We start from the raw sequence: 144,179 nt of genomic DNA on the forward strand, positions 1-144,179 counted from the left end.
TCCCAATGCAGAGGTCGCTGCTGCTAACTAAGGGGTGAGGCAGCAGGAATGTCCATGTGGGCAATGTGGCAGAGCCGATCTGTCACTCCTGAGGCTGTCCCTTGCCTCTCCCTCTTGGTTGCCGGCAGCGACTTCTGCATTGGGAAGCCAAGTAAGTAACTTGTTTGAAAATGTGCTGCGAGTGCCATCACAAAATGGCTGCTGTGGTGTGCGGCATAACACAAAATGGCTGCCACATCTAAAAGAGCGGGGGGGGAGAGGAACACAAAATGGTGTGGGCATGTTTCTCCTCAATGAGAAAAAGCATTTACACCAGCTACCTACCTCCATGCTTGCTCACAGAGAGGAAGTTTTTTGCTCTGTTCTGAAGGAAGGGTGGGAATGAAATGTCATGTTGAAGGAAGCATATTCAGTGTGGGAGAAACCAAACCAGGGCAAAGAATTGAGCAGGAAGAGCAAATAGTCTGCCACGCATTGTGGATTTTTGAGGGGATAATTACTGAGATCCTTCACAGCTGGCATAGGAGGTAATTGTGGGCACACTGGCACGAGGTTGGTAACCGTCGAATTGATCCAATTGCCTTTTGTGTTTGGAGCACACACTCTTTTCCAAAGGTGGCAAAATTAGCTCTCAAAGTCTAAATTACTTCCATCCTATCGTAATTCCCATAAATGCTTTAGGGTAGGATCTAGCCACATCTTCACTGATGGAATTTCCAGAACATGAAGCATAACCCTGTCACGAAGTGTTTTAAAGCCCCATCATCGCTGGAGCATGGGGAAAGGGCTCTGTTTGTACGGAGGCTTAAGACTTGACCTGAGGGGAGATTCAGTTCGGTTCTCATTTAAACACAGGCCTATGTAATTTGCACTTCCTGAAACGCACAAACTGATACACAGTCGTCCTTCAAGATTTGCACTCCTTTGAATTTTGCGATGCAGTTCCCCAGCCAAATACAAAAGATGTGTATATTAAGGGAAAGAGTGCATTAAAATGCATATATTAGTGAAAATGACATAGAGGAATGTGTATATTTGACTAAACTGCATACAGAAATGTGTGTATTAGGAGAAATTCGCATTAAAATGCTGGAAAATATTTCATGAGGACTCATTTGGGGGGGTGGGAATTGTGAAATGTGGAAATGTGAAGAGCTGCACTTGAGACTGGGAAAGTGAGAAACTCTCTTAGTTTCTCTAAAATTAACAGATTTGTCTGTCCATCATCAAGAATCATACAATTATTAGTTTCAACACTAGGCCATCAGTGCAGACTTGGAAGATACAAAGTAAAGCTAATAGACCTTTAGTTGAAATCACAAAAGGCTGTGGCCACAAGGCGTAGCTTCTAAAAGGCAAGCAGATGTCTTCTCAAAATGTTGCTTTTCGTCTAAGCATCTGTGCTCACCCATTTTCTGCAACACTCAGAGATCCTTTTGTCTCAGAGCCTTGTTGCCCACTTTAGGGACACGACATGTGGTTCCTTCTCTGCTATGTTAAAACCAGAATAGAGTCGATTTTGATATTCATATGTGAAAACAGGCCAAAGGCGGAAGGCCAGAAGCAGCTGCACAGAACAGAAATTGGTGGAGTTGTTTTTTACACACGTCTTGCAGCCCAAGCCTATACACAATTACAGTGGTACTTCGGTTTTTGAACGTAATCCATTCTGGAAGGCTGTTTGAGTTCCGAAATGTTCGAAAACCAAAAACTCAGTACGGAAGCCTCAATATGGAAAACTCAATATGGAAGCTGCGTTTTATGTTCGACTTCCAAGGTACGTTCGAAAACCGAAACATTTATTTCTGGGCTTACAGTGTTCGAGTTCCAAAATGTTCCTCAACGGATGGAGACAGAACCTGCTTGTCACATGGCCAGATGTGGCCCCCCAAAAATAGTTGATTTAAAGTCATTGCTGTTTCTAGATGGAGGTTCTAGTGGGATCAGGACTCCTTTCTACGGGGGGCAGAGACTGTGGTCAATGGCAACAATTTGCAATAGTCCAATGATCAGTTTGCAAATTAAGTCCCCATATGGAAGCACCCTGCAAGTCATGCCTTCCTTGTAGCAATGAATGACACTTCTCCTTCCTGTTGCATGCCCCCCACAGCTACCTTTGAGGTGGGTGACCCTCTGGAATGCCATGGGATGTGGCATGGGGGGCGGGACTATAGCAGGAAGGGAAAATGGATGCATACTGCTTGCATAAAAAGTGGTTTCTGCTAACATTGTGGGATCCAAACCAATCTCTTGCGTCTCCCCTAGTTCTCATGTGAAAATCCACAAACTATATGAAGATCCCAATTCCTGCTTTTTTAAGAGTTCATGACCCCAGTACAGAAAGGCACATATACACCTTGCTAGATGAGGAAGCCTGTGTGTAATGGTGCAGCACTCACCTGCCTTGGTTCAACCCATCACCCAAGGTAGCAGTAGCACCTATCAGCACTTCCAGAGGGGGAAGCATCAGACTGCATTTGGTTCCATCTCTTGTCACACTGGTAGAAGAGCTGGAGAAAGCATTTTAGCAGCTACTGAGTTGTTTCCAAGACCAACAATGAGCCCTGTCTAACTTGAAAGCTTGCATACTCACTCTGACCTTGTTCCAATAAAAGAGATAGCTGCTGAGAATCCAGTGGGAATAAATTGCGGGTGCCTACTGACTTTCCCGTTGTGCCGCCTCGTTTCTTATGCAGCCTAAAGGCAAGCCATCAGATGAACATTTTGGAGCGCAGGCGGCTGTGTTATAGACACCTAGGCCTTGTGCAGACCCATGGTTAATTGACTAATAAATCATCCTAGCTGATGTGCCATCAGAGAGACAGTTGGCTCTTGATCATAGCTGTCTTTGCTTAGATAAATTGGCTGTGGTGGTGACAAAGGCTGAGGAGATGTAATGGTATTTCCCCTTCCTTCCTTCCTTCCTTCCTTCCTTCCTTCCTTCCTTCCTTCCTTCCTTCCTTCTGTGCAAGTCAGTGGTGTAGCGTGGGTTGTCAGCACTTGGGGCAAGGCAAGTAATTTGCGCCCCCTAACCCCTAACCTGCCGCCGCTGCCAGCTTCTTCTTGCTGCTGCCTGGTCTGGTCTGGTGTGGTTCTCTCCCGCGCTCAGCGCTGCGCTGGGCGGCCACTGCACTGTCCCTCCCCCAGATAGTCCCTCGCTCTCTCTCCGCACCGCACGCCTGGCACCCACCCCCTCCACAGTGGGCGGCGACCCGGCGGCTCGGATCGGATTCGCACAGCCAGCACTGCAGTGAGAGAGAGTGAGTGAGCCAGGTAGGGGCAGAGAGCTGCGAGTGCGAGCGCGCCCCCCCAGATGTTGCGCCCGGTGCGGCCGGCCCCCCCTGCACCCCCCACGCTACGCCACTGGTGCCAGTCCAGTGAGAACAAGCACTTTCAGGTCAAGTCTTTAGCAGTTTTGACACATGCATGCGTACACAGGCATGTCCACACACAGGCACGCTACGAAGACATTTAGCATTCTTTAAACAAGTATTAAATCTATAATACTGATGGTGAATAGACTTCCAGTTGTCTCTGTAGCATTTTATTAAAGCCTTTTGGAATTGCTGGTGCCGAGCTAGGTAGTAGGGATGTGGTTTTTTTGTGGGGTCATACGCTTCCTCCATTCTCATGTTTTATGGGCATGAACCACAAAATCACAGAGCTGCACCAGGTAGGCTCGGGAACAAACTCAGGATATAAGTCAGGCTGCTTCACGGGTTACCAGATTTCCATTTCAGTGACGACAGAAACATGCACTTAGACCCACGCTGGCCTCAACCCAGAGACACCTGATCGGGATTAAGTTTCACTGAAGGGAGCAAATTAGTCGTGACTTGGATCACCTGATCTGGATCGGGGCCCAAGGGCAATGCAAATGGGGGACTGCATCTCACGCCTGAAATTTGAATGTGCATCTGCCATGCCTCAATTTGCATGTTGCAAATTAGCCATGCATCCATTTGCTCATCAATATACCCTATCTGCATAGCATGGTTCCAGATCTAGCAAGGCCTGGAAAACCACCTGTGGACATTGCTTCTGTTGGTGTGTCTCCCTTCTTGGGGTCAGGTTGAAGTATATGTCGTTTTTAAATGTTCAGCATGATGGGTTAAAGCCAACCTGTAGAACAAGCACGGTATAGTCAGTCAAAGAATAGAGCAGATTTGGTGAATGGTAGTAAATTCTGTGTTCCCAAGCATGGCCGCTGTTTTATGCGTCCTTTTCTATAGTTCTGTGTGTGGAAGGAACGAACTTTTTTTCTTATATACTGACAAATGCACTTGTATTTATTGTTCAGAGAATGACTTTGATCTGTACCCATTATAGTTTCCTATCAGTTGAGACTCCCCAACCCCTCCCTCCCTATACATATAATATGCAGATTCTGTGCCAGTCTTACCAGTATCGGTTGCATTTTTAAGACAGTACTTCTGTGTGATCCTACTGTGTGTCGGTAGCAGCAACTTTGTTGTAAAATGTAAGTGGGGGGAAGAAACTTAAAACTGAAATCTTGTGTTCGTGTTTGGCTTGTAGAAACAGTACTGAGACTTGCATGTTCATGATATTGCAGCCTTCACCATCCTGAGGCCCTCCAAATGTTTTGGACTACAAAACCCATCACCCCTTGCCAGTGCATGCGCTGATGGGTTTTGTAGTCCAAAACATCTGGAGAGTCCCAAGTTGGCGAAAGCTATTGTACCGATTATTTCCCCTCCTCATTGCTAGTTGTTGCACAGTTATGCAATTGTTTTCAGTTGTATAGGAAACTTGCGTTCCTTGTTTGTTTGCTTGTTTGTTTTAAAATGGGGATTTGTTACAATCTAATTTTTTTAATAATCTGTTTGATTGCGTTTGTGTGTGTGTTTTTTAAACCACACCTGCTCTTTGCTGCTCAGGGGTTGCTGCCAGGAGAACATTTTGTTCCCCAAACATGGTGGTTTTCATGGACTCCTATCTTGCATGGTAGGGTGACACCACTGCTTTGCTCAAAGTTACAGGAGGTCCCTGTCCATGGGGCTTTGGCTCTAGGTTTCCCTTGTGGCAGTAGCTGAGACTGGGAACCAGCCACCCTTGTCAATTTCCCAAAATGCTTTGGAACAGCCTTTTCTGACCTTGGGTCCTTGGGTGTTGTTGGACCTCAACTCCCATCAGCCCCGCCAGCATGGCCAATAGTCATGAATGATCGGCACTGTAGTTCCACAATATCTGGGGAAGGACTGCTCTAGGGCACTGTGGACTATTTGAACTGGCAGGCAGGTTCGTAGAACAAGGGCAGGTTCGTAGAAGAAGGGCTAAAGGAAGAGGCAGTCCTGCTGGGACCAAAACTTGTGAAGTTTGCTGAACTGATGGGGATCTTAGCAGCTGCCTGAGGGGGCCCTGTAAAGGCGCCAAGCCTAGCTTCATTCAACAGCATCCCCAATAAGAACGTAAGAGTCTGTTGGATCAGGCCCTTGTAGCCCAGTATCCTGATCAGGCAGTGGCCAATCAGATGTCCATGGGAAAACCATAAGCAGGGTCCCCGAAGCCCCCATCCCTTTCATGGGACACCTACAAGATCTCTCACACAAATATTCCATCACCAGCCACTCAATCGCTTGCTCAGCTCTATCGGTCTCCTCATTCTTAGGAAGGCTGTAGATTAGAGCTGGAGCTTTTGTTCCCCCTTGCTTAACTTCTGTGGTTGAAAAAAGTACATACTTTAAGAACTGAATGCAGACTTACTGTGCTGTCCCAGCCAACCTCTACTGAATTCAATGGGACTTGCTCCCAGGTGAGACTAGGCTTGCAGCCTTAATCATAGACCCCCTGAAAACCATAAGCCTACTCTAAGTATGACTAAGTATGAATCCAACCCATTAAAAAGGGTTGTCCAGGGTGTTTTGCCCAGTGTAACATTTCTGAGATGTTTGCTCGGTTATCACCATGTTAACTTTTGACATGTAAAGTTGCCATACACAGTTATTTTTTAATCATCCCAGGTTCCTAAATTAAATATTTTTAATCCGTCGCCAGACAAGAGGCAGTATTTACAAAGGGCAGGATCCAAATCAAAATGAAGCACCTTTAAGGCTACAATCCTATGCACACTTATTCAGTGGGACTTGCTTCAAAGGAAATGCATATTATGGAGTGGCAAAGGCATCAGCTGGTGGGGGGACTGTGAGGTGGGGGCCTCCAAGTGCCCACATGCTCAACCTATGGGGAGTTAGAATCCAGACTTTGTGGAGTGGGCCTATTGTTTAATTCACCTGTTTCCGCACTTGGATGGAATCCCTTGTGGACTGCATGCTACGGTCAGGCATAATGTCTGTTGTTGTTGTTGTTTTAAAATGTGAAAATTGTAGCCAAGTATAGCCCATAAATATTTTTAAAGCAGCAAAGTGTGTTGGTTTAAAAAAAGAAGAGGGAGATGCATTTGTGACAATGTCTTTTACAGTGCCAAACATATGAACAGTATTGTTTTGAAGGAAGTTGAGACTTTTTTTACTGTATTATTGAACAAATATTGTTTTTAAATGTTAGATTTTGAATAATTTTGTATTGTAAACTTGTTTTGTGACATGGTGCTTTTTCATACTGGAATTACTGATTGCACCTGACTATAATTATTCTGTTTTCTTATATGAATACATAACCTCAAACAAATCTTTATGAAAACCAGTGTATGGCTGAGACCTGAGGTTTGCAAATATAAAGTCCTCCATAAAGCCCCTAAATGTTATTGCCTCTAATAAATATTCTGCTGCAGCCAGGCTTTCTGGAAAGTTCCACTGCATTTCTCTGGGGGAGGGAGGAGACAGGCAAAGAATATAGTAGCCATTGCGAGGAAACAGCTTCATAACTCCCATGATTCTGACCCTGCCAATGCCAGTGAAGCTTCCTCTTCTTGGAGAATATAATAATAATAATAATAATAATAATAATAATAATAATAATAATAATAATAATAATAGTACCCCATCCATCTGACTGGGTTGCCCCAATCACAAATATAAAAGCATAATAAAACATCAAACATTAAAAGCTTTCCTATACAGGACTGCCTTCAGGTGTCATCTAAAAGTTGAATTTATTTATCTTCTTGACATCTGATGGGAGGGCATTCTACAGGGCGGGCGCCACTACTGAGAAGGCCCTGTAACCTCACTTCTCTCAGTGAAGGAACCGCCAGGAGGCCCCTGGCGCTGGACCTCAGTGTCCGGGCAGAACGATGGGGTGGAGATGCTCCTTCAGGCATACTGGACTGAGACCATTTAGGGCTTTAAAGGTCAGCACCAACATTTATTGATTTATTAATTCATTAACATTTTTATCCCACTCTTCCTTCAAAGAACTCAGGGCAACTGACATGGTTCTTACCTCTACCTCTTAAAACTAGAATAAAATCCATTCAACAACCCTGTGAATGAGAGAGAGGAGGGTTGGCTCAATATCACCCACGTGAACAGGTTCAAATCCAGGTCATCTGTACAAATTTCAGTACCGTGCCAATATGTAATTGCTCAGTAAGAGGAAAAGGAGAAATGGGAGTTGGAATATGAGAACTCACTTGCATGCCTCCTCCTTGCTTTTGCTGCCTCTTCTTCAAGCACAAGAAGAGTGAGAAGACAAGGAGAAGGTACAACCACCTCTCTTTCCAGGTAGTGGTGCAAGGATTAACTACAGTGGTACCTCGGGTTAAGTACTTAATTCGTTCTGGAGGTCCGTTCTTAACCTGAAACTGTTCTTAACCTGAAGCACCACTTTAGCTAATGGGGCCTCCTGCTGCTGCGCCGCCAGAGCACTATTTCTGTTCTCATCCTGAGGCAAAGTTCTTAACCCAAGGTACTATTTCTGGGTTAGCGGAGTCTGTAACCTGAAGCATATGTAACCTGAGGTACCACTGTAATGTGAAGCACTTGCTTGTAATGAATGGACATTTTCTCTCGCCTCCAATCTTCCACTCCAGCACCTGTACTCAGGGGTGTGTGGGTGTGTATTCTGTGCACACACACACGCACGCACAAACAAACAAACAAACAAACAGGTGATCTTAACTTTTGTGTTTCAGGACCAAACATGTCCAAGGCTGGCCCAACACTCCCTCCAACCGTGCACCGGAGGATTAGCTTTCATTTACTTAATAAAGGACCATGTGGCAAATTCAGTGAGTTCCCCATCACAAAAGTGCAAGCCCGTTCAAGCAAATCCGAGTCAATATTCAAAATACTTCAGTGTGGAGCCGAATAATCTATCAAACACCAGAAAGAAAAGAAAAGGTGGTTATATCTTACGAATATTTATTTCTTTCCCTCTTAAAAATGTACAAAAAATAAAATAAACCTGTATGTTTATAGATTTCCCTCTCCCATTTACAAAAAAAAACTATTAAGTTACACAAACTAGTTTTCTTAGAATAAAATAGCACACAGTGTTTATACATGGAGCTTTCTAGCTTTCCAGCTATGGGAACTATGCACAGATTATTTTTTTTGGCACAAACAAATCCTCCTGTTTGCATCATGTCACCCTAATCTGGGAGAAACATTGAGGGGAGGCAGGGAAGTGGAAGGGTTACAAGAAAAACAAACATTTTACATGGCTGCACACTTTTTAAAACTTTAAACAAGTCGATTCATTTCCAGTTCTGCATGATGATGCTGATTGAATCCATAACAACAGCTTTTCAGTTTCCTCTCTAATAATAATAAAAACTCAAGCAGCTATGTTAATTTTGCAACTTTCCAACAGGCCCAAGTGCTGGGGGAAATGGCTTAATTCATAAATCACATGGTTCTGTGTACATATCTAAGTCATTTATGTTTAGGAACAGACATTTGTTAGCAACAATGAAAGATGGTAAAAGCTCCCTCTTCTTTTATGCCCATCAAAAGTAAAATATGATTTTTTAAAAATTGGTAGGCTAGGTAGACTCTATGTGATTTATTTAAAATGTGTGTATAGGAAGAGGACTGAAGCAGGCCTTATTACCCTAGTAATTGTTATAGCCATGTCAATATTAGTTACGTATCAGTGGATGGAGAAGCAGAACATCTACATATAATTGCAGCCTGTGATAGTCAGAGTGTTATCACTCTGAAATTCTTATACAAATGAAGATTATATAGGACTAGGAGTTTTCTTTCCTCTCTAAAAACAAACACTTAAGTTTCTAGCCCTTATTGACTAGAAAGGCACAGAGGGCTAAACTCATTAAATACAACAATATTTCTCTGCACCTTCTCTGGATAGATAAAGGGGGGCCCAGCCAGTTTTAAAAAATAGGCAGAGTCTTCACAGTGTAGAGCTTTATTTCAGAAGACAGCAGTAAGGGTGATTTTTGTTATGTGGCCTCCTTCAAACTTTTCACCTTTCTGAAATGTCTGGCATGCCCAGGTATTCATGAAGATTCACCCCCCAACACCAGTAAATGGTTCTGAGGCCGGTGATCTGAGAGCAAACCCTCGTGCACACCTGATCTTCCTCTAAGGCTACCCATTGTTTGAGGTCATTAATTGAAGGACAGCTACCCAATTGGCCCTTGGGGACTGCTTGAAGATACCCAAGCTTCTAAGGGATCCCATTGGCTCCCCAAAACAAAGTCTGAAAGCCCACTTTTAGATTGCTTTGGAATGATCATTATGCTTAAGTGCTAAACCACAGAACAGAAGGGGTAAGTTATCATTTGTTTCTGGCTTGCATGGCAATGCCATGGTTACATAGAACATTGGGAGCTGTGCCTTTGCCAGCCACCAAGAGATGTTCAACAGGTGCAATTTTACCTATCACTCCATGATGAACATAAAGAAGAAGAAGAAGAAGAAGAAGAAGAAGAAGAAGAAGAAGAAGAAGAAGAATGCAATTTTTGATTTTCACTCTGCCAGGCAGTTTGGCAGTGAATTATCAGTTTGCTGTAAAAATGGCTCTGTAAGCTCAATTGATTCTGAAGCAATGCTAAATCAGCATGTTATTCACTTCAGATATATCAGTCAGCATAGCTTTACATGACTACAAGGGACACACATGCTTATGCAAGTATACACAAATTCTCTCATGCATTTTGCATACAGTGCGGATTTAGGACAACTGTTCTGGCTCCTTTCCCCCTTTAAGAATCAATATTGGTGGAACTCAGAAATGCAAGATTGTGACCAAAATAAATTGAACTTAAAACCATTGAACGAAACAGTTTTTTTAAAAAAACGCATGCATCTCATAATGCAGCGTTTGGCATTTTTCCTGTAACATTTGAAACTTTGAAGAAATAGAAAAGGACTAAGCTGCTAAAAGAGTATCGGCAGAAGCAAACACTCCTGAAATTTAGGTCAAGTTAATTTACATACCAGAAACCTTTTAAGAAACATTCATCTCCATAGCACCATTTTGCTTGATCAAGGAACCTCACTCTTTGAAGCTCTGACTGTCCCAATCAAAGGAGTGCTTGAACTACATTTGCTTTCCAAAGTTATTCAACGAATTACAGGGTTTCATCTCAGATTCCTATTTCATAATCTCAGGGTTGCCTTAAAAAAGCCTTAAACAGAGTCCGGCTGCTCAGTATCTACAGTTCCTCAATCTCAGGCCTCCAGGTGTTGTTGGATTGCAAGTGCTATCATTCCTAGCTGGTTTAGGGTTGATGAGACTTGTAGTCGTGGTTGAAGAAGGCTGACCAACACTGGCTGGCAGCAAGTCTCCAGGGTTTCAGCCAGAAGCACTGCTGGAAATAGTGGCAATCAACTCTTTGACCTTATGCAAGCAAGCCACGTTTTGCTACCAATCTCTGGCCATTTCCAGCAGCCCCATGGATGGAAGTGCAATGAAAAAAATGTCTACTACATACAGATTAAGACAGGCTGAGTAATACGATCATACGAAAAGAAAGTCTATAGAGTCAGGACTTGATATGTACATTCAGACCAAAGTCAAGGGAAGCGTATGTACATTTTTACATTTACAGCAGGACCCATCAGGGGGCGCGAGGACGTTCAACAAAATGAGCAGAGGATCCATTCATCCAAGAAATTTGTTCCATTCCTGCCACAACTCCTGGGAAGTTGAATGGAGAAGGGAATGGCAACCAGGGATGAGGTGGGTTGGGAGAGTGTCAGAAGGGCAGGGAAAGGAGACAGCAAAGATTAAAGGAGCTGAACAAGGGGCAGGGAAGCTGAGGTGAGTCCCCAGGGCATGGGAGCGTAGACTGCATCCTTTTTCAATTGCAACAAAACTGCCCTGCCTCTCTGGCTTCCTGGGCCTGTAGGGATGGACTGTAGGGACGGAGTTCCCTAGATCAGCTCTTCTGAGGATGGGAGGGATAGAAAGATGCCTCTTCAGGTACATGTCACCCATCCCCATCATGACCAGAGGTGTCCAGATTCCCTTTCTTGGCACCATTCATGCTGTGCACATGCATGCAGACTGCATCCCCAGATCTGTGCCTGAAATTTGTACATTGTGCGAATGGGGATCTTGGGTATTCATTTATTTCATTTTAAAAAGAAAAAGTAAACCAGCAAGCACCTGCTCAGTTGGTCTCGAACGGTGTTTGCTGAACCAAATCCACCCACCTATTAAGGGGGGACACGATGGCTATCTTCAAATACCTGAAGGGCTGTGATGAAGAAGAGGGAGAAGAGCTGAACTCTGTTGCTGCTCCGGACGGCAGGATTAGGAGCAACGGGTGGGAATTGCAGGGAACTGGATTTCAGCTGAACATTCGAAGAGGCTTCCTAATAGGACAAGCTGCAGAACAGGCCGCCTCAGGAAGTGGTGGGTTCTCCTTTGCTGGAGGATAGAAGCAAATATGTCCATCTGTTGCAGATGTTGTAGTTGCACCTTGCAAGCTGCATGCAGATCCTGCAATGAGCAACAGGCCAGACTCGATGACCTCCAGCTCTACGGTTTCATGGTTTTATGACTTGCTATAAATAATAATAATAATAAAGACCTTCTGGCTCAGTTTAGGCTTGGCTCCAGCTTGCCAGAGGTTCCCAAGGAAGAGGTGAGCTGAATGGAGATATATCTTCTGAAAGCCCAAAGTCAGAATTGGAAGCAGGCATGGAGGGAGGAGAGTGTTGGCGGTATTGGCACTGCCTCAGTTCTCGCTGCATGCAGAAAATGGAGGGTCTCATCCAACAAGGACGCAGAAGACCACAGGATAAAATCCAAGGGTGCAAAGAAAGCATAAATATTTCAGAAACCGGAAGACAAATAATTCGGAAACTGGAAGACAATGTGGTATCCTTGCACAGAAATGGGCATGGGAGGGTGAACGAGACCCACAAGCTGGTGGTGCAAATGTCAGATGCACCACTGGAAGGAGAATTTTAACTTTCTAATACGGATGCTGGAGAAGCCACTCAAGAAAAGGTATGGAAACGTCACTGAATAGCTAATGGCAGAATCTCTCTCCTCAGTGAGAGTTGCCTGACAGCTTCTAATCCCAGGATTAGAAACAGGAGTGGCAGTAAACACATCCACACAGGTAGGAAAAATATATTATTACATATTATAAACATTATATACAAAGGTTAAAAACGGATGGTGCTTTACTTACAAATGACACGCCATCCAAGTCCCTTACTTACAGTCCTCAGTTGCCCTGTGCTGGGAAGGATATGGCTAACCTATACCTACACATTTGTTTGCTGGTAGTTTTGTACCAGTGAACATGATCGGCCACTTTCCTTGCCATGGATTAGAAGATCAAATCTTCAAGCAATTTATTCCTGAAAGTTTCAATTTTAACTATTAAGTCCCAGGAGAACTAATGCAATTCCACAATTTCATTTTCTTCCACATTAACTCTTTTTTAAAAAGTCACCGTTTCTCCTCTGCGGTGGGCGAGAGGCGATGTCCGCAGTCTGCTATGTACAGATTGCAGCGTGAGGAGCAATAAATAAAGACTTTGTAGAGGTATGTTAGTTCATCTTGAACGGACTGGTCAATGACAACTGGGCTTGTTTCCTCGCTTCCAGTGGAGTTTTGTAACAGCCTCTCTTCTTGGCATCCGTGAGTCATCAGGGCTTTAGAAGAATGGTCCCCTTCCTTAAGATGAGGGTGAAATGCTATGACTTCACTAGGCTGCGTTCTGATCTGGGCTAGATTTCCGTCAACGTGACCTTGTAGCCTTCCCCCAGGCTCTCCATGTTGAGGATGAACGTGTCTTCGTTGGAATAATGTTCAATGATGTTATCATCCATATTTACCAAAATCCTGGAATAGGAAAGGAGTGTCAGTAAAATCCCCCTAGTTTCACATATCAGGATAGATTCAGATGGCAAATCTGGCATGGGGTAAGGGATGTGTCTGTCTGTGTATTTGCCATTTGTGTGAATGCTTTGACACAAGCCATAGCACAGCTCATTGTCTCCTGGAGGTTCCAGCGAGCTTTTAAGTGTCAGTGAACAAAGCAGTTCTTCTTTTTGAGTAAATATGCATAGGATTCTAAAGTTAGGCATAAAATCACAGTTGGAAGGGGCCATGAAAGTCATCTAGCCCCAACCCTTGCAATGTAGGAATCTTTCACCCAACATGGGGCTTGAACCCACAACCTTGGGATTAAGGGTCTCATGCTCTACCAGCTGATTTATCCAGCCTCATTGCAAAATCTCCAGATAAATCCAAACCAATGTAACCCCACTGAAACATCATAATTCAACCAAATGTTGAACTGGAAAGTTGCTTGGGCTATATGGACCAACTATTTACTACTACTACTACTACTTCTACTACTACTACTGATATTTGCTTGCTGCTCAGGGAGCCTTTTTGGCTGAAAAGCAGGTTACAGAGGCATACGAAGAAGGGCCTCAGATGATGACCACAGGCTCTGGCTTGGTTCATATGGGGAGAGGCGGTCCTTGAGGTATTGTGGTCCAGAGCTGTTCAAAGCTTTATAGGTCAAAACCAGGACTTTGATGGCTAATCAAACCTTTCCTGGGTGTGCAGTCAGGGAAACAAGATAGCAAAGGTGGAGGGGTATTAGGTGCTGGGCAGCCAATTAATGCCGCAGCATAGACAAATTCATTGATGTGATAGTGTTGTAGTCCTATTATCTTTTCTTCCTACTCATCTCCCTTGTTTGGGGAATACTGAAACTCCAGATTACAGAGGCTTCATTTCCCCCCTGTTGCCGCCGTTCAATCTCGGAGGTAATTAAAATACTAATTATCCTCTATTTAATTTGAAACACAACTGAATTATAGTGTACATATCACAGACAACCTCTTCTCATGTTGCAGTAGTGTTGAGAGAGCTGCTGCAGAATTGTTGTCTCTACCCAAACTGTTTGGGTAGCGTGAGAAGTCCTAAGTCAGTATGAAATGTCCCTGGGTCAATGCTTCCCCCCTGCCCTCCCCCCACAGGGGAAGGGGAGAAGGAGCCACAAGGCAGGCTAGTCCCACCTGAGCCCAGGGCATATCACATGACTTGAGGAGTCTGGGAGGGGTCTGTGAGTTGCTCAAAGCTGGGGTCCCCTCTTGTCACCTAGGACAGAATCTACGTCAGCTGAGGTCTCAAGACACTGTAACAAACAAACAAAAGTGACTTGGAGCCGAGGTGAGATTTAGTTTCCCTTACTTACCCCTTTTTGCTCTTCTTGTACAGCTTTGTAATCTTTTCAGCTGGAAGACCGTATTTCTCAGAAATCTGAATTTAAAATTTAAAAAGAAGAAAGAGCAATTATTAAAACCAGAAACTGGTATCACCAGCTTCAGTTAAAGAGTGTGGAGGGTGAGTGTGTGTCTTAAAAGCACCCAACTTCTAAGAATCAGGTGTAATGACCTGAAGAAATGTAGAGCTTCCTGCCATTTTGAAAAACTTTTGCACCTACAGTGTAAAAATGCATTATATTAGGAGAAGTGCACATTAGTCAAAACTGCAGACAGAATTGTGTTAGGAAAAAATCACAGTACAATGCTGAAGAATGTTCATGACGATTAAAACAACAACAACCATGTGTAGTTCTTTGTCTAAATGCGGAGAATTGAATTTAAGATTGGAAAATTGAGAAGCTGAGACAACCAAAATTGACAGATCTTTCCATAGCTACTCATAGCACATCCAAAAACAGTCTTGCACAACCCCCACTAAACTTCTTACAAAAGTCATTTCCAAAAGCGCTTCTCTCTTTGCAGATGCAAACATCTCATTAGTGTTCACATCACACCTTTCCTTGTGACTCAGCCTCAGGGGAAAGAAAGAGATCTAGGCCCATCCAAAGACACTCGCAAGGCACTTGGCAACCAGCTGACTAGTAAGTCATCTTAATTTACAAGGTCTTGATGGGGGGGGGGGGGAATCCAAACCGCAGAAGTCTTTACAAAACAAAGCAGGAGGCTTTGGGTATGAAAAGGACTGGCTGAATAACTGGTATTTCAATCAGCTCTGAATGGAGAACATCCAATAGGTTTTATTGATATTTTCGAAGAAGTAGCGCTGCTGGGAAATTAGTTGAAAATAAGGACTCCACCTGGTCACCTGATGGCAATTTCCAGTTACCAATTGCAACAAGGCAGTATGTTAAAAGCAATACTAAAAATACCCAGTTTAAGTCACTGGGTGGCTCTTCCCTGTTTAGGGAAGTTTTTAACGTTTGATGTTTTATTGTGTTTTTAATATCCTGTTGGAAGCCACACAGAGTGGCTGGGGAGGCCCAGCCAGGTGAGCGGGGTATAAGCAATAAATTATTTTTGTTGCTGTTACCTTCTAGCAATGCAATCTTATATATGTCGGCTCAGAAGTATGTCAGATAAGTATGTGTAGGACTACAGTCTAAGTGGTGTAGAAATCTCTTGATCCTTCCGATACTCCCTTGAGTATGTACCAACATCTTTTTATACACCTCTAGAACATTTCAGTTTGCTTGGACAGGTCTCTTTTACTTCACAGTCAGGGCTTTTAAAAGAAATCTTTTAAAGAAAGAAATCTGGAATGGGGCAGCTGAGAGTCAGAATACATAAACAAATCTGATCACACTTTTTCAGGTCATGGATCAGGGTTAGAGGAAGTTCTGTCCCAACAAAAGTTGCCTCTGCTGATCCTTACTTGTCAAAAATGCTTTATTCCTCAAAAACAATGTGTTATGTACAGCAGCCATGCTCTTGGTCCTTCTAAGATGTTTGACGAAGCAGGATGTTGTCACTGAGAGCTCATGTTAAACAGTTACTCTCTAAGGTGCCATAGTACTTTCTTGTCACCAGAAGAAGCATAATTGCAAAGATAAACTGCCTGCTCCTCTGGGAAATAATAGCAAATGGGAGAAGAATGAAGCAAATTCCAAATATGAGAAAATAAACAAGGGGAAAATGTGCAACTTGTAAACAATGGAACTTCCTTTTAATATGTTATGCTCTTGCTGGGATGAAAGCTTTTGAAAACAACGTTGCTAAAATGAGGCACACGGCACTGCCAGACACAAGCGTGTGTGCTTCTATGTGAACTGAAACATATTTTGCACGCATTACATTTTCAAGGTCTTTTTCATATCTTGCCAAGGGCAAAATCATGCCTGGGTTAATACGCAATGAAGAGTGAGGGAAGTCAGGGTGGCTCTAGTGCAAATGTTTGCAGTAGCACAGCATGGGCGTGTAAGTGAGAAACCTTGGCTCTTTCCATAAGGGTTCATCTTCAAAACCTCTCCTGTGAGAGATTTCTGTTTTCTAAACTCCACCATGTCCCTTTGTGGCAGGCAAGCACATATACAGGTACCCTGATCTAGCAGGAAGAATCCATGCACTCACTGCCCTTCTGGAGAAGGCTGCATGTACATGTAAAATAGTGATGTGCAAACAAGGTGTGCAGAAATCTTCTAATCTGGTTTGTCCTGACCCTATACCAGGGGTCCTTGAAGGGGCAGGGCTGGCTACACTATTGCCTGTGGAGATCTCTCTCCACCCCACAGTCAGCATATTGTTGGCCAAGGGTGCAGGGTCTTCTTATAGCACTCTCCTCATATCTACAAATTTGGAGATGCACCCCACTTTTTGACTAGAGTCCCCACGACAGCTCGCAACATTCATAAAGGGCAACACTTCCCACAAAACCATACGCTTTGAAATTTGAAACTATCATAAGGAAAGATATTTGAGGTGGAGGAGGAAACAGGAGAGCACAACTTTAAAATCTTGGTGCTCCCTTCCTGTAGCTGACCTGGTAGGGAACAGGACAGTCTGAGTGAACCAGCAGCAGGCATGGTGATGGGGCCTGTTTTTCCATGGATCTCCTCCTTATTCCAGCGTGAACGTCTTTTAAGATTTTAGATGTGAACAGGAAACCAACCATGGGTATTGATTGGGCACATATTTTTACAGGGAGAAGGGAACCAACAAATATACATGATAGAATAAACAGTTCAGCTGAAGAATGGGAGCCACATTATCTCTGACGCCAGGGGAGATTTGCCAGTACAAAGAAACTGAAGATTGGGCTGCCTACTCTTAGAACTAGTCTGCTATCTTCTCTAGCATATGCTGCCTTGTGAATAACTATGGAGATGAAAAGAAACCTCAGTGCCAGAATTTAAGGTGCTAGGAACACACACACACACACACACACTAGCATGCTCACAAACTGCACCCATTTTCTACAAATGCATTGCAAGCGACCACATCCACGGAATCTTGCAAAGGCGCAATGCATCATGGGGAAAACATCCACGTGGTACTTTTGGCCTTTGGAAACTTCGGAGTGCTTTTGTTCGAGAGTCCCTGGAGCTTCCCTTGGTAGTTCTACATTCTCCGCCTTGTGATTTGATCTCTCTGTTGGCTCCATCTCATTGGATGACAAGCCCTGGTGCCTCAGTGGGCCTGCGCGGGCAGGGAGGTGGCAGCAGGGAGGTGCTCTGGTGTTTTACAATAACGAAACAGCACGGTAAGATAAGAGGCTTGCCAGGGCCACCTCGTGAGTTCACAGGTGAGATTTAAACCAGGACCTTGTACTTTACAGCTCAATCTCTGCTTTAGCTCCAGTACAATATTCTAGGTGCATCTGTGAGCTAAGGTGGCATGGGTGCAATCTCTTGGCCGCTACCCTACACTACAAGCTTTTTCAAAAGAAGGACTTGCATGCCCTAGGGTGCTAATGCATACCACAGGACCCAGAGTCCAAATTCGTTATGAATTCTGGATACAGTATTCTTTTCAAATTCTCTTCTACAGATCTCCTTTTTTCCAAAACGAGATCATTTACCTTCGCTGAAAACAAAAGCAACTGCAATGCAACACGGCCTGGGCTCTGCTCAACTGACAGGACAAACATTCCCATGACCTGCACTGCACAATGGAGTCCCAAGTGCAGCTCTTTACTAGCCCATGTAAATGAATGGTTTCCAGGCCGGAAATGCCCCCCTGGACCCCCACTCCTGACGTGGCAACTCTACATTGGAAGCTAGGGGCATCTGGAGGAAAGAAAGTGGTAGCCGCCCACCTTTGATTTTTTCCTTTCAGTGCTGGGCCCTGAAAAGAAAAGAAGGTTTTGCAGGAGAACACAGGAAGAGCCTGCCAGATCAGAAAGACTGTGCAGCATCCTGTTCTTACCGTGGCCAAACCTATGAGGAGCCTGAAAGCAGGACCTGAGGGCAACAGCGCTCTCCCCACTTGTGAGTCCTGGCATTCAGAACAGACACCACCTCCCAAAGTGCCTTCCTTCTTTCCTCGACTCTGGGAAGCCTAAACCTTTGCAATGAGGATTTTGCAGAGAGCTGCGATGTGACCCTGCACATCAAGGACAGGGAAACTAAGACCCTCCAGGTGCTGCTGGACTCCAACTCCCATCAGCCCCAGTGTGGCCAATGTTCAGGGATGATAGGAGTTGTAGTCCTTTTAAATGTCTTGCCTTTTAAAATGGTGTTGGGGAGGGAGAATTGTTGGGTTGTTCTTATTTTTATTTATTTTGTGCATTCATATTGTGCTCTTATGTTGCGAACCGCCCTGAGACCTTTGAGTATAGGGTGGCATACAAATTTTGATAATAATAATAATAATCCAGAAATATCCAGCAGGCCACAAGTTCCCCATCCCAAGGACTCCTTGTTAACATCCAAGCTCTCTCTCTTCACACACAAATACCCTTCTCTCACAACGATGTCAGTTTGCTTGTCAACAACCTCAGCACAGTTTTGCACAAATATAAAATGCAAAAATGTTTTCCTTTCTATGAGGAAGTTAAAGCAGACTGCATGCTGTTGTTGCTTTCTTCAACTGCCCACGATAAATGAAATTGAGATGACAGATACTTACCGCTTCCATTAGTCCCTTTACAGTGGGCGATTTTAACATCAAAGCATCAAACACTTCGTCAGCCTCTTTCCTCACGTAAAGCAGCACTGAAAGGATGAGAAGCAAATTTTTGGAATAGACACAGAACATTCCCACAAGCAAACTACTCCCTCTTGGACAGAAAACTATTCCTGTCCAACAAATGACAAGTGAAAAAGGCCAGAGACTCGTGTTTAAAAAAAAACTATCCCATGTCACAGAGCAGGAGGAGAATGTGTCGATTTCAAAATATCCAGAGGAAAATGATGTGTTCTTTCCACAAACCGCGCCACCCCCCACAGGAAGCAGTTGTAAACAGTCACACCCATTTTCCATTTCAGTTGGGTGATAGGCAGAGATTATGCGGAATATATTGAACAGTAAGTGGAACTAATTTCCCTGTCATGCTAAGCAACCCCACAAGCAAAACAGCTATTCTCATCAAAAGTCGGAATTTCCTGGAATTCAAACGGTGGGTTCAGCTGTTGGCAGAACCAGAATTTTGCAGTTGGAAGGAGGTCTTTCAGTCTCTTGCTTAATGGAGGAATCTTGCAAGTGCAGCATCCCTGACAGCTGTCTGTTTAGCTCTTCCTTTGAAGGACATGCCACCTTCCTCCAAGGCAGTCCGCTCCACAGTTGAACAGTGCAAACTATTAGGAGGTTTCTGTAACGTTTAGACCTTGCTATTTCCAACCATTAATTCTAATCCTGCCTGTCCTCTAGAAAACACAGAAGAAGTCTGCTCAGCCTTTTATTTAACAGCCCCTCAGATACCCAAAGGACGCGGGTGGAGCTGTGGTCTAAACCACAGAGCCAAGGGCTTGCCAATCAAAAGGTCGGCAGTTCGAATCCCCACGACGGGGTGAGCTCCCGTTGCTCAGTCCCAGTTCCTGCCAACCTAGCAGTTCTAAAGCACATCAAAATGCAAGTAGATAAATAGGTACCGCTCCGGCGGGAAGGTAAACGGCATTTCCGTGCACTGCTCTGGTTCACCAGAAATGGCTTAGTCATGCTGGCCACATGACCCGGAAGCTGTACGCCGGCTCCCTCGGCCAATAAAGCGAGATGAGTGCTGCAACCCCAGAGTTGGCCATGACTTGACCTAATGGTCAGGGGTCCTTTACAGATACTCAAAGGCAGCTATCACGTCTCTCCATAATCTTATCTAGCTCTTTCAACTGTTCCTCGTAGGACTTCATTTCTAGACCCCTCACCCTCCTCTCATGTGATGGAAGACACATGTCTTTCACGTAGAGGTGGACACCCCCTTCACTACTTCTTTTGTGATGCTCAAAGAGCAGCGCCAGCAAATAGCACATATGCAACATGTAGTTTTAGATGCAAGCATGTGCCTGCTGGTGTAGCTGGTACAGAGGTAAAATGCATGACCAGTCAACCGCCTTATATGATGCTGGACTCAGAAGGGGGTCAAATGTCTCAGGTGTTAAGATTGTCAGAGGGGAGCCTGCTTGGTAGCTCCATCACCCTCAGAAATCCAGGGTATGGCAGCACAGAAGATGGCATTTTCTGTGGCAGCCCCTAAGCCGCCTCTCCATAGATTTGCACCTGTCACCTTAATTGTGCAGTTTTTGCACAATTGTTGTTGATCATGTTGGCACCCGTCTGTCTCGGGAGACAATGAAGGAGTGCCCCTTTGTGGGTGAAGTCAAACTGCTGGAGAGTTATGCCTGCTGTGGCTGTAGACCCTGATATGGGAGAGACATGTTTGGTTGCAGCTGGGGCAGATGAAGGCATCTGGTTGCTGTGATGCTTCAGATGCACCGGGGCATTTCTGCGTTCCTCCCAGCAGTCATTTCTCCTCTGGTCAGCACTGTGGATGCACAACCTGACTGTCTATCTCCAGGCACTGTGGCTGTCTGCAAGGGATTTCCACACAGTGAGGTTAATGTTGTCAGCCTTCATATCCCATTTGCAGACATCTTTGTAACTCAGAGTTGGTCCGCCAACAGGCCTGGTGCCTGAAGCCAGCGCCTCATACAGAATGTCTTTGGGGATCCTGCTATCTTCCATTGTGTGCACACAACCAAGGCAGCGTAGACATTGCTGAGACTTCGGAATAATTCAGAACCATATTTCCATTCTGATTTTTTCCTTCCCTCTGCCCAATGACTTTCACATGAATTCTGACTTAGGGAAAACTGAGAATAAACTGGTACCTCTTTTCGTTCCTTCTTCTTTTATTTGCTTCAGCGGTGGTGAGCTGAAGTCTTCTTCTACTGGCCGGAATATCCTTTTAGCCAAGATGCTACTGCAGGGGAAGAAAAATAAGAAAGATGTACCAGATTTATAGTACTGGGGGTGGAAGTGTTACCCATAACTTGTTCTCCTAATTGTAGCTGGGAGGCTGTGCTACATTGTGGTTGCACTGGCCAAGACTTTTATCTTAGTACTTTTGACAGGCCTAATCTAAAAAGTAAGGTTATAGTTTAATTTCAGGACTGTGTATTATATTGATTTACTACTACAGCTAACAGTCTCATGCATTTCTGTCATGCACTAAATACAAGAAGCTGCATGTATTCTACAAACAGAAACCAGTACCCTAAGAATCTAAGCACACACAACTTGTTTCTAGCAATTATGGATCACAAAAAATAAAATAACAAATAAAATAATATATACAATATGTCTTAATTTTCATACAGTGTAAACAGATCACAAAGTTCAGCTTTCTGAACTACAGAATTTGGGTTACATTTTGCAAAAATAAATAAATGCTTTTTTGTCAAGCACACACAGCCTTGAAATAAATACCAAGACTATTGTTATATGAAGACACACAACTATGTGTATGATTCAAGGACAACAGTTTTCTTCTAGCGCAAGACAACAGGAACAGGAACAAAGTAAAGAAATCTGCCTCTGCCATGACAAACATTAAAACATTGGAATTTAAACTGCATCGGAACTTCAGTACTTGATTATTACTACTATTATTTTGTCAAGGGGGTTGAAATCCTGCCTGCAAAATTTACAAGACAAAAAAAATGACTTACCCTTCTCGCTCATCATCTGTGTTATAGTAAGCCTGTAAGAGCAGACAAAGAACAGATTCATTATTGTAATTTCACCAGGTGTTGCGACACAGAAGTGCTAATGGAGAGACAGAGCGGTTGCATACATGCCAATCAGATGGTTAGTACAGAGTTAGACTACTGCTCCATCCAATTTGGTATTGCCTGCGTCAAGGATAAGAAACTGTTTTTTGCCCAAAGTCCACATTCCCTCATGGGCAACTTCCCAAAAGCCTTGTACCAGTGGTGTGGCAGGGCCAGATGCATAAGTGGATGGAGCAAATGGATGTGACTCTTACGTTTGTGCCAAAATTACATTCCAGCCATAGATCATGCATATTTCTCCATCTTCCCTCCACACCAGCAAGAGTCACTATTACAGTCCAAGGTCACATTCCAACCAGGCCTAAGCATTCAAACTATGTATGGGCCTAGGGAAGAATTTGTAGCCTGGGATCAAATGGAGAGCCCCAGAGGGCTGCATTTGGGCTTCTGGTTCTCCACCCCTGGTCTACGTTGACTAGCAGTGGTCCTCTGGAACTTGGGACAAGAACTGTTTCAAGATGCCAGATTAAATGTGCCCTTTTCTGTTACTCCCAGTTATTTTTCCAGACTTCAGTTCATCCTATTTCTCCATCTGTTTGTGATTAAAAAATAAATAAATCGTGAAAATTCACACACATTTTTGGTATACAATTGTGCCTAACTTACATTCTGGCAAACTGTTTGCTCTAGCACCCTGCTTTTTTGTACATTGTTTGCACCTATACAGTGGTACCTCGGGTTAAGAACTTAATTCGTTTTGGAGGTCTGTTTTTAACCTGAAACTGTTTTTAACCTGAGGTGCCACTTTAGCTAGTGGGGCCTTGCACTGCCGCCGCACGATTTCTGTTCTCATCCTGAAGCAAAGTTCTTGACCCGAGGTACTATTTCTGGGTTAGCGGAGTCTGTAACCTGAAATGTCTGTAACCTGAAGCATCTGTAACCCGAGGTACCACTGTATACACATCTTTATATACACTTTCCCCTAATACATAATGTTTTTGGCCACAGAGCTGCCCTGCAAAATTCAGGAAAGTGGCAAGTTCAACAGATAACTGGGCTCTGGTTCATGTATTGTTCTGGGAAGTGCCAATATGGTAGGCCCATATTAAAATGCAAAGGATTTCTCCCCTGTCCCTAAGTTCTTCCATTAAGGTATGCCAAACACCCCAAGAAAGTCAGATAGTAGCTTATACATGGTATTTTATTATGCAGTTATAAATCTTTGCATCATAAAGTTATATACAGTGTTTCTTAGGTTAAAAGATAATTCTGGCTCAAAAGGTTGCAATGCAAATATATTTTCACACTGCACAGAGATAAATGTATGGTGCATCATGCAGTCATAAATCGTTTCATCGGAAAGCTATATGCAATCTTTCTTAGGTTAAAGCATGATTTTGGCTGAAACTGTGCTGACATCTTCTATTGCATTTAGTCTCTTTCTTTGCAGGAAAAAATATTTTTAGCTGACAGCTATTAGCACAGTGTCTAGGGTGCTAATACCTTCTAAATGATGGCTGATTAAAAGAAATTAATGGTAAACTCCCACCCCTGTCAATTTAAGCTTTGTTATGCTGAGCATTCTAGGCAGATCTGATAGCTCTGTTCATCATGTTGTCTGCCTTAATATTATTTAGACTCTGAGAGATATTAACAGAGTGCGATTCAACAGAGGGGGGAAAGCTATGGAAGTAAATTCTGTTTTCCCTAGGATAGACATCACACTGAGTTCTTTGAATACAGTTTATGTATTCAGCATTATTTTAATTATTCTCTCTTCCTAGATACATTGGCTCTGCCCATCTGTTATACTTGGTCCATAGGGGGTGGGGGAGATTACAATCCAACCAGTCAGGTTTCCCACCCCTGATTTGCACAAAGAAGAAGGGAGCACATTAAGTGGCTTTTGATCGTGTAAACTTAGACGCTTAAAATTTTATGATTTTCTAAAAATTTCTTGTACAAATCAAAATAAATAGACCTTATTCACTGTTAACAGGCTATTAAGAACCATTCGTTTCAACTGCGCTGAGCAATGACAGAACAGATGATCTGTACCATGGGTAGGCAAACTAAGGCCCGGGGGCCGGATCTGGCCCAATCGCCTTCTAAATCTGGCTCACATACGGTCCGGGAATCAGCATGTTTTTACATGAGTAGAATGTGTCCTTTTCTTTAAAATGCATCTCTGGGTTATTTGTGGGACATAGGAATTGTGGGACATAGGAATTCGTTCTCCCCCCCCTTCAAAATATAGTCCAGTCCCCCACAAAATCTGAGGGACAGTGGACCTGCCCCCTGCTGAAAAAGTTTGCTGACCCCTGATCTGTACAAAGAAGGTCTCTGGTTCAATCTTTGGCATTCTTAGTAGGATCAGGCAGCAGGCGATGGTACCCAAGGAAAGGCCCTGCCAGTCAGAGTAAATAATAGTGGATAATGGAGGCCTACAGTCAGGCAGCTTCCTAACTCTCAAACTGAAATCAACAAAATACAAAAAGGGGGCTACATTGGCTGGATCATGCCCATTGGGTTCTGAACTTCCGATAGCAAAGGTGGAGAACCTATAGCCCTCCAGATGTTGTTGGATTGTAGGTCCCACCAGTCAATGTTCAGACATGATGGGAGCTGCAGTCTAACAATGTCTGCAGGACCACAGGATCCCCGTCCCTGCTCCACAGCATCTCAGTGTTGCAGACGTGAAATTGTATCCTCCTCCAGGAGAATGGACCAAAAAGCCCGCTAGGATTTTATGCAGTTCTGTAAAGAATCGGGCAGTTGCGCCTTCCCTTATTCGTTACCTGCCCAGTTCTTTGCAGGTTCCCAAAATGAACATCTGGTATGAAGAGAACCGGCTGCGAGTCCAGGTCAGCCATGGTTTTGAAGTAGGTGATGTCGCTCTTCTTCTGGAGTGGGACGGTGCTCAGTTTCCCTTCAGCTGTTCATGAGAGATGGGCGGAAAAGTTCATGAGTGGGGCAACCTGGGAAGTACAACTGAGCGCAATGCAAACCAGACTACAGCCCTGATGCTTTGGCCTACAACTCCCAGCAGCCCCTGGCTGCGTAGCCATGGAAGTTGTAGCTCCAAACACCTGGAGGGAACCAGTCTGGCCAAGGCTGAAGGAAGGGCATATCTCCCTCACCATTACTACACGGAGGTTGCGACAGCTGGCCTTTTGCTTTCTTCCTATTTTGCTTCCTTTCTTCATCCCGGATTTTCCTCTCAGCTCCCTGTCATGAGAAACACAGATATTGATGAGTCTACTGTGCACAGAACCTCCCTCCAACAGGGATAACTGGCTCACTGCTGTTACAGCCGGCCCAATTCATTCATCCCATTATTCCTATGCCGCTTCAGGGGGTCTAGCCCACCCAAGGCAGCTCACAAATCAGAAAGGCACCATACGCGCCGCGATCTAAAATAATCAAAATGAACAAAGGCCACAGCATTAGCACATCTGAAAAAGGCCAGCTAAAACACTTATGACTAAGAGGACAACTAAATGGAGGTGGATTATATAACACAGCTCTGTAGAAAAGGTTGTTAGTAAAAGGCAGTTCGAAAAAGTTGCGTTTTGAAAAATGGTTTAACAATCCAGAACATGGAGGCCATTCACATCTATCAAGGGTAGCAGAATTCCAGAGTCCTGTATTACCCTCACCAAATGTGGGAGGGATTAAATTAGGGTTTCTGCAATTAAAGCCCATTAAAGCTCCTACTTCTTAAAAAATTCACATTCCGTGGGATAGTATAATGTGGGATAAGAATAAATTGACATCCCTCCTCTGCTGCTGCTCTGAACCTTGTTTCGTTGCTCCTTCCTTCCATATCCTTTTTTCCCCCCATGAGAAAAGAGTTTAAAAACGCTTAATTCAGTCCAGCTTAGCAATGCTTTTGGCTACATCTCCTCCAGGCCCTTCTGATTTCCCTGATCAAGTGGATCAATTTTCTATTTAGAACACCATCCAGAGCATGGCAGAACTAAACACCAACTTGCAAGCACCAAGGTTCATAACCACTTTATTTTGCAGCCGACACACAGTGAAAGAAGTACATAAGGGAAATAAATGAAACGGGGGGCATAATTTTGCAGAGAGACAATGCTGGCGCACTATCAGATTATGCCCGCTGTCCTGAGGCACCCGCTGGGGTTGTCTGCATCCAGCCCTTAATCCCCTTCCCCCAAGAGGCACAGGACAAGTGTATTAATGCCAGCAACAAAAATAGTCAGAGCTATAATGAGGACAATTAAGGAAGCCTGCAAACGAGTACATCCAAGCGCACAAACAAACATTAAAAAATGCAGATGTGTCCCATGGGCTTTAAACACTCACTCTGTTGACCTGCTGAGCCATTCTGCAGCCACTGCTCTACAATAATGTAAATACATAACGAAGGAATTCCATGCTGCTATGTGTATGATAAGGAGCTGAGCATTTAGCTGGCAATTCAACTATAACTCAGTGAAGAAACAGAAATCTGACCTGTTCCATACATTAAAATGCTCAGAAAGTTACTTGTTGGGGCTAATACTTCTAAGATGGGTGGGGAACCTTTGGCCCAGAGGTCTAACCAGGCCTACCAGGCCTCCCCATTTGGCCCAGATACAATTTTGGCTTAGTCACAACTAACTGCCCAGTGGGAAGTGGGGCGGGGTGGCATGGCTGAAAGGGGATTTGCAGGCACTACCAATCAGCTGCTCATTGATACCAGTTCAAAGAGACAGCACATTGAAAGGGGTTTCTGAAGACCTGACATCAGCTGAATTGAAGACCATTGGCAGACAGGTATAGAAACAGGGAAAATCCAGGAAAAAGAATAATATGAGCTGATAGGACAGGATAAAAGGAAGGGAGAAGGGAGGAAAGGGGCAAAGCCAAACATCAACAAAACAGAAAACAGCAAAACTGAATAAATGTAAATTAGACAAAAATAGCTATAACTTTAAAAGGTAAAGGTAAAGGAACCTGACACTTAAGTTCAGTCGCAGATGACTCTGGGGTTGCGGTGGTCATCTCGCTTTACAGGCCGAGGGAGCTGGCATTTGTCTGCAGACAGTTTTTCTGGGTCATGTGGCCAGCATGACTAAGCAACTTCTGGCGCAACAGAACATCGAAACCAGAGCAGCGCACAGAAACGCTGTTTACCTTCCCGCGGAGTGGTACCTATTTATCTACTTGCACTTTTTGGTGTGCTTTCGAACTGCTAGGTTGGCAGGAGCTGGGACAGAGCAACGGGAGCTCACCCCGGTGCAGGGATTCGAACCGCCGACCTTCTGATCGGCAAGCCCAAGAAGCTCAGTGGTTTAGACGACAGTGTCACCCGCATCCCTTACATATAACTTACTCATTACTTAATTCAACACTTAACCTAAAGTCTATTATTTAACCCAAAGCAATTAATATCTCCTCCCTCCTAGTATGACTTTGGGTTCAGCCAACCCTGTTGAAGATGAATGGCCAAACAACATGTCTTTTTAAGGGGGGGAGGGGAGCGTGCTGAACCTGGCCGCTTTTATTTTGAAGAAAAGCACTCTGAGGTCCCCAGTCTGTAATATATTCTTAGTTGGATCGGGGCCTCATACCAGTTTCCTACTGTAAGGCTACAATATGACCTCAATGATCTGTGTGCAGTAAACAGCACCTTAGGGGGCAAATAACAACTGGGAAAAATATGTTTCCTGAGAAAGCAGTTTACAGTCAACAGAGGGCCAACACAGCCCAGGCTGGTCTCTCCATGTTCCTACCTGTCAACTCTAGTCTGAAATATAATTAAGGATTAACTTAGGCAGAAATCTCCATAGGTCTAGACTGTGGCAGGAGATGGGAAGGAAGGTTTCAGCTGTGTGCTAGGTAAACCCTGGACGTTTAAGTCCAAGCAAAGGCGACTATAGGGCTGTGGTGCTCATCTCGCTTTCAGGCCGAGGAAGCAGGCGTTTGTCCACATACAGCTTTCTGGGTCATGTGGCCAGCATGACTAAACCGTTTCTGGTGCAAGGGAAAGCCGTGACGGAAACCAGAGTGCACAGAAACGCTGTTTACCTTCTCACCGCAGCAGTACCTATTTATCTACTTGCACTGACGTGCTTTCGAACTGCTAGGTTGGCAGGAGCTGGGACACAGCAACAGGAGCTCACTCCGTTGTGGGGATTCGAACCGCTCACCTTCTGATCGGCAAGCCCAAGAGGCTCAGTGGTTTAGACCCCAGCACCACCCATGTCCCACAATGCTAGGAAGCATTGGAACGATATCAAACCCCTTCAAAGCTGCAACTTCAAGCCTTGCTGGATGAAGAAGAGTGATTTTAGAAACTATTCACCCAATCACTTCATTCTCGCCAAATGATTCCAGGGTGCAATCTACTTTAAGCATGGGTTGTTGTTTTTTTATAAAAAATATATTTTCTGAACCTGGCTCATTTGCCACTGTGTGGATGTCAAGACTCTGAAGTTCCTGATTGCAATTAACGTCCAGGGAGCCAGACACTTGATGGGATGGAGAATTTACAAGGAGTAAAATGAGATCAGCTTCACATGTAATTCTCTCACCTGCTCCCTCCAGTTTTCTGACATAGAAACCTGCAGTACAGCTGTTCAGACCAGGGCATATTGGAAATTCAGTGAAATGAAAGGAATAGCACCCAATTGTTCTGATGGTCTTGGTTTCAGCTTAAAAATAAGATGCTATTGAGCCAGTGATCCATCTAGCTCAATATGCTGACTGTCAGCAAGTCTCAAAATTCCAGACTGGGGTCTCTTCCCAGCTCTAACCAGAGATGCTGGGGAACTTGCAACCTTTCACATGCAAAGCTGACGCCCTGTTACTGAGCTACAGGGTCTCTCCCCCATAAAAACCTGCCAAAATGAAGCAAATGTATAAAAGTGCATTTGCCCATAGTTGGAAGGGACCCCCCCCCAAGCCATTTAATCCCACTCTTTGCTTTGAGGCAGAGCTGGGCAGTTCTAAGTCCCCAACACTAAGCCATTCAGTGTTAAATAAGCCCTTTGTTCATTACCATAGACAGCAATGATATGAAGGATTTTGGCACCCATCGCCCTGTAGCGATGATCTCCCAGCTTGACACCAAAGCCTCTATTACGAAGCCATGTAATTCCGTCCTGCATCCTGCTGCCTTGCACTTTGCGTTACTATTTAAGTTGGTGCCAAATCTGCGAATAAACAAGCTACCCTTTCTGTAGCATTTTATTCTCACTTAGCAGGTACAGAAAGTGGGGCGTAAGCCGGTGGGAACCATGTGAAGATCTTATGGATTTAAAATGCTAATGCAGGTGGCGTCCGGGTGGCGTCACAGCACAAATTCTGCATAACAGAAGCTCTTCCCTGCTGAGTTTTGAATGGCTGAACCTTTGAATGCTAATATTTGTCATGCTCCGTTAGTCATCTAAGTATTATCTTAATCATTCCAAGTCCCGAGCACGCTAATGTTGGAAGTAATTTTTGCAGGAATCTCATAAGCGCACATGCTGCTCCCAGCAGCTTTCCTTTTTTCATTTTTCCCTATTACTTGACACTGTAATGCACCTGGGACTATGCTTGGAGGCTATTATTTACATCAACTGTGTCAAAATCAAATCTCTTTGGAGTCGGGAGCCCATAGAATCACAGGATTTTAGAGTTGTAAGGAAGGAGGATAAAATCAATTCAGTTTGCATTGAAAGCTGAATTCAGCACATTTGCGCTTCCTGAAACAGTGTGAGAACCGGAACTCATCCATCCTTCAATATTCACATGGAGCCCAATCTTGCAATGCAGTGATCTCTGAATAGCCTTTGGAGAGAGTCCCCCAGACGATTTGCAAAATTAGATACAGATGCATCTTAAGAACAAAAGAAGAGTCTACTGGATCAGGCCAATGGCCCATCTAGTCCAGTATCCTGTCCCCACAGTGCCCAATCAGACAGACACACCTGTGGGGAACCCTCAAGCCAGATCCAAGCACACAAGCATTCTCCCTTCCTGTGGTCTCCAGCATCACCATCATGGCTTGTAGCCATCAATGGCCTCCTCTTCCTTCTCCTCCATCCATTTGTCCAGTCCTCTTTTAGAACCACCTTCAATATGTGCTTCATAGTCAGAAGTGAAATATTTTAGCTCCACCTGGTACTGCGGCAAAGCACTACTGGTACTGTTCCTGGAGGCAGTATGCTTCCGAATTCCAGTTGCTGGAACCACAGGAGAGGCAAGTGCTGTTGTGCTCAGATCCTGGTTCCCATAGGAATATGGGAGGCCACTGTGAGAATAGGATGCTGGACTAGATGGACCTTTGGCCTGATCCAAAAGGACTCTTTGTTTTGTTCTTAGCTGGCAGTCAGAACTAGGGCTGGGCAGTTTATCAGTACAGTGGTACCTCGGGTTAAGTACTTAATTCGTTCTGGAGGTCCGTTCTTAACCTGAAACTGTTCTTAACCTGAAGCACCACTTTAGCTTATGGGGCCTCCTGCTGCTGCCGCGCTGCCAGAGCACAATTTCTGTTCTCATCCTGAAGCAAAGTTCTTAACCCGAGGTACTATTTCTGGGTTAGTGGAGTCTGTAACCTGAAGCATATTTAACCTAACCACTGTACAGTCATACCTTGGGTTACAGACGCTTCAGGTTGCGTTTTTTCGGGTTACAGATGCGCCGAAAGCTGGAAGTACCGGAACGGGTTACTTCCGGGTTTTGGCAGTCGCGCATGCGCAGAAGCGCTAAATCACGCTTTGCAACCCACGCGTGCGCAGACGCAATGCTGCGGGTTGCGAATGTGCCTCCCACACGGATCACGTTCGCAACCCAAGCGTCCACTGTATATTGTCCAAAACTGGTTTGAAGTCCGTATTGTGATATTAGTTTCATAGTTTTTGAAATGGCAATATATTGCGAATCATGATGTGTGTTAGGGCTAGATGATATATCGTCCAAAACTGGTTTCAAGTCCATTTCATGATATTGGTTTTATATTTTTTGACCTAGCAATATATTGGGGGCAGGGAGGGGGTGATGCAAAAATCACAAAGTGGGGGAAACCGTGAAGCCGGCCAGTGCATCTACATACCTCCATCCTTATTTCAGACACTGTGATATATCAGTATATCACAATGATTACCTGGTGATAATCGGGATGTTGAAAACCAGATATCGCTCAGCCCTAGTCAGAACCTTCAGAGGTTCACGGGTCTTAAGTTACAATAGGGTGAAACCTGCTGAAAGCATTTTTCCTACCCATGAGTAAATTTGCAGGTGTGCTCATTCTGATAAAGGGCATCCCTGAGTGCTAAAAATCCTCTTTTTTAATCCGTCCACATGACAGAAGGACAGAAGGCACAGTAGTTAAGATACTGCAGATAAATAGAGATGAAGGATCACAATAGTTTTTATGAGTAGAATAGATCAGATCTTTTTTTAAAAGACCATAATAAGTGACGAAAAAACCACACCACCCCCACTATTAATTCTACCCTACTCCCTTGCAATAGATTTATGTTAAACTGACTCAGTGTTGTGGCTGATGTTTCCTTGACAACCTACTTAACGCTATTTAAAGCATTACAAAACAGCCTATCATCTTAAGATAATAAGAAATAACTGTTCTCCAGAAAGTGCAAGGGCATCGAGGGCAGCAGGAATAACACGGAGAGGAAGCAAATCTCAGACCTGCACCTGCCTAATGCGGCCGAGTCAAACACAGGGAGGCATTTGTTTTGCAAATAGATTGTGCGCATATGACTGCCCTTTTAAAAAGAGAGCCTATGATCACAATGTATATTATGAGGCATGCTCCTGCAGGCTCTGGGCTTGGCTACTGCAACATGCTTGAAGACCACTTGGAACCATGGGCTAGCACAAAACGTTATAGCAGGCCTGCTGCTAAATATCATGATGGGGAACAGGTGTTGAGGTGAGGCATTGTTGCCACACTCTTGTCTTGGCTGCAGCAGCGAGGCCACTCAGGAGGACTGGGATGGGGCAGGGGAAGCAGCAGGTACAGGTGTGGATGCATCTTTGCCCACCATTGGCCACCTGGCTGGTTCTAAGTTCTATGTGGCGAGGGACCCACACGTACAAAGATTTCTCTCTTACATCAGATCTCCCACTTACTTAATCACACCAGACTTCATTTCAGTTGTTCCGAAGAAACACCTGCAGCCAGAAAGGAGGGCCTTTGCAGTCATGGCTACTAGAGTATGGAATAACATGCCTCTGGAATTGAGGAGTTGTTCCTCTTTCCATAGAAAAAGACCTTTCTTTTTCATTAGGGTTTTGTGGTTTCTCCCTACAGCAGCTTTTCTGGCAGGCTGATATATTTCTGAATTCTTTTATAATGCTTCAATTTTTTTTTTTTTGGTAATTTTAATTTCTCTCTGTGTGTGCACTGCGAGCTGCTCTGAAGACTTGCTGCAAGAGCAAGATATGAATTTTATTTATTTATTAAACTTGTATGCCGCCCTTCATCCAAAGATCACAGGGCATCACAACATAAAAAATACAAAATGGCAACACAAAATACATAATTACATGTCATTACAGAGGGGGGAGGTTCAGTCGTTGTCTGAGGACTATTCCTGCCTCCGGGTCTGGTCCTGACCGGATGGATACTAGAATCAGCAAGGGATACCCACATGACCTGAAGGTGCTGCTGTGCAATGCCAGGCCAATGATTCATAAGACCACTGCCATCCATGACTTGATCATGGATGGAGGATTTGACCTGGCATGTGTAACAGAGACTTGGTTGGATGAAGCAGATGGACCTGTCCTTGCCGCTGCTTGTCCACCAGGTTTCTCTTACGCACAGCAACCCAGGTCATGTGGGCGGGGAGGGGGGGTTGCAGTGATTTTTAGGAAGTCATTAGTTTGCACCAGGCGTCCTATTGGGAAGACCCAGTTTTCCGAGTGCATGTTCTGGAAGTTGGGCAATAGGGGCAGTACAGGATTCCTTTTGGTGTACCGACCTCCCCGCTGCACCAAGGATTCCCTGCCCGAGCTGCTTCAGGTCGTGGCGGATGTTCTCCTGGAGACACCTAGTTTGGTCGTCCTAGGGGATTTTAACATCCATGCCGACATGACCTTACAAGGGACCGCTCGGGACTTCGTGGAAAGCATGGCCTCCATGGGGCTGTCCCTGAATAAGTCTGGCCCAACCCATAGCCGCGGACATGCCTTGGACCTGGTGTTTACCTGGTGTTTATGGATGTTGGTGATCTGACACTAAGTAAAAGCGAAACGAAAGAAGTGCCATGGTCAGATCACTTCCTGGTGCAACTGGACTTCTCTGCGACCCATCCCCTCTGCAGGGAGGTGGGACCAATTTGGATGGTCCGCCCCCGCCACTTAATGGATCCAAATGGTTTCCAGAGAGTGGCAGCGGATGCTTTATCCCATGTTGATGGCCTTTCAGCTGATTCCCTGGTGGCCCGCTGGAATGTGGAGTTAACCAGGGCTATTGACTGTTTGGCTCCGAAGCACCCTCTCCGATTGCATGGAGCCCGGACAGCCCCGTGGTTTTCCATGGATCTGAGGGCAATGAAACAATCGTTGAGACGGCTAGAGCGCTGGTGGCGGATAACTCATTCCGAATCTGACCGGACACAGGTTAGAGCTCAACGTCGAGCCTACCAAGTGGCTATAGCGACGGCGAAGAAGAATTTCTTCACCGCCTCTATTGCATCTGCAGAAAACAGCAGCAGGAGACTTTTTCAGGTGGTTCACAATTTAGCGGAACCACCTGCAACATCGGGGCCCAGTACGGGCCACATGTTCTCCTGCAATGATTTTGCAAAGTTTTTTGCAGATAAAATCGCTCAGATTCGGGAAGAAGTAGACGCCACCGTGGGAGCAGGGCCAGGGCGGGAGAGTGCTAGAGTCCTGTCTAGTCAAGTTGTGTGGGATCAATTCCAATCTGTTACCTCCGAGGATGTGGACAGGCTGCTTGGACGAGTGAAGCCAACCACCTGTCTCCTGGATCCTTGCCCATCCTGGCTTATAAAAGCTAGCCGGGAAGGACTGGGCGATGGGCTTCGTGGGGTGGTGAATGCTTCCCTCCGTGAGGGAGCCTTCCCAGACCCGCTGAAAGAGGCGGTTATTAAACCGCTTCTTAAAAAACCATCTTTAGATGCGGCCACGATCTATCACCCATATCTATCACTATCACCCAGTCTCAAATCTTCCATTCTTGGGCAAGGTGATTGAGCGAGTGGTTGCTGAACAACTCCAGGCACGCCTGGAAGAAGCGGACCATTTGGATCCCTTCCAGTCGGGATTCAGGCCTCATCATGGGACTGAAACTGCCTTGGTCGCACTGGTTGATGATCTCCGGTGGGCTAGGGACAAAGGTGAGAGCTGTTTCCTAGTTCTGCTGGATCTCTCAGCGGCGTTTGACCATAACATCCTTCTGGACCGTCTTGAGGGGCTGGGAGCTGGGGGCACTGTCATACAGTGGTTCCGCTCCTTCCTCCTGGGCTGTGTTCAGAAAGTGGTGGTGGGGGATGAGTGTTCAGACCCCTGGGCTCTCACTTGTGGGGTGCCTCAGGGTTCTGTCCTCTCCCCCATGCTTTTCAACATTTACATGCAGCCGCTTGGAGAGATCATCAGGAGGTTTGGGCTGGGTGTTCATCAGTATGCGGATGATACCCAGCTCTACCTCTCTTTTAAATCAGAACCAGTGAAGGCGGTGAAGGTCCTGTGTGAGTGTCTGGAGGCGGTTGGAGGATGGATGGCGGCTAACAGATTGAGGTTGAATCCTGACAAGACAGAAGTACTGTTTTGGGGGACAGGAGGCGGGCAGGTGTGGAGGATTCCCTGGTCCTGAATGGGGTAACTGTGCCCCTGAAGGACCAGGTGCGCAGCCTGGGAGTCATTTTGGACTCACAGCTGTCCATGGAGGCACAGGTCAAATCTGTTTGTGTGCACAGGGCAGCTGTTTACCAGCTCCATCTGGTACGTAGGCTGAGACCCTATCTGCCTGCGGACTGTCTCGCCAGAGTGGTGCATGCTCTGGTTATCTCCCACTTGGACTACTGCAATGCGCTCTACGTGGGGCTACCTTTGAAGGTGACTCGGAAACTACAACTAATCCAGAATGTGGCAGCTAGACTGGTGACTGGGGGCGGCCGCCGAGACCATATAACACCGGTCTTGAAAGACCTACATTGGCTCCCAGTACATTTCCGAGCACAATTCAAAGTGTTGGTGCTGACCTTTAAAGCCCTAAACGGCCTCGGTCCAGTATACCTGAAGGAGTGTCTCCACCCCCATCGTTCTGCCCGGACGCTGAGGTCCAGCACCGAGGGCCTTCTGCTGGTTCCCTCATTGCGAGAAGCAAAGCTACAGGGAACCAGGCAGAGGGCCTTCTCGGTAGTGGCGCCCGCCCTGTGGAACGCCCTCCCACAAGATGTCAAAGCGATAAACAACTACCTGACATTCAGAAGACATCTTAAGACAGCCCTGTTCAGGGAAGTTTTTAACGTGTGATATTTTAGTGTATTTTTGGTTTCTATGGAAGCCGCCCAGAGTGGCTGGGGAGGCCCAGCCAGATGGGCGGGGTATAAATAAATAAATTATTATTATTATTACTATTATTATTATTATTAAACAAAAACAATAACCAATAACCAATATTTTGTTGAAACGCTTTCAACAAAATAAGCAAGCAAACAAATATATTGGATCCACCATTCATTCTCTCTCCCTCTCTCCTTGAGATGCTTGGGAGAAAGACAGGATTGTGAGGGTAATAATTAAAATAAATGTCCCTTATTCACATGTTGCAGCTTATGCAGCCCTTTATTGCCCTCGATGGAGGTGAGTGAAAGAGCTGGTTGTAATTTGTATTTCGTACTGTAAGTAACCCACGCTGGGACCCTTATGGTGAAGGACGGGTAAGGAATCTTACATAGAAATAAAGTTGGCATGGATTTTGTTTTTAGACCAGATGTACACTTTGTGACAAATGACTGCCTAGGAATCGGCTGTGTTTTGGATATGGCTGGTAGGAACAGCTGAGAGCATGCGGGAAAGTGCTAAGGATGGGTTTGGCAGATGTGCTGGTGGCAGGACGTATGGGAGCAGCTTCTATCTCCTTGGCTGTTTTGATTTAACTGCGAATGAGGTTTTAATCTGTGGTTTTGTGTGTGTGTATTTTTTGCATTTGAATCCTGCTTGTCATTTCTCCTCCCCTTCTAAGATAATATTTTGCTTCCTTGCTAAACATGCTGCTTCAAATATGGGTCTTTGCTGTACCTTGCATTTCATTTGTGATGTTTTATTTTAATATTTTGCAACATTTATGTGTCTAAAGAGATGTTGTGAACTGCTCAGAGATAACACCCTGCGCTCAGAATGGTAAAGAAGTATACCGAAATGATCTAAAGAAAGAAATCTTTAAAAGTTGGTCTTTGTTTATCAAAACAAAGAGCATTCTCATACAATGCCACTAGATGGCATAAACAGACTTATGGAGGTAAAACAGGTACATTCAAAATTGGGCCCCTGGCCTGCCGCAGGCTCCACTATCCACTACGCTGACTCCTAGGGTCACAACAATTCCTCTGAACTGTGTGTCAATGCAGTTGGAAAAGCATCAGATTAACATGCTCCAAAATGGACCGATTCTGCCAAGGCAACAGCATTCTGCAGCCAGTTGCAGTTTACAGACGCTCCTCAAAGTCTGCGTGCTGCAACAGTCTAACCTGGATGTACCAGAGCACGTGGGACGGGGAGGCAGATCTGCCTTCCCAAGGAAAGGGAGCAGTTGAGGCACCAGCTGAAACTGCGCAAAGGGACAGCTGAGCATCCAGGAGCCAGAGGACTTGAGAAAGACTCCCACACTGCACACTTGATTCTTCGGAGGAAGCACTGTCCAGAGGAAGAGGAGAATTTTTCCCGTCTCTCTGCCACAAGTCCTGAGTCACGTTTTAAGAGCATCTGGTCTCCTGGAACACTCGCTGTCTTGTGCACTTAAGGATTTGGCCTGAAAACTCTCAGCCTAAGGCTGCTAATGTGAGTGAGACTGTAACTGCACATTATGGGGGAAGGAAACGTAGGACATTCTAGGACGCTTTCTGTGTAAATTCACAGCTGTTTGCTGTCCTGGCCTCTCAGCTTAATGAACATAAGAATGCAAGAATAGACTGCTGGATCAGACCAATGGCCCATTTAGTCCTCACAGTGACCAGAGCACTCTCCCCTCCTGTGTTTTCCAGCAACTAGTATTTAAAAGTATGGCTAGTAGCCATTGATAGCTGTCTCCTCCACAAATTTGTATGACCCTTCTAGTGATGCTTGGCTCAGAGGAACAGGTGGGAAGTTGGTGGAGGTTGTGACAGCAGCAGGTAACCAGAGACTTCAATGGGACACTTTATGAACCGAAAGCCCTTTTGGACAAAGAGCATCACATCACTTCTGTGTCTTACACAACTTCCAATCTGATCTTTACCATTTTTATTGAGAAATAAGCCAGGTTGAATTCATTGGAATTTACTTCCTATGAACTTTGCTTAGCACATGAGCCCACCAGCAGGTGTGGAAACCTATTTAAGCCCAAAGGCCGAATTAAACTCATGGGCAACCTGCCAGTGCTATGTCAATGGTGGGTGTGGCCAGAGGCAAAGTGGGTGGAGAAAGGGATGTGACCTTTTACCTTTGTGGAGTAGGTGCAATCCAGGTTTTTACACACACACACACACACACACCCCTTCCATCCAGGTAAGCAAGAGGCCTGGAGAAGAGGCCTAAGAATCTGAGTTCCCATCTGTTATGCTAGATATGGAGGTAAATAGTAGTAAATATCTGATGATACGCCGTTTCACCATTGGCCCTGATTTACGCGGCCCCATTGCAGATAAGTTTCAATTGTTGTTCATGACTGTTTGCTTTCAGGGACCACTTCACTGGGACTGCCAGATGTTGTTAGACTACAAATCCATCATCAGTTGCTCAGTTGGTGCGGTACTTCAAATCGTGGTGTTTTTGCTGCAAAATTCTGCAAAAACTGTTGCCAGACTTTGGTACTGGTTTGGAGTGAATTGGACAACGTTGGGTTTTGAGCTAATAACCATGGCCCTAGGTTTGAGTAGCAATTGCTCTGTTAGTGGGGCACTGCAAAACACAGAGTTTCCGCTGCAAATCACTACCAAAAACCCCCTCAAAACCCTTCAAAACTTTGGCACAGATTTGGAGAAGATCCCAAATTGTGGGGTTAATAGTTCATTTTCCTATCCTCTTTGTCCATTAGCCATGCTGGATGGGGTTGATGGGAGTTGGAGTCAACAACATCTGCGAGGCCACAGGTTCCCCATTCCAGTTATAAACCATATTTTATTGCCATGTTCTTTAAGGCAATACTGCCCAGAAAAGTTATCAGCTCCCGATCACTAGACTATGGATAAAAATAAACCAATAACAAGAGGCTGCAGAATGTTACAGGTAGAAGCAATCCTTAGCCACTTGCTGCCTCAGGCCAGTGTTTGCATGGGTGACCGCATATATCCTATTTTAAGACTCAGTGAGCTATCCAGGCTCCAGGTTTGATAAGGGTAACATTTTAACTACCCCTGTGCTCTTTTCTCCTACTTTTAAGATGGCTTTGATTAGATCTGTCAACACTCATTTCCTTCTCCCCAACCATGAAATGCGAAGTATCAATTAAACGGATAGATAGTCAAAGCGATGAATATGTATAATTCAAAGGGCTCAGCTCCTTGTCGTCTGTAGGTCACTCCTGATGGGGCCCATGCTCTTAAGATCTTTCTTCCCCGCCTCCCCCTCATTACTTTTCAAAAACTGGCAAACTGGGGGGGGGGGGGGGAGGGAGCCCCTACTCATGCCTTTGAAATTTACTCAGATTTTGAGCAGGCAGCTATAATACTGCAAATACCTGACCTTTACAAATGATAATTAAAATATAGCACTTAAAATTCATTGCTTCGATATATATTTTTAAAGGTTGCTAATCATGGCTGATAAGAAAGGAAGGAAGATCTGGCTGTTTGCACAGCACACTTTTTTTTGCCTGTTCCCACTAATATCCTTATATTGAGGTTAGAGGACTTGGGTATTAAACACCAATACCAGACCAGACCAGAGCCAAAGAGGTTGTGTGGCCTGGTGAGAGTCCAGAGGAAAACACAGAGAGGCCTACTTCCAGGCCTGAGGCTGTTTTAGATTTTATGGCTTTCTTCATCTATTCCTCACCCCCCAACCCCCCGGTTTTGCAATGATTTTGGTATATTTTTATAATCACGGACGCCAAAGGAAGCCAGGAATAAAGCAGCTTCCCAAGACATTGTAGGAAGTTAAAATGGCGGCCAAACTAAAAAGTAGAAGGAAACAGCAACAAAAGTAAAGGAAAATGAATGCAATGAAACAAATGTACAAATAAATGAACAAATGAGGTCTTTGATGACTAAAATAATTGCTAAGCGAACAAAAAAAGTCTTGCTCACCCCTCTCCTCTTTTCAGCAGTGAGTAACATATCATCTTACCTTGTCACAGAAAACCTTGATCTGGCAGAAGGCACGGTGGATGGGTTTATTGCTGCGATTATTGTAGCTGTACGTGTCAATCTGAATCATCAATGGAAGCCCCTTGACTCCTTTCTGAGAAGAGAAGTCTGTGCTCAGGCAGTTCACCGTGATGAAAATCTGATTTGGAGAAGAAGAAAGTTTAAAGTTAAACTGGTACAGAAGCGGTTGCTATCCATGAAGAGAATTCAATGAAGTCCTGCCTCTATTTAATATTTAAACTTCCACTTGCAGCACCATTTGAGAAATCGATCCCTGCTCAATAGAGGTTTGGAATTATTGTTTTAAGGGTTTTTCCAACAGTGAAGTGATTTGACGAAGCCAACTCAGCTATTCAGCTCAACTCACCTGTTCACACATGTGATACATTAGAATCAATAAAAGAATATTACTATAAGAATTGGCTGACTCATTCTAATCAATATGTGAAATCCCAACCTTTCTCCACAACCATTTCCTGATCACTCAGCACTATGGGAACAGTCACCACATGCAGTCTTTTTCTGTGCAGTTATTGAAAGGTGCAACTTTTTAAAAGGCCCAAACTCTAAGCCCCATAGCATTTTGGCTACTGTATTTTTCGCTCTATAAGACACACTTTTCCCCTCCTAAAAAATAAGGGGAAATGTGCGTGCGTCTTATGGAGCGAATGTAAGTGGGAGGCTCTGCTGAGCGCTTCCTTTAAAGAGCCGCACACACACTTCGCACGCTCTTTAAAGGGAGCACGGCTCTTGGGGGAGCCTTAGCCATGCGCAGCCTCTTGCGGGCAGGGGTTGAAGGCTCTCCTTGCCCAGGAGAGGCTGTGCGCGGCCAAGCAAGAAGCCAGGACACCCATCGGGATCGCAGGGATCCCGCTGGCTGTCCTGGCTTCTTGTTTGGCCGCGTGCAGCCTCCCCAGCCCAGGCTAAACAAGAAGCCAGGACAGCGAGCGGGATCGTGTGCTGAGATCCCACTGGCTGTCCTGGCTTCGCCGCGCGAAGCCTCCGTAGGGCACAGGGAGCCTTCATCCCCGTGGAGGCTTCGCAGGGCCATCCAAAAGTAATTGTCTGAATAGCCCTGGAGCTGCCAGTCTACAATACTGAGATAGAAGACTCAATGGTCAGATTCAGTGTAGGGTGGCTTCCTACATTCCAGTGGGCCTTATGGTGGTACTGCCAATGGCTAAGAATACTAGCAAAACACAGAAGTACGCAAAGACTTAAGGAAACCCACTTATAATTTTTCCCTATGCAATGACATTTGTTCAGAAAATGAAAGATGTGGAAAAGATTGGAAAAGATGTGGGGAAAGGAAGACTAAAGAAAAAAGAAGACGGATCTCAGGGAGATATAGCTAATGTGCCTTACAGGGAGAATTTAACAGCATTCATCTGATTACAGAAGTTGATATTACTGTCCGGTTTTTTATGGTGCAGCCATCTCAGTTTGTTTGCTCGACCGAGCTAATAGCACAGCGGCATTTCTGTACCTGATGGTATCACAGCGCTGTGCTTGCAAACAATGCAGTTGAACTTTAACTGATGTGAGGGAAGTGGTCTGGGAGAAATCCGCTTTAGTGGGACGTGCAAAATGGACTGCATTTCCTGTCTTAACGTAAGCCTCGTCCAGGGATTTTCTGCACAGATGATGGACTTTTGAAGAAGTGGGGCAGCAAGACTGTTCCCTCCCCACATCCTGCATTGCACTGAGCATGCCCCCTGGTTGTCTGCATAGGGCAAATGAAGGAGCAGCCTTCAAGTGGCTGGAACACTGTGAGGTCATCCAGTGGGCGTGGCCAGTGCCCCAAGGGATGCTGGGCCAGCACATTCCTGCTGCCCTCCTCTCCACACATAGGGTTGCATGCATGCAGAATACCTGAATGGGGCTATACGGAGGTGGGGATTTTTCTTTCCCCAGTCCAGGGACCACATTCCATCCAGAGGGAAACTTTCAGGTGGCTAGAATGCAAAGGTGAGCACAGCAAGGACTATGATGTTTACCTTTCTACAGCAGGCTACATTTCTACATGGCAAAGCCAGAGGTTTAAACACGATGTCTGTTCAACCAGGGATGGAGAACTTGAGGCTCTCCAGATGTTGCTCTATAACCTCAACATCCCTGGCCATGCTGGCTGGGGTTGACGGAACATGGAATCCAACATCTGGAGGGTCTCCCCATCTGTGCCCTACACACTATGAGAACAGCTTATTATAATTCCAACCATCTCTGACTACCAAAGAATACATCCTACATATACAAGGATACTGTGCATTTGGTCAAAATGCCTTAATCTCAAATATAGGAGCACTAACAAAAGGAAAATTCAAGCAAGAAACTTTCAGATAGCTGCCCTGAGCTTGGAAAAGCAGGATACAAACCAGTTAGATAAATAAATTCAGCTGCAGCAAAATTATATTGATGGAGAAGCGGAGATAGCTGAGTGATGGTAATTGATGACTACAAAAGGCCATCATTTTAGAAGATGGAATATCCTCCTCCTGACACCTTAATAGATCAAGTCTCTTTAACAATCAATAATTTTAAACTTATGGCAAGCCCCTACACACAGAGGGGCGGGGGGCAAAAGCTGTTGTATCAGTATTAATGCTGTGTTATTTTGCATTATAGGAACTGGGCTAGAATTAAGGGAGACCAGTGACTTTTGCAAGGTTTTACGCCTCGGTACACTGCCTTACTAGCCTCCTTTAGAAACAGTGGGGAGGGAGGGGGCTTTTAACTCGAAAAGGCCATTCACAAGAATGTGACACTGAAGCTATAAAATATGCTTTGAGTGTGCTTTTAGTTTTAATTTAGCTTCATGGCCAAGATGACATCAATGCTCTATCACCTTTGCTTCTGAAAGATGACTGATGCTCAATTATCTAGATTCTCAGGAGCCTTTCAGGGATGTCTCAGAGCATCATTTATTCTCAAGCTTCAGAAATCTGCTCTAGGCAGAAGGGCACTTTGATGCCACAGTGACAGATGCTCCGGAATAAGGAAGGCTGGAGGGAAGGTGGCAGAGATTACAACAACCAAACATCACACTAGTCATCAGAGAAAGATGTACCTCTAATTGCAAAAAAGTGGTACCTTGGGATGTGAACGGGATCTGTTCCAGAGCCCCATTCGCATCCTGAACAGAACGTAAGATGCAACTGCGCGTCTCGCCACTTTTGCGCATGCACGTGACGTCATTTTGACCGTCTGCGCATGTGGCGAAACCCGGAAGTAACGTGCTCTGTTACTTCCAGGTCGCTGTGGAGCGCACCTGAAAATGCTTATCCTGAAGTGTATTTATCCCGAGGTATGACTGTACAGCTAGTGAATAATTACGTGCCTTTGATAAAATTCTATTCCACAGCAAATTGTGCATGTTCTAGGGAACACTTATGATCCGTGGAATAACAACACAGTGCTCATTGGAAATGGCCCACACTGGGCAGAGAGGAGAGAAGTAGTCTATCCAGCAGCCATAGTAGAGAATGCAGACATGTTCTCACCAGAATTTTCCTCTGCAGGGAATGCATAGACTCCTTCCTACTATATGAGGGGAATAAACAATATGGGGCACTGAGGGCATATTGGTACAGAAATGGACACCCAGCTGCAATACTTTTGCTATGGCTGTCATCACTGGGTTGGGTCAAGTATAGATTATAATAGAACATAGGCATTAGGAACATAGGAAGTTGTACTGTACAGTCTGACCATTGGTCCATCTACTTAATTTTGTCCAGTTAGCATTGTAGCTGCTCTACAGGGTTTCATCCCTACCTAGAGATATCAGGGATTGAACCAAGGGCCTTCCTGCTCCACCCCAAACTTCAACTGCTGGGTCCCAAACTCTGGCCTGAAGTAGTCATACATGCTCAGGCTCAAAGAGGAATAGCTGAGGGCTTCTACATGGAGAAGCATCATTTGAGGGACCACAGGTTCTCCATCCCATGCAGTGGCAGAAGAAGGGGACTCCCAGAGGACTTTCCCCTAAAGGCAAACCTACTGCAAGTTGCAAACCTTAAGGTTACACTGAACAGCTTCCATCTCTTTTCCTTCGAAAGCAGATACTACAAGGCAACATGCTGACAAGTGTTGGTATCTAATCTGCAGAAGAGAGATAGTCGAAAGATGTATGCGGGTAATTTTGACTCTCAAACGTCAATACCCAAGCGCCATTGCCTCAGGGCTTGGCACTAATTAGAGAGATAAAGGTAGGCAGCAAGTTTGCTGGCATTTGAAAAAGGGGGAAAAAACACTGAGAAAACAGAGACAACGTGTACAGATGGGAGAAGAGATAGGTTGGATTTTGGCTCGGGGCACTGCAGATATATGATCACAGGGCGGAGTGGGAGAGAGATCCACATATACTTATCTCTTGTGTGTGAAAATACAGTCAGCTCTATTTAGAATCTAAACTGTATAAAAGTCTTAAGATTTAAATGGCAGGAAAATAGCAATAGGCCTTAGGTTTGCTTAGGCAATCTCCCATCCTCATTTGCAATTCTTAAATATAAAAAGGGCCCCCAAAATTCATATTATCAGCAGCAACTCCTTATCAGTCGAAATGTGGCACTTCCCCAATCTGTGCCGTGCATAACGTACTGACAGAAAGAACAGGCAGAGGCTAGAGTAGCCACACGTTATTTAATTGTATTTTTTGTATTTGAGACACTTTAATATACTGGTTTTTATCTGCTCTCCACAGAGGCTGTATGTGACATGAATCAGGGTAATATTAATGGAGATTTAGGGTGATATTACTCGCAGCATACCCATTCAAATGAATGTGCCAAACTTAAGTCATGTTTATTCATCTCAGTGGTTCTACTCTGATCACCACCCTTAGAAGATTCAAAACTGATAAAAGGTTTTGCTAACATTGAAAAAAGGTCTTGATTGTTCAAAACAATAAAAGGCTGAGGGAAGAGAACTAAATAGAAGCTGCAGGGGCAGGAAGAGACTCTTTGGTGAATTTGAGACAAAAGGATGTTTCATAGGTGTATAGCGGAGCGCAAGTGTTTAATTTACTATATTATCCAGGCAACCACTACAAGTCTCCATGTGGGAGAAAGACACACGTGTAAAATGAGAATTAACATTTGATTTTCCACAATATATACAGTGAAGTCGCTGGCTGTACAGCAGGCTTCATAGTGCCTTCCAGATGCTTTGTTTCCAGATGTTAGCTTAGCGAGGAACAACTCGCATACCAAAACTGATGTGGAAGCCACTGTCAGAAGTAAAAAAGATAGCTAGGAAATGGTTTTGACATACTTGCTTTGCTTTCTCATTCAGAAAATCTCAGTGTTCCCACGTTCACTTATTACAAGCTGAAACCTATGGAAGGTAGCATCAGAAATATGGACAGAAATATTACAACTCACATAGAAGAAGAAGAAGAGGAGGAGGAGGAGGAGGAGGAGGAGGAGGAGGAGGAGGAAGAGGAGGAGTTTGAGTTTGGATTTGGATTTGATATCCCACTTTATCACTACCCCAAGGAGTCTCAAAGCAACCAACAATCTCCTTTTCCCTTCCTCCCCCACAACAAACACTCTGTGAGGTGAGTGAGGCTGAGAGACTTCAGAGAAGTGTGACTACCCAAGGTCACCCAGCAGCTGCATGTGGAGGAGCGGGGAATCGAACCCAGTTCACCAGATTATAAGTCCACTGCGCTTAACCACTACACCACACTGGCTCTCATACTGTTTTGTGTTTGATTTATTACAGTCACAGATGCTGATCAGAGGATTACATTTCTGACAGCATGCCACGTTTAACAATAAATATAAAAACTCTGAACTGAAAGTGGTTTTCCCCCGCTTTCAGAATTTTTCTAGCCAGAGTGTCTCCTACATCAGTCTTTTAAAAAAAAATTTATAGGCCTTCAGTTATAATGATAATAAAAAAAACACCTTAAACACAACCTTTTTGCTTATTTTCTTAAATCAACAATCAGCTGCTTAAAAAATGAAGAAGAAAATAGAGAAGGCCTAAACGGTCTGGTGTAGTAAATTCCTGAGATAAATTGGAGACTAGGTTTCTAGTACCTACGGTCTGGAAACATAGGAATCCGCTGTTTACCAAAGGCGACCATTTATCCATCTAGCACAGTATTTTATTCTCTGGCTTCCAGTGGCACATCGCTTGCTGTCTGCAGGAGCTCATGCCTCCCAAGCCAAAGCAATAGTCTCCCAGCAGGGGCGTTGCTGCCACTTACTGGGAGGACATGGGAAACACGGAGGGAGGCTGTGTGAGTGTGCCGGTAGGAGCACTTGACCCGCTTCTGAGGTCTAGCTCCGAGAGCCTTCTGGCGGTTCCCTCCCTGCGAGAAGTGAGGTTGTAGGGAACCAGGCAGAGGGCCTTCTTGGTAGTGGCACCTGCCCTGTGGAATGCCTTCCTATCGGATGTCAAGGAAATAACTATCTGACTTTTAGAAGACATCTGAAGGCAGCCCTGTTTAGGAAAGTTTTTAATGTTAGATGTTTTATTGTGCTTTTAATTCTGTTGGGAGCTGCCCAGATGAGCGGGGCATTAATCATCATCATCATCATCTGCCGAACCACCCTCCTCCCGCAAGTAGCAATGGTGCCCCTGCCAGCAGGTTGCCACTACAGGCAAGATGCTCCTATTTCATCTGGGACCTTCATCACACTTCATGAACCTGGGACCTTCTTCATGCTTAAAACAGCAAGGAACTGGATAGCCCATCACCTGTTCCAACGTTGTTGTTGTTTTAAAGGAGAATCTGTATCATCTGTATAACAATTATTTATTGTTACAGGACATCTAATCAGCTCCAAAAGTACAATTGCACAGGATTGCACGGTCAGGCACTCACAAGATGCTTTAAATATCTTTTCCCCTAAAAAGAATGATTCTGTTCAGAGTTCAAGCCAGACACTGCCTCTAAGCAGGGCGTTCCATTACACACAGACACATGTTGCATTTTCCTGACATTACCAGTTGAAACGATTAGCTGGATTTGTCTTGATCTTGAATCAACGACTGGGCATTTCTCAGGTTCTGGACAAGGACTAAAACAGACTAAAATGGATGTTGGGCGGAATTGCTGTGAAACTGAAGAAGCCTCCTCCTCAAACTAGATTTACAGAAATGCGTTGATGCTGTATATTTCATCTGTAGTAAGCTATCCTACTGGAGTTGTTTTTTCAGGATGAGGGGGTGGAAAAGGAGGATTTGGCAGGTCGTGATATTTATTTAACTGTTCTTATCAAGGAATTATTTGGGTTTGTTTTTTGCAACTTCTTTCTTGAAATAAAATTATGATGATGATGATCAGCTAGCAGGTGGTGCAAAAGGCTTCAACCCTGTAACTTGGAGAACCACTGTCAGGCAGAAAATATAATCCAAAGATAGACGGACAAATAGTCTGATGTGGCAGAAGGAAGCTTTCCATGTTCCTAGCAACTTTTGTATGTTAAAAACAAGCATCCTTTTGTTTGTTTGGGTAAAGAACTGTATATTCCACTCTAGGGAGTTCTATCTTGATGTCATAAAATAAATTAAGAGATCCATTGCTAACACTTAAAATTTTAAACAAAACTATCAACTCATTATATTTTAATCATTTGTTTTTGTTTCTGGTTTTTAGAATCTTGCTGCCAGTCCCAAGCCCTAAACACTGGGCACAGTAGAGCTTTAAATAAACAAAACTCCTTTGTGCAGAGTAAGTGCAGCCTTTATAGTTTCTTTTGACATCCGTTACCTTATAAATTCATGCAAAGTCAACTCCTTTGTTCTAGCTCAATACCAATGTCTCCAGCAAATGTTTACCTTTCCCTTTAAGAAGCTTCCTTTACCCTGCACCACACCCCAGCAACTACATAAAAACTCGGTTTGCTGCAAATGGTAGGTGCACACCTGTTCGGCCATTCGTATACACTGCAGTTGCTAGATGCATTGCAACCACAGCGTTTTATTTAAAACAACCTGCTTTATGTGCCATTTAAAGAACCCTGGCTCTCTTTTTTTTTAAAAAAATAATATTTATTACTTTTAAAGCTTACAAAAAAGGAAAAGAAGAAAGGACAAAAGAGAAAAACAAAAGAAAAAACAATACAATACGAAATATAAACAATACAAAGCACAACCTTAACACATTAAACTAAACACATTAAACTAAACAAAACCCTATCCCTAACCCTAACCCTAAACAAAACAAAACAAAAACAATTTTAAAACATACATCATACCTTTTCCATACTCTATCTTTCATTCCCTTGTTTCATCGACCTCCTCTCACCTCCCTTTTTGTATTCCACTTCTATTAATTGTTTCAGCAAATCCTTTCCATCTTTCTCTATTTTCTGTCATATGATAAATATCTTAACATATTTTTAACCTTATTTTCCATTAAAACTAGAATACTTGTATATGCTTAACTCTTTATAACATTTCTACTAAGGCCATAAAATTTCATTCCAACATTTTTCTATCATTCATTAATTTTAAAGAACCCTGGCTCTCAGCCAAATTCTACACTAGTTTTGGTAGTGGTGTTTATACACCGTTTCTTCTTTTCTAATTTTTAAAGTACTAAATGTTAACGGAAATTATACGTTTTTGTATGTGTTAACAAGAAAAAAATTAAATACACACATGTGCATAGCCGCACAAACCAAAGGTTGCAAATTATGAGGTTCTGCAGGTATGGTAGGATCTCTACTCATATTAGAGGCTGCTTACCCTTGCAAAACTACAGGGTCAGAAAACACTTTAGCAGGGTTGATCACACTGTTAGGCAGAATGAGGCAGCTGCATCAGGTGGCAGCTGTTGGGGGGCAGGAAAAAGCAGTGAGAGGTTGGAGGGCAGAACTCTATGTGCCACATTGCCCGTCCTGACCCCCTCTAAGTTAGTCTATTGTCTTGACATATGGCAGAGGACACTGGTGTTGAAATTCAGTTCTACGCCTCTGCCCTGCTCCCTCTTCTGGGTCTGCAAAAAGCACAGGTGTGCACAAGCTTTGAACACACATAAAATGGTCATTCCCTGTATGTGGAAGTGTGTATGTGTGTGCATGCTCATATGCTCCATGTTATCTTTTGCCTCAGGCAGCAAAATATATTTGGCCAGACCTGAGCTTAAAAATTAAAGAGTTATCAGATGTATGATGGGTTTATACACACATACGCAGGTACCGGGCAAAGGGAAGATGTTATTACAAAGCGAAGGCCAAAGGCCCAGCAATGTTAAGGGTGCAAGAATTGTGTCACAACTCTCCATTCAAAAGAGCCCATCAGAATAAGAGTTATCGACTCCCAACAAAACAAGATGAATGGTGCACTAAAGACCAAAATAAGAACATTTATAAAAGCCAACTAAGTTAGTTCTTGGTATGAGCTTTCGTGTGCATGCACACTTCTTTAGATACACTGAAACAGAAGTTGCCAGATCCTTCTATAAGTAACTTAGTTGGTCTTTAAGATCCTTCTATAACTAACTTAGTTGGTCTTTAAGGTGCTACTGGAAGGAAAAAAATTTTTTGTTTTGACTATGGCAGACCAACACGGCTACCTATCTGTAACAAGAACATTTATGTTCCTTCCAAATATTGCCCCTTGCAAGGGTTGCACATGCAGGCTTCTCTGGTGCCACCAGCAAACTAGTCTGGTGCCAGGAGGCAGCACAGATGTGCTAATCTTGTGACAAGAGGGTACGAGTTTTGTGGGTGAAAAGGGAAAGGAAAAGGATACAGTTCCTCTAAGGCTGTCTTTCCCAATCTGGTGCCTCCAGATGTCTTGGACTGATGGAAGGTGTAGTGTAATCCAAAACATCTGGAGGCAGCAGGATAGGGAAGGCTATTTGAAGGCCAATTCTCTCCCTCCCTATGATTTTTCATGGGTTATACATAATAATAGGGCCAAGGTCAACTATGGAAACAAGCTTTTTATCAAGGATGGGGAACACACGCCTAATCTGGTGCATGTTGCTCTAAAATATTCTAAAGCAGTGCTTCTCAACTTGTGATAGTTCACAGTATGGGTCACATGGTATAGTGCTTAAAAAGATCCACAGCAATCTAAATATCTAAACAAGCAATTCTGCCCAGATGGAAGTAGCTTCCCTGTGGCATGGATGAGTCCCAGTTGGTTGGATTTTATATTTACTCATTATCTTTTTTTTCCTCCAAAGAGCTCAAGGTGTCATACTAGGTCCTCCCCTCCCTATTTTACACAGAGCCATCCCCAACAGCCATCCCCAAACTCAGCCCTCCAGCTGTTTTGGGACTAGAATTCCCATCATCCCTGACCACTGGTCCTGTTAGCTAGGGATGATGGGAGTTGTAGTCCCAAAACAGCTGGAGGGCCGAGTTTAGGGATGCCTGCCCTACGAGGTAGGTTCAGCTAAGAGGCAGTGCCTGGCTCAAGAGCACCCCGCGAGCTTCACAGGTGAGTGGGAATTTGAACCTGGGTCTTCCCAGTGCTGGCCTAAGACTCTTAACAACCACAACACAGAAAAGTCCATGACCTGTGTTATCAGTCTGGCTCGTGTGGATGACACATTCGCACATGCCTCAGCACTCTTGAGACTGCACTATATAGGCTTCCATGTCGCTAGGGGTGTCACTGAGCACAGTGAATATGATGGTATCACTATGAAGATCCCTTCTCCTTCAAAAGTTGCTAGGATAAAATATATTCCGCTTTAAGAAAGTGCTTTTTCCCCACATTCAACTCCAGGCGGTGCTCTGGTACGCTAAGCCTTGAATCTTAATTTCCGTAAGAGAGGCCTTTGTATGGGTGAAATTCATTTTAATCTCAAAATTGTGGGAAAAGAGGGAAACGGCCCTGGAACAATGGAGCCAGTTTAAAAAACTATCCTTAAGGGAGGCTATAATTAGAGCTTCCAGCTCTCTGGAGTGAGGTAATTGTGGAGTGGGGTGGGGGCGGGGAGCCTCCTCCACAGGAGGGAATCCTATCTGCAAATGACTAGGTGAGCGAGAACGAGTTAATGCCCAGATATGGAAACTGTGGGACGCGGGTGGCGCTGTGGGTAAAAGCCTCAGCGCCTAGGGCTTGCCGATCGAAAGGTCGGCGGTTCAAATCCCCACGGCGGGGTGCGCTCCTGTTGTTCGGTCCCAGCGCCTGCCAACCTAGCAGTTCGAAAGCACTCCCGGGTGCAAGTAGATAAATAGGGACCGCTTACTAGCGGGAAGGTAAACGGCGTTTCCGTGTGCAGCTCTGGCACGCCAGATGCAGCTTGTCACGCTGGCCACGTTACCCGGAAGTGTCTCCGGACAGCGCTGGCCCCCGGCCTCTTAAGTGAGATGGGCGCACAACCCTAGAGTCTGTCAAGACTGGCCCGTACGGGCAGGGGTACCTTTACCTTTATGGAAACTGCTCACCATGTGATCTTTCAAGCATTATGCCTCACATGAACCTATGGGAGGTAGGAATAGTATTGCAGGGAAGGGTGAGGAACACAAATCAATGGGCGTTTCCTTCCCCCCTCCCACTACCTGCAACCCCGAATTATTATTATTATTACAAGCTAATTCTTGTCAAAATACTTGGGTTATCAGTGCACACCTGTAGTCAGAGATAGTCGATACCTATGAAAATAATGTTCACGAATCGCCGAAAGAAGATGCTACAGCAGAAATGGCAGGCACCTCGACCGCCACATCTGCTGGTGTCAGGGTGACCAAAGGGTAGGAATGTCAGAAGCTGTCTCATAGGGTCCATCTAGCTCAGGATCGCCAACACTGACTTGTCAGCAGCTCCCTCCAATTTCAGATTTTCTCCAGCCCTACCTGGAGAAGCCAAGGAGGAGGAGGAGTTTGTATTTGATATCCTGCTTTATCACTACCCGAAGGAGTCTCAAAGCGGCTAACATTCTCCTTTCCCTTCCTCCCTCACAACAAACACTCTGTGAGGTGAGTGGGGCTGAGAGACTTCAAAGAAGTGTGACTGGCCCAAGGTCACCCAGCAGCTGCTGCAAGTGAAGGAGCGGGGACGCGAACCCGGTTCACCAGATTACGAGTCCACCGCTCTTAACCACTACACCACACCGAGACCTTTCGACTGCAAAGCAGATGCTCCTCCATACATTAGCCACAAAATAGCCTGAGCACTTAAGTAAAACACATTTTAAATGCCCCAACAATAGCTCAAAAATAAAGAGACGCTCTATGCTGCTAACGAGGGAGAAAAGTGATAAAGGAAACAGGACTGGTGTTAGGGCATGTGTTAAAATGAGGTACCTCTTTCCCTCAGAGCCTCTGGTCCCTCCTCATTCAATCTCCCCCAGGCCTGGCAAGGTCCACTGAGTTCTCCATCAATCCAGCCCATGGCTGCACATCCATTTGTTTCTTGCTGTGCATCCCTACTCTGCTCCCTTCCTATGCTTGTCTCCTGAGGAGATTCAGGTGAACAGCTGAACATCATGACCCAGGTGGAGCCATCCAGCAGAGGCTGTGTGGCTGTACTTGCCCAGCTCTGCCATGTGGGAACAGCTCTGCTTGCCACCCCCCTTGCTTGCGAAACATGTCAAAGAATACTAGGAGGAACAAATCTGTAGTCACATCCTTTGGCAATGCGTGTTCAGTGCATTTACATAAACTGCCACTTATGCTCTTCCATCTGAACTTACCTTTAGCAAGCTCTGCCTATTTGCTGCAGTAGGTCGACAATTAGCAAAGATTTATCATACGAATGATAATTCATGTTGGAAGTGTAAAGAAAAAGAAGGCACCTTTTATCATATGTGTTGGATGTGTCCTAAGGTTAAGGACTTTTGGGAAAAGATTTAGAATGAGTTGAAAAAAATGTTGAAAAATACATTTGTTAAGAAACCAGAAGCCTTTTTACTTGGAATAATAGGATTGGAATTGCCCAGAAAAGATGTTAGATTATTTTTGTATGCCACTACAGCAGCAAGACTGCTATTAGCTAAAAATTGGAAATCTCAAAAAATACCAACGGTAGCAGAATGGCAGATGAAGATGTTGGAGTTTTTGGAGTTGGCTGACCTGACTGGAAGAATCCGAGATCAGAAAGAAGAGGAATATTAAGAAGATTGGAATAAATTTAAAGATTATCTAGCTAAATATTGTAATATAAGATAATTAGAAGGTACTTGAAAGTACCAAATAGGCCTAGGATTAGAATAAGAATGTTGTATAGTAATATGTATTTAAGCCAATAAGAAAAGAGATGAAGATAGTAAATTGAAGGAGTTAACTGTATTAGAAAGATGATCTTGGAGAACTGTTACAAAGGTGTTACAAAGAAATTCAGTTAGGGGGGAATAGAGGAAGTCAGGTAACAATGAAAGTTAATTTGGATTTTAGAAGTATTAAGTGTTTTTATTTATTTATTCCTTTTTCCTTTTAGTATTGTAATGTGTTTTGTTTTGTGTTTCTTATATGTTATATTTGTTATAAATGTTGAAAATTAATATTTTTATTTTTTTAAAAAAAGACAATGCCCAGCCTCACATCAATTCCCAAACCAATAGGGCCTCTTTGCAGGTGCTACAGGGCTTGTACTAGGACCTTGGCAGATCATGCACTGGTTCCCTGCTGGTTAGAGGGTGGAACTACAGGTAGTTCCTGCTAAAACTTTCAGACAGCACTCCATAATCCTCTTCACTTGTGATGTCAGGTGACGATAGTGGAACAATCAGGTGGCTCCATGGGAAAAGCATTCCAAAGGTGAGATGCCACCAATGGAAGCACTCTCTTCCCCCACCTTTGACTCCCTCACTTCAGAGGGTGAGGCCACCCAGAGGACAATCTCTGCAATGACCGTAATGGGCAGGCTAATGTGGCGGGGGTGATCCTTGGGGACTCAGGTCCTAAATCACATAGAGCATTAATGGCAAGCACTATTACCTTTATTTGTGCTCTAAAAATGGACAAGGAGCCAGTGAGACTGTTGAAACACTGGAAAAATATCCCCCCCCCCCCCGCCGCCCATTGCCTGGTTTGTTAGCAGCCTAGCTTGTTTTTGGACTACCGTAACTAGGTGGCGCTGTGGTCGAAACCACAGAGCCTAGGGCTTGCCGATCAGAAGGTCGGCGGTTCAAATCCCCGCTACGGGGTGAGCTCCCGTTGCTCAGTCCCTGCTCCTGCCCACCTAGCAGTTCGAAAGCACGTCAGAGTGCAAGTAGATAAATAGGTACCGCTCCGGCGGGAAGGTAAACAGCGTTTCCGTGTGCTGCTCTGGTTTGCCAGAAGCAGCTTTGTCATGCTGGCCACATGACCTGGAAGCTGTCTGTGGACAAATGCCGGCTCTCTCGGCCTATGGAGCGAGATGAGCGCCGCAACCCCAGAGTTGTCCGCAACTGGGCCTAATGGTCAGGGGTACCTTTACCTGTTTTTGGACTAGCTTGTTTTTGGACTAACCCAGCCTAGCAGGGCTTTGGACTAACTGTGGCTTCTGGGCAGTCTTCAAAGGCAGCCCCACAGACAATGCTTCATAGTAGCCTAAACTCTGCTGGAAAGGACTGTGGGACAGTTAAGAGTAAAATCCCACCAGTGTTTCTCGAACCAGGATAATACTTCATTTTCAACCAATAAAAAAACCGTAATAGCAACTGCTATTTTTGTTTTGTGAGTGGCAATAGGTTACTAAGACTTAGGTTCCCGCAGGATATTTGCTTCATACCATGGAGACCAGGGTCAGGCCGACCTGGGCTGCAACTTAATAGCGCTGATTGAAGTAAAAGGCGTTTCAACGGCAGGCTTGCAATTTCTGGTTAAGACTATTAGCCAGCATTTATCTGCAGGTAGGAATGATCTGAACTGCAACCCTGCAGACAAACACTGACAACGGCGAGGCAGGCCGAGGATGCTGTGAAGCTAGAGTTATCCAGGGAGAGGAAAAGCACAGAGTAATGATGTCAGGCTTAGATGCTTCAGTAAGAGTAGAGCATCCCTCTGTTTCTTGTAATGTTTCCTTTTGCCCTTAGAAATTGCTTTACAGAAGGATGGAAGAAGGCAAGTTATGCACGCATGCTAAGGGCTATTTTGTTTGTCCATTCGTTTTGTAGGAAGTGGGTAATAGTTTAAATTTTTTATTATTATTATTTTTTGGTGCAATGGACCTAACGGTCAGGGGTCCCTTTACCTTTACCTTTTATGCGCAGCACTTGTAAAGGTTCCCTCCTATGTTATTAACATCTTTTCAATAAAATGCTAACATTCTTCTGCAGGCAAACGACTCATGCACAATGGGGGATTTGTCTCACTAAGCACAGCAGGATGTACTCTTTCATCAGCAAACATCAATAGCCCAAAATCACTCAGGCTATCAATGAAAGCTTTTCTGAACTCTTCTGCAAATGGACTTCCTTCGCTCAGTATTAAGACAGTCCTTCTGCTCCTAGTGTCACAATGGGCTGTCTTCAACCCTAAGCCCGGAAAATCCCATGCAGAAATACAAGGATCACGTTTATCTTCCTTATATGCAATCATGGCTACTCTTACTGAAAGGTCAACGCATTACATTGTCACTGGGTTTTCCCTCTGGTTCCAAACTGTTTTCAGCTGCTTTTATTTACTCTAACAAAACAGAATGCAGCAGACCAGATCACCTTTCCTTTCCGTTAAATGGGCCGTCACTGAATCCTCACAATTTGTATCAATCATTACGACACTTTCTTGGATAAAAGGAGCCAAAAATAAAGTAAAAATCGCTTTTACAGTCCTCACACACATTTTTATATAAGTTTTGACTAATGTACATAGTTTTGCAAGGTATGTTCCTTAATATAATGCATTTATGTATGTCTCCCCCCTCTAATACCTTCACTTTTATGCACATTACCATAAATATTACCAATGCAGTTCTTGTTGTGGTAGTGCCCAATCACAAGATTTGAGGAATCTTCCAGAATTCCTTTTACAACTATCAGCTGCTGATGGTTTGTTTACCAAGCTGATATATTATCATCATCCATTTTTGTATGAAAAGGTTGAAATTTATTTCTCCATAGGATCTGAATACTTCTTCACACAATTTCTACTTTTGTCCTTGCTGTTTGCATTAGGGCTGGGGAAAAAGCTCTGTCTGACACTCTGAAGAACAGCTGCCCATCTGACCTAGTACCTCAGGTGGCGCAATGGGTCAATGCATCTGGCTGTTAACCAGAAGGTTGGTGGTTCAAATCCACCCAGGGACAGCTGTAGGCAGGATTCCTGTACTGCGGGTTGCTCCCAGCTTTATGATTCTATACCAGTTGGTTTCCTAGACCCTTAGTGGAAGAGAACATTTCACCAGCCCTTCAAAGTAACATTTTATAAAATAGTTCCCAAGTCAGAATTCCCTTGAATTTCAGTAAAATATCAAAACCAGATATTTCTAAGCTTTAAATCAAGCATGACTACAAATCCTATTTTCTGAGCAGCCCTAGTAAGTACAAGTACATTTCAATTAAGTTTACTGGGGGATGATGCCTTACCTTTGCCTCTTCATTGACATCCCAAGTAAAAGATATGGCATTATAAGCAATTTCTTCTATATTCCCGATTGTGTTAAAGCTCTCCTTGTAGTCAGCTGCAAAAAAGAGCAGATCACAGATCATTTTGTAAAATTTAGATTTTTGAGTTTTTACCCAGGCATGTTTTCACATTCCACATCACTTGAGTTTCACTTATGGTGACTACAATATGTTACAATATCTATACGTAGGTGTCACTTGGTTGATCACAATCCAGGTGTAACTTCTGTTTAATTCCTTTTGTTTTACTGAAGATGCCCTGACGCCGCCTCACAGAACAACATTTCCCCATGATTCCCTGGGAAGGGGGAATAACAATTAACACGATTGCATCGCCTCAGAAATAAGGCCAATTGTGGTCACTGGGAATTGCCAACTAAGAGTGTGCAAGATTGCAGCCAAAAACAGTTTACAGCTGTGGTATAGATAAGCCCCGAGTCCTCAAGTGCCTTATCCTTATCTCATTTTGCACACCCAAAATTCATGCATAAATATCACAGGCAATATTGTATGCAAAAGCACAAAAGACCCACTTAATAGCTCTTGGGTGGAAGCATCTTGTATGACATTAAATAGGAAAATGATATCCAGGACAACATATATAGTTAGGTTGTGCTGCTCTGACTCACACAGGACAGCAAGAGCTGTTCAGTTTAGGTCACTCCAACTGAGAGTTAAAATGTGACAAAAGGTTTAAGAGAAAGGCTGATTACAACTAATACAAATATAGCCTAGGGGAAAGGGAGGGTACAGTATGACAGTATCTTCTAAATATGTTAAGATTGCCATAAATAAGGGGGAAAGCCATGACTAGTGCCAAAAGCTAGGCAAGCTGAATAGCCATGGGGCATCTCTGCTCTGAAGAGCAAAAATCGGTACAATTCTGCTCGAATGGCGAGAGAGAGGTCATGGTGAGGAAAGAGAAAATGGCTGATGGCCCAATGCCCTGGTTTCTCCCAAATTCTGAGCCTATTTCTGGGGGGAATAATAATAATAATAATAATAATAATAATAATAATAATGGAGATGGACTGATAGTTCATTGCCCTGAAGCCAGAACAAGGGATAAAAACCAATGTGGGAGTAAGATATAAAGGTAAAGGTAAAGGTACCCCTGCCCGTACGGGCCAGTCTTGACAGACTCTGGGGTTGTGTGCCCATCTCACTCAAGAGGCCGGGGGCCAGCGCTGTCCAGAGACACTTCCGGGTCACGTGGCCAGCGTGATAAAGCTGCATCTGGCGAGCCAGCGCAGCACACGGAAACGCCGTTTACCTTCCCGCCAGTAAGCGTCCCTATTTATCTACTTGCACCCGGGGGTGCTTTCGAACTGCTAGGTTGGCAGGCGCTGGGACCGAGCAGCGGGAGCGCACCCCGCCACAGGGATTCGAACCGCCGACCTTTCGATTACGAGCCAAATAACAGGAAAAGCTTCTGAGAAATGCAAGCCTACTGAATCACTGGTTTTCCGTTGACGAGGCAGGACTTACAACATGATCTAAAGCAGGTTATAATGGCAATGCTACTATCCTTATCTTTTGTTTACATTTCTAAAAAGAAGGAGAATGGAGAGGAAAATGAGAAACAAGAGGCAACAAGAATAGAGAAAATGTACATGTAAGCTTGACAAAAGTCAAGTGGGTTCTATGTTGTAAGTCATCATGAATTCAGTACAGCACTGCTAAATGCAATGACTGGACCAGGGCAGTCCAATACCAAACTTGCATTCAGTGACCAGACTGGGGTGATCCAACAGCAAACTGATGGGTCACTAATTGGCTATCCCTGCTCTACAACGAAAACAACGTTCTGGTGCCTGCACTTATTCCCCTACCGGAAACCTCCAATGTTACAAAAAGGCAACAGTGAGCATGGATGCTCACAGGACTGCTTTCACACTCACCAATGTCAAGGACCCTTTGCTTTGCTGTGTGCTGCCGAGAATGCCAGTATTTCCAATGCTTCAGCTGTTCGTCGCGGTTTTTATCCTCGCTGAACACAACCATGATCACACTCTGGAAAGACCACAGAAAAACCTTAAGATGGTTGATGGGGTTGACCAAGCATGAATGCTAAGCAAGATAAATCCTTAAACATTTTTTGTCTTGCCATTTGTACCTGCCTGGAGTACATTTTGCTCCTATTTTTCTGATAGGGAAATAAATAAATAGTTGGACTCTATCCACAGATGTGCCAGGGAGGGACTTGAAAGTCTTAACGAAACCACACTCAACTGCCATGGCATTTGTGACATCAGCAAGCACAGAGATCTCCCATAGGCTGCCTCCTGCCTCCTGTATTCACTTATTTTAAAACATTATATATCTCTTTTCAAAACAAGTTTCAAAGAGGCATACCGGGGTGGGGGGGTGACCCACCAATACTATCAAAACTGACATTTTAAAAAAAAGAACAGAAAATCAGGATCTCAGCTATTGAAAGCTTCTTGAAAAGGTCTTACAGCCCAAATAGACATGTTGTGTGTCACCCTTGAATACAATCACCCATGACTTATTTCTAGAAATAAATATATCAGTGGGGTAGGTTGAATTCAGCTTGGGAGTTCAGGCGCTGGGTGAGGAGAGGTTAATTCCCTCCTCCACACTGTTTTCCCAGTGAAAAATGCCCTATATGGCGTCTGTATGTTTTGTCCCATTCGGCAACTAACAATTTCATGTTTTCATGGGGGAAACAGTGTGTGGGAGGGCCGAGATTAAAACCCTCTCATCCAGTGCTGAAGCACCAAGCTCTTAAAATCCATTTTAGAAATGAAACAGGGAATCCTATGCACATATCTCTCTGGTCACATCTAGTCTGCCTCCCACGCCTTGCCCTTGAAAGTTCTTTTTAAAGTCAAGATGCTTCTATCATTACTTAGCATTTGTATGCTCAAAGCACTAAGGATTGGCCGTATCCAAGCTGCTGCAGCATGGAGGTGCAGAAACCCCCCTGGGCGCTGTTACACTTCTGCCTGAGGCAGGTTTTGATGCAGCACACCATCAAAACTGATTGTAACCAATGCCCTTGTGCTGACTTTGTGGCTTTCTGTGGATTTTTAAATATTTTGTCTTGTTGTTGTTTTACTGTTCAGGACTATACAGTGGTACCTCGGGTTAAGTACTTAATTCGTTCCGGAGGTCTGTTCTTAACCTGAAACTGTTCTTAACCTGAAGCACCACTTTAGCTAATGGGGCCTCCCGCTGCTGCCACCACGCCACCGGAGTACAATTTCTGTTCTTATCCTGAAGCAAAGTTCTTAACCTGAGGTAATATTTCTGGGTTAGCGGAGTCTGTAACCTGAAGCGTATGTAACCTGAAGCATATGTAACCCGAGGTACCACTGTATGCTGCCCTAGGAGCTTTTTTAAACTGAAGAATGATCTCTTTCCAATAAATAAACAAATGGGAACAAAGATAACTTCGTAGTCCATTAAACTTTGCTAGAGGAGTTCTGGTTTTTTTTAAAGAAAAAAGCAGATCCAACCTGTTTCAGCTAACTGCTTCGTAAGTCTGTTGACAGAAATGAGTGACCATGTCAACAAAGTGTGTTTGGAGGCAGGGTGAACACACACACACACACACACACACACACACAGAGCGCCATTAGTTTATCACTATTACCAATCTCATAAAGACCAGCCGTACCCTGACTTTGCTGATGGGATGTCTGAAGCATTTGTTGTCTCCAGTCTCGCTCAGAGTTATGGCATAGAACTGCCCTTTGTTTAAGTACGTCATCGGTCCTTCTCCTTGCTTTTGACGCAGGGATTTGGTTGCTTCCAAAGTATAACGGAATGTGCTGCTATGTGAAGAAAGTAAGAACACAACACCAGCAGAATTAATAACAAAAGCCACTGAGTTCTAAAACACAGATATTAGGCTTTTATAAATGGCCGCAGTTCAAGAACTAGCCTGGCACAGCTAGCCTGGAAATAGGAAATACAGATTCAGCTCTGCCATCAGGTGTGAAGCTCAGCTGGTGGCCTTGAAAAAGCCGCCATTCCCTCTCAGCCTAACTTACCACACAGGGATGCAAGGCTAAGAAGAACAATTCCGAGCCCCTTGGAGGAAGGAGAGGTGTGGGCAGAATAAAAGTGAAACAAAAATAAACAAAAGGTCTAGGTAACTGCCATGGTATTTACGTCAGAGCCTATATTGTTGTCATAATGGAATTTATTGGCCACAAAGCAAACACAGCACACACCCATCCCTAGAGTGATTTATTATTGCATTCCGTATTTTTACATAGATAGAAGTGTTTATTTTATTTTATAAAGAAAGGTGGGGGGGTATGGTTTGTTTGTTTGTTTGTTTGCATATTTATAAGCTGCTTCCCAACAAATGTTTCTGAAGCATTGCACCACTAAACACACACATAGCAAAAATATATATGTGATAATCTAAGAAGCATTGAGAGTTGCTGCCATTCAGTGTATACAATATGGAGCAAAATGGTCCAATGGCCTGACTCAGAATAAGGCAGATTCCTATATTCCTATGGTTTCAAGGAAAATTTATTTACTATGGATAATTTATTTACACTCCTGTTTTCAACAGGAATGCCTGGGCTTCTTGCTGTACTACTGTGTTGTCTCTCTTACAGAAGCCAAAGTGGGCATTATATATATATAATACGGACTCATTTATGCAATTGCTGACCTACCTACCCCTTTCTGAGCATCGATGCCCTGGCACAGGAGATGTTAGAAAAGGGCTGCAGGAGTCCAGCGAATGCAGAATATTATGCAAGTGAATCAAAACTTCCTCTCTTTTTAGTACTGCATTTCCTAGAAACCAGCTTGCGTGACGTTTGATCACCAACAGGCAACATGCCACTGCTGGCTGGAGAGGAACAAGAAACGGCGGCTGCAAGCCACGGGAGGTGACCCCTAACTATTCTCCCCCACAGTGACTTGCTGTCACTCCCGCTAGGACAAAAATTGAGCTTTGAACAAATGCTGCAGCTACAGGAAAAGGAGCACGCAAAAACTGATACCCAAAGGTGTCAGAGAGGCGAAAAGGTAATAAGCAGCCGGCTGATGCTACAAGGGTTTGTGGCAAGCCCAGAGCTAAGGTGAGATACAGTGGCAAGAGGTGCGAGATTCCAGGGTTTGTGTTTCCTTTTGGAACTGAGGCACAGAGGAGACTGGGGTGTCTTTATTGAAGCCTTGGGACCTAAATACCAATAGGATTGTCTCCATCCATACTAAAATAACCATGTATTAAGATCATCATGGGAGGCTCTGCTGCTTCTTTTTGTTTTTTGTTTTTGCATTTATACTGTGCTTCTATTTTGGAATGGGCCAGCCAAAATGGGGCTTTCAATTTGACTTTCTCTCTCCCTCTCAATATGTTTCCAAAGCAAACAAAGCCTGTTAACATATTTTTTTGGGGGGAAATCTAGGCAACCCCAGACAGAAGATTAAATTCCAAATCATAGAATCATAGAATCATAGAGTTGGAAGAGACCACAAGGGCCATCAAGTCCAACCCCCTGCCAAGCAGGAAACACCATCAGAGCACTCCTGACATATGGTTGTCAAGCCTCTGCTTAAAGACCTCCAAAGAAGGAGACTCCACCACACTCCTTGGCAGCAAATTCCACTGTCGAACAGCTCTTACTGTCAGGAAGTTCCTCCTAATGTTTAGGTGGAATCTTCTTTCTTGTAGTTTGGATCCATTGCTCCGTGTCCGCTTCTCTGGAGCAGCAGAAAACAACCTTTCTCCCTCCTCTATGTGACATCCTTTTATATATTTGAACATGGCTATCATATCACCCCTTAACCTCCTTTTCTCCAGGCTAAACATGCCCAGCTCCCTTAGCCGTTCCTCATAAGGCATCGTTTCCAGGCCTTTGACCATTTTGGTTGCCCTCCTCTGGACACGTTCCAGTTTGTCAGTGTCCTTCTTGAACTGTGGTGCCCAGAACTGGACACAGTACTCCAGGTGAGGTCTGACCAGAGCAGAATACAGTGGCACTATTACTTCCCTTGATCTAGATGCTATACTCCTATTGATGCAGCCCAGAATTGCATTGGCTTTTTTAGCTGCCGCGTCACACTGTTGGCTCATGTCAAGTTTGTGGTCAACCAAGACTCCTAGATCCTTTTCACATGTACTGCTCTCAAGCCAGGTGTCACCCATCTTGTATTTGTGCCTCTCATTTTTTTTGCCCAAGTGCAAATGGTCATGCTCTGAATTGTGCAGTCAGAGCCCTGTTTAGAATTGTTGTTAAGCATCAACAATGTGGTAAATTGGTCTAGAAATTCTAGAAATTCTAGAAAGAATGTAAAAACAGAGTAACAAAAAATATCAATGGTCTAAGAAAGTATTCCCCAATCAGATGGCCTCTAGGTTTTTTGAACTACAACTCCCATCATACCTGACAATTGGCCACAGTTTGGGGAAGCCTGGTCTATGAATATGACATAAGAGGAAACACTGAAGTAAATGATTGCTTCTTTCCATCCTATTCCCTTCTTCAAAGGACAAACTGTTCCCTTCCATCTTTCTTTTGAAATGTGGCCATCAGAACTGAAAAGTATTATAGTAAAGGACTCCAGCCCAAGAGCTGCTGTCAGTCAGATGGGACAATATTGGGTTAGTTTGATCTGATATAAGGTCGCATCCTGTGTTCCTGTTCTGTGAACATCACCATATGCATTGCCAAGTCCAACACTGAATAGAGTGTTATTCTTCCTTGTAGGGTTCCCCTACAACCCTTTGCTTTCATTGCTTTCATCGCAAAGACATTGTACCTTCTCACCATTAATGAGGCTCTGCTGCTTATGCCACAGTGATTGCAGTTCTGCTAATTCGGGAAAAGGCTTTCTCTGTAGCGCTGCCCCACCTATGCAATGCCCTCCCCTCAAGAGATGCAGCAGGTGCCAACTTTTCTGAACTCACCAGCAGCCTAAGGGATACAGATTTGCCCAGGCCTTTGTAGGGGTTTAGTACTGGGTCAGTTGACAAGCAGCTTTATTCTGTATTAATCTGTTTTATATTTGGCAATGTTTGATGTTTTAGCCGCCCTGTTTTATGAGACTTATTGATGTGGTTTTACCTATTTTTGGGCCCCGCCCTTGGATAGCTGTGTGGTGATGAACAGCGGGTGAGAAATACTTTTAAGCAAACCAACAAACCAGCTCTTAAAAGTAACACAATCGATTTGCTGAAAACTGACACTTGATCTTCACATGCTTTTTGTGAGGCCTTCAGTTTTAATGCTTTAAAGGAAACAATAATTCAGGAAGGTTTGGAGCACAGATTCCTAAAACCTTTTTCTACTTAAACGTAAGAGCTTCAGTCGTAGTGTTTGGAGCATAAGCCAGGACAGGGTTACGCAATAGCAAATTCGGTTGCTATTTGTGAACAGACTTTTCTGACAATGTTCTTAAAACTCAGAATATACCTGACCAAAATTGTAATCTCTTTCCTAAAGCACAAGGGAAATTTCTTCCATCCCATTGATCGTGCCCTAGAGTAGGAGGAGTTATACAGAGAGCAATTCTGAATTTATATTATTTTACTCTTACCTGGCTGTAAGGTCTAAGAAGCCAGTGTTATTCAAAAACAGCAGAAATGCTCCCTCTAATCTTAGTGGGTGTTGGACTCAAACTTTGCTCCTTTTTTAAAGGGAATAATTCATTTTTGTCTAGGAAGGTACTATAACTGTAAGGCTTTAAAACTTTTGCCTCGCTGTGCTAGGGTTCTTTGAAAAGGAAGGTTTTTTGGCCAATGGGGGGGGGATCATTTCCTCATAATCAGCTTCATGTTGCGTTGGTGAGGTATGAAAGGTTATCCTTACATTGCTATCTCTCATGTTAGCATGGCCAGCCAGAATGCTTTCCTAAGGCACATTTCACACACACCCTTTTCTAAAGTTTATTGTTCTAGCCAAAGGCCTGAGTGTGAATAACGCAGTCATGGAAATTGAGCCAATCACAAGGCTCTGTCCTGCCTGATCACCACCCTTCTCCCTGATGGGGTGGCAACTGGCTGTGAAAGAGCTTTGCAGGATACACACCTGTGAATAATGCATCCACTGTTCTTATTTTGGCATTTATTTTGCTTAGGCATTTTAAGCATCCTTCGTTATTGTTTTTGCCCACTTTTTAACTGCCTCAGTTGTCGATAAGCTCATTTTATGGTTGTTCATCTACACGTCGGTTGCTTATTTTAAGCTGTGCCATGCACTGCAGTCTAGACTGCAGAAAGAAGAGATGTAGATATTTTAAATAAATATTAAGTGCACCAGTGATGGCCACTGTCACAACATAGACTTGAGAAATGAAAGAGCAAGAGCTTTAATAACACCACATTTTCAGCATTATTTAAGACTAACTGTGCCTTGAAGGACAAGTGTACCAAATTTCAGCCTCCTATTCGTTGAGAAAGCGCCTTAACAATTTTGATACCTCCACCGGCTGGTGAGAGAGGCACAAGGAAAAAAGAAGAAATGCTGAAAGGAGACCATCACACTTTCCTGGATGACGGAGTAGCCACCAAGGATGGGGCCTGCATGCCCTCTGTTTTCACCTGACGCAAACCAGGAGAGTCCAGTGCACTGCTGTTACTTACTTGGCTGTTTGTTCGTAAATGTATTCCTCAGGCCCCACAGATCCACTGCGGTATTTCTGGAAAACAAAAGAGGAAATGTGCATCAAAAGAGTCAAATCAAATCGCTCGCGTTTTAAAAGTCCAAGGATTACTGATACGGTTAATCAGGTACTTTATTAATTACATTTGCATATGGCTAAAACAAGGGTCTCATTTGCACACCACAGTAAGTCAACGGAGAACTTACTACTGTGACCATGAAAATGTGCAGGATTCTTGAGACAAACTTGCCTCTGCTTCGCTCCCTGGGCTTTTAACCCCATCGCAGTGCAGCAGCTAAGCCAAGTTTTGGCTGACTGTGTCGTCCAACCTGGTTTTCTCCACCTGATCTACAATCTGTAGCCACAGGACAAACATTGTTTACGGATCATGATTAAGGAAGAAGGACCTTAATCGCGATTCCCCGGTTTGGGTGACATGCTGCACGGGAGTTGAAAGCCTGGGGAAGAGCAAAGCAGAAGTGAGTTGGCTTCTGGTGGGCATGCTAAGATATAAACATGGCCAATATTTTTGAACGCCAGAAATAGGCTTTGTTTTCCATGTGAAGCCCAAGAATAGGACATTATCTCAGAAGAGGTATTCCCTTCTTTGTGGCAGAAAAGAGGGAATGCCTCTTTTAAGCTTGGCATTTGCAATTCTTATAAAAATAACAAGTTGGCTCCAGCCTGTTGGTTGAAATCAGTGGGACTAAAATTCATGAGTCGCTTATGATTTTGAGGACAACTAATTTTCTATGGATCCAAACAAAGTATATATTAAAAAAATCTGCCGTCCATCTATGCAGGTGACAAAAAAAATAAGAAAGGCTGCAATCCTAATCCTATTTACCTGGGTGCTGTGGGTTAAACCACAGAGCCTAGGGCTTGCCGACCAGAAGGTCAACGGTTCGAATCCCTGTGATGGGGTGAGCTCCTGTTGCTCGGTCCCTGCTCCTGCCCACCTAGCAGTTCGAAAGCACGCCAAAGTGCAAGTAGATAAATAGGTACCACTCCGGCGGGAAGGTAAATGGCGTTTCCGTGCGCTGCTCTGGTTCGCCAGAAGCGGCTTAGTCATGCTGGCCACATGACCCGGAAGCTGTACGCCGGCTCCCTCGGCCAGTAAAGCAAGATGAGTGCCACAACCCCAGAGTCATCCGCGACTGGACCTAACGGTCAGGGGTACCTTTACCTTACCACCGGTATGTGGGCTACTTCTGATAAGGCTGCACACCTTCTGGCTGTCAATGTAATCTCCTCAAATGCCAGTATTCTGAACTCACTGATCTAAACCCTGTAAGAAGTCCTCTGTGCTGAGGAAGGCTTACAGTTCAGTGGTAGAGCACACACCTTTGTCTCAAGGTCTAGGCCCTGGTAAAGCAAAAAATGAGTAAAGCAAAATGAGTGCCGCAACCCCAGAGTCGTCCGTGACTGGACCTAATGGTGAGGGGTCCCTTTACCTTTACTAAACCCCACTGAATTCAATAGGGCTTTTCCTCTGCTGAATAGGCCTGGTTAGGATAGTGCTGTTGGTCAGTACTGCCATACCCGCAGCAGCCCAGCCGAAAGACATACCTCTGCCCCTCCATCTTTGAAAGTTTCGCTGTAAGTGCTATCGGGAGTGCTCCGCTGGTCATCTTTCAGGTAGGTTGAATGGGGCATGATGCTGGGCACCTCGTAATGCGCATGCTCAAATATAACACTCCTGTGCTCCTCATTTTCTCCCCTTGCGTAATGCGCCGATGGAGCCACGTAAACAGGGGTGTACTCTTCTGCTTTCACCACCATCACCCCCGTCACAGAAATGGAAGTCGGGCTTCCGGATACGCTGGAACTGAACTGCTCCCTTTTCGAAGTCTCCAGCTGCTCCTGATTCAAAGAAAGGTTCACCGGCACTGTTTTCAAAACCTGGACTCTGTTTTCCCCACCGCTGGCCAAGTTGCTCTGAGCTTCACTGGTGGAAAGGCAACTTCTGGGGAAAGAAATGTGAATAAAAGGTCATGGGCTAAGTTTTGTAACTACGGTTAACCGGTGTGGTGCAGTGGGTAGTGCTGGACCAATACTAGGAGGACCCGGGTTCAAATCTCCACTTGGCCATGAAGCTCGTTGTGTGGCCTTGAGCCAGTCTTACTCTTTTCTCAGCTTTATAGGGCTATTCTGAGGGAAGTATTAGCTGCTCTCTCTCTTGCTCTCTCTGTGTGCATATGTGTGTGTGGACACATGCACAGGGAGAACCATGGATCAACCTGTGCTCCTTGGAAGAAAGATGGGCTATAAATAAATAAGATTCCACTTTTCTGGCTTCATGTTTATATTGTTTTGGCTTTATATTGGGGCATTATTGCTTTTAATTGCACTGTTACCCACCCTGAAATAAGCTGAATAAAAGGCATATGCAAATAAAAAGAACAAAAAAATTGAAAAAATAAAACACGTAATATGAGGTGTAATAGTTATTAACGCATAAAGTTTCATACTGTTTAAGCTGATTGGCTTGGATCCCTAAGATGCAATTGTTTTAATTGCTTTTATACATGCAACTATTTTATAAATCTTTTTGTTGTGTTGCGAAATTGCTTTGAGATACTTCACAGGAAGCAATTCATAAATGAAATAAACAGTATTTATACTGCATGGTGAACAGGAGCAGATCCAGGAGGCTCTTGCTATGTGGGTGCCCTACCATGGTGAATCTTGACCCCAGCCCTGATCATAAGCCATCTTGCTACTTTTTAAAACTCATACTCCAGCAAGTATTCCACCCCCACCCCACCACGCTTAGAAGCAGCCTATTGATGTGCTTTTAAAATAATAATATATACTGTACCTTTTATCTTGGTCTTCTTGATTATCACTCACTTTGTTAAGAGACAACACCCTTTTATCTCTAGGAACCTGAAACAACAGGATTCACATTATGCGACTATGATAGTGATGGCAGGGGATAAGATTAGCCAGCTGGACCAAATTTGACTCTCAAAGCAATCTTATCTGTTCCCTGTAAAAGGTAAAGGTAAAGGGACCCCTGACTGTTAAGTCCAGTCTCAAACGACTCTGGGGTTGCGGCGCTCATCTCGCTTTACAGGCTGAGGGAGCTGACGTTTGTCTGCAGACAGATTTTCCGGGTCATGTGGCCAGAATGACAAAGCAGCGAACGGAAACACCGTTTACCTTCCCGCCAGAGAGATACCTATTTATCTACTTGCACTTTGACGTGCTTTCGAACTGCTAGGTTGGCAGGAGCTGGGACCGAGCCACGGGAGCTCACCCCGTTGCAGGGATTCAAACCGCCGACCTTCCGACTGGTAAGTCCTAGGCTCTGTGGTTTAACCCACAGCGCCACCCGCGTCCCTATTTATGTATTTAGGAATTTAGATATCCCAGTTTTTGAGGCACCTTGCAATATACGCTTGGCATACAATAAAATCAAAGAATGACAAGACAGCAAAACCCAAACAAAACATGAAAGCAAAGCAACACTAAAAACTATCCAGAGCATCAAGGCAAAATATATACAACCCAAGCCCTGGAAGAATTTTTAAAATCTCAGTTATTCATCTAAAGCAGGGGTGGACTAATCTGTATCCCTTCAAATGCTGCTGAATTTCAACTCCCTTCGGTCTCAAACAGTGAAGGCAATGATCAGGGATGCTGGGAGTTATGGTCCAACAACATCTGGATGGCCACAGGGTAGCAACTCCTGGACTTAAAGGCTAAATGAGAGGCAGTTAGCCAGGCCACCATAAGAAGGACATTCACAACCTCGGTGCCACTACCAGAAAGGCCGTGTTCTGTGTCCCAGCGAAGCAAACTTCCAGAGGTTGAAAGATGGACAACACCTCAGATGACCACTATAGAGAGTGAGCAGATTCATGCAGGAGGAGGCAGTTCTTCAAATAAGCTGGCCCCAGGACACCGAGGGCTTTATAGGTCATAAAACACAAGTTGAATTTTGACAGAAGTCAGTGCAGCTTGATTAATCCTCGTTTGAACTCCCTACCTTGTAATAATCGTACAGTAATCCAAGAGCAGCTGCACTGTCCTCGTCCCCATTGATGCTCATCATAGCCTTTGTAGCTGCTGTTAAGGGATTTTCCAGATAAGATTTCCAGGCTTCATCTTCACTCGTGTAAGCCCTCCTGGTATTGAATGGAGCATCACTTGGCACCACAGTCACAAGCCGGTTTTTACTGCAGAAGGAACAGGCAAACATAAACACAGGCAGTGGTACCCAAAGAGACCTCTCGTTCTGCAAAGGCAGGCAAATTTCAGTAGCACAATTCATCCTAGACAGAATAAGAAAACATGTGGCTTTTTGATCATCCAAAAGAGGCAACTTTTTTTTTTATTTAAGGGGGTTACGTTAAGGACTTGAGGAAAAGTCACTTGATCCAGGGGCAGTCCACCTATATATTGACCTATTCCTACGTCTTTTTCATAATGGTGACACAGACCATAAAGTGAGAATATTCTTCACAACTGTGAGCAGGGCAGTGTGGTTGGGTAAGTGAAGACAAGCTACAACAATCAACTATAAAGTTGTTCACTGCTCTTGCTCAGGCTGCACAGAAGAAGCATTTTGATTCCTGAGATTCATTCTGATTTCACAGATAAAATCTAAGGGATAGAATCCTACAGGATGTGTTGCTAATGTGCGAAAACAGTCAAGATCCAATGATCCCCAGGTACACATCTCCAGATGGTGGAGATGTCAGGCGCCATCCAAGCATCTTCACTTGGTTGCACGTGGCCGATACCCAGGTGCAAAATGCACCTGGCGCCTGGTTAATTTCGAACACTGAGTACAGGAGAGGAATTCTTTCGGATACCTGGGCTCCAAGTCATTTAGGGCATTATATGTCAATAGCAGCACCTTAAATACAGCCCAGAAACAAAGACATGGCCAGCGAAGATCCTTCAAGACTGATGTTATCTCAGCTGGCTGCCCCAGTCAATATAAGTTTCCTGACCATGTTTAAGGGCAACCCCCCTCCAAACAGAACATTCCCAGAGCTTGAGTTGCTACAGCAAGGCTATCTCTCTCTTTTCCTCCAGGAATGGCCATAATTGCTTAGAGTGGAAATACCTATTTAGCAGTACTAACTAGCATGAAATTTGCCCCCAACTTCCTACAAATCCTCAAACAAATATACTCCCAAGCCTCAGCAAAATGCAGAACTAACAATATGGACTCTAATACCATAGCTATCCAAAGAGGCACAAAACAAGGATGCCCACTGTCTCCCTTCTTATTTATCCTGGTTCTGGAACCCTTAGCAATCCAAATCCGAGCGGCCACAGACATCAAGGGTGTGGAAATAAAAGGCAGAACCTACAAATTAGGGCTTTTTGCAGATGACCTAATGGTCACAACACCAGACCCCATAAACACGGCAACCTCCCTAAACAGAGAACTCAACACATTTGCAATGGTGTCAGGCCTACAAGTAAATTTTGCTAAGTCAGAAGCTATGTGCTTCAACACCCCTCCTCACACCCAAAAAGAACTCACTAATGTCACCAAGATAAAACTTTGCCACACCAAGTTCAGATACCATGGGGTACAAATAACCAGAAACCTCAATAAATTATACCTCCACAACTACAAGCCCCTGTGGCGACAAATAAACAAAGACCTAAAGAGATGGAACAACGTGAATTTAACTCTCTCAGACAAAATAGCCATGATCAAAATGATCACCCACCCAAAACTAACCTACCTATTCCAAACTAGTGAACCTGCCATTGCTCAAAGAAAGCATTCTGTGCCTTTGAGGCTACCTGAGCCTCCAGAGATAGTGTTGGATCAAGGAGTAGCCTTAGACTATGTACCTGCTCTTTCAGGGAGCCTAGGCTCCCATCCAGAAGAGGATGCCTACCCACTTCCTGGATCCAAGAATCACCAACCCACAATGCTTCCATCTTGTCATGATTTAGTTTCAGTTTATTGGCCCTCATTGTCCATTCCAGCCCAGCACCGGAAGAGGCTCCCCTTATTCTTAAGATAACTACTGACACCACGTTCCAATTAAATTCTATTGCTAAGGGTTCCAGAGCCAGGATAAATAAGAAGGGAGACAGTGGGCATCCTTGTTTTGTGCCCGGTGACCTCCCCCAGCGGCTTCTATATATATTTAAGTATTTACAAATTCATAATCTGCACATTAACAAAAAAATATAGCAAGGAAGAGTACAACGTATAAATATGAAAAGCAACAGAAGACCCATAATAACCTCATTAAAAATGAATTAATACAGAAAAAGAAAAATCATGCCGTGAAGATCTAAGTAAAAAGGTTTTCAAAAGACATTTGGCTCCCCTTCTCTCAAAGAATCCTGGGAACTGCAGTATGCTAAGGGTGCTGGGAATTGTAGCTCTGTTAGGGAGTCTCCTAATTAGTCTCGACACCCTTAACGAACTACAGTTCCCAAGACTCTTTGGGAGAAATAGCTGTTACAAGTGGTTCAAGAGTCCACTTTAAATGTATGGTACAGACACAACCACATTCGTGGGGCCCTCCCTACGACTAGTGAATGCATAGCAAAATGCATGATATAAATCATGTGCCCTTGCTGCAGCGACATAATTCATAGTTTGCGGAACTGAGCTTCCCTAGATTACTTTAGTGAAATGTGCTTTTTCTTTCGTTTAGTGTTGAATACAGAGGACACACCGGTCAACAATTTCACACAGTGCTTCTGCCTCCCCCTGCCCGCCCCCCCACAAACACCAACACTGTACTGTCATTTTTCTCCCTGTAACTACCGAGTATTGACGCTCTCCCCTGGACGTTTGAAAAAGAGTTCCTTGCTGCTTATCTCACCATGCTTCATTGAAATAACTTTTTATAGGTACCATTTCCTGAGAGTGAGTGGCAGAAGGAACATGGGGGAGGAAGATAAGACGCGGGAGGAGATGATAAAAACGTGGGGGAGAGCCCAATGATTACATTTTCAATGGCGCTCTCCAACGGCACACTGCAGCAGCTCTGCCAAGTGCAGAGAAGGCGCAGAGCCTTTCCTCCTCGCCCTCCCTCTTCCAACAGCTCCTGCCTGCTCCATAGCAAAGGCCTCTTAAGAAGGCCAGAGATCTTGATGCAGCCAACCTCAACCTAGCCTTGACCCTTCCCCTAGGGCTAGGCTTCGTGGGCTTTGATGTAGCAGCTAATTGAGAATGACCCCGGAGGTAGATGCCAATCTATAAATTAAGAAAGTCAAAACCACCTTCAAACGCAGCACACACACACACACACACAAAACAGACGAGTCTAATCCAAAGGCTTGTTGCTATTTAGAAAAATATTTCTATATCACTATTCATAAAAAATATCAGCGTAGCTCACCATGATGACACACACACAAAAAATAAACAAATAACTCATGCAATAAAGAAGTTAACACTAGAAACGAGTTCACTGTTACGGAAAGATGTGTTCTTAGGTGCCTGCATAAGCCTGCACAGGTTTCCAGCAGGTGTGTAAAAGCTGAGTGTGAAACTGGCAAGGAGTTCAAGAGCGGTAGAATTTCGAGAGTGGCCCACAAGACAAGTTGTGGCTGGGGGGGTCTCTCTTGATCTCTCCGCCTGAAGTTCCATGGGGGGATTCTGAAAGCTGGAGAAACCAACCACCTCTGGTGGGGTACTCAGGAGAGGCTATTGCAGGAAAAGCAACTAAGAGTCTTCTGGAGAAAAGATCTGCTCTGTTTGTGTCTTTTGGGGTGATGATGTCAACATTTTTAATATTAGTTTGATCCGCAGGTTCTTAGGATTGCCCATGGAGGCACTGGATAATTCTTACACACCCATCAAAGCCTTGGTTGTGGGGAGCAACTGGTGAGCTCAGAAGGAAGAGCAAGTTTAAAGAAAGTTTGAGAAACATCATATTAATTCTTCTCAAATCACCACAGAATAGAGGTAATCAGACATTTTCAGACCACTGGAGAGAATATTCTTAGAGCGCTGGGCAGGGCATCCTTAGAAACTCAGTCATGGCATGCTATCCTTTGAACACAGTTTCTTTACTTTTATGCAGGGCACTACCTATTTAAATATCTATCCTAGTTTTGTTTTGCAGCAGAGATGGGGAAGCTGTGGCTTGTTGAACTACAGAGCCCATCATCCCTGACCACTGGCCATGTTGGCCTGGGTTGATGGGACTTGGAAGTCCAACAACACCTGCAAAGCTACAGGTTCCCCATCTGTGCTTCACAGCCTGCCAGGAATGGCTACAGGTCTCAAGAGATCCTTGGCAGGAGGCCTCAGTGATCCTCACCACCATCTGCTTGCTTGCACAGAGCCACTGGCAAGCAAGCATGCACACAAACAGACAATGGAAGCAAGGATCAGGGAGTCAAGGGTAGGTAGCGGTCTTTTCAAAGCACCAAGACATCAGCAACTGCCTGAGGATGCCAAGGTCTAACACTGATCCTCCTACACCTCGTATTGGGAGGTGGGGCGGGGGAATTAGGCAGGTATGTGGGCAAGACAGATCATTATTCTGCAAAGACACACTGGAGAAAGAACTTCACTGCTAACTTCTATATGTTTCTGAGCCTGGCATCATTAGCAAGAAATCACTCCCTGCCTGCGAAGATTAATTAGAGATAGAGCAATTCAATAAATATTTAATTACGAAACAAACTTTTGAAAAAAATAATTACTTTATTTGGGCTGCTTGTTTGTTTCGTGGCAAGATGATGCCAGACAAACAGGAGGAGGAAAGTGTTTAAATAAGTCTCATAAATAATAAGCTGTAAGAAAAGGCACCAATACATTTCCACCAGGGAAAATGTGAACAGCGGTTATGAGGTCACTTCATTGTTATGCTGTTTCTAGACTTGGCACAGGGGGGAAAGGCAGGTGGGCTCCATCCTCTTTCAGAAAACAGAGTCTAAGTCTGGTTTGATCACTGATAGAAACCCCTATCTCCTCTGCCTGCTTTCTCAAGGTTTTCTGGGGTTGCCTTTCTTCCATTCACCATTCTTCAGGAGTGAGCATTAGTGGATGACGCAGGGGGGTCTTGCTGCTTACCTGACCTCCCTCTGACAAGTCAAGGCTGGAGGGAGGGAGGTCAGGTAAGTGGTGCAGGCCCACTCAGTTGAAGTTGGTTACATCTCTCTGTAGGACTGTCTTGGTGATGCTCTCACAACTATCAACAGCAGACGATATGGGAAAGGGCCATGGCTCAGGGTCAGAGCACACACATTGCCTGCAAAAGATCCAAGGTTCAGTCTCAAGTATCTCCAGGCATGGCTGGGAGAGATCCTACCCAAAATTCTAGGCACATTTGGAAATCTTAAGAAAATGTTGTGAGCAGCACAATGTACTGTGGTACCTCTGGATGTGAACGGGATCCGTTCCGGAGCCCTGTTCACATCCTGAAGCAAAGGTAAGACGCGACTGCGCCTCTGAGCGGGCCGCGTTTCGCCGCTTCCGAGCATGCGCGTGACGTCATTTTGAGCGTCTGCGCATGCGCAAGCGGCGAAACCCGGAAGTAACGTGCTCCGTTACTTCTGGGTCGCCACGGAGCGCAACCGGAAAATATTTAAGCTGAAGCATATTCATTCCGAGGTATGACTGTATCCATTTCACAGAATAAAAACTAGTGATGGTCAGAACACACTTAACTTAAAGTCATTTATATCACTGGCTCTACTGCTAGTTATTACAAATTTCTGCTAACCCAGAAATAGTACTTCAGGTTAAGAACTTTACCTCAGGATGAGAACAGAAATCGCGTGGTGGCAGCAGTACTTCAGGTAAAGCGGTACTTAGCTAAAGTGGTACCTCAGGTTAAGAACAGTTTCAGGTTAAGAACGGACCTCCAGAATTAAGTTCTTAATCCGAGGTACCACTGTATCTGCTTTAGTTAAAAGTTCGTTTTTATGTTGCAGTCTTAGAAAAGGCAGGCTATGGGGAGATGACTATGGGGACTGGAATAAAGAGTGGCTGCACTTCAGAATTAACCACAATACCTTGCTAACCTCGCATTTCCAAATTCTTTCCCTACCCTGTCTTTGTTGCCTGCTCACCTCTAGCCCTGCTAAATTGTAAGTTCCTCTAGGCAGGGGTCCACTTTTCCCCCTTGTGTTACTCGGTAAATCACTGTGTAAAGTGACAAAAATTTAAAAATGATTTCTTGGGATCTTGAGAAAAAACACTGTGCTGTGCTTGCTGGGCTGATGGGAATGGCTGCCCAAAACGTTTGGAGGGCACCAGGTTGTCAAGTGCCAGGTTGCCAAGTGCTGCTGTGCAACAGCGTTCTCCAGCATTTAGTCCACCAGTGTTGTTGGACTGCAGCCCCAGTCAACTAAGCCAGGTGTACTCCAACAACACCTAAGAATGGAGCATAGCACTCTGCAGTATATTAGTACATGGCTCACATGCTACACTTGAGGCTGTGGCAAGACTCCAGCTTCCCCCAGGAAGTACGGCAATGCTTAGGAGGCAGGGAAAACAGTACTTTGAGTTTAGATCATGGGTAGGCAAACTAAGGCCCGGGGGCCGGATCTGGCTCAATCGCCTTCTAAATCCGGCCCGCAGACAGCATGTTTTTACATGAGTAGAATGTGTCCTTTTATTTAAAATGCATCTCTGGGTTATTTGTGGGGCATAGGAACTCGTTCATATTTTTTTCCCAAAATACAGTGGTACCTCTGGTTATGTACTTAATTTGTTCGAGAGGTCCGTTCTTAACCTGAAACTGTTCTTAACCTGAAGCACCACTTTAGCTAATGGGGCCTCCTGCTGCTGCTGCTGCGCCGCCGCCGCCACAAGATTTCTGTTCTCATCCTGAAGCAAAGTTCTTAACCCGAGGTATTATTTCTGGGTTAGCGGAGTCTGTAAGCGTACGTAACCTGAAGCGTATGTAACCCGAGGTACCACGGTATAGTCCGGCCCCCCACAAGGTCTGAGGGACAGTAGACCAGCCCCCTCCTGAAAAAGCTTGCTGACCCCTGGTTTAGATGATGGTTTGTATTGGACTAGCCAGCAGCAAGTCTCAGTAGCCTAGCAGCAAGCCTTGCAAGTGTCACACATGATAAAGTGTGAATGACACCTACAAATCTCTTTGCCTAGAAGCGGCCAAAGTGCAGGAATCATCTCTGCTCCCTTCTCACCCCTGCTTTAGCACTAACTTAGCTCGCCCGCTGGAGTCAGGTTTAAATCGTTAAAAACTGCAAAAGGAATTCAGGCGAGACAGGTTTTAGACTGCAGGGCTCCGATGAAGGAGATACCGTCAAAATAGCTCCAGGGACAAAGCCATGTTTCCTTATCCGAATAGTGACGGAATAGAAATCCTTTCTTGAGGGTTAGAAGGTTTCTCTGTGCTTTCCAGGCTTGTCTTTTAAGCTTGGGAAATTGGGAAACATCTAGAATGCACTGTTTTAAAGTTTGAACTATTTTTGTTTCTGTGTGCATGGGGGCAGGGATTATGTTTCTTGTTTTAAAACCTCTGGGCCAGAAATGTACTTCTTCACAGAAAGAAGTGGGGCTATAAATATTGGAGATTAAATATAGTGGGGAAGCCACCCAAATATGAGCAATTTCAAGCAATCATCTTCAGTGAACCCCAGTAAAGTTGCGAGACCCAAGCAAGACAAGCTTTGTTGTAGTAGCTTAAATTCCACTCAAACTGAACACACATAAGAACTAGAAGTACGTAAGGAAAAGTTGGACCCTCCTGCTTAAAATATGTACAGACAGATGATGCGTTTCAAAATGCCCTGGTTTCACATATTTTGTTTCTTGCGATTCTTTAAGCAGCCTTCCATTCATGCACCTTTCTCTGGTATTTTGGGCAAAATTGGGATCTGAATAAAGCAGGGCTTGCAATTTCAGTTGCACCAGCATCCTAACCCAAACCATCATCCTCATCCCCATATCCTATCATCACTATTTATTGATTACATTTATATCCAAAAAGCTCAAGGTGGAGTAATTGGTTCTCCTCCACATTTCATTCTCCCGACAACACCTTGAGATAGGTGAAACTGAGAGAGTGTGACTGGCCCAAGTCACCCAGTAAGTTTCATGGTTGATCAGGGATTTAATGGTTTTATGGTTGACCAGACCGACACTCTAACCCCTACACCACACTGGCTCCAACTAGCAACACAAAATTATGGAAGTTTGCTCAGGGGTTCCACTGTGTTCAGTGGGGGCAACTACCTAGTAAGAGTGTTTGAAGATATCAGGTGTCCCTCTTTTCCAGGGACAGTCCCAGATTTACAGAAGCCATCCCAGTTTCTGAATTGATCCCAGAAAGTCCCGATTTTCCTTAGGACATCCCTATTTTCATCAGATAAATGATCAGTGGATAAATGTTTCATCAGATAAATGTTGGAGTGCATGAAGTTATCCGACCCCTAAGCCATCTGAAGGCAGCCCTGTATTGGAAAGGTTTTATAAAAAATGTTTAATGTTTTTATATATGTTGGAAGCCGCCCAGAGTGGCTGTGGCAACCCAGTCAGATGGGTGTGGTATAAACAGAAAAATTACAACAACAACAGCAATTGAATAGGATGTCCCTATTTTCATCAGATAAATGTTGGAGGGCATGCAAGCAGAGGTAACAGAAAGAAACACATATATTTCCATAGCCGATTCCTTCTTCTATGACCCTGTCCTTCTTCCACTGGTCTCCCCATATGGAAATTTCAGTGTTAAGTTCCCTGCAAAAGCTGTAAGAAGTTTCCAAATATCTGCAAAATACTACCTTTATTTGCCCTAGAACACAGGAGGTATATACAATTTTTGCTGTTTGAACTTTAAAAAATATTACATGAAAGAGAGTATAACATTCTGAAATGCTGATCCAAATCTCGCTCTGCAAAACCTTTTTCTGACCTCAGTGCTGGGCTCTTTTTTTTATCCTGCATTCATGTCTTCCAGTCTGTTTCCTGCTGCCCTCAACCATCAACACTGACGCCTGGAGTATTTCATAATATACAAAGACAACCTCAATTAAACGGACGTGAACTGACATGACGGTAAGCTAGTACTCTCTCTCTTTAAACATTCAGGATTCCACTCCTTCCCCACCCCAAATAAAGAAAATGCTATTATTTGGATGCAAACAAAGATATGTTTTGTGCATGATACATTATAACAAGACGGTTACCAACAAGACACAAAATATTTTCCTCTACATGGAAGCACACCACAACACCAAACCTATCCCAGTTTTTCCCACTTAGAGGTAATTAAACATATATACCACATAGCACTATAATTGCTCCCCTGCAGTATGTATTTATTTATCTCTCTCAAGGGCAGTTCAAACGTACATAGCATTTCCCTTCATGGGAGAATTTAAAGAATAATTCTCATGGAGGAATTACTATTCCAGTATTATGGAAACATTCAAACTAATTTGGAAAACCTTGGTAGCCTTGCAGGAAAGATTCCCAAGCAGGATATTCAATTCCCACTACCTTCTGGTATTGGATTCTTCCCCCCACCGCAGTAATTCCACATGAATTAAAATTCCAACACAGTCTTCTACTCCCTTGCACATATCAAGAGAGCAAGTGTGATCTATTGGATCAAAATCTGGACTTTAATTTGGGTACGGTGCCGCTAAAGTTAAGCACTTGAAAATCTCATTCATTGGAAGAGAATTAAGTACATGCTTAACTTCTAATTTCTTTAAAAGTTTGCTTACTTTAAGTTTAACTGTGCAAGATTTAAAGAGACACTGACTGTGAGGTCAAATTTGTAGAATGAAGTACAGAAGAAGGGGGAAAAGCAAATCCAGAAAGGAGAAAATGCTGCACAAAGGCTTCCATCCTTATGCTGATTTAAGAGCAAACAAGTCAGTATAAGAGCCCATTACAGACCCGCCCTCATTCTGTTTTTCTTTCATGCTTTTCATCCATGAGGTCACCAAATTCAATTGACTTTCCTAGTTTTAATTTGGCTTTCAGTTCAAAACAATCAAGCCACTAGGAGACGTAAATTCAGAAACCTCTAGCCAGTCTTATCTTATATACCTTCAAGCTGTCTTTTAACAAACAATACTCCTCCCACCCCAGATTGGCCAAAGACATCTTGGCACCTGACACAGACCCCCAAATAGCTACCCGTCAGCTAAGAAGGGGTCAGGGAAGATCTGCACCAGGAACAAGGGGGTAAGAAGGTTCGACATCAGGAACTGCTGCTCTGGTGGGACCCTTCACTTTGCCTCATGGGCAGGCTGGCCCTGCTCCCAACCCCAAATAAATGAAACCCCTTCTTGAGATGATTGCCCCTGTCCAGGATATCACAACTGCTTGGTACAAAATGTGCACCCCTTGGGTCCTAACACAATGTAATGGTTTCCACTATACCCTATATACAACCATGAAATGCTCGCCTATAAAAATAATGGCATTCATATTATTTGTTTGGTGCCAGCAATGCACATGGTGCTTTGCAAAGTATGAGAGCAGGTCCCTGCCCCAAGGAGCTCACAATCGAAAATTCAACACAGAGAAATCAACAGAGAAGGGCAAAGGAGTATGCAGTTGCTTCAGCTGCATGTGACGAGATTTAGTTACACGGGCATTATGGGATTATGCCAAAAGCTTCATGGAAAAGGTGGGTTTTGAGAAGAGATTTCAACGGGGCTTTTTTCAGCCGGAACTCACCAGAACTCAGTTCCGGCATCTCTCAAGTGGGTGCCATTGCCATCCAAAGTGAACAATGGAAGCGTTCATGTTGAGTTCTGGTGCCTCTTTTTCTAGAAAAAACAGCACTGCATACACCTTGGTCGTCATCCCCTCACCGTTTTTCTAAACTACTGACCCCCAAATCTTTCAACCCTTCCTTATAGGAGAGTTGCGCCAGCACACTGATCATTTCCACCACTCTTTTCTACAGCTGCAGGATCTGTCCACGTTCAGGATGAAAGATACCACTCCCTTGTCCTGCAACCTTTGACAAAATATGTTGATATGTTATCTTTCTATTGAATATATCCATTCTCTTCCATTCTCACAGTCTACTCAGAACAAGAAAGATGGCAAAGCCATCTTCTCAGATTGTCACTTTGGGCCAATTTGTACAATTTATTGCCAACTTTTTTTCTGGCAGGGTTCTTTGCCTTTCACAATGGTAGGAGCAGAAATTCAGCAAGTGAAGCTTCTTCCAGCATACGGATGTAAAGCACATGCAGATGTCCTGCAGAACATTCAAAACTTTAAAATAACATATACCTTAAAGTGCCACAGTATTCCTTGTAGGTTTTTTGCTGCAACAGACTAACATAGGTAGCCCCTTTGATGCAGCAATGGGAAATTCACCTGTCATGCAGGTGTTAAGGTTTGAAGCTTTCCCTAGAAAACAAATTGGTAATGCCATTGCAACTCAATGCACACCTAAATGTATTTGATGGTATTCAACCTGTGTGGTGAAATTGTCCAGTAGCAACTGGCATTCACTCATCAGCACTCAATAAGGTTTATACACCTTTACCTTACATCACCATGTAGGGATGGGCAAACTGAACAGTGACATCAGAAAGTCACCTCTTCATGCAGTCAGGTTGAATGATCCACTCAAGCAGTCTATCTATATGAAAAGAGTTGTGTAAATCAGCCTTTGTTCCCATCCCTCTGTTCCTCAGCTCTCTAGCAGTTTTTTCTGTATATTTTCCAAGAGGTGAAACAGGCCAATAAACATCAGTGCAGTGCAGAAAAAATAGCTTTCACAAAACTAATGAGTGTAATCACTTTGAAAGATATCACAAAATAATGCATATCATATTCTTAGACTGTGGCTTTTCAAGTAGCGCATAAGACAAGAGAATTAACAAGCAAATTCTGAAGACCTTTTCAAGAGACAAATACATATGATAACTGAACTAAATTTCCCCCCATCCAATTCACCCATAGGCATAGCTAAGGGTGGGCAGGGAGGCAGCTGCCCCCTAAATCAATCAAAATCAATACAAATCTGAGGTTCTGCCCTCCCAACAAAAGCCTGCCCCACAACAAAACTCCTGGCTTAAATAGTTGTGCCTTGACCTATGGCTTCAAGATCTGCTATGAGTGCAGACATAGCAATGTCTATACTCTACCTAACTTCATTTCCCTGCATCCTTACAAGTTCAATGCAGCTGTACCAGACTGCAAAAGAAGCTGATGTTTAATTCAGAAGCCTTTCAAGATGCTTCCAGTGAATAAGATGATGGAAGAAAATGTGGTATCCATTATACAAAGACTAAGAATCTCTACTGGTACAACCAACCTGGAACAGGTGACATTGAGCATAGTGATCTCAAGCAAAAGGATGTAAAAATCATCATGTGGGATTTTTATTTTTACCACTTTGGTCAGTATAGTAATATGCAAAGAGTTCTATGTGCCTTACCGCACATGCAAATAATTATAAATACTTGATGGCCTAACTGAAAACATTTAGCACTTTCATGAAGTTAAAAAAACAACAATATTTCTCTAATAAAGAAGTATTCAAATCTTTGTATCAATTCTTACATCAAGTAAATGACAACTCCTTAACGGTAATATATGTCTGGCAGACCAATCCTGTGCACAATTATTCAGAAAGTCCCACAAACTCAGTGGGTCATAGTACCAAGTTAAGTAATCAAGGATAATGAAGCCTAAATGCTACACAAATTAAGTTTTGGCACTAGACCAAAATGTGTGTCATGAATGTATGAATCTCTATAGCGATAGTCACAGAGGGTGAAATGCACTGTACTGTATTTCAAAAAACAAACCAGCCTACACCTGTTTCTTCCCTTCTACCAAAAAGAGTAGAATGTTCAAAAGTCTCAATACATTTTGACTGACTCACATTTGAGCACATTTCAGATATGCACATTTCAGATACTGATCAAAATCCTTATTTTAAATTATTGTCCCTCATACCAGAACATAAGGGACACAGCTTATTTTGTAACACAAAAGTACCACAGACCAAAACCATCAACTTCCAGTTGTCCCAAGGGGTGATGAAACTGTATACCCCTTCATTCTGGATTATGAAACCAAAATTACCATCACCTTTCAGCTCACAATCTCTAACACAATTTAGTCGGTACCATGTATTGAAATGCACACTTGAACAACCTTCTTATGGAGTCCTTTAAAAACTGACAGTGCAACAAAATGCAGTTGAGTGCATTTATTTTGAAACTTTGACCATACACAAGTAAATTCCCCAACACAAACATTGGGCAGAGGGGGTACAATACAGTTATTTTCTTGTTACAAAACTTCATGTGCCTCGGCTCTCAACCCAGCCAGTCTCCCCCAACCTAACAACCTTCTCATGTTAGAGATTTGTCAGATACCGCACCCTCTGTCTGTGGTCAGAACCACCACTTTGCTTAATAACACCCTCCCTCTTTTCTTCCTCCCTCTTTCCAGATGTATGTTGTAGGTCAGCCTAGGCCACAGCTCCAGTGAGGGACTTTCTTCCCACTGTACATGTGTGTGTGTAGCAGGGAGGTGAACAAGCTCAGAAGAACAATTCAAGGTAAATATATATCTATACTACTCCAGATCTTAAGTTCCAGCCCACTGCAAGGTGCTGGCCTCTCCTTTGCATCAAGAGCATGATCTGATCTGAAGTCACCAGTAAGAAAGGAGCCAGCAATGTCCGCTGAAAAGGAAAAATAATACAATTGGGGTGGAGGAGGAGAAGCGGCCTATGAAAAACTTCCTATCTTTCCTCACTTTGCACATGCAGGTAAGCAGGAACAGGCAAGAGGCTAAAGGAGAAGTAACTAGATGAAGCCAATCTACAGTGTGTACACACACACATGCACAAACTAGTCCCAGAATCATGATGTCCTTCACAGTTGCTATGTTAAAGTTCAAGGAAGCTTTTATGCTAACGCTACTTGGATTTGTTTTAAACTTCCTTAAGCACTAGGCTGCCATGCTTATTTCAAGGTGTCCTTATGTTATGATTTCCCTAACCATTCCAACTTATTTAATCAAGACCCACTATGTACGAATCACAAGTGTGCTGGCTTTTAAGGAAGAGAACTTTACAGAAGTTTTCATCTGGTGTAGAAACCCTCAATGTCATGCTGATTGGGATTTCCCCCCTTTTTTTAATGACAAGCAATCTGTTGAAAAACGGAGACAAAAGTTTTGCATGAAATCACTTCCTCTTACTGCGTATGGGAGAACAAGACACACGGTCATTTTTCCTATGCACCCTTCGACAATGCAGTTATTTTATGATATTTTCACACACACACCCAAAAAAGAGTGGCTTGGAATAAAATGATTTCAATGAGCTCCATCTTCTACTTCTTTCTGTCCCACAACACAGGTACAGAAGTGCCAAGAGAAGGGGAAGAAGATGGCCGTGTTTCTGATCCGGTATATAAAAGCTCTTTTGTTGCATTCACACACAAAAGCCAAGAATCACTTTTCATCTCTAGGCCCTGAAGGAAAGGGAAGAAATTGCAAAAAGAAGCAGCAAAGTTCTCCCAAAAGTTTGTGAAGGGACATTGGGAGTTCAGAACGAACAACGATCAATAAATAAAAAAGATTGGAAAAGGAATGGGGAAAGCAAGGTGAAATCCAGCAGTTCTCCTGTGGGTGCTATTCAACCTCTTTTATGCCTTGTATAAAAGAGGAAATGTAATCCCAGTAGGTCCACCACCGAGATTGCTTTTTTTTTCTCCTTCCCCTTTCTTTTTAAGGGGGGTTAAAAAAAGAAAACACAACCAACCAGTTGATCCGTTCAGGAGCAGCAAAAGTAGCAAGCTGGCTGTGATCACTTACTTGTCCGTCTCTTGTGACATGTTTGATCCAATGAACTCTCTCCCCTTTTCCAGATGCCTCAGTCTCTCTGGTGAAACTGGACTTTCAAGTCTGTGCAGGTAAAGGTGTGTGTGTGCGCGCGTGAGCGAGCGAGCGAGCGAGAGCAAGCGAGCGCCCGGGACGGCAGAACCAGAGCTACTGGTAATTCTGCTTTTCTTCCCCCCCTCTTACTTCTCCCTCAGCCAGCCGCGGAGGTAGGAGTGGGACAGGTAAAGCCCCCTTCTGCCCGCCCCTCGCATGTGAAAAGGAGACTGGCTAGGCTCGCCTGCCCGCCCTCCCTCCCTCTGCCGTTTAGGGCACCGCGCCGGGAAGCAACAAAAACCCAAAGGCGCCTACAGGTAAACTTTCCCAAGAGGACTTGGATTCTTTCACTGAAGGATACAAGGCAAGAGGGACGAGCTGCGAGCTGATTGGGCCGAGCGGGGCCTCAGGTGAGCAGCCATTGGAAGAGGCGCGCTCAGGTAAGGCCCTTCGCTTAGAACGCCGAGCGAAGCCGCCTCGTTGGGAAAGCGGCGCCGGAATGGTTGAGGGAGAGCGCTAGCTGCAGGCCCAGAGGCGGGCTGCGTGCGGGAGCCATGCCGGGGCACGCGAGGCCTGGCCGGCTGGAGAAGGCTCTCGGGGCCGCGCTGTGTGCTTGACGACGCTCGAGGGGAGGCCGTGGCGGCGGTGGGAGGGAATAAAGGGGCGCAAGGGCGCCTTTGAGATACCTATGCGAAGAAAGCCCTCATGAGCGTGAGGGAAGAGCAGGGCTTAGAGGCCCTTGCGAACTCTGCCTTGGCTTGGGCCCGTTTTCTCAGGGCCCAGCGGCCGCCTCCGCCACCCTCGCCCAGCCACGGGGAGGGAGGAAAATTGCCGACCAACGTGGAGTCTACCGAGAAGACGACAGCTGACCACCATCTCGCTTATGGACCTATGCAAGAGGGGTTGTGGGACAGAAACGGCCGGCCCTAAAGCGCCTTTCTTCCACAAGTCGTTACCTCCTTGTAATTTGGGACTTACAAGGATTTGCAGGCCTGCCCAGGGCCATAAAAGGCCCCAATGAATACTTCTGCTCAGCTCTAAATCTCACTTTGTATTGGAGTGGCATGCTTTGGGTTGCTAAAGCCAGGGAAGAGAAAAGGAACCCAATCTCATTTCCCCCCTATTCTTGAGTTTCTCCCAGCCTAAGAGAGAATTGAATTTATTGCATCTCTCTCTCTCTTCCTCTCGCAATTTCAGTAACGTTTTAGTTGGTACTAAGCTCCGAGGTTATGGATATGTGGCTGAAATATTTTTTGAAACGTCTATATCCTGCCTTACTGCCAGACAGCAGGCTTCCAATGTGGCAGACAATAAGTGAAAAATCAATGCACAACACGACTTTAAAGGTAGTGTTGACATATGAAGGAAAATGCCCACTCCCCAAGGGTTTTGATTCTTACTCTGCACCTGTCTGCCTTCAAGAGTATTCACTAAGTGCGCATCTCTTATTTGTAAATGTTTTCATGACCTGCCAATGAAATACAGAGTTCCCCCACATTTTTTTTTCTCCAAGAGAGGCAATTTTGTTCTGGCTATATCAGCCTTCTCTTCAGGCAGAGGCTTGGCAGTCAGCAATTCAGGCTGCAATTCTGTGCCTGCTTATTTGGGATTAAGCCAATTTGAATGCAGTGAGACTTGCCTTTCAGGAAAACATGGATAGGTTTAGGGTGCATTTATTGTAAATAGTCACTAACTAGCTCACTGATCTGTGGTGCATAAAGATAGGCAACCAAGATAGGGAAGGCATTGTAAACTTAATGAGAAAGAGGGGTTTTTTCCAGACTGTTTGCTGATGTGCCACAAATGACACAAACGTATTCTTTATTAGGTGGGCTTGTAAAAATGTGGACTGTTAACTTTTATGGTCCGGCTTGCAAAGCAGAAGTAATTATGAAATTTACCACCCCAAAATGTGCTAGTGGTCACTGGTTGGATTTTTTTTTTTTAAGGATTAGACAACATAGTGGGAATAGCCTTGTAATTTGGGGGTTAAATAGAAACTAATGGAACTTCAGTTTATAGAGACAGTTTACTTCTGAGTACCAAACACTGGGGCCAAACAAATGGGGACAAAGGATTGCATGCTAATCCTACTCAAAGTAGACCAATTGAAATTGGTAAACCTAACTCATGCCCATTAACTTCAATGCGTCTACTGTGACCAGGACTAGCATTGGCTCCCATTCATCATACTAATTTGGGTGGCTTTTTGGCCTGATCTAGCAAATCTTAATGTGTTTTTAAATAAAATTAAACTTTAATTCCGAACATGTTTTATTTGGAAGTGAGATCTGTTGAATTCAGTAAAGCATGTTTCCAAATAATGTGAGTTTAGGATCACAGCCTAACACCCTAATCTTAAACACATGTGGATGAAAGTCCCATTGAAATTTAGGTTCCATCTGCTGCTTGACTTTAAATACTTGTTGATTCATGCTTCAAGTTGTAAATCAAGAAAAGCTGTACAGTGCAACTTTCCTTTCCAGAAGTCTACCACATCCCTGTAACTTTTTTTTTTAATCTGCCACTGAACCTGCTGCTCAGTAAAGTAAACATTTTCTCACCGGAGTGAGTGCTGCAAGAGATCAAACTAGTAGAGTAAGTCTGCAGTCCTGTGCATGCTTCAGGTGGGAGTAAGCAGCAATAAAAAGAGCAGGACTTGCTTAGGAACAGGTTGCACAAATTTTATTTACTCTTCCGGTTCACAATCATTTCTCATACTTTCACTTTGGCTAGTTTCTTCAACGAACATCTGTAGCTCTGCTGTCACATTGCTTTGTTGAAAGGAAACAAGTTAAAAGGCAACTGTCTTTACACATCAGCCTACTTTATGTGTGCATATTTTGCTCCATTTAGTAATGATATTGTTTGGACTTGCCAGTTGAGGACAGAGAATCAGGTATTCAAATAAGGTTTAACTAAGGTTACAGATTATACTTATAATTATAAGCACCTAAAATTATGTGTTATGAAAACTGCTAAAACAAATCTATGGGATAACAGGTGCTAATGGCTTGTGCTTGTATCAAAGCAATGCTGTTAACAAGTTCAATGCAAAAGAGCAGATGTTTGATGTTGCATTGTCTTAGTGCTGGGGGAGGCTTATCATGTGTTTGCACGTATGATAGCTTTTGTGCCAGATTTCAGTTAGGAGCACCAGACACAAAGCCAGCTGCTAATTTTGCAACAGGTAGCATTTACTGTTAATCCTTCCTACATCTTAAAACTTAGCAACCGTCTTTCTTTATTATTAGGGACTTCTGTGACTCATTATGTCCAAGAAGGGCTCTTTCTTTCTTTCTTTCTCAGATGCATTGCAGGGAGTTGGACTAGATGACCCTCTGAGTCCCTTCCAATCCTATGATTCTATGTAAGCGTGACTTAGTTTCTCCAGTCATATGATCCTTGGTAACTCCTGCTTTCAGGCGTTGTGGCACTCATAAATTAACCTGGGGGATGGGAGAATTATGTATCTGCTTCTGACTTGGGGAAAGGCAAAATGTCACATTTTAGGATTCGATCAAAGCATATTTACATAATTGGTTTAGATATTACTGACTTTCTGTCTCATCCTAAAATGTTTACACAGAAATAAAACCCCATTGAGCATTTCCTAGTAAATGGATTTATGACTACAGTGTTGGTCTGTTGACTTTCGTTGTCCCCATATGCCTAATCAAATACAGTCAAGTATCAAGGGAACGTAGCCAATATTTTTTTTAGTTCAGGAAGAACCACTCTATTACAGTGGAAACACTACCATTATTGTTGGTTTCTTCTGCTTTTATATTGGATGAGATTGGCTTTCTCGGTGTAAGAGGTAGACCATGTAAGCATTAGCATTAAAGATTGCTCTTTATGGCAAATTGCTACCTGCATTTGTTTAATGAAAGCAGCTGTATATAGAATGTGAAGACTAAAAAGTGGAAATGCATTTTGGTCATAGATATGAGGAGAGGTATCAGGAAGGCTAAAAAAAATCATGCTAAAAATATGTTAAAAGGGAGGAAGGCATAGAAAGCATCAGGCCTCCTCTAGTCAGACTGTCCCTCCCATCTCCCTCCCCCAGAACCAACAGACACCATGGTGGATGCTCTTTAACTGCACTCTTGACACAATCTGAATTTTTCAAGCTTCTTCTTTTTTAACTGAGTAAATCCTTTAAATGCTTTGTCAATAAACAATGACGCTATTGAAGGATTTGCTTCCTTATTCCAGTAAAGAAAGCAAACACCTCAGAATAAACATGCTTATGTTTACACTTTCCACAATTCTTCTGCCTCTACATTCTATTATACGTTTTAATTTCCCAGGATTTCTTGCTTGGTTCATGTAAATGCTTTGTTTCTCCAACACATAAAATTAGTTTGATACATTTCTAACCTACAGATATTCTACACATATGTTTTTAGTCTACTTAATTAAACAGGTGGGCAAAGCGATCCTAACCCCCAGTCTACACTGCTGGAGGGTACTAGGATGCGGCAGAGGTTTCTTCTGCTGTAGACACCCCCACTGCAACCACCAACAGCACAGCCTGTTGACAGGCCACCAGCCAGTAGAAGGCCCCTAAATATGCCAGGGCAGCCAGTTACAGTGGTACCTCGGGTTACATATGCTTCAGGTTACAGACTCCGCTAACCCAGAAATATTACCTTGGGTTAAGAACTTTGCTTCAGGATGAGAACAGAAATCGTGCAGCAGCAGCACGGTGGCAGCAGGAGGCCCCATTAGCTAAAGTGGTGCTTCAGGTTAAGAACAGATCTCCAGAACGAATTAAATTCTTAACCCGAGGTAACACTGTATTTGCACTGCCAGAGAACTGCCTAATCTAGATAGTCTTAGTACTCCCATCCATCACATTTAGTTAAGTAGGGGAGCAATCCCAGCACCACGCATTTGAATGCCTTACAGTCACACTGACTAGGACAGAAGGTATGTGGGCGAGGTTCTTAATGCTTCAAGTCTCATAATGCAGTTGATGTGCATATAAATCTGTGCACCACAATGATTTCAATAACCTTTCAATCTGGAATGAGCTGCTGCAAGTTGTACAAATTTGGCAAAACTTGATTGCCACTGCAACAGCCCATGTGTGAGACAGCAAGCACTGGCAAGACATAATTTGTCTGCTGTCAAGTATGTCATACCCATGAGTTTTAGAATTATTTTCTCTAGCTAGATAACAGACAAAGAAGCATACTGGTCCAGCTTTGAGCTTACAACATTGCCAGGTGTTTCATGAATTGTTCGGTTCTTTATTTGTGTCTGTGTGGGTAATATTTGCAGTGGCCGAGAACGTTTGTGGTGACTCAAGCTTGCATCTTCTCTTTTATTATTTACTTCATTTCTATCTCACTCTTTTGTCATAGAGCTTAAAGGTTACACATGGGCTTCTTAACTCACCTGCCCCCAAGCATCATCTTCACAGTTATCCTTTGGGGAAGGTTAGGCTAACCAACTGTGTAGCTTTGGGATGCAGTTGGGGGAGTTCTTGGTTTGAAAGCACTTGCATGTCAAAAAGTCTCCTTTAACACGGACAGTTAAGAAGGTTTCTAGCCTAAATTTGCATCCTGCTATATTAGCTTCTGCATACAAACCTATTTTTCTATTTAAATAACAGGGGCTTATTTAATTTATTCATAAGACTTCAGCAAAGCTTCCAGGGCAGCTTACGAAAAGAAGATAAAATTCCTATAGTTCCATCTCAGCTTGAAAGTGATAGTGGGAAAGATTCCTAAGTAGCTGATGTAAACTATACAGATTCTTATTTGCCTTTTCAAGAGGGGAATGATTTCCGATGGGAAATACTCTGAAACTTTTAGGCAAAATTAAAGGGGGTGTTCTCAAACCACATGAAACATAATGAGAAAAACTGCTTGATTCTTTTTTAAGACAACACTTAAAAGGGCTTGGTCATAATTTTCTTGGAAATTGCTTTCCAGCTATAGTTAACAATAGCCTGACACTAAGTTTAGAAGTCAAAGTGCCTCTGGCCTCACTTGAATATTGTTTCAGCCATCTGGAAAGATAAGCTGCCTGGATGGCATACAAATGGGAAATGAAGCTATGCTGGGAGAGATGACGTAGATAAGACCACACCGTAGGAACATGGGGTCCTTGGTAAACATAGTGATAGATGCACCATGTGACTGTTGTTGGTTGGGCAGAGGTGAACTGCTTATATTAGACTGTTAGCAAATTACACCATCATCTGGCATTAGGATGTTCTGCACTGCAGTCTGTTGAGAGTGTTTGTCCATGGCTGTGTCTTTAGGCTTGTCCACACTTCACTTGTCCTGTGTCTGGAAAGCATGGAATCAATAGGTTTTCATTTTTGTCCCATGCTTTATAGGCACAGGTCCAAGAGGTTTTCTGTTTCCCCCACTGCTTTCTCCTGGAAATCCCACAAACATCAATTCGTAGAAAACCCAGTTGATGTTTACTCCAATTCAGTGGTAAAGAGCGGCTTTTCCCAGGGGAAAGGGGCAGGACAAGTGGAAACGTGAACGGCCTCATTCGCTGTAAAGGCCGTGTGTGTGGAAAACATGTGCATATTTGTTTCTACTTTCAACTGTGCTTGGATCAATCTCTTCTTGGAATTTCCATGCATGAACAAGATGTGTTCCTTCACTATTTACATAACATTGCCTTCTGGCTGTCATCCAGAGACAGTCAATTTCTCCTCTGTTTTTATATTACTTTTGTTGAAGATAAATTCTGAAGTCTGTCTCTCAGGTAAGTGTACTTCATATTGAGGTGTCAGCTTAGTAGTTTTAAAGACATAGCTCCCTGTTTTATATGCTATGCAAATGCACTTTAGGAGCATATTATTCCTACTGCCTTCAAGCGACCACTAGAGTATGGCAAATGAAGTCATTGGCATACTCTAGAATTGGCATACTCTGGAAACAGCAATGTTTACTGTTAGTCTCCTCTGAAAATCTGTAAGATGAAATTGTATTTGAAGGATTGATGCTTTTATTATGTTTTTAGATATGTTGTAAGCCACCCAGCGTGGCTGGGGTATAATAAAATTATTATTGTTATTGTTATTACAGTGGTACCTTGGTTCTCAAACTTAATCCATTCCGGAAGTCTGTTTCAAAACCAAAGCGTTCCAAAACCAAGACGTACTTTACCATAGAAAGTAAAGCAAAACAGATTAATCTGTTCCAGACTTTTAAAAACAATCCCTAAAACAGCAATTTAACATGAACTTTACTATCTAATGAGACCATTGATCCATAAAATGAAAGCAATAATCAAAGTAGTGTACTATAAAATAAATAAGACAGTACTGTAGATGTTAAAAATAAAAATTATTTTTTTTTCTTACCTGCACTGATGATAGTCATTGTTTGGATGGGGGGCTTTTACCCATTTCCGCTGTCACACAATCAACCAACCAACCAATCAGTAGCTGAACAAGTGTTGTGATGCTAATTGGGAAGTCACAAAATGATGCCTTGCTGATGTGTGGGAATTTCATTCTGTGGGATTAGTCACTAATTAGTGGCTGACAGTTGACTGCACCTCTCCCAGTCCCCACCTAAACCAAGCTTAGCACACTCAGAGAGGCCCCATGCGATCCAATATTACCGTTGCTAAGAGCAATTAAGCAAATGCATTTTGGCAACAGAAAACTATAGTGTGATTGTGTGAATATTAAAAGTGGGTTGCAGTGCCCAAGTCGCAGAACAATGAACTATATAATTAGATATGGTGCTAAATGTTTACACAGACATTTTGCAACTTCAAAACCATGGGGAATGTTCTGCAGTAGCAAAGAAGCCTGTTTGTCTGCAAATCCAAACAATTCTTCCTTCTCCCCCTGTTTTGTAGCTTTAGAATGAAGTAGAATATATAATACACATCAGAAGAATCTAAATCTGAAACTGGATTTTATCCAGAATAAGAAAAGAACATACAATCATAATTTTCAGCACCTGCTTAAAACATTTTTGTTTAGGCAAGCCTATCCAGACACACAGATATTTATGTGCTTTCATCTCTTTTGCTTTTAATTACTTTTAAATGTTTTATTGACAATTTTAATATTATTGTAAGCCACTTAGAGGTTTTTGTAAAATCAGGCAGCATATAAAATTTGTTAAATATGAATAGAACCCCTGTCTACAGTAGAATTACTGGTATTCCCTCACGCTTGAGTGATTGACCTCTAGTGTACATGGAAACTGGTGTGTGGCCTCATTTAAATGGGTCATTGGGTCTGCAGAAATGATCTGCAAGCTCAGGGTTCCCTATCCCTCCCATTTTAATCAGATCGGCAGTCCCTTGTGCATGCTAGTATTTGAGGGAACGTGCCCTGGGGACATGCCTTTTTGATGTGCAAAAAGTGTGCAGATATGGGATGATAATTTTTAAATATGGCACCAGCCATGTAGGCCTGGGTGGGGAACCTCTGGCCCTCCAGATATTGTTGGACACCACCTCTCACCAACCTCGGCCAATGTGGCTAATGGTCAGGGAAGATGGGAATTGCTGTCCAAGAATATCCAGAGAGCTGCAGGTTCCCCACCCCTGATACTGACACTCCACGCCAGATCTTCTTTTCAGCATGCCCAGTAGTGCTTGTAAAATCAAGGCTTATTATGGGATTCACCCAGAGAAACGGGGAATTTGAAGAAATCCAGGCAACTTAATTCTACATTTGTGTTTTTTTTTAAAGATATTTATTGAGTTTTTCCACCTTTATACATTAAAAAATCAAAAAGAAAAAAGAAAAAAGTTAAAAACACATAAAGTTTACAATCCTTATTTTCAATAACATATTTCCCTGACTTCCCCACACCTCCCCTTCTTATATTCCAATTCAAATTGTTAATTCAACAAGTTCTTGTCCCCAATTTTTGACCTTTTTATATTTAATTCATTTTAAAAAAAACAAACCAATTTTAACTTATAAACATCAGTATTTAAACATCAGTACTCATTCTTAAAACTTTTTTCTAAAGTCGACCCAAATTCCCTTCCACGAATTCCCCAATTTTCATACTAATAACAAAACAAAATAAAAAAAAAGATTATAATTCTGCACCCTTTGGATTCCCAAACCCCACCCCACCCCTTTCCCGGTTTCAATCCCCAACAAATGTCCATCAGTCTTAGTCTACTATCAGCCTGGAGACCTCACGTCCGAGGCTCTTAATTCTCTCTCAGTTCCTCTCTGCCGGTTTTTTGGGTAGTCCTTAATATTAAACACCAGATCTCGGAGAAGCTCTGTCCCGATAGGGTCCATATTTCTTCCAGCCAGACCTCCATACTTAAAAGCGGAGCCTGAATCTTGTTCTTACTCCTTTTAAGTCCAAATGTCCCAAAAGCTCCAACTTTCACCTTAATCAAATTTGTAATCCATAGGTCTTCAGATCTCCACATAAGGAGATCTCTCCATTCTTCAATCTTCAATTCAAAACAGATTTTCATCATCCAGTACTTATTTTCCTTTGTAGCCATCATGTCAGGCCTCTGGCTCTCCTTTGTCATCTGCAACATTACATCTCCTCCTTCCTTTTCCTCAGAAACAACATATATCTCTTTCTCCACACTCTCAAATCTTTCAAGTTTCTCTTCTTGTCCAGCTGCATGGACTTCATGAGTCGAGTCCTTATCAAATTCAATGGATTTGTTTACTGTTAAGTCCAGAGTTGCAACATTTGTAGCCAAAACATCAATTTGGCCTTGTAACTTTCCCAAGAGAAGAAACACTCTGTCCAATTTAGCTTGAATTTTTCCTCCTTCAGCCATTCTTGTAATGTCCCAAAATCCCCTCTAGAGGGATTTTGGTTACTTTATCTTCCTTCCAGTTCAAATCCAAAAATCAAGTTAGTTTGTATCAGTTCTTCCTTGTTTTCAACAAAATATAACCAAATTGTAGCAAATATATCCAGCAGAGATAGCAGAAACAAAGTTCTCTTTTTCCTTCTTGACAGCTAATTTGACAGCTGTCAAACTCTTCTATATCTCCTCAACAGGCTCTCTCGCAGATCACTCCCGGGTCCGGGGGGGTGGCACTTCAGCTCTCAAAATTAGCTCTTATCCTCCAGTGAAATTACTTATACTGCCAAATCGTGAAATTAATGTCTTTTACCCAATAAAGAAGAAGAAATTCTCTCGACCTTAGTTAGCTAGTCCTTGCTTTAGATTATTTATAAGACGGGGAGACGGACTTCCTATTTGCGCCTTCCCCGATCGTGCCTAATTTAAAAAAAATTTTTTTCTTTACAAATCCAATTTCCGTATTACTCACGGGTTGTTGCTTTTAGAGTCCAATTGTTCACAAGAAGATGTCAGCGCTCTCCGACCATGGCATGCGGCTTCACTCCGCAGGAGAAGCAGTCGACTCTCAGCACCGCGCTGCTCACCCCGTCCCCCGTTCCGAAGCCTTTAAAAAGGCTCCTTCCGGGTCGGGGGGCGCAAATGGTGCCCGCCGAGTCACCAAGTTCACAGGCTTCAGCGCCTGTGATTTCTGAGGGTCCCCGCGTCGCCGCAGCGGCAAGACCCGGATCCTGCGGAGCCGATTCCCTCCGGAGCTCGGAGGGAATCCGCCATTAGCCGATGGCGCTAACCCGGAAGTCCTTTAATTCTACATTTGTCTGCTCAGCAAAAGCTGAGCATCTACATTTCCATACCCACATATAAAACCCTATCAGAATGACCTCTTAGGGTGGCCACTGAAGCATCACAAAAAGAGGAAATGTATCACCCCAAAATGAGAACAGAGTAGGACACAGATTTGCATAAATATTTTGATTTATATATATATAGGTGCCAATTTAGAGAAGATTACTATAACTTACATAGAAATACAATATTTCTCACAAGAGTGAGGAAGATTGTGACTGGGTGATCTCTTTGCCAGCTCAGTCTGCTGCTCAGGTGCTAACTTCATGGGCAACATCAAGGTACCTGCTTTGTGGGTTTTGTTGTTGTTCTCTTAAACCAGACTTGAACCAGGCAGTCCTTCAGACAAAGAACTGTCCTTTTAAAAAGTAGGCTACATGGCCCCTTTAGATCCTATTTCAACAATACTAATTTAACCGAACTCTTGATTATCCAAGGATGGTGGTATCTGACTATTTGCACTGCCTCAAGATCTGTTGGATAAACACAGTTAAACAAACACACGACTAATTTAGTCTTCTCATGATGTACAAATACCAGCATAAGCATTCGTGGATCAAGGAAGGATGGTACAGCCATGTCTTAGTACTATACAAAATCCAAAAACTTGCTTTGTTTTTCCCAACTCTGCATGAAACAATTCATGTGTCAGCCTCTCTGGGTATGGCTATTGCTATGTCAGCAAAGATGATCTAAAATGTTATAGAGTGCTCTTTGTTTGAATGAAGCAAAGCAATCACCTGGATCCTCAGTAAAATGAGGGTGAAAAAAATATAGAAGAGATGTTGTTGTGTAATACCTGAGTAGGCATAATTGTGCCAGCATTAGGTGCTTTCCATCACGTCTGATGTTTTACAGTCTTGTCTGCTTTTCACAGTCTTAATTTAGTCCTCCTGCATCTTGTAAAAAGGACTCTACTAATCTCATATTGGGATAAAACGGGACCCAACTAAAGCATTATAGGGGTCCCTTAAGCCCAAGCAGCTCCTGCACATCTAGGGCACCATTTAAATAACTCATGCGGATTGAACCTGGTCATGGCATCTCTGATGGAATTGGCATTCATTCCTTCAGATCTGGTGCTGATTACATGGGGAAATGTCATGTAGTTGAAGTCCTGCCCACATCACAGAGTCATTGAGTATTCTCCCAGCCATGCAGGTGGCATTGTGAGCTACTTAGAGGCCCATGGCGCAAATTTGCATAAAATTTGCATGTGCTAATTTATAGCTGTAAATACAGATTTACACTTTGGAGTGAATTAAGATGGTGGGTGACTGGTCACACAAGCACTGTGCTTTGCAGTATGTCCAGCCCCACAGTAAGCAGTGTGTGTGTGTGTGTGTGTGTGTGTGTGTGTGTGTGTGTGTAGTTTTCTTTTAAGAAAGGAGGGAAGGGGCCACCTCCAATTCAATTCAATTCAAAATCCTTTATTAGGCATATCACACCTCACATTAACAAACAAACATCATATACAGACTGTATAAAATACGGGCTCAGCGAACACAATTTATCCCAGTCCTATTCTTAACTCCAAGAAATAAATCGATGTACATAAATAATATAATACAACACAGCAACATCACCTACCATTAAAAACCACTAAGTCTCTTTATCATGGCCCATTCTTTCTTCATGGACAGCACTTAAAAATTCAGCCGCTATTAAAGTAATTTGATCATCGCTGTCCGCCAGCAGGTCCTGAACCACCTCCTGAACCCACCTCCTTGATATGCCCCTGCTTACAGATAAGTGGCTTTCAAATAGCTAGGAGACAAGCTAAAGCAGGGTTTCCCACATTTGTGTCTCACAGCTGTTTTTGGACTACAATTCCCATCATCGCTGCTAGCTAGGGATGATGGGAGTTGTAGTCCAAAAACAGCTGGAGACACAAGTGTGGGAAACCCTGATCTAAAGAGTTCTGCACTCATAGTTTAAGAAATAAACCCAGTGAGGCAGATTTGGGGAAAGGCAATAACCTAGTGGTAGAGCATGTGTTTTGCATGTAGGTCACAAGTTCAGTCCCTGGCCTTTCCAAGTGGAGCTAAGAAGGACTCCTGTTTGAAACCCTGGAAAACCACTGCTAGTCCTTGCAACTAATACTAGCTAGAGTGGCAATTAGGTCTCATTCTGTCCAGTATTTCATTCGTTGCTTAACAAATACCACTAGCTTGCACTTAGACCTCATATACGTGCTGCTTTATTTGACGCTAAAGGAATTGTTGCCCTTATTTTTTGATGCACCTGCATTCAGAAGTGTATGCAGACCTTCATACAACGGGCCCACTTTGCTTCCCCTTAACTGCCAGGTACCACTTGCATTCCTGTTTTTAAAATGGAACAGAAAACCAACTGCACAATAGCACACCTATTGCGTAAGTCTCCGTTTGGAAACCCACTTCTTCTGAGCAAGTCGATCCTGTTGTTCTGTTGCTTTCCGTCGGACAAGCCTGAACTGGAAGAAAGGAAAGAACAAGAAGCGCCTGTTCCACCTTTCCTAAATGCTGCTTTGTAGCAGAACTTGTTCAGCTGCAGGAAACCTGACAGATTTGCACCGCAGTGTCAGTGAATCAGACGGAGGAATCAGATGCTGGTCGTTCTAGCCGCAGCCATACAGACAATGAGCTTTGGTTTCAGAGAGGACTGTTATTATCATGCTTAGCAACTGGCTGCTCCTTTCTGGCAGGCTGTGGTCATGCCACGCTTCGCTGTAGGAATGATTGTGGGCAATTCCATTTTTGCCACAGGTGGAAACCAAGCCTTCTCTTGCTACCACTCAAGAGTGCAGTTGTCTTTAAAAAAAACACACCCAAAAAACTAGCCCTGGTTAAATTCATTTGTGGCCCTGCAGTGAGGTCAAAGGTTGGGAGGTTTAGGATTTCATGGGAACATGCCCTTGTTTGGACTTGGCCCAAGAGCTTAGTTTACCTGTTTGACAGGTAGCAATTAGAGAGTAATAGCTTGCCAAGCTGGAATGTCACTGCTGAGGCCCTTTGCTGAGGATCTGGTTTACCTGTTCAGCAGGTGTGGGCTGTAGGGCTCAGATAAGTATGTGCACACACAGCATTCCAGAGAATCAATTTTCTCTTAAAAGACACAGCCATGACTGCAGGGCACAAAAGGGCTGGGCTTACTCCCACTGGAAGATGGTTGGTTATTTGCACGACAAAGAAGCAAAATAAATAGTGGCACAGCATATAAGCAAAGGCAAAAGACTGACGGCAGCACAAGGCTCTTTTCTCTCTTCCTCCTTTTTCTTCTTGTCTGGCAAGAAAAACAAATGTTTGTATAGTGAATGGAACAAATGGAAATCTCGGGGCACTTTTCACGTCCTACGCAGAGGATTTACATGGTACTTTCTTCTCCCCATCCTTCACGGATCTGTGAACATCTTCCCTGAGTGGAGTTTTGCAGGGGTGGTGTGATCTTGTCCTTCTGAGGACAAGGTCACAAAATTGAGCAGTTTAAATGGCATTGATGGCGAGAGTTAAAATTGAAAATGTTTCTAATGCAAGAGTTAAGGTTGTTGTTGTTTTTAAAGTATCCCCTTTCTACTATTTTGATAACATTTTTATCCCATTTTCTCTCCAAGGGAACAAACGTGTTTTTGCTCTTTTCATTTTATCCACACAAAATCCCTGTGTGGAAGGTTGGACTGAAAGTGACTAGCCCTTGGTCATTATGGCTGAGTGGAGATCTGAACCTCAGTCTCTGTGGTCCTAGTCCAGCCCCCTAGCCACTACACTACACTGCCTCATCATCACTGCTGATGAAGTAAGACATCTTGTCTTACAACGGATCTATCACCATTTCGTGTGCCGCAAAAATTCCAAATTGAATGTCAAAAGGAAAATCTGAAGATGTGCGAAGTTTGAATACTGAAACTCTTCCAGATGTGGAATTCTGTGGCAGCTATTGTTGAAATCAGGTTCATCTAGAAATCCAAATCATGCACAAAAGCTAAATTTGGGGTTCTTTAATACGCACATGGTAGCTGCAGCAAGGAGAATGTATTTGCTCCTGTCTCAGAAAAAGTAACATGGCGAAGGCATTATGTTGGTCACACATCTCAATGCTATGAAGAGTAAAATACAAACAGATTAGAAGGACATATCATTTGCAAGATGCCTTTCCAATTGTTTTCTGCTACTGAAAATTCACATTTTCTTTCAGTGAGGATAGAATGACAGAAGAAGTTCAGACTAGTCCATATGGTGGCTGGAATATCCCATTTTCAACTTCAAAGACTGGAGAAGCTGCACAGTCAGTGTAAGCCAATGGTGAGATACTAATGGCCCTTCAAATACTGGTGGACTTCAAGGCCCATCAGTCACAGCCAACATAGCTAATGGTTAGAGATGGTGAGAGTCTAACAGGTTCTGGAAAGGCCACAGGTTCACCATTCCTGGTGTAAACAAACTGAGCAAATGAGGCTTTCATTTTTTCCGTGCAGATTCTCCGACTGGAATCCTAAGCAGGCATTTTTCTGGAACTGATTGGATTCAGATAACATGTTAGAGAATCCACATTCTGTTAGCAAGATGGTTGACCCAACCATACTGTCAGGCAAGAGATAGTATGTTGGGTCAGCGCAGTTTGACGCCTGCTCCCTGTGGAAGCCGCCAGTCCACCCTAGGATCTCCAAGAGACATTGCAGGTGTTGCGGAGTATCAGTTTGTGTAGGGATGCACTTGCCTTACACTGCTGCTTTCTGTACTGCAACACCCTAGCTGGTGTGAAAGAGCCAAAGTCCCTACTACCTGGGAGATTTTGTTTCAACCGAAATGTCACAGCGAGGTGCTGCCAGGTTGTTTTGGAGTAGAGAGGAGTTATGAGACACCCCCACCACACGGCTTTCCTGATCAAAATTGTCACCACTGCAAACTGATGTTTGCAATTTGGGAGAACATTTTGGGGCAAACAGCAGCTTGCAGTTGGGTGCAAATTTGCCAGGGAAATGCACAGAGGGGAAATGTTAAAAATCATTCTGCAGCAGCTGTTCCTCCAAACAAATGCAACTGCATTTTCAATGTGTGCATTAACATCAGCAGAACTATTATGGATCTGCCCTGTAATGTGTAGTTTGAGCCATGCAGTACAGTCATATACACGTTTGCTGAAAAGTAAACATGAGTTCAGGGGGCATTACTCCTAATCCCAAGTATGTAGGAGTGTAGCCTAGCTCTTAGAGCCTGGGTTGAACTATATAACACAGTTACACAGGGAGGGATAAATTGACATTTTAGAAGTGAAATGAACCACCAGTGCATTTAATATTGCCTCTCCAAAGCCACTTGAGACTTGGCTTCGCCTTTTAATTGCCTTAAAGAAACCACAAGAGCAACTGTTTGCTTTATTTCACTACAGCAACTGGAGAAGAGACAATGTTCAATTGCTCTGGTGTTTTTCCTCTTCCAAAAATGCTTTCGAAAAAGAATGCTTTTAAGGCTTGCTTCATACGATACTTTTTGTACTTAGTTACTTCGAAGTCCCCTTCATGGATCACAATAGTCAAAGCTATTGCCTGGCTCAGTTATGAAAAGCACATAAATGTCTAATTTGGAACATATCCCTTCCAAATAAAGAGCACAGTCCTTCCCCAGCAACAAATTGCATAAGTGTGAAACCGCAAACCTCATGGTCTTCATAGATCAGTTGTTCACATATTGTAATTTATTGACCAACCCAGACTGAAGGCTCAAGTTGGCTATGAAAACCAGCCCTAAGGTCTTCAGAGGAGGTTCTTCTCATAGTTTCACCATTGGAAGATACATCTTCTATGTGGAGATACAAGAAAAGGTCTTCTCAGTGATGGCCCCCTGGTTGTGGAGCCTCCTCCCCTCAGAACTATGTTGGGTACCTACTTTTCTTTCATTTTAGCACGAAGTAAAAGCCCATTTGTTTGCCCAGGAATTTGTAGAATATCAATTTAAGTCAGTTCATGCCTGGAAGTTGTAGACTGCTTTGTGACTTAAATGTTGTCTTTATGGTTTTCGTTGTGTTTGTTTTATCTGTTCTGGTTACTACTACTACTACTAATAATAATAATAAATTTTATTATTTGTACCCCACCAATCTGTCTGGGTTGCTGCAGCCATTCTGGACAGCTTCCAATAAAATATAAAAAACACATCAAACATTAAAAATATTAAAATTCAGTGGACTCTTTAACTGAGGTTTTTTTAAAAAATTGACCTGTGTTTTAATTACAATTGTGCTCCAACCTGAGATCAGCTATAATGGAGGGCAGGGTAGCAGTATACTAATTTAATAACACACATACATTCCGTCATAATAGATTAATCAGATTCATTGAAATTTCGTCACCCTGTCCATACTCAATCCCCAGCGGCTAAATCAAAAAGCGAATTCTTATCTTTATTAGATAGACTCTTATAAAATACCATTATGAACTGGCGCTGTCACCCAATTAAAGTAATCTTAGTCAATTAAATCAAATGTTTTAATTGATGGTGGAATCACAGCTTCTAACTCCTACCGGACTCACACTGGCCAGGATGGGAGATACGGGTCAGATTGTTACCTTTTTCTTCATTTTTACTCGCCAGTTTTTTATTTCCTTTTTTCTTGGTTCCAGTGTAAGGGGAAATAATTTCGACTACACCAGAGCTAGTCTAGTTTTATGCCTCTTCTGGGGACACACCTGGGCAATTAGGGGGCTTTAAATCAGGTGAGTATGTTGTGCATAAAAGCCCAAACTCAAAAGGAAACAACTAGTTAGAATGCTTTGTAAATGCTAAGTCAGCAAAAGGCATGCCTCCTCTGGCATGTTATTGCATCTCAACTTTTTTTAATGAAACTTGTTTCCAAGTGAGCATGCTTAGGAAGACCACAGCCTTAGATAGACAGTATGGTGTAGCAGTTTCAGACTAGGACCCTAGGAGATCAGAGTTCAAAAGCCAACTTAGCCATGAAGCTCACTGAGTGACCTTGGGCCAGTCACTGCCACTTAGCCCAACTGACATCGCAAGGTTGTTGCTGTGGCGATTAAATCAGGAAGGGAAGAAGAACCATGTACGCCACCTGCCGCGCCTTGGAGAAAAGGGTGGGATATAAATGCAAAAAATAAATCTGATTTGTGTCAATATGGTATGACTGAGGCAAATCAAGTTCCTGCAAAGAAGAGGACTGCCATCTGCCCACATCCTATTAGAAGGTGGTTGCTGAAAGGACAGGCCTAAGTGAAAATAGTTGCAGGATCCATTTTACACAGGAAAAGAGTTCTTTTTGGCTACTGAGGCTTTGCTTTCATTTTGACATATGTGTCCAGAATTACCTAAATTTAACCTGTGATCTCTGGGCTCCACATGCCGTACTAGGCACATAATGCTGTCTATGTCTTGCTTAATAAATCCCTTCTTTAGTCTGAGAGACGTCAATTGAACAAGCCTGAGCTTATCTGATGTAGTTAGCTTTGGCAAAGAGTATTGATCGCTTTTGATTTTCTTTTTTAATCCTTTCTTCTTCTTTTCCGCCCCCCCCCCAAACCACCCCATTTCCACCATGTCAGACCTGTAATCCATAGGGTTTCACCTGGGCTTAGATCCTGACACTTCAGGAAAGAGAATGGCTTCCCTGCATTCATTCACAAAAGAGGGAGAATGAGTAAAATAGCTTCATGTCAGCATTTCTTGCAACCCGCAGTCTTTTTGTATTGCCTGCAAAGCTACTGTTCTTTAAGGGAGGGGGGTGGCACAGGTGCCATTATGGAAATATGAAACTGGAATAATATAAAGCAAATATTGGTGTCACCAAATCCATCTTTCCATACCTAGAGTATCCTACCTTAAAAAAAAAAGCACCAAAATTGAGACTGGAGGAAAGTTCTGCTAGGTATGAATGCTGGATGTAGTAAATCAAAACCTAGTATCCTTACATAGTGAGACTTACTGCCTGCGAAATCAATTAAAGATTGCTAGTGATAGACAGCCGCTATGTCAGAATGTTAGCTGACTAGAGATGGAAAGAAGAGACAATCCCGACCAGAGAAGAATGGCAAACCAAGTTGATGGACTGTGCCGAAATGGGAAGCTCAGAAATCAAGAAGACAATAACTTTTTAAAAAGAATGAGAAAAGTTTATACATTTTTTTACGAGACCACTGTAAGCAGGTTAAAACATTAGCAGGGTTTTAACCACACTTGTAAAGTAATGAAAAGTATGGATGATTTAGAAGGATAAAAAATTGGATAAGTATTGATATGCAGTTGTAAATATTACCATTAGGACCCATGGAAGGGGTGGAGGGAAGTCGATATTCAGAATAATCTCAATATTTGGATTTTGAATTGTTTTTTGTTGTGTGTGTGTGTGTGTGTGTGTGTGTGTGTATGAATGAATGAATTATAAGTGAGAGACCAAAGCCAAAACCTATGAAGGAACCTTCACAAGTGCACAGATGCTTTGACAGGGTTTGCATGCAATACACCCGCACAGAAATGCTCAAGTTGCAGACAGTATCAGGGAAGGATATGCAGTCTGTATGAGTGCATCTCCACTTATCTTTCAAAGAGGGGAGAAAAGTACCTTTCCATTATCCCTTTTGATTGTGGGATGCTGCCCTATCGATGGCGTGCCCCAAGGGTGCAGCCCGACAATATTTTCCCAATGTGCTGAGATCCTTTTGCATAATCACCAAGCGCTGGGATTCCATGGTAACAAGGTTGTTTGAAGGGATCCCATCTTCAGTGAACACTGCTCCAGTTGTTTCCACAGTTGTGTAGGAATTCTGCAAAAACGTCTGGCTTAAATAGTGGTGCCAGGGCGTATCTTGATCTCCTACAATCGCTTCTGGCCTGTTGAATTCTGCCACTTGTTCAAGGTAAAGATACAGTGGTGCCTCGCAAGACGAACGCCTCGCAAAACAAAAAACTCGCAAGACGAAAGAGTTTTCCGTTTTTGAGTCGTTCCGCAAGACGAATTTCCCTATGGGCTTGCTTCGCAAGAAGAAAGCCCATAGGGAAATCTCCGGGGACCTATTTTAAATGCTGGCGGTGGGGAGCAAAGCCTTTCGCCCCCCTCCGGCCTTCAGAAGAGGTCCAGGAAGGCCGGCGGGGGCCGAAAGGCTTTGCTCCCCACCGCCAGCATTTTAAAAGCGGTCCGGGATAGCAGGGAAGCGCCCTGCGCTTTCCCGGACCGCTTTTAAAATGCTGGCCGTCGGGAGCAAAGACTTTCACCCACCACCGGCCTTCAGAAGAGGTCCTGGACCTCTTCTGAAGGCCGGCGGGGGGCAAAAGTCTTTACTCCCCCCCGCCTGCCTTCCCGGGATAGTGGAGAAGCGCAGCGCGTTTCTCCGCTATCCCGGACGGCTTTTGAAGGCAGGCGGGGGGAGCAAAGACTTTCGCCCACCGCCTTCAGAAGACCTCCGCTGTCCCGGGGGCTTTTAAAATGCAGGGGGTCGGCAGCGAAGGCTTCGCTGCCGCCTGCCAGCATTTTAAGATCGCCCCGGGACAGCGGAGAAGTCTCCGCTGTCCCGGGGGCTTTTAAAATGCTGGCGGTCGGCAGCAAAGGCTTCACTGCCGCCCGCAAGCATTTTAAAATCGCCCCGGGACAGCGGAGAAGTCTCCGCTGTCCCAGGGGCTTTTAAAATGCTGGCGGTCGGCAGCAAAGCCCTCCTGTCCCCGGAGCTTGCGGGGCGGGAGATGGGGAGAAGGGCTTTTCTTCCCACCGCCAGCCTTCAGAACAGCCTTCTGAAGGCTGGCGGTGGGAAGAAAAGCCCTTGTCCCCCACCCCAGCCTTCAGAAGAGGTTGGGGGACAGACTGTCCCCGGACCTGATCTGAAGGCGGTTTCCATAGGAACGCATTGATTGATTTTCAATGCATTCCTATGGGAAACCGTGCTTCGCAAGACGAAAAACTCGCAAGAAGAAAAAACTTGCGGAACGAATTAATTTCGTCTTGCGAGGCACCACTGTAAAGGGACCCCTGACCATTAGGTCCAGTCGTGGCCGACTCTGGGGTTGCGGCGCTCATCTTGCTTTATTGGCCGAGGGAGCCAGTGTACAGCTTCCAGGTCATGTGGCCAGCATGACCAAGCCGCTTCTGGCGAACCAGAGCAGTGCACGGAAACACCGTTTACCTTCCTGCCGGAGTGGTACCTATTTATCTACTTGCACTTTGACGTGTTTTCAAACTGCTAGGTTGGCAGGAGCAGGGACCGAGCAACAGGAGCTCACCCCATTGCGGGGATTCGAACCGCCAACCTTATGATCGGCAAGCCCTAGGCTCTGTGGTTTAACCCACAGGGCAACCCACGTCCCTTGTTCAAGGCATTGCACAAAATGGTGCCTTAAATCTGTGCCCAGAACCTTGACAACTAAGCTGGTCGTCTTTAATCTGATCCAACCTGACAATAGAATCCATGTGAGTTATTAGACCACAGACATGTCTATTAGTCCTCCTGCCCACGCACATGTTTGTGTTGGTTATTTGTGTCACATGGACAGTCCAGAAAGAAAGGAGGAAAGACCTATTGAATGACTGTCTTCACTACTATAAATAGGGCTGGCTAGTTTGAGGGATCCCCTGGCAAAGTCTGCCAAGAGTCCCATAACTCCCCACTGGTAAGAATGAGAGAGGGGCAGAGGGCTTTCTGGCAGTTGATAGCAGTAGTTCAGTCTGTGACAGCAGTTCCAAGCTGCCTGCTATTTTAATGGCCCACAGTGCCCCAAGCACCAGAGCTTTGTGGGAAATTTATAACTGGTTGGTGGCTCACAGCTCCACTGCTGCTGCTATAAGTAAAAAGTAAAAACTAGGTGAGTGGCTGGCCTGCATATTTATTTATCTCTTTGTTTATTCCAGTGCTTCCCCCCCCCCAAATGTTTAGGGGTACTCTCATTTTCCTACTCATATTGAAATGAGGCCAAACTTAGATTCACAAAATGTTTAGGGGTATGCGTACCGCCAGAAAAAAAGCACTGGTTTATTCTATTTCTGTACCTGCCCCTCAAAATATTTACTGTATGATTTTTATTATTTCATAAGATAATGCATTTGGCAAATTTATTGTGAGCCACTGATGTGTATTTGTACAAAAATACGATGTATAAATATTTTAAATAAAATATTGAAATGAGCTATCCAATCAGCTTTAGATTTATTTCCAGACCTGTGTTGTTTTCATCGTGGATTGTCTTGGTTGGTTTTTATTGCTAGCCAACATGGGAGTCATTGTGGCGGAGAGGCTGTCTATAAACGCAGTCAGTAAAAAATGAATTAACATCTCCAGGAACAACTAACAGGGGTGGCCAACTCCCAAGAGACTGCGATCTACTGACAGAGTTAAAAACTGCAGTGATCTACCCCCTTTTTTGGGGTTCGGGTCAAAGTTGTTGAGTTTTTTCAGGGAGGAGGTAAAATGTTGAACTTTTTTTAGGGGAGCCACAGTTGTTCAGCTTCTTTGGGGGGAGACAGTGATTTACCACAGACGTCCAGTGATCACAATCTACCTGTTGGACATGCCTGAACTAGGTGAATGGCCATTTGCAAGCTTGCAAACATCCTCCTAGAAAGGCCGTGAAGTTTTATTAACCAACACTTTCATGGTTATCCCAGTGAAGCAGGATCTAGGACGCAAAAAGAATCCCTTTGCAGGCTCCAACATGTAGCCCTCAATGTCTGAGACACACAGAGGTAGAATCATAATGTAAACATTCTCCTTTCCAAAGCAAAGCTAATCACAGTGGCACCAATGCGAAAAAATATGTGACACGGCCTTGGTAAAGTCTGTCCTTAAATGCAGATGTGATGTATTCAGTCCCATTATTCTATCTGATCTTTGATTTTTAATCAACTTGTCTGTTTAAAATATACAATATATTACTTCAGAGAGAAAGGAGGTCATTATTTTCTCTCCCTCTTCCCCTAGTGCCCACAGGATAGACAAAATAAAGCAATGTAGCACATACAGTATTTGACTTCCAGAATTAGCTTTCATAGGATGTGAAAGTGACTAATAATAATAATAATTTTATTATTTGTACCCCATCCATCTGACTGGGTTGCCCCAGCCACTCTGGATGGTTTCCAACAAAAATAAAAGCATAATCGCTTCCATTCGTAAACATCATAAATGTTTTCAGGATGTAATGTTATAAATGTTAACATTCTAGACGATATACTTGTATGTGGCTTTAGACCAGGGCAAGGGAACTTGCATCTTTCCAGGCATTGTTGGATGGGATGATGGTAGATGTAGTCCAGCAATATCTGGAGAGCCACCAGTTCCATATCCCTGCTTTGGACAAATTCACAGAGGACAGGTCTATTAGCATTAGCTTTTTGTCATGATAGCTAAATGGATCTTCCCTATTTAGAAACTGTCCCTCCAAATATCAGTTAACTGGGAGAGACCGAGTCACACTGTTGGTCCATCCTACTGCCTACATTGACTGGCAACAGCTGTGCAGAGTTTCATTTAGGACATTCTCTGCCCTACCTGGGCATGTCAGGAAATTAACTGAACCTGGAACCACGTACATGTAAACTATGGCCCTGTCACCTTCATGTCCTGCTTATAGACTTCCCAAAGGCATTTACTTGGCCAGTGTGTGAAATGGAATACTGTACTAAATGTCCCTTGGACCGATCTGGAATATGCTTCTTCAGGGCTCATGTTCTAGACATGGAGCAGTGTTAAGTTGCTTCACCTTATCCAGGGATGGACAACCAGATGTTGTTGGATTACCACTCCCATCCTCCCTGACCCTAGGTGATGCTGACTGGGGCTGGTAGGAGTTGGGAGTTCAACTGTACCTGAAGAGTCACAACTTCCCCATCCTTGACCTAGTCGGATGTCTTGAGCAATCTGCAGTGAACAATGGTAATCCTCATGGTCGATTTATGTTGGGCACCATAGTTGTAGCAGCTCGAAGGAAAACCAGAAACAATGCAAAAAAATATGGTTGGGTCAATGAAAAGTTCTTGTAGCTATTTTAATTTTATTCTTATGATCTAGGGTATAACCAGCCCAGTGAAACTTCTGTAGAAGCCTTATTGAAGAAATGATGGCGAGCACTAAGGCCTGCACCAGCAGTTGGTACTTCTAGGAGGCTGGGGAAGAGACTTCCCATTATTGCTCTCCCCAACATTTGCATTTTGATGCTGTCAGCCTCCTCTGGAGGAGAGATGATGATGATGATGATGATGATGATGATGATGATGATAATAATAATAATTTTATTTATATCCCGCCCTCCCCAGCTGAACCTCCCTATGGCCCAGGACCTCCAAGATGTTTTTGCTTGAGGACCATAAGGTCCTCCGTGGGACATACCACGTAGGAGACAGCTGTATCTCATCTACTTCTCCGCTCTGAACTGTATTCAAACCAGGTTCCTTGAAGGGCAGCAAGACCCATACCAGAAACTTTATTGCTTTATATTTATGTACTCAAGCTTAGATTGTTGTTTTTTTCTTTGGTAATAATTGAATTTATTTTGTGTTTGCTGTTGATTTTTGGTTGTTTGGAATTTTCTGACATGTTCTGTGTTATAAATATATTTTCTCTGTTTTAATGTTTTGAACGTTTGCTGTAAGTAAAATCAAATCGGCAGGAGCAGGATTGGGAAGGTAAGATCAAAAGACATGGGTGGGAATGTTGTTGGACTATAATCCAAACAATCATCGGGGATTATGAGAGCTGTAGTCCAACTTCCGGAGGGCAATATGGTGGCTACCTTGGACGCAGTGAAAGGCTTTCCACAACAAAGTAAGATCTACAATTTTATGTACCTATAAGAACATCAAAGTAGTCCTGCTGCATCAGGCCAGTGGACCAACAAATCGAGCATCTTGTTCTCACAGTGGACAACCGAATGTCCATAGGTAGCTCACAAGCTGAACCTGAGCACAGCAGCAGTGTCCCTTCCTGCAGTTTCCAGCAACTGATATTCAGGAGTATGACTGCCTTCGACCGTGGATCTTATCTTCCCCAGATGCAAAGTAAAATCATGCATCTAATATTCCTCAAGTTGCAAAAAGAAGTCAGACACTCTGTCCAGAAGGAATCTTCTGTTAATTCTCAAATGCCTGCTGTTGCCTCATTAGAACTCTTAGGATGTGCCTTTATTCCTTAAAAGAAAGGCTAGTGCCTCAAAATAGACTGGAAGTAAAAATAGAAAATAAAAACTGATTCCCTTTAATCATTCATCTCGTTCCAGAGGAATGCAAAGGTTAGGCTAGCAGCTAGAACATGTTCGTCGCTAGGAGGGAGGAGGAGGAGGAGGAGAGGAGCCAGCCCTTCTGGCAGCAGATTTTATTAGCAGAGTCCTTTGAAATGACTCAGTAGCTTAAGGTAAAAGGGTGGCAAGGCTTTGATTTGGAAAATGAGGCAGTCTGTTAAGCACAGCTACCAAACGGTGGACCATGGTCTCATGCGCAACAAGGAAATCTTACTAACTTACTAGTGTAATTTTTAGTATTAAAAAATTGAATTCCCCACAAAAAATTATTTATTTTATTTAGAGACCGGCTTTCATCACAAAAGATCTCTAAGCAGTTTGCATAAGTGTGTCAAAAAAACTACAATGGCCTAAAATCAAATGGAACAAGACACTATTTCAGAATAGCAGACTATGTTCTAGAGTCCCTAAAAGGCCTGGGAATGTTAAATGAGTTTTGCCTGAAGCTGGGATAGCTCAGTCAGTAGAGCATGAGACTCTTAATCTCAGGGTTGTAGGTTTGAGCCTCACGTTGGCAAAAAGATACCTGCAGGGGGTTGGATTAGATGACCCTCGTGGTCCCTTCCAGTTCTATAATTCTGGTAAGAAGAAAAGGGATTGTGAGGCATTCCCAAGGGATCCCTGCAAACTGGGTAAATGGGCATCACAATGGCAAATGTGATCCAGTGTAGGGAAAATTGTGTTTTACTGGTTTCATTCCTTAGGAGCATATACTTTTAATGTCTACTGCTTAGGATAAAGTGCTTAAATTAAAACATAATATTCCTCATTCTGTCCAGATGCTTACTATTACACTTGGCTTGTTTGATAGCCGCTGAAAATCTTGACCCTTTTTGCCACCTTTTTCGCTGATGAAATCATCAACTTTACTGTGGACACCAGAGCCACAGGCACCTGGTTTCATTTAGTTGGTTTTCCTTTTATTTTGCAAATGAACATCCCACTGGTTTCAGTCTCATCATCCTTGCTAACAAAGGCACTAAAACCAAAGATCTTTGGAGATTAGACTCCGTGATGCAATTAGACCATAGATAGTTGGGGATGGCGACTCCCTCTTCACTTCCTTTCTTATGCCTAGAGCAGCAGAAGTAAAGGTCAGATAACCAAGTCCGTACACCTTGGGGGTGAGTTACAACAAAGGCAGGTTCAGGTATTTTGGAAAAGTTTATGTATATCACTTTGATCTGGCATCAGCCTAGAAGATCCAGGGTAATGGCTTTTTCATGTAAAACAGTTATTGATAGTGTAAGTAAATACACTCACACACAAAAAATCCAGAGCAGGCAGGATGGGGTGAGTATCAGAGTGAAACAAAAACTTTGTTCACACCTGCTTTATGCAGAGGTGGGGGTGAAATGGTTTTCTTCCCAGGTTGTGATAACGTATAGGGAATTTTTAAAATGTTTAACGTTTTATGTTCTGAAATATGCTGGAAGCCGCCTGGAGTGGCTGGAGCAACTCAGTCAGATGGGTGGGTTATTATTATTATTAAAGGTGAAGGGTAAAGGGACCCCTCACCATTAGGTCCAGTCGTGGCCGACTCTGGGGTTGCGGCGCTCATCTCGCTTTATTGACAGAGGGAGCCGGCGTACAGCTTCTGGGTCATGTGGCCAGCATGTCTAAGCCGCTTCTGGCAAACCAGAGCAGCACACGGAAACGCCGTTTACCTTCCCGCTGGAGCGGTACCTATTTATCTACTTGCACTTTGACGTGCTTTCGAACTGCTAGGTTAGCAGGTGCAGGGACTGAGCAACGGGAGCTCTCCCCGTCGCAGGGATTCGAACCTCTGACCTTCTGATCGGCAAGTCCTAGGCTCTGTGGTTTAACCCACATTGCCACCCGTGTCCCTATTATTATTATTATTATTATTATTAATCAAATCCAAAGTGGTTACCATCTTGAATTCAGTTACACACACATTAGTGAAAACTGCCAAACTAAGCTGAAAGTATGTGCATAAGCCTGCTTTCAGACTTGCAAAATCCAGGTGAGACGACTATGATTCACTGGTGTTTCATTGCCACGTCCCATTCATTGTCAGAGGGTGGATTCTCTGCTAACGAGGAAAAACGAGGAAACCATGTCCAAGGATTGTATCTTTCACATGACACCATGGACTTATATCTGCAGGCAGCCAATAATACGGAATAAGTGATAATACAAAAAGTGCAATACCCATTCAGCCAGGGCATATTAGTTTACACCAGGGGAGGAGTAATGCATGTCACTCTTAACATTAGAAGTAGGCTACATTCTAGCCACGCAAAAGCCAAGGGTTTCTACATATCCACTTGACTCTCCCATCTTTCATCCAAATCAGCAAGAGGTATTATTACAGTTCAGAGGCATATTTCACCCAGGCAAAAACATTTGAGGAGGGCATGGAGCAGGTCTGGTGAGGGGTGTGGCCAGGGTAGGAAGGTTGTGGCCTGAGAGGTCTTCCTGCAGTCCGTGAGCCTGAGATTCCCCACCCTTGCATTGCGCTTATGCTAACAGCGATGCCCATTCTGAGTGTCAGTCCTTATGTAGTCGGAAAAGGCATCACACACACAAACACATACACACACCCCATGCATAAGAGGGAGGTATCAGCAGGCTTGGAATAACCCCAAGGTTTGCAGAATTATAGAAACATTTAGAAAACTTCAGTGGTTACAAAGCAAACCCTCAAACAGCCCAAAGAGGGCTGTGCATGTTCAGGGCATGAAATGCTGATTGTGGGGTGGGTGGGAAACCAGGTGAGAGCAGATGTGGCATAGAATGGCTGGGTTCCTGAACAGAGAGCTCCAAACTTCAACAGTTTATTGTACAGTGCTGGATTGTCAAATAGGCAGAGCAGGCACCGGCCTATTTCGTTCCTGCTCCCAGCCCGCCATCTTGCCCCCGGTCCCGACGTCCACGCCTTTTAAGGGCCCAGCGACAATGGATCAAAATAATACTGATTCGATCTTGAAAGAAAATTACAATCAAGCTATCTTAGTTTTAGGAGATAAGATAATTTCTTTAGTTTTAGGAGAGAATTTTTGGAGATTTATTTCAGCACTGTTATCGTAGGTTCCTCTTGCTATACCACTGGAGGCTGATCAATGTAGTCTACTGGGGTATTGCCCTACCAAATGAAATTTCAAGCAGTTTTTTTAATAAAAAAAAAGTATTCTCCAAACTATTCCCTGCCCCACACATACACATACTCAAACTCACTCTCCCATTTTCTGGCCAATCAGCTCCCTGCACCACTCAGCCAAATTGATTCCCAAACAATCTTGCTATGGCCCAGATATTCTTGAACTCCAACGCCCAACAGCCCCAACCAGCTTTGCCAACGGTCAGGGATTATGGGAGTTGAGGTCAAATACATCATGTTGACTACCCCTGATTTAGATCTCCTTCCAACATAATGTTTTCTTAGACTGATAGACTTTCCCCCCAATCATATACACGGGAACTCATTTAACATTTCCTGGATGGATACGCAAACAGGACCCTCAATTTCTGTTGCACAGTTACTTTGCCAAGAAATGTTCCTTGCAAAATTTGTCCTTGACAAAAGAAGCCCAGGTAGAGAATTACAGTTACAGGACAGGTGACTCACTATGGTTTGGAAGCAAATTCTCAGCCGCTCTGGTAAATATCAAGACCTGTAGAATCTTCCATAGTAAATATTTGGTGATTGCACAATGCTTCCAAAAGTTGTTTAACTCCCAGAGGCATTCTTAACTTGTGCCCCATCCTGCTTTGCCAATTTCCCTCGCCTCTCATTATGCATACCTGAGCTGTGCATGTCGTATCATGATGGCTAAGCCCATTTTTGCTGTATTTCTGCGAGTTCTTTTCCAGTTCTTTTCCTTTACTTAGGCAGGAAATCATTGAAGGAAAACCCAGGATCTTCCTCATAGATTTTGCTGCTGAAACCTGTTCAGAATGGAGAAGCTAGAAATTTGTGCATGTACACTACACTTCTGTGGGCCTTTACTGAGAATAGATTAATACATTGTATGTATAGGAAGCACATCGGTTTTTCATTTCTTTCACAACATTTAAGACGGTTCTTTAAGCAGCTCAGTCCAGGCTGTTTAGGTCAAAATGAGATTCGGTTGGTTACATTTGTGGCTGTTGTATCACAGGGATGGGGGAATCTGTCGCCTTCCAGACTGCTGGACTCCAGTTACTATCAGTCCTGGCCCACATGACCAATGGTCAAGTACTGGGAACTGTAGTCCAGCAAGGGCATACATTTTACACATAAAACAGATATTACCCTCCTGTGAAGATTAACTGGACCTGCGGTACCGCAATCATTAGGAGATCTGAGTATGTTTTTATTCCACCAGGCTTTGGTAGAACTAAGATTGAAATAGTAACACGAAATTATCTACTGGTGGCATTCGTGACTTTTGTACATACTGTATGTTGCAAAAGAATATTATTGTGATGCTATATTATTGTAGAAGTCTTTCAGGGCCCCCATCACCAAAAAGCAGCCTGAACTCTAATCAAAAAAGGAAGAAGGGAAGAAAGATTTGAATGACCTGCATAACCTCTAGAATTCAGAAGGGTAGATCCAAAGGAAAGTTACACCAGACCCTGGAAAGAAAATGCAAGTAGGTACTCAATGCATTTTTCGGGTGCTTTGTAGTGCTAATGAAAATTGTATAGGTTCTGGTAATCATCAACATGTCAGAGTTTTTAATGTGCAGAGTTGACTGTTCAAACAACTGAAGCACTGAAAGAGAACCTCAAATGAGTCAGGGACAACAGATTGCCCAATCCTGAACCAAACAGCTTTCCAAGACTATTACTATGCAAATCACCAAGTAAGAGTCATTTTGTTCAAGCACACACACGTCCTGCAGAGTAGCCACAAGCTCACACGGACCCGAATGTGCTATCGCAGTTCCAACAGCAGCAGCAGTTCCAGGGCAAACTAACTTGAGAATCATGAGTCTCAGCGTAACCAGAGCAACCATTTCATTTCACTGAGAACCCAGCAATGCATATGGAGATCTGCAAATAAACTATATTACTTTATTATCTGCTCCTGATTCACCATAACCCAAGAGCATAATTATTAGCCAAAAGGCCCATACAACTCATGTCTGTTGACTCACAGGTAAGTCAATTCAGCAAGGCTTACATCCAATTGAATGTGCATCGTATTGCAGCCAGAGACTCTCTTGAAATTCCCTGTGTAAATAGAGGAAGGCTTGCCTCCATCATGGACTGAGTATGTTTCAGCTGCTAAGCTCCACTCCTTTATCTCAGAGGTCCTGTGTTCTCTTTTCTGCTGGGAATGTGCTCATGTCAGGCTTGTAGGCTTCCCACAGGCATCTGGTGGACCACAGTGAGAACAGGACATGGAACTAGATGGGTCATTGGTCAGATCTAGCAGACTCATCTTCTGTCCTTCACGAGCAGGGGTGGCTTTGACTTTTAGAAGACATCTGAAGGATCCCCCTGTATAGGGAAGTTGTTAATGTTTGGTGCTTTATTGTGTTTTTAATATTTTGTTGGGAGCCGTTCAGAGTGGTTGGGGAAACCCAGTCAGATGGGTGGCATATAAATAATAAAATTATTATTATTATTATTATTATTATTATTATTATTATTATTATTATTACAAAACTGGAAGGTGTCACCACCTCCCCCCACCAAAGCCTTGCTTACCAGGGTCATGAATGGTTAGTTATCTCATGCATTTATCCTGCCAGGGAGACACATGTGGGATTTTTAAGCCCAGGTGCCAAAATAGCTTTCCCTGCCTAGGGTTCTGTGCCCCTTGACTTGCAAGAGGGAGCAACAGCTGCTCTGCCTCAGGCAGCGAAATATCTTGAGCCAGCCCTAAGTTTCGCAGAAACAAATGTCAATTAAAATACTTGGAATATATTGTTGTTTGGCTTCATGCCACTGAAAGAATGTGTGCATTTTCTGCAACAATGCAGATTTTTGAAGCCCCCCCCCCAAGCAAGACACTGTCACACCCACATCATGCATTTAAAGCACTTGGCTTCCCCCCAAAGAATCCTGGGAACTGTAGTTTGCTAAGGATTCTGGGAACTGTAGCTCAGTGAGGGGTAAACTACAGTCCCCATGGTTCTTTGCAGGAAGCCATGTGATTTAAGTGTATTTTAAATGGATGGTGTGGGTGTGACCACAATCTAGACAGCCCCTTATAAAAAGTCATACAATCAACCCCGAGTAAGATGGCCTTTTTAACATTTATTATAGTACACTTATATCCCACCTGTTCTTCCAAGGAAGTCAAGGTGGCGTACATGGTTCACCTGCTCCCCATTTTAGCCTCACAACAAGCCTGTGAGGCTGGTTAAGCTGAGAAACAGTGACTGGCCCAAGGCCACCCAGGGAGCTCCAAGGCCGAGTTGGGATTTGAACCCCAGTCTCCCAGGTCTCAGTCCAACACTCTGCCCAACACCCATATGTATCGTCCTACATTATCTGTTTGCCAATGGAAGCTCTACTTCAGATTCCTCGATGCTGAGAGGCCCAGCTGGCAGCTACCAGGCACTGCCAAATGCAGCTGCCTGCCTATTGTTTTAGGGAGAAAGAAAGCTTTGTCATTCGAAAACAGCTTACACAGAATTTATATTTAATGGAGGAGCTGAGGCATTGTGGATTAATGGGTACATTTAAGATACTGCTAACTTCAGCCACCGCCACCACCACCGCCACCCTTTTTGATATTTTACTTCTCTTTTACACACCATTCTAACCAGGACTGTTGAAGGGAAAACTGACAAGAACCGGGACTCTTCTTGCCTGATTGGAAGGCAGTTTCTGTTCCTCTTGCTGAGGTGTGTTGGGCCTGGAGGAAACTCTGGACCACAAAAGGGTTGTTTGAGTTTCACATTGGTGGGTGCGTTTTACACCACTGGCGATTAACTTCTTAAGCTCCATGGATGGACTGACCTTCAGCTGAGCGACATTTGTTTCTGCCAGCCGTTATTCTGCTGAGACAGAGTCACAATAAAGAGTTTCTATGGCCCGTGTCCTTCACAGATATCGATGTCATACATTACAAGGTGTAATAGGTAACCGGATGGTCACCTGGAGGTCAAGGCCTCCTTTTATTCCACACACTTCTGAGGTAAAAGTGTGTGCTTGAATTCTTTAGCTAAATATCTTTCCATCTTCAATTAAGATAAAATGAGAATAATTTCAGGCACCGAATGTGCTACCTAAATTTCCCACCTGGTTTAAAAATTATTACTACAGTGTTATTATTTTCAAGTATTTGGCCTGATCCAGCAATGTTCTTCTTATGTTCCTCCATCAGTAAACAAAAGCTTTATTAGTGATAACCATGGAGACAGACAGCTCAATCGGTTGGGATAGGAATGAGCCACTAGTGAAAATGGTGAACTTCTGTAAGATGGAGAATTGCCCTGAGGTATCAAGGAGTCCCATTTATAGAAAGGATCATCAACAACTACTCTTTTAGCTTCTTCTTTGGCTCTCCATCATCTCATTTAACACTTACCTTGAGATTCTGTCGTGCCCAATCTACGTTCAGTGAGGTTTGTTTAAGTAACTAGCCACAAGCAGATTATAGTGGCTCATTCCTAGCCTTGGCTCTGATTAGCCACTTGTAGCATCAGTAAATAGCACAGGTTTCATGTAAACAACTCAGGTATCCCATATGTCACAACTGTTTTACTGACAACAAACGAGCTGCAGGATGAAAGTGATGTAGATGAATTCCATGACATGGACTCTCCCACTGCTCCTCAGCCACTGTTGGGTTTTTTCTCCACTAACAGGAACAATTGGGCTGCCTCTCACTGGAGTTTTCCAGCACATGGACACCATACTCAGGGCCAGCCCAAGACTTTTTGCTGCCTGAGGTTAAAGGCAGGGTGACACCTTTCCCTTCTGTCCCATGTACTGAAAACTCAGCTGAATCTTTGACACTGGCAATGGGGCAGCCTCTTCCACTGCATCTGAAGGCAGATGGTTCCCTTGGGTTACGGTGGGGGTGGGGAGCCTCAGGCCTGTGGGCCAAAAGCAGGACATGAGTATCACAGTGCTCTCCCCAAAGGTGATTCACAGAGACTGAGATTCAGAGGCGTATAACCTCTTGATACTGGAGGTAGTGCTTAGCCATCATGGCTAGTCCTCATGGCTATCCTTAGGTAAAGGTAAAGGGACCCCTGACCATTAGGTCCAGTCGCGGACGACTCTGGGGTTGCAGCGCTCATCTCGTTTTACTGGCCAAGGGAGCTGGTGTACAGCTTCCGGGTCATGTGGCCAACATGACTAAGCCACTTCTGGCGAATCAGAGCAGCGTACAGAAACGCCATTTACCTTCCCGTTGGAGTGGTACCTATTTATCTACTTGCACTGCATGCTTTCGAACTGCTAGGTTGGCAGGAGCAGGGACCAAGCAATGGGAGCTCACCCCATCGCAGGGATTCAAACTGCTGACCTTCTGATCAGCAAACCCTAGGCTCTGTGGTTATCCTTATCCTCCATTAAATTGTATAATCTCCTTTTAAAGTCAACCAAGTTGGCGGCCATCACTACATCTTCCGGGAGCAAATTCCATTGTTTACCTATGCAGTGTGCAAAAAGGACTTCTTTTAGTCTGTCCTGAATCTTCCAATGTTCACCTTCATTGTGTGTCCCCAAATCCTAGTATCTTAAAAAAGGGTAAAGGTAAAGGACCCCTGGATAATTAAGTCCAATCAAAGGCAACTATGGGGTTGTGGCGCTCATCTTGATTTCAGGCTGAGGGAGCCAGAGTTTGTCCACAGACAGCTTTCCAGGTCACGTGGCCAGCATGACTAAACCGCTTCTGGCACAACAGAACACCATGACGGAAATCAGAGTGCATGGAAACACCATTTACCTTCCTGCTGCAGTGGTACCTATTTATCTACTTGCCCTGACGTGCTTTCGAACTGCTAGGTTGGCAGAAGCTGGGACCGAGCAACGGGAGCTCACTCCGTTGCGGGAATTCGAACTGCTGACCTTCCGATCGGAGGGTTCATCCATAGTCTTACGTGTCAGAAGCAAACACAGATATTTAGCAAGTTGTCTACAGAACCAGCTCTACAGAGACTCAGTGACGGTGATAAAAGCTTACTTGCCACTGAGAAAAGGTGGTTGCTTTGGTGACCAATAAGGGCCATGATCCTTAAATACAATATAAATAGTGGCACTAAGCAAACAGTTGTGTTTAGGCCTCTAGCTTAATATGTACAGTGGTTAAGTATCGTAAGCTTAGTAGACTGAGAGATTGCAAACACCCTCTGTTCAACCTCAGCCAATATCCCGAAGCAAATGTCTTGTTTGCATTCAGTTTCCCCTCCCTCTCCTTCATTTCATAACAACTGCCCCCAAAGATGCACCAAGCAAGGTGTGGCTAACAGACCGCAATCTGCCATGGGGCAGCAACGCAGTCAGTTCAGCAAAGATGGGAGAGCAGAGAGGATGCATGAGACCCAAATGCCTCTGCAATGCTGGAAGAAAAGAAGTGGAACACACATTGCCCTTCTTAGAGACTCTGAATTTCTGGAGAGGATGTTGCAAGTGCAACTGAATGAGCCAGAATGGCATTGCCCTGGGAATAACTCATATTCTTCCAGCACTTAAACCTTCACCCAAGATTCTGGATGAAAAATAAGTTATGCACACAAGGTATGTCTGAAGCAACTGATGGTGGTTGCTTCATATGTGGCAGTTGGCAGGGTATTCCACTGTAGGCTCTGGATGTTTGCTGAAATCTCAGAGGCCAGATGATGGCTAATCAAGATAGTCTGGTGGCTGGGTGTGGAGTTTCAGTGTCTGAGCCCTTCCCCATCAGTCGCAAAACAGGATAAATTATGCAAAATAAATCGTATTTAAATTTGCACAATTTATTCAGGCCACACACAACTGAGCTTGCTGCAGAATTCAATCCCACTGAACGCATTTTATTTACTTCTCCCCAAAAGGCAAAACTAGGGACAATGATTTACTCAGGACAGAAACTAGATAATAGGGATTGTTTAGGACAGGTGCAATATATAGCACAAATAGCCTTGCCTGTTGGTTGTTGAACAGGGGAGGTGCACCCCCAAGCCTCTCCTCTGTCTGCTCCGCACCTTTTCCCAAAGCCTGCTGGTTTATTTATGACTTCCCATATTTCAAACCTTCAGAACAGAGTCCCAGAGAGCCCAGGGGCAAATTAAGGCCCACTTAATGCTCATCAAGGGTCCTCAGAAACTGTTACAGTACAGCTCCCTCTCCAAAGGGCAGGGTGCCATCCCTTCGCTTGTGACACATTGAAGGATGGATGTGCACTTGCATGGTGCTAAGATCAATACATGCCAAAGGTGTGTGTGTGTATTTTCAGCCATAATAAATGGCTGCCTAAGGTCCAGAGAGTCTAATGACTAACCGGTTGAGATATTACAGGAAGTATAATAAACAAAAGCTACTAGTGAAGGCCATATTTAATTGTGGCCATCTTCAATATTTTGCAATTCCATTAACATCTCAGAACATTGATAGTGCAAATATAAACAAGCATGTGAATCACTTCCAGCCCCACTTATGAAATTTGATCCCCACTGATCGACCAAAGGGCTGTGAGAGGTGGTATAAAGCAGCACCTATGAACCAGAAAGTCCCCCATTTGCATCTTCTTATAGCCAGGAGTTCAGGAAGCTGCTTTCGTACTGCCTCAGCCTCACACCAGCTGTCTGCAACATAGGGATAAAATACAGGCCAACCGTATGGAGTCTCTCCCTCTGGCCCACTCAGGATTACAAGAGAATATTCATGTTAAAATAAAAATACCCACCCCCTGCCCAGCTGCTATTTGCCTCCTGGGACCAAGCGAGGAGTAAGAACTGGGAAGGCAAAACAAGGCAAGAGTCAGAGCCAATGGAATTTATCTATTCCCAGGCCAAGTCTCAGCCTGAACAGGGAAACCTTTTTAACCCTTCCTGGGGAGTAGCCAGCCTGAGTGGGCAGAGGATTCCTGTACCTGGGATCCATTTGCTGCCCTAGGAGGTGCTCCAACCTGCAACCGCACAATGACCCAAATTTAGCAGCTTCCAGGTCTAGCCCCAGCAGGCCCTGACTGCAACCGACAGATATTTCGCCATGTATTGGCCAAGAACCAGATGCTTCATAAGAACGCTGCCTTGTAGTACAGAGTAATTGGAGGTACTGTTGCCAGCTTCTATTAGTGTAGAATGCTGCAGCATGATTGTTGGCAGGTTCTTATTGCATTCTTATGAGTCTTTTCCAGCTCTACCTGTAGATGCTAGAGACTGGACCTGAGATCTGGACAAAAAAACAGTTTACACTCCCTCTGTCACAGATCAACAAGCCTTACCTCTTTCTCAGTGTGTAGAGGTTAAGGCCAGTTCTATATAGGAAGTGGCTGTGCACTTTGGGCCTATGTGTGTTGGTTCCAATGCACATAACAACTCTGCAAACAGGATGCCCAACACAGGGGTATCTGGTGTCAGAAGTGAGCCGGCAGTAAATCACACAGAGTAGGTGAAGTTAACTCTTTATTAGAAACAACCAGGATATGCACAAGAGTGTCAGGCCTAAGGAGCACGGCGACTCAGCTCTGATAGGTCTTGTCCCTATGCGGCAGTTGTGGAGACTGAAGGTTCCTGCCTTTCCTCAGCTGCCTAAGTGTCCTCCTGTCCAGGGTTTCCCCAAGAAATCTGAGACTGTCCCAGCGTGCCGTCCTTTGCTCCTCCCACTTCATACCTCTCCTGGTCCTGAAAGACAAGAAAAGAGGGCAGCTTATCTCAACAGGAGGGGGAGATACCTTGGCTTCTTCACCAGCCTGACTCATCTCTGCCTCTTGGTCTCCCTCCTCTCCTACCAGTCCATGACAGGTGTGGAAACAGGACTTAAACACCCACCACGTATGGCTAGGAAGTACAGTCCCACATCTCCATCACATGTCATCTCCGCACACTCGGAAACCTCATAGACCCATGAAGCCCTATATAAAAGGTAGGTGACTATTTTAGTTCTGAGGGCCATACTCGCTTCTGGGAAATTTTCTGTGGGCCACACACCAGTAACGAGTGGATTCAGAGGTCAAAAGTGGGCAGAGCAATGAATGTCAACAGTACATTTGTATACAATAGGCAAGTTTCCACACACACACACACACCCCTATAATCACCATCAAGGAAAGTATCTGGACACCATCAGAGTACAGGGACATATTACAGTCAGGCTCTCCCCCCCAAAACCCCTCAGGGGGTGAGGGAAGGTTGTTGAGGGATGTGGCCTGCAGGGAGGTGGTGTGGCCTGTTTGGGGAGAGTCTCAGGGGCCAGACAGAGAGGGCTATAGGGCTGGAGATGGTTCCTTGGCCTGCAGGATGCTGCCTACTGAGAAAGTGAAACGTTCTGTGCTCTGTTAGGGTAGTAATAGGTAGGGAGCAAAAGCAGGGTGCTCCCAGGATGAAAACTGTGGGAGAAATTCATCCTTCAAGGTGCCTCTGATGTCGCTGCTTTCCTTCTCTGCTAGGGCTCTGTATTTAAATTTGCACCTCTTTCCCCTACAGGCTAAAGATGGCTCTGTTCCAAGCGAGTTTTGTCTGAGAAAATAATTAGTATATTGGGAAAAGCGTCCCGGCGTCTCCAGTACATGTTTATCTTCCCAGTCCTTTTCATTCTTCCTTCATGCCTCTCTGGGGCTCCCGGTTCCCAACTCTCCCTTTTGCTCCTCGCTCGCTGCTTGATGAATGAGTCAGGCTTCTTTCTCCTCGTTCCCTCCGCTGCCTGGGCATTATTATTAAGGAGCAGGTCATCTGGAGAGGTGTTTAATTGTGCCAGCTAATGGAAGCAGCAGTGGGAGGGATCACGGCCATTTGCAGTGAGCATATTTGGTTGTTTCTAAAATGGGTAACTCGCTTTTCTGTGGAAAGGGACCATTTGATGGAACTGAAGTAGCTAATGTGGTTCCCCCCAGAAATTGCTAGACTAACTCCCAGACACCTCTAAACATTACCCATGCTGGCTGGGGCTGATAGGAGTCCCAGAATATCCGAGGGGCACCATGTTGGGAACAAGCTGTCCAAGCCCAAGAAAGGAATCTATTAGCTATAAGCTCATGAAAGCAAATGTGAAGATTTTTCAACAATGTGGGGGAGAACCAACCAAAAACACACACACAAAAGAAAAACACCAACAACAACCTGATCATGCTTGCCACAGGTTGGCTCAAAACAAATCTCTTTGTCCTGTTATAATGAAGCTGGAAACCACAATTCTGATTCTTCCCTTTTCATGAGCAAAAACACACAAGACACAACACACCCTATTAGCAGGGAACTGTGGAGATCTCAAGAGCAGCTGGCTCCAGCTCCCTCCTGGATTATACGGTGATTGCCCTTTAGATTTGCAGAAGAGGATGGCCACGCTCCACCTTCCTTCCTTCTTCTTCCACATCCTTCCCCTCGTTTCCCTTCCTGCTCAGAAACACACGGCTCAGTCCTGCAAGAACAGCCAAAGTCTGCAATCTTATTCTGACTTGTCTGGGACCAAGGCTCCTCTGAACTCAGCATAACTTCCTTCTGAGCAGACAAGGCAGCAGAGGCAGAGAGATATGATCTCTTTGCTACCACCTGCCATATGGTAGGAGCAGCTACACACTTGTGCCTCTGATTCGGCAGTTTTGCGCTGGGACTTTCTCCAACTGCAGACGTCCGACCTGCTTCAGAGAAGGCGCTCAGGAGCAGGCCAGCCAATGGCCTTTTCTAGCTCACCACCCCACAGGGAAATCTGAGCAGGAGCACCAGATGTTGCTGGACTAAAACTCTCTACATATGTTATGCATAGGGCTGCCTCTGAAGATGGTTTGGGAGTTTCAGCCGGTGCAGAATTTGGCTGCCAGGGCAAGACAGTTTGAGCCTAGTACACTGATCCTGGTCTGACTGCACTGGCTGCCAATTAGCTATTCTGGGCTCAATTCAAAGTGCTGGTTTTGACCTAGAAAACCTTAAATGGCTTAGGACCGCCTCTCCCCATATAAACTAACCTAGACCTGAGATCACCCTCTGAGGCCCTTCTTCTTGTGCCTCCTCCACAAGAAGTCTGGAGAGTGGCAACACAAGAACGGGGCCTTCTCTGCAGTGGCTCCCCATTTGTAGAATGCTCTCCCCAGGGAGGTTCCCTGGAGCCTTCAATATAGATTTTTAGGCACCAGGCGAAAACGTTCCTCTTCAACCAGACCTTGGGCTAATTAATATTCTTCAGCCTTTTAAATGTGTCTTTGCAAAGCGGGGTACTGCTTTGTTGCTTTTGTTTTAACTATTTATTTGTGCTTTTACTCTGTATTTTTAACTTGTGCTCTTGTGATGAAGGGCTCTAACAAATAAATCAAATAAATAAATCCCTGACCATTGTCTGGACTGGCTATTGCGGACAGAGGTTGAAGCCTTCCCACCCCTGTTTTAAGCTGTTAGACTAAAACCAGGAGGAGACCCAAGTTCAAATCCCCACTGAGCCAAGGAGTTCAGTGGGAAACCTTAGGCTAGCCACTAGTCTCTCAGCCTAACCTACCGCACAGGGCTGATGTAGAAAAATGAGGACAGAAGACAGAATAATGTGCATTACCTTAGAGTGCTCTCTGTCTCTCTCTCTCTTAAACACACATACACTTTGCATGTAAAGGGTTTGCTTCCATTGGTATACATAAGTATTATACATAACCCCATACCGATGTTTATATTGTGATATCTGGTGTGTAAAACTAATTAGCTGGACAGAGGGACTGCTAATGAATAAACACAAAGGAGGTGACTACCTTCCCCTCTCTATTAACCAGAGGTGCCAGCATGGGCAACGGTCAGGGCTGATGGGAGTTGTGCCCTTGAAGAAGAGTTCTGTGTGATTCGGCAGCTTGCTATTTGCATTGTAAACTCGAACTGGCTCCCATTAAAGAGATTGCCCCACTTGCTTTTTGCATCTTGTTCTATGATGCACCAGCATCCTCCAGAACCATGCAGATAGCACTAGATCAATTAATTATAAGGGTGGGGGAAAGCACGACGACTGTTTCCTCAACAATGAATCTGATTTATCACCTCAGGGCTGTTGGCCTTTGCAGTTCAATACTTTGTAGACTATCGCAGTCCAAGACGATGTCATTTCCAGCAGCAATATGTCCACAAACAGAGGCATTGTTATGGAAACAAATCCTTTTACCTCCGGCAGACAGCGAAAACAATGGAGCCAGTGGTTCCTGGTGGCACAATGGCGCCATCTTCTGGATAGAGGGATAAAACACACTTTCGCTGCTGCATTGGGACGGTTGAGCAAAAGGCTAATCCACAGTTTTCCATCCAGCAGTGATTGACTCCTACATTCCTGGAGCAGAAATTCTTCACTTTTTTCCCAACAACTTTTAGGTTGCACTAAGATAATACTGGGGACGCGGGTGGCGCTGTGCGTAAAACCTCAGTGCCTAGGACTTGCTGATAGTATGGTCAGCGGTTCGAATCCCCGCGGCGGGGTGAGCTCCCGTTGTTCGGTCCCAGCTCCTGCCCACCTAGCAGTTCGAAAGCACCCCTAAAGTGCAAGTAGATAAATAGGTATCGCTTTATAGCAGGAAGGTAAACGGCGTTTCCGTGTGTTGCGCTGGTGCTGGCTTGCCAGAGCAGCTTCGTCACGCTGGCCACGTGACCCGGAAGTGTCTCCGGACAGCGCTGGCTCCCGGCCTCTTAAGTGAGATGAGCGCACAACCCTAGAGTCGGACACGACTGGCCCGTACGGGCAGGGGTACCTTTACCTTTAAGATAATACTGCACTATGTATTGGGCTCTACCCAGATCAGATAATGCCTCAGCTGGAGTATTGTTTGGGTTAATATAGTGCCAGAATGACAAGTAAACTCAGGATTCACTGGAGAGCAAAGATTTTAATGGATTTGGAATGCGCTGGTCGCCGAAAAATTGATGCTTTTGAATTATGGTGCTGGAGGAGACTCTTGAGAGTCCCATGGACTGCAAGAAGATCCAACCTCTCCATTCTGAAGGAAATCAGCCCTGAGTGCTCACTGGAAGGACAGATCCTGAAGCTGAGGCTCCAATACTTTGGCCACCTCATGAGAAGAGAAGACTCCCTGGAAAAGACCCTGATGCTGAGAAAAATGGAGGGCACAAGGAGAAGGGGACGACAGAGGATGAGATGGTTGGACAGTGTTCTCGAAGCTACCAGCATGAGTTTGACCAAACTGCGGGAGGCAGTGGAAGACAGGAGTGCCGGGCGTGCTCTGGTCCATGGGGCCATGAAGAGTCAGACACGACTAAATGACTAAACAACAAGTGAGGTAAAGCACATAGGACACTTGTAAGTGTCTCCACTCTGCCTCTTCTTCCTGCCCGCCCAGCATAATGCTGAAAGAAGGACATACTGCTTTTCCGAACTGGACCCCCAATGAGGCAGGATCAAAAGAGGCCACCTAAGAATGCATCGCCTGCTGCCACTGCCACACATTCCAGATCTGCTACCTCCTCAGCAGCTTCCTTCCATGCTGCCTCTACAGCAGCCTCTCAGCCGCAGGTTTCCTCTCTCCCCATAGAGAAAGTGCCAGGGGCTGCCCTCTGGGGTCTTCTGGGTTCTGCCCACACCCAGCGTGATTTAGAGCAGGGGTGTGTGTGGCCATGACAGCCTTTGATTCCCATTTCAACCATCAGGTAAGATGAATTGATTCCCCGCCTTGTTCCCAAAGTAGATCTGTATTTCCTCCTCCTTCCCCTGCAGTGGTTCGCCTCAGGTGCCAAAATATCTCTTGATAGAAATTTGAACCCATCACCCGCAGAGGGCTTTCAAAATTGGGCGGGGCTGCATGTCGCCAACCTGTCCTCTCCTGTCTGCTCCAGGTAGCAGCAGACTTCCTCATGTGACATTAAAGTAGGGTAACATCCCAGAAAAGGGGGATACGAAGTTGCCTGGTCCAGGAGGGGACTGTGTGTAATGGTTGTCTGTCTGAATGGAATTAACTGCAGTGCCTTGTTTTCTCCTCTTTGGCCAAGCAGGGAGGAACGCAGAAATCAATCCATCCCCTCTTTCGCAGTCTGACAGGCTGAATAAGCAAAGCCAAGAGGAGGGGAAACCTCTGCCTGGAACATCATCCCTGAAACACATAAAAGGCGACAAGATCCATTGTCCTGGAAATCAAAGGCAGAAGTATTCTGCGCTGAGTCACTCTCTATCGAGGGGCAATGGGAGTTGAGAGGCCTCCACCCAGAGCATGTTGAAATGAAGCAAACAATGAACCGGGTGTTCGAATGCAGGGGCACCAGGGAGAATCCCTCACCACCTGCTATTCTGCTTGAACAGTTTGCCCTACAGCAGGGACTGTCATGGACTGGCTAGATGCAGGGGAGTGATGGAAGGCACCAAGGGAAGAAGGCTCAGAGCCAGGGAAGTGGTGGTGGGATGATCGTGAGTGGTCAGATGGAGAAGACTGGGAGGAGGAGGTGTCCGAAGCTGAAGAGGTAACAGGGCTTAGTGAGCTGGGGGAGTCTGTCGCGGATGGAAGTGCAGAATCAGAAGCAGGAGAGGAAGGAAGCCAAGAGGCAACGATGAATTAGTCTGGTGAAGAAGTCATGGTGTCTCCGCCTCCTGCTGTGACAAGCTTATCTTTCCCCTGCTCTCCCAGAACCAGAAGAGGCATGAAAAGGGCAGAGGTGCAGTCTCAGATTGCTTGGGGGTAACCCTGGAGAGGAGGGGATTAGATAGCTGTGGGAAGGCAGTGTCCTTCAGTCTTAGCAACTGCTTCATGGGGGGCAAGACCTGCTGGGAGTTGCTGTGCTCATTAGGCCTGAGACTCCTGTTTTGCTAATAAAGAGTTAACTCCACCTCTCTTGGTGTGATTTACTGCTGGCTCCCTCCTGGTAGGGAGCCCTTTTCAGCTTGAGGGCCACATTCTCCTCTGGGTAACCTTCCAGGGACCGCATGCCAGTGGCAGTTGAGTGGCAAGTGGCAAGCTTGGGCAGGGCAACAAATGTGAATTTTATCTTTGTAGACTAGCTCCTACATGCTCACTCTTCCCTCTCTATCCTCTGTCCGGGCAAGCAGGAAGCACGATCAGAGTTCAAGCACACATTCCAGCTTGGCAAAAAGCATGCAAGGAGATTGCAATGCAAGGCTAGTGTGGCCAGGGGAGATGGAGTGGGTGGTCTGGAGAGGGTCCCAAGGGCCAGGCAGAGAGGCCTGGAGGCCACATTTGGCCTTGGTGCTTCAGGTCCCCCTACAGCTCCTATTGCTGGTCCTTCACAGGATCTGTCTTCTGCAGAGGGATATTAACAGCAGGGGAACTCCGTGTCCGAAGCAGCAGCAGCAGCAGCAGCAGCAGCAGCAGCAGCAGCAGCTCCTGTTAAACTTGCAGGGAGCACCACTAGACCACACACAGCCCTCCTTCAGGGCTATCTCTGAAGGGTGCTGGGTTTGTCCCAGCAGTGGATGTTTACAGAAAAAAGAAAGCGCCTTGAAAGGCAGTCTGGTGGTGAAGAGGAAGCAAATGGCTCGGAAAGAACAGTCTGGCGTGGACTCTTGGCTTAACTATCTGGAGATCTGTCCTTTCCTTGTCTCGAGGCAAATCGCAGCACCGAGACGTTGCTGCTTACTGATCTGCCCAACACTGGAGCCAACGGACCAAACCGAAGAGGCTCGCAGGGACTTTTCACTCCTTTTGCCAAGACAAACTAGCTCCCATTAACTCCCCCAACGATGGGTTCTTCTAGGCACCGGTTAAGGGTGCAGCTGGACATGACACCGTGAGAGGCTTGTGATCAGAATGGCTCCTGCCATTTAAGAAAGAAAGAGAAACCTGTAGAGACACACAGGATAGATTGAGGCTGCCAGGATGAAGGGGTAGAAGTTCAACCTTCGTCCAATTTTGTGGGCAAGAAACGCACCCCAGATTCACTTTTAATTGTGGAGTGTATGCATAAGTAGAGCTACAGGGTAGTCTTTCTAGGGCTCCCAGTACCTTTCCTAGCACAATTCAAAGTGTTGGTGCTGACCTTTAAAGCCCTAAACGGCCTCGGTCCAGTATACCTGAAGGAGCGTCTCCACCCCCATCATTCTGCCCGGACGCTGAGGTCCAGCGCTGAGGGCCTTCTGGCGGTTCCCTCATTGCGAGAAGCAAAGCTACAGGGAACTAGGCAGAGGGCCTTCTCGGTAGTGGCGCCCGCCCTGTGGAACGCCCTTCCAGCAGATGTCAAAGAGATAAACAACTACCTGACATTCAGAAGACATCTTAAGGCAGCCCTGTTCAGGGAAGTTTTTAACGTGTGATATTTTACTGTATTTTTTGTTTTTATGGAAGCCGCCCAGAGTGGCTGGGGAGGCCCAGCCAGATGGGCGGGGTATAAATAATAAATTATTATTATTATTATTATTATTATTACTGTTACAAATTTGTCACCTGTAGAACATCCCCAGGTTTCAGCCAGTTACCATTTACTGTTTTTCTTCTGCAAACAAAAAAACCCCACCTGTATCGTAAAATGTCCCAGAAATGCACTAAGTTTTGCCATTGGGGTATAGTTATTTACCCCAGCCAATGTAAGCAGATAGGGGTTGTAAAAATATCCCATTTTTTTCCCATGGAAAAAAATTATAAGTGAAACCTGTCAAGAAGTTTGTGGGGTGTCAGAAGTGTGTAGGTTGGCACAAACCATATAGCATCGTTTGGGGGCATTAACCAAAGATGGGTTTCTTAATTGAAAAACACCTTGCAAAACTGTCCGTGTTGGTTCTCAGATTTATTCTAGAGAGCTTGCAGTATTTTCTGGACATTTTTACTTTAAACTATAAGTTTTTCGTGGTTTGCAATTGAAAATAAAAATCATAATTTATTCAAGGAACATAACTTGTGTTGTTTACTCAACATGCAAGGGCATATATTTCCTGCAGAGAAATTTTTTACCTTCTCTGAATTAGCGTTTTCTGACGCTGGATGTTTGGATGTTGTCAAGCACACTTCACCTGATGCCAGAGCCACAAATATTATCTGAAGTCTACATTCTACCACACCATACACTGGGAATATCATTGTGGTATAAAACACACCCCAAAAACTGTTGGTGTGGTTGAACCAAGGTGGGAGGTAATAAGAGGAAAACAGCTATGACAATGCAAAACAATATTAAGCTGATATTATTAATAAGAGTTTGCCAGTATCAAAATTAATCGGAGTCAGAAAAACAGAAATAACTTAACGTAAGTGTTAAACAGAAGCATGGAAACAGTATAAGAAGGGTCCATTCTTAAAACAGATTTAACAAGCTTGGCCTCACAGTACAGGAAAACCACACAATTCCTCTATTCATGCTGCCAGGGAGTTGTGTAACAGCTCATTCACACCTAGTGGCAAGATCATCCCTGAACATGACTTCCCTTTTTAAGCACTGAGGAGAAGTCTCTTGGTGTAGGGGAAAAAAAAAAACCTGTCTGTTTGCTATGCAGCGCAGTTAAGCCAGCCTTTCAAGGCCGGCTAAGATTAAAAGCCACCTAGAAAAATACAACCCTCTGCAGCTGGCACCTCTTACAGATATACTGGTCACCCACCTGCTGTGTAAGGTGAGAAAGCAAATCCTTCCCCCTGCCCTAATTAAGTCCCTTGGGCATCTCTGCATTTGCATAGGCACAGCGCTTTTTTCCAGGGGGTACTCAAGGATCCGCAGTACCGGTAGCCCTACGTCTTTTTACTTACTGTAACAACTCCACGGTGAGTACGGGCACCTATTTTTCCTAGGGAAAAAGGCACTGCATACGCATGAGAATGGAATAAAAGCAACTTGTACGCATTAGCTTTATTCCAGCCCCGTGCCAAGGCTTCTAAGGATATATCCATGTTGCCTGATGAGAAAAAGGGGTTTTCAAGCCCCTGTACTTGACTTGGAAGAACGGCTAATTAAGTTAACAAACGGTAATCCTTAGAGTAGCTCCTTTCGCCAACGTAATCTGCAGACAAATTGTAGACAGATCAAAGGGTTGTATATTTACAGATGCTCGCAGCAAGATAACTGTTCATAAAAGAGGTGATTGGTGTCCTCTCTTCACCCCCCACCTGTCCCACATATTCATAGCCATCACCTGATCCAAAGTGGGTCACAACAACAGCCCTACCACCACCTTTAAGAAATGGGTCCCAAATGCATGTTTGGATTAAAAGTGGGTCCTGGGTCTGAAAACATTGAAAACATCTGATCCAGACAGCCATATTAGCACAACACCAGGATGTGTGTTTTGTTGGTAACCATTTGACTGGCTTCCCATATATACTCAGGTGGCAAAGCAGGAATGAAAAATGCTGTCTGTCCATCATGCCCTGCTTACACAACCTTCTCTGACCATTGGCTGAAGCTCATGGGAATTGTAGTCTAACAACATCTAGAGGGCACCATGATGGCTGTCCTTGATCTATGTGAAAGCCCTTCAAATATTAGAAGACAGCTCTCTTATCACCTCTTAATTCTCTAACCCAACTCCTTCAACCTTTCATCATTGGCCATGCTTGCTGGGGCTGATGGGAGTTGTAGTGCAGCAACATCTGGAGGGCCAAATATCCCCCGTGCCTGTTGTAAGGGCTACATGTAAAGGCGTTGATTTAGAAGGGGAAATTCAATCTTGTCCCCGAAACCTCTGTCTGGAGCAGGGGTCTGCAACCTTTAAGACAAAAAGAGCCACTTGGACCCGTTTCCGAAGAAAAAAACACTGGGAGCCGCAAAACTTGTCATTATAAAAATAATTTTTTTGTCACTTTTTTATTATTTCATTGTTTGACCCCTCAGAATTACTCCTCCTCATAGAAATAAACGTTAAATTAACAAGTTACCTTTTTGTGTGTGTGTGTGTTCTTCACTCCCCTTCAAAACAGTGACCAGCGTACATGCCCCCTTTCAATGCAGTGACCAGCGTACATGCCCCTTACAATGTAGCGGGCGGGCGGGCGGGAAGGTGACGTCGGGACGGTGTGTGACTAACGCACGCACCGCCCCCATGCGACGTCACAGCCAGTACAGCGCCTGCCACAGTGGGGAGTGTCGGGGCGCACAATGCGCCTCCTCCCCTCGCTAGTATCCGCCCCGGAGCCGCGGCAAAGGTGTAAAAGAGCCACGTGCGGCTCCGGAGCCGCGGGTTGCCAACCCCTGGTCTGGAGAATAGCATAATCTTTCAAGAAATGGAAGTTGGCTATAGGGGGAAATAATAATAATTGGATACCCTTATTGTGCAGGAGAACTAGTTCTGCAGATTCAGATTTATCAGACACAACATTTTTTATGTGGGAAAGGACACCAAAATGATAAAAATTTAAGCTCGGTGTCTTCTAGGGTGCCAGGCCAGTGCTGAAAAGCAATATAGAAATATCATCCTTGTCAAACAGTCTAAACCACCTTGATGTTTGTAAAAGTCATATCCTTAATGCTTCCCTCTCAAGAGGATTCCTGCGGACTTTCATCTCTCATCTATTGTGCCCACACAATGCACCGAGCTCCAGGGAAGCTGCTGGCAAAGAGCTTTAGTGTCGGGGCTACAAGAAAAGAGGGCTGCTTGGTTATAGTGTTCTATGACTAGGAGAGGCACGAAATATATACAGATTTGAAGCAGCAGGGCTGCTGTTCTCACCAGAAACATTTGGCACCTGTCAAGGGCAGGTCTCAAAACAGGGCATCAAGCGCCACGATCCAGGACCCTCGCTCTCCGTGTCACCAGAGAAGGGGGCTGCTTTGCCTATTCTGCTTCGATGCCACCACGGCAGATGAGCAGGGCCAGCGCTCCCATTAGGCAAATGGAGACATTTGTCTCAGGAGGAGTGGACTGGCTCTCAGCCTACCTCAGAGCCAACCTCCTGACATCTCAGGTGGCTAGGTGTGTTGCAGATGGTAAGAAAGTGGAATTTCAGTCCATGGGAGCATCGGGGGGGGGGTTGGATAGAGAGGTGCAGAAGCCAAGGTCCCCCACCCCTGACTATGTCAAGTGGGACTTACAACCTAATAACTCTGTTTAGAATTGCAGTCTAAATATGGCAAAGATGTTGATTCCTGTAAGCTGCATGTTTTGAAATTAACAGTCATGGGGTAGGTAGGGGGATATATATCAAATCCCAGATGTTGGGAGTTGCTAATTTAATACGAGTGCACCCATTTCAGTCTCATAAATGTTGGAGTGTATAATCTGGATCAGTTATGCATGAAATTCCAGCAGTATGCTGATATTTAAACTTCTGTTTTATGCATGCAGGAACGGTATTCAATTAATTCTTCAATTTCACACTCCTGACTAGAAATAGTAGCAGAGCTTGGGAGAGATCACCTTTGGCACCCAGTGCAGAAAACAGAAGCGCAATCCTGTGCTTTACAGGAGAGTAAGCCCCACTGCGTCCAATGAACTCATTGCCAAGTAAGCTTTCATAGGAGCTTACGAAGCTGTTAATTCGGTGGTTTTTCTTTCAAAAGCTGGTTTAAGGAGATCCATTTCTTGCCCTATTAATATCTAATTCTCACCAATATGGCTCCCCAAGCACAAAATGTAAGATTTGAATTTCACATTTGACCCTTGGAAGAAGAAGAAGAATATCCAAGTACCTCGTCTCAACATGAGATCATGCTGTCGTTTTCTCAGAAGTGTTAGATTTGCCATCTGCGACATTTAGAGGCAGTGGACAATCTGGACTCATTTCCAAGAAGTCACAGAGCCGGTGAAAGAAGATCTTGCAAAGAACACTTCTGCTACAGCAACAGCAAATTATGTAACAGGAAGTGTAGGTGATCGGGAGAAAAATGAAGATGGGGCTTCTTTAATAATTGTGCAGAAGAGGGGATTCCACACACCCCTGACTGTCCCATTTTAAGCAGGACACCCCAGATCATAGAAGCCAATCCCAGCTTCTGTTTCGATCCCAGAACGTCCTCTTTAAAGACTGGCACCCTGGCACGAGCCAGGATACCTTCTGGGATTGCTTTGGCGATCTTCAAACAATAAATTGACTTTTTGCGTTTAGGAAAGTGAGGGGGAAATGTATTGAAAAGAGTAGAACAAATGAACAATTCACAGGGGAGGCATAGAAATACCTTGCAAACAAATCAGGATAAATGCAAGTTAAATGCTGATTGCTGTATGACCTTACCCCAACCAAATGAGAATGGATATTGAATAAAGATCAGGCATAGTCTAATCTTGGTGTAAGCTTTGTGCAACCACATCAAGATGAATTCATGGGACTTGCATAATCATGTTTTTAAAAAATCTACCTCAGTATCTTTTCTGGTGGTTAATCTTTATTTAAGCAATCAGAAGCCAAACAAATTAGATATTGTAATCCTTCTGAAAGTAGCTATTAACCTATCATTGCAATTTCCACGTTTTCTCTCCAGGTCAGCAACTTCTTGCAACTTAACTAGTAAGAATAAGACTCAAAAGCATAGAAGGCAGTTCCTAGAGCCTGGTTCACTGGGCACTTTGTATAGCTCAGGCTTCAGTTCCTTGTATAACTACAAGTGGGTCGGTCCCATTGAAATCAGACGGCCTTACCTCCAAGTAAACAGGTTTAGGACTACTCTGTCTGCACGTACAAAGTCAGAACAAAGTTTTTATTTCGAAAGCACCCTGGGAAAAAGCTAGACTGAGTTAAGAGGGAAAAGCTTGAGCAGTAAGACGTTTCTGACTAGGCATACATGCTTAGGGATTTGGTGGGTCCCTAAGCCCAGAACAGCCCTGCAAAAGCTGTTTCAAGTTCTCCGCATGCTTTTTGTCAACATGAGCAATTCTGACAAGATCCTGGTCTTTAATCTCCTTGTCGAAATCTGAGTACAGATGCTAAATTTCAAAGATACTTGGAGCTCTCAGTGTCCTTTCCCGGATCCCAGGACTTCAGCTAGCAATTGTTTCGTAACAAATAACAGATAGTGCAGCTATGCTTCTTAAAACTTAACAGAAGAGTAATAATAGAAAGCATATTTTAGCAGCAGTCTGAACCACAAAATTCCATAGCCTAACATCAGATTACCAGCGAGGTTACATGGGATAGCTTTCTCTTGCCTGCTTATCATTAGTGATATATAACATACAGCTATCTGCGTTGTGGGTTAAACCACAGAGCCTAGGACTTGCCGATCAGAAGGTCGGCGGTTCGAATCCTTGCAACGGGGTGAGCTCCCGTTGCTCGGTGCCTGCTCTTGCCAACCTAGCAGTTCAGAAGCACGTCAAAGTGCATGTAGATAAATAGGTACCACTCCGGCGGGAAGGTAAACAGCGTTTCCGTGTGCTGCTCTGGTTTGCCAGAAGCAGCTTTGTCATGCTGGCTACATGACCTGGAAGCTGTCTGCGGACAAATGCCGGCTCTCTCGGCCTATGGAGCGAGATGAGCGCCGCAACCCCAGAGTCGGCCACGACTGGACCTAATGGTCAGGGGTCCCTTTACCTTTACTTTATATGCAGGAAATGCCAAGAGTGTAATGGGTAAGTGATTTGATAATGATCCTAAGGAACAGATGCTCCCCAGGACCTCCCTTATGCCATTTCTTGCACCAGCAACAAGAGTGATAGGGAGAGGGCGAGCAACAGCACTCTCTCCTCAGTGTCACCAAAAACCACTGTCCCAGAGAGTTCTAGGCACCATCTGCTCAGAGGAGGAGCAGCAGCAAAATCAGTGGTAGCGAAACACTTGGTAGGCTGAGAAGAGGACTATAAAGGTCACCTCTTCCACATATGTGGGACTTGACATCTTTCCGCAGGGCCTGCAAGACAGGGCTGTTCCACCAGGCCTTTGGCCAAGGCACACTCTGACCTCCTCCTTCTGTAATCCTCATAGAACTCTAGCCCAATGGTTGCCACTAATTTGACTCTGAATTGATTTTAGAATGAATTGACTCTGAATTGATTTTAGAATGAATTGACTCTGAATTGATTTTAGAATGAATTGATTTTAGAATGTATTACAATTAATTGATTGTGATTTTATGTAAACTGTGTTATTTTTACTGTTGTTAGCCGCTCTGAGCCCAGCTTCAGCTGGGGAGGGTGGGATATAAATATATTATTATTATTATTATTATTATTATTATAACATAAGAGGAGCCTGTTGGACCAGGGCCAATGGCCCTTCCTTTCTTTTATCTCAAGTTTCAGGAGCAATGTCTTTCCTGGCAGGGCTAGGAGAGTCTCTGTTCCGAAACCCTGTCAGTGTAGACAACACTGAGCTACAGGGACCAACTGATCTGACTCAGTATTAGGAATGGAAAGATTTGTCAGCTTCAGTTCCCTCAGTATCTCATTTCCCAGGTCTTAAATTTGGTTCTCCGCATTTTGCAGCTATTTATGATTTATATATACCCCCCCCCAAGTGTCCCGTTTTAAGAGGGACATTCTGGATCACTAAAGCCAATCCAGGCTTCTGTTTGGATCCCAGAATACCCCGTTTGTTTTGGTCCATTCTTCTGGTGCTCATCTGCAGAGCTGCGCCAGAGCTCCTTCCAGCCCATATATATATATATATGGATCATTTTCACTAATGTGTGCATTGTTTTGCTGGAGAACTGCATCACAGCATTGGGGTCAGTGTGAATTTTTAAAGGTAAAGGTAAAGGTACCCCTGCCCATACGGGCCAGTCTTGACAGACTCTAGGGTTGTGCACCCATCTCACTCAAGAGGCCGGGGGCCAGCGCTGTCCGGAGACACTTCCGGGTCACGTGGCCAGTGTGACATCGCTGCTCTGGCGAGCCAGAGCCGCACACGGAAACGCCGTTTACCTTCCCGCTAGTAAGTGGTCCCTATTTATCTACTTGCACCCGGGGGTGCTTTCAAACTGCTAGGTTGGCAGGCGCTGGGATCGAGCAACGGGAGCGCACCCCGCCGCGGGGATTCGAACCGCCGACCTTTCGATCGGCAAGCCCTAGGCGCTGAGGCTTTTACCCACAGCGCCACCCGCGTCCGTGAATTTTTAGGGATAGCTATATTTTGGTTTGCTTCAGCATATGTGGCGTGCAAGGATAGGATGCCCGGCTTTTTATTTTTTTGCGGGGTGGGGTTCATCTTAATAAAAGGACATGGGGAAACCCTACCACCTTACAAGGCATGTAGCGAAAGATGTTTCTGTGTGGTTATTTTAATCCCCGTGTTAACAGCATCCTCTCTGAGCAACGCTCACCCTTCTGGAGTGGGTCTTGTTCCTTTAAGCCAGTGTCTCGAGATGCTTTTGGAATGTTGATGATTATGCCTCATGAATATGTATGGCTTGCTTCCTATTCTTCTGCCCTCAATGATTGAAAGGTAAAGTGTCTTCTGAAAGGTGGCTCTCTAGAGAAGGCTACAGAAAGAAGCTGGCATCAGCTGCTGGAGGGAAGGCAGTGGTGTTGGGAATAAGATTCTGGCTTCTTCCTTGGTTCTGTATATCCACTTATGCACAAGATCTCCACAGTAGATATTTGGGGCCATCCTTTCCAGCCGTCATAATGTGGTAATCCTGAAGCAAAGCCAATTAATTAAGGCAATTGCTGAGGGATGCGTTCAGCCAAAAATGCATCTGTGCCCATTCTTCTCACACCCCCGCTGAACAAGTCTTAACCTGCTCCCATGCTTGAGGTGCCATTGAACCACAGTTTCTGCTAGAGCACTAGCAAATGAACAGCTTGGTCCTTACTCAGAAGTAAGTGATGGGCGACTTACATCTGAGTAGATTTGCAAGCAACTGCAGCCTAAGGCTCCAACCCTCTCAAAGCACAAATGGATGCTATGGATTTTTCAGACTGTGGCCAATGGAGCAAATAAGCAGAGCTGAATATCCAGCCTCAAGGCTGTAATTCTGTGCACATATTTGGAAGTAAGCACCATTCACTTCAGTGGAAGTTACTTCTAAGTAGTTTTGCTTAGTTTCTACAAGCTCAAATCCCAAGATTCTGAGAGTTCCATAAACAGATTTTACACTTAGGACTGAATTTCCCCCCTAGCACGGCTCCTGTGTCTTAATGACTGTACAGCAAAAAGAAATTCGGCTGTGGATTTTTTACCTGGCATGGAGATACAGTGGTAGCTTGGTTTTAGAACAGCTTACCGTATTTTTCGCCCTATAGGACGCACCGGCCCATAGGACGCACCTAGATTTTGGGGAGGGAAATAAAGGGGGAAAGTTTTATTTCCCCCCCCCCAGGCGCGGGGCTGGGGTGAGCCAGAGCGATGGCGAAGGTGTGCGCACGTTCGCCATCGCTCCCGGGGCTTGTGGGGCTGGGGGTGGGGGAAGCCCGAGCTTCCCCTGCCCCCAGCCCCCAGAGCGGGTCGGAGAGCGCTGGCGAAGGTGAGCGCACCTTCGCCATCACTCCCGGAGCTTGCGGGGCTGGGGGTGGGGGAAGCCCGAGCTTCCCCCGACCCCAGCCCCCAGAACGGGTCCCAGAGCGATGGCGAAGCTGCGTGCAGCTTTGGCATCGCTCTGGGAGCTTGCCGGGCTGGGGGGACAGCTTCCTGAAGCCTGGAGAGCAAGAGGGGTCGGTGCGCACCGACCCCTCTCGCTCTCCAGGCTTCAGCGAAAGCCTGCATTCGTCCCATAGGACGCACACACATAGGACGAAGCAAGCCCATAGGGAAATTCGTCTTGCGAAACGACTCAAAAACGGAAAACTCTTTCGTCTTGCGAGTTTTTCGTTTTGCGAGGCGTTCGTCTTGCGAGGCACCACTGTATCAGTGAAAACAGCATTAAAATGCATTATATTAGGCAAAACTGCACACCAAAATGTTTCTGTTAGGAGAAATTTGCACTCAGGCAGTGAAAATTTTTAATGAGAAGCTTTAAAAAATAATAATAATTACAAACTGATGCAGAAATATAGAGAACTGAACTTAAAATTGGACATTGAGAAACTGAGAGAAAACTAAACAGCTAGTTCACTCTAATATGTGGTTCGTATTTTTGAATGCTCCCCATGCAAACAGCTTTCTGTATGTAGAAAACAACCCCATCCTCTCTGTTGTGTTAATTTACTACATTCAAGGGTGTGTGAGTGTGTGGGTGACATTTAAAAATATGATCTTTCACACACACACACACTGAAGTGGAACATTGCAATATTCTACCTCCTTGTTGTGTATAATGTGCATATTGGCTCTGACAGCTTGATGTACACTGCATTTTATCATTAATTTGGACAATAAAGGTAGGCTGTTTTCAGCTGCAGCTACCCGTTCTTTTTTGCCCTTACAGGGCAAAATAAAGCTTCAGACCTGAATGTGGTTTGACCGGGGGTGGGAAGGTTTTTGTTTATAATCAGCGCATCGGATGACATAGGCCAAAACCACATCGGATTTTTAGGGTAATGATGTTAAACTGTGCATGATTGACTGCAATGGGTTTTTAAAAAAATATTATGCCTCCCCCTCCTCCCCCCTTTTCTTTTTGCAGAGGAGGTCCTGACTCACACCAGGAAGAATGGGATACCGTTAAAAACATGCGCTCTGTTAAGGAAAGATAAATTTCTCTATCTTCCACCTCCAGCCCACCCTTCGCCTCCATGCTACCCTGTTATTTTGCTCATGGTCGCGAAATCTCTCAGCAAAGCATGTGATACAGGAAAAAGACAAAAAACCACCAGACATCATGCAACTGCAGAGATCATGGACCGCTGTTGCTGCATTTATTGTTGAGCCCACCAGATGGCATAAGGACGTGAGCTTGAAGAAAATGTCTCCCATTCTGCTGAGTGCTATTTAATTGTTCAAATCCCAAATGGGATGGGGCAGGTTCAGAGAGGCTGAGGAGCTCTCAAACTGTATAGTTGCAAACCCAGTGAATAATGGCATCTTTGATCCCAACAGACAAATTAATCAGGGAGCAAAAGCTGCTGAGTGCTGCCTACAAAACCCACAGCGAAACACTAAACACAGCATAGTGTAGGTGGTTTGTTATTATATTCATGCTCGCAGCTGCTGAGTTTCAAGGTGATCCCACTCCATGAAGATGTCTTGCCCTGTGTCAAAGCTTTGGGGTGACGAATGGATTCATAGCACATGGCTGATAAATGTCTGACAAAGCTCAGAGCTCTAGCAACTGGCAGCCTACTGATTCGCAGAGCCCACTGTTTCAACAGCGCAGTTAAGTCATTTTAGTATCTTGCACGAGGCAGGGTACATTTCTGCATCTCAGGCAGCAGAGCAGGGATGTAGCCGATGGAAGGGATCTTGCATCCCTTCTCAGGGTGGACGGCAAGGAAAAGTGGCAGGAAGAGGTATGATATTGGCTCTTATTGAGAGAACCAGGCCCACCTCCCTCTGCCAGAAATAGGGGTGTGGTAAAGTCTACTCCTCACTCATGAGCTATACTAGGTGAACTTGGCTACCTACCAAACACAGAGTTGTGAGGAAAAACTGGGGCTGCCAGACATCCAGATTCTCCTGGACATTATCGGGATTTCAAAGGTGGAATTGATGTCCGGGAATGTCAAATATGGTAACCCTAGATTAGCTTGGGGTGGGGTGGAAATGAGAATCATACCGAGGGCAGCCAGATGAAAAAGAGGACAAGGCTCCTGAACCTTTCACAGTTGCATAGAAGAAGGAATTTCAGGAATGTTACACCCACAACATACATTTAAATTATTATTATACCACTTGGTCAGTCATGGCTTCCCCTGAAGAATTCTGGGAAGTGCCGTTGCCAGGAGACCCCTGTCTGCCCCACAGAACTGCAGTTCCCAGAGTTGCCTGGAAAGAAGGCTTGATTTTTTTAAACCACTCTGGGAATCGTACCCCTGTGAGGGGAATAGGGGTCCCCTAACAACCCTCAGTGTCCCTAACAAATGACAATTACCAGGATTCTTGGGGGAAAGCAATGACTATTCATAACGGTGCCCTGAATGTACAGTGTGAATATGACCCAAGTATTCAGAGGTGGCTGGTCTCATTTTGCTGCCTGAGGTAAAATAGGAAGGTGCCTGTCATGATCTTGCCAGAAGCCATTGCAGTGGCAGAGGCAGGCAGGGAAGCTGCTTCAGTCCACCTCATGGGCCTTGCAGGTATTACCTGCTTCCTCTTTCACACCCAGCCCTAGATGTCCCTGACGTGGTTTTCTGGCACTCCACCCATCTTCTGTTCCTGTTTACTTTAAACTCCACAAAGTTTAGGACAGGGCAGTAAATCTTTATTTTTATATTTTTTTAATAAAATATTGTAACTGTTAAACAGAAGCAATTGTGTTAAAGGTTCAGGCAACTGGCATCAGGACAGCACTTGGTTTCAAAGATGTTTCATAATTAGCTTCCTTGCTGATGACATTCTCATTAGTTCAAAAAACTTGTTAGGAGGGGAGGAATGCCAAGGAATGGGACTGGAGCCAATCTCCATGTCTGACAGTCATCAGCAAAACACAACCGCTGTTAAGAGTGACGTTCACACCACCTGTTCGCATAATGTTCCACAGGCAAATGGGGTGCACACCCTAAACAGTGTACGTGCCCTCAGGCTTTCTCGCACATGATGCAATTGTTGCTTTCACACCTGACATTGTTTTCCTTCATTTTTTTCAAAAAAAGGAGAAGGAAATAAACATTGAAACGGAAAGGAATAAGAAACAGCCCAGTCATAAGTAGGTTTACTCAAGTAAGCCATATGGGTTTTGATGGCACATGCTCCAAAGCAAGTGTCCATTGGTCTGCGACGTAATGCAAGTTTATTAAATCTAGCAGAGGAGGTTTGACTGGATGGGTCTGGAGTGTGGTTAATGCTTCAGTATGCAAGTGAATGGGCCCAGTTGCCTTGAAAGAAGCAGGGGTATGGCCACATCTAAAAAAGCCAGCCCTGGACTCATTGGTTTGAACTAATTACTATCCGCAGGCATTATTGGATGATACAGATTATATCTGAACCCATCCCTATCAGGGTTCAGGCCTGGCCATAGACATGAATTGGACTTGATGACTCTGATGAATTACCATAGTCAAGTACAGGGGAGGGGAGGGCTACCTTGCTCCTTCTCCTTGATCTCTTTGTGGCTCTTGATACCATTGACCATGATGTCCTTCTGGACTGGTTCAGATGGATGGGGTTGTAGACAGTAGTACTGGGAAAGTGCTTTTCAGGCTCCCCTTACCATCACTTTTACAAATCTTGGTGTTTTCCCAATCCTGCTGATAACTCCCCCTTGCACAATGAGAGTGTCATTTCTGATTCAAGGATCTTCACGCCGAAAATGAGTTTCCTATTAATATATAGGTTAGATGTTCTGTTTCTTCAGACACCACCACTTAAAAGTGACCCCTTTTGAAATTTTAATCAAGCAACCCCTAGCCCAAGTAAAAAAATAAGCCTCTTGTTAGTACGACTATATTCATTTCATCCTTGATTTGGGTTGAACACAACAGTCACCAGAAAGGCAGCTGCAATATTTCACAAACAACGAGAAGTGTGAACAGGAAATACATGCCTTCCTCAATTAAAGCAAATTAATAATTACATGATTACACAGAAAGGTATGTGGGTAGATTACTGAGAATGATGGCCCTCCTCTTAAAACTGTACTAACCAGTTTAAGAACTAAGCTGCAGTTTTCTCCTGTAAATAATTTCCTTCAGTCAATGATGGCTAAGTACACCAAAGTAAAGATGTAAAGAACAACAACAACAATTTATTAGTTATACCCCGCCCATCTGGCTGAGTTTCCCCAGCCACTCTGGGCGGCTTCCAATCGAGTGTTAAAAACAATACAGCAACAATACAAACAAAGCTGAAGCATCTCACTGCATTTGGTACAGTGGTACCTCGGGTTAAGTACTTAATTCGTTCCAGAGGTCCGTTCTTAACCTGAAACTGTTCTTAACCTGAAGCACCACTTTAGCTAATGGGGCCTCCTGCTGCTGACACGCCGCCGGAGCCTGATTTCTGTTCTTAACCCGAAGCACTATTTCTGGGTTAGCGGAGTCTGTAACCTGAAGCGTATGTAACCTGAAGCGTATGTAACCCAAGGCACCACTGTACTTGCATTCTGTTCTATAACCCATGAAGACACTCAGATCCCCAACTCACTGATGAAGTAGGGTCAGTGATTACCTTTTTCTTCCTTGAAAACTAGATGGACCTGAGGCAGGAAGTTCGAAGAGTGAAGCTCTTTCCCACTTCCTCTTTCACCTCTTCTTTCTTTTCAAGGCTCAGATTAATTCTACTGGCTCTGTGCTTTCTCTCTTTCTGTCTCTTGCTGGTGGGGAGGTTGATCAGCAGGAAAGGGGAGAGAAGTGACCAGAACACTCACTCAAAAATCCGCATGCATCTGAAGCCCTGATAAAGTTGGCAACCCCTACCTGATACGCTTTATACACTATATGCTTGATTGCAAGTCAGGGAGAAGCCAGATGGAGATCTAATAAAACAGAGCTGGGAGCTTTACTTGGAAGATCAATCAACCAAATATGTAATTGATTAATCTGTGTGAGCCAATTTTAATTTGTAGGCCTGCAAGAAGAGCAAACTTGCTCACATTTTTGAGCCCATTATTATTCTCATGTGTTGTTATAACAGATAATCAAAACTAAACTTGTTATTTTACACTTCCTCCAATATGTCAGAGAGCCGCTGCCATGAGGATCTCAATAATGAGACACCTCCGAATGGAGGAGAGAGCCAGCAGGAGAAGACTTACAAAGAAGGCACTGCAGCAGCTTAAAGGAGAAATGGCTGCAGTACAGACAACAGTTTTAGCTATAAACACAGATAAGAATAAGCATGTCGAAGAAGCAGTGGTTCAGTAGCAGCAGGATGTAGACCTGTCACCGGAGGTCTTCACCTGGCAAGTGGCCTTACTCAACAATTGCAGCACCCCAATTTATAATTAAGTATTTTAATTATGCAAGCAAGACATGTTCACTGCTACAACTCAGGCCTCAGTCCTGTTATTTGAACAGCCAGCCAATTGGCCACTTAATTTGCTTGCTGGTCACACAGTTTGCTTGCTGCCGTACATCCCATTAAGTAAGCCAGCCATGGAGCCCAGCCAGGCCACAGCATTGAGGCTTACCTTGGCCTAGGTGCTGCTGTGAAGGTCTAAGCTCTGAGCCCGCCCTCCCAACCACAGCCGCCACGCTCTCTGGTAATGTAGGTCATGGCAGGCAGAGCAGGCTCCGTCAGGCTTCCCTGACCTCTGCAATTTCTGCACCTGCCTGCTCATCCTCTGGAATCAGCATTTTCATCTATTAGTTTATTTGGCCTAGTGCCAGATATTAGTCCCATTCTCGTGTGTGTCTGCCAGGGGGCAGGGAGAACTTGTCCTTTGTGTGAATGTGAGTTTGTCTCTGCAAGCTTTTTGTGCCGGGCACAGGCATGAAAAAGTGTGCATGTCTCCTATGTGTGTTTGTGTGACATGTGTGCAGAGAATGAGATTGGATGAAGTGAAAAACTGGAACCATCCCTGACCGTGTAATGCTGAAAACGTCAACGAAGGAATGTGTGAGACAGTTGCCAAGTGGGACAAGTTGCAAATGCAATGGTTAGGCAGGGAAGAAGTATGTGCGCGTCCTTGAAGCAGACCAAACAAAGGATGTGGTTTATCTGCATGCCAACATTTGACCCACACAATCGACAGTCTTTCCTTCCAAAGCTTCCCACATTACTTTCTTAATGTTAGGGAAAGAGTTGTCTCACCTGTCTTCTAGCCGTGCAACCTTGGAGCCAGCTTTAAAACTCTTCTTTCCTTCTTTTCTAGGCCATAAAATTGGTGTCTGCCCTCAGTTGTTTCTCTTCTCTGCTATACAGTGGTACCTCTGGTTACAAACTTAATTCGTTCTGGAGGTCCATTCTTAACGTGAAACTGTTCTTAACCTGAGGTACCACTTTAGCTAATGGGGCCTCCCACTGCTGTCGCCGCACAATTTCTGTTCTCATCCTGAGGTAAAGTTCTTAACCTGAGGTACTACTTCCGGGTTAGTGGAGTCTGTAACCTGAGGTGTTTGCAACCCAAGGTGTTTATAACTCGAGGTACCACTGTACTTGAACTCCATAAATTATGGTCTTTGTCGGTTCCTCAGTCTACTACTTTGAGCACTTATCCTAGCTAACCACACTCTCTTATTCCCATTGTTGTCCATTTTGGGCAGCTACTCTCTTCACTGCTGCTAGAAGTCTGTTAAGTTCCCTCTCCTTTCAGAAGAGTCAAATGGAATGTTAAATTTTACACTATGATAAACAAAGCTCTTGCGTAATTAGATACAATGGCACGATTGTGTCACAGCTATCGGACGCAAGGAAGCAAAAGCTATTTCAGGAATGGCCACAGACAGCACGTTTACAAAAGCTAACCATGGTACCCAAGAACATGCTGGAATGCACTGCCATCTGTCCCATAGTAAGCATTAATAATTCTACTGCCTATGTTAAACTGGGCTATAGTAGCTAGTCTAGGGAGCATTCCTTTGGAAGCTAGTGTGAATCATAAATTAAGCCAGCTTAATGTTACAGCAGACTCAGTTCATCAGTGGGGCTGCTGCTACCTGGCAGAAGGAAAGCAAGCCTTTAAAAAAACAGTGTTGGCTGCCAGATTATGTGACCAAGCTGAATAGGCTTCGGATCCAGCCTAAGTCCTACCTTTCTAGTCCTAGTCCCACCATAGCCCAGGAATGCCTTTCACCAGTCTCAGCTCATTCAGCTGAACTGGGATGAGCAAGTTACGCCAATGTATCTTTGGCTGAGCTGGGGTTGGGGACT

At 44.3% G+C, this 144,179-nt stretch overlaps 1 protein-coding gene and 1 long non-coding RNA gene across 3 annotated transcripts; one reads left to right on the plus strand and one right to left on the minus strand.

Annotated features, from left to right (window-relative positions):
* Nucleotides 1-11,903: 11,903 nt before the first annotated feature.
* On the minus strand, nt 11,904-83,703 carry GRHL2 (grainyhead like transcription factor 2). Of its 2 annotated transcripts, none has more exons than XM_053395515.1 (16): nt 83,613-83,703; nt 68,865-69,054; nt 67,692-67,759; nt 66,440-66,836; nt 64,851-64,906; nt 59,916-60,069; nt 58,174-58,285; nt 56,234-56,328; nt 39,791-39,949; nt 25,456-25,543; nt 25,114-25,250; nt 22,253-22,284; nt 21,413-21,504; nt 19,218-19,303; nt 14,564-14,628; nt 11,904-13,194 (listed from the first exon to the last, which is right to left on the minus strand). In XM_053395515.1, exons 1-16 carry the CDS (start codon nt 83,630-83,632, stop codon nt 13,080-13,082), a joined length of 1,866 nt encoding a protein of 621 aa, XP_053251490.1. In that variant the 5' UTR covers nt 83,633-83,703; the 3' UTR covers nt 11,904-13,079. The 2 variants fall into 2 exon arrangements, with proteins under 2 accessions (XP_053251490.1, XP_053251489.1); XM_053395514.1 differs by having other exon boundaries at nt 59,916-60,072.
* Nucleotides 82,251-99,540, plus strand: LOC128417185 (uncharacterized). The gene is made up of 3 exons (XR_008331403.1): nt 82,251-82,347; nt 83,155-84,112; nt 98,490-99,540. It is a non-coding gene; the product is annotated as an uncharacterized LOC128417185 (long non-coding RNA).
* The last annotated feature ends 44,639 nt before the right edge of the window (nt 99,541-144,179 follow it).

This window comes from Podarcis raffonei, chromosome 7 (assembly GCF_027172205.1).
Source record: "Podarcis raffonei isolate rPodRaf1 chromosome 7, rPodRaf1.pri, whole genome shotgun sequence".
Taxonomy (NCBI): Eukaryota; Metazoa; Chordata; class Lepidosauria; order Squamata; family Lacertidae; genus Podarcis; species Podarcis raffonei.

Coding starts and splice junctions, on each gene's coding strand:
- GRHL2 (XM_053395514.1), bottom strand. CDS start 83,632: ATGTCACAAGAGACGGACAA. Junction 60,073..64,850: donor ATTTACGAACAAACAGCCAA/GTAAGTAACAGC, acceptor TTCTTCACATAG/CAGCACATTCCGTTATACTT. Junction 19,304..21,412: donor AGAAGAAGGAACGAAAAGAG/GTACCAGTTTAT, acceptor TCATCCTTTCAG/TGCTGCTTTACGTGAGGAAA.